Source organism: Eretmochelys imbricata, chromosome 14, assembly GCF_965152235.1.
Source record: "Eretmochelys imbricata isolate rEreImb1 chromosome 14, rEreImb1.hap1, whole genome shotgun sequence".
Taxonomy (NCBI): domain Eukaryota; kingdom Metazoa; phylum Chordata; order Testudines; family Cheloniidae; genus Eretmochelys; species Eretmochelys imbricata.
The window spans coordinates 15,963,450-16,104,662 of record NC_135585.1 but is presented as its reverse complement, the minus strand read 5'-3'; the positions used below and the strand labels follow the sequence as shown (position 1 = coordinate 16,104,662).

Sequence of the window (141,213 nt, the reverse complement as noted above, 5' to 3'; positions counted from 1 at the left end):
AGTGTCTTGTCTCCACTGGAATGTTGCATTGAGATAGAAATCTTTGTGTAAAATCACACTTTTTTTTCAGGGAAGACATGGCTTAAATGAAAGCATCCAGCTATAAAGCCAGCACCAGTGGGAAGGAGAGCAGAGATGTGTTTTCAGCTGTGATTTGAAAGGAAATGGAGAAGCAATGAGGCAGGGACACAGCAGGGCGATTGTCCCCAACTATTTCAGCTCACAAAACAAGTATGTAGGAGGACTGGGAAGAGGCTGGATGACTGGCAAGTAGAAAAGTGGCAATGTCTAGGGTAAGGATTAAATCCCAGCAGTTTCCAGAGCCCTCTCTCCACATCCTGTGGGGGCTCCGCAAAGGGAGGGAGGTTACAGTATGGCCCTACATCAGCTAGAGATGGGCCCAAGATGCAAATTGGGGATTGTGTGTGGAGTCTGACTCCCTTCCTCCCTGGAGTTATGGGGTGTTGGCACCTGAGGTTGGGGCGCAGCCTGTTAGCTGCAACATTTGTGCCAGGTAGGGTTGCCAACTCTGATTGAAACTATTCCAAGAGTCGTTTTCCCCAACATGATGTAATGTCATTTTCTTAAAAATATCTGATTAAAATCTCCCAGATCGCTTTCAGTAGTCATCAGGAGATCGATGCCCATTCTGGGAGACTCCAGGCCTATCCTGGAGGGTTGGCAACCCTAGTGCCAGGATTTGGGCTCTGGTTCTCACCCTCCCCTCCCAGCAAAGCGCAGGGCATTCACACCCGGGGGGGTTGGCCTGGCGGGTTACAGGTGCAGCTAGACTACCAGCCAGGGTCCAGCTTAGGTTCCCACCCGCTCGCAGGACTCAGGCCCAGGGGGCAGGCAAGGCCAATCCGCTGCGCCCTCCAGGGCTTGGTGCCCAGACACCAGGGTGATGGGCACCAGAGCTTCGATCAGGGCTGCGGGTGGGGGACAGCGTGTGTGAGCCCCACCCAGGGCAGGGTGGGGGCGTGAGGGGCGGGGCAGATCCTGTAGAGGAGTGGGGAGGAGGGGCTGCCGGCCCCACCTCCAGTGACGACAGCAGCCCTTTCCCCGCCCGCGGGCCGGGCCCAGCTCTCACAACGAGGCCGGAAAGGGCTCAAATTGCAGCTTGGAGGCCGCCCCCAGCTCCCCGGCCTGCCGGGTCCTCCTCTATCCCAGCTCTCCCCGCGCCATGGCCTCCACGCGCAGCTCTACTCTCCCGGCCCATGATGCTGCGCGGCGGCGGCGCAAGATGGCGGCGGAGCGGCAGGTGGCCGGCGGCGGTGGCCGCCGCGGGGGAAGCGGCGGCGGTGGCGGGGCCGGGGCCGGCCCGGAGGAGAACAAAGAGAATGAGAAGCCCGCGGGGCCGAAGGCGGGGAGCCTCGGGGACAGCCTGGGCCTAGAGAGTATCCTGCCGGGCCGGCCGGGCGGAGGGGCCGCGAGTGAGGACGTGTCAGTCAGGCCGGGCGGCGGGGAAGCCCAGAAAACACCCCCTCCCCCATACACACATACACGCGCGCGCGCTCTGTAAAACGGAGATTTTTTTTTACAGAGCCGGGTGGATTCCTAGCGTGGCTCCGTGCTCCCCGCCAATGTGTCCACAGGCAGCCCAGCTGTATCTGCCTTGGGTGTTCGCTTTGCACTGTTAACAGACGAGGGTGGGGTATTCGGGAGAGGGGAGAAACAAAGGCGTGGCGGCGTGTAGTCATGTGGCTTTGGAAAAAATGCTGGCGAAAGGGACCGGAAAGCAGCTTTTTTCTCTTTTTCACGCTCCCTCCACACTGATTATTAAAAGGGGCAGCTTTCTGTATGGTAATTAAGTTACATTAACTAGTCAGTTTGGAAAGAGCGGAGACTGGCCTTGGCAGGTGGGAAGGGAAGAGTTTCAATTGTACACTATAATGGAAGCATTTTTATGGCTTTATGCATATATAGCCATCCTGTCCAGAGTCTGAAGCTGTCCGCCACGCAAAGACAAATTGGATCCTATTCAGAATATTAGATCTCAGGTTTGAAGTAATTCTTTGCATATTGCTTTTACTGGTATTTCTTGGTACTCTAAGGCTCTCATTCCTGTTTTGATGGGCCCTTGTGCTGGGCATTGCTGAGCTGTCATTCAGTTGTATATTCTTTCATCCAAAATAGAAGTATTTCTGAGATGAGGTAAAGAGTAGTGTGAGATTTGTTATGGGTTAGAAAATGGAGAAACAAATGGGAGGTGTCAGGCACTGACTGGTATTGCTGGGATGTTTTAATAATATAAATTGGTATAGTAGCATTAAAAAAAACACTGGATGACACTGGATTAGGCTTCTGGTAACATCACTCTGCTTCTGCAGAAAATGGGATGTAAACTTTTCATCTTTGATGTCAACTATGATTTTATCCTCTTGACACCACCCTTGCAGCCAGTGTAACAAATATCACTAACCCTCAAAAATGGAAAATTCCAGTCTAGATTTTATTTGCTTGGTGTATGGACATGTGGCATATGAATTTTACTCAATACTAATGTTTGGTTTCTCCAAGAGAACTTGTTATCGTGGATAAAATAGGTGAGTGACAGGAACGTTAGCAATTACAGTTTTTATCATCCTAGCGTGATAGGTATGTTTTGTGTAGCATGTAACTTCCACAAAAAGCTATGGAGAGCAGAGGATCTTTCCTGGCAGTTGTTATAACTATAATGGAGTTAATCAGAATGGGTAGTTTTAAATAAAGTATTTTATATGGGAGTATCATTATTGTTCTCAGGGGAAAGTAAAGTATTCGGTTTCTCTGAATTTGTAAACAAAATAGCACTTTAACAGTTTTTTAAAAATACATAGTAATCCACATAAGTCCCTTTTATCCACATCTGTATTTTTTATCACACTATGCGGAGAGCACAAGATGCTTCTAAAATATAGAAAAACTAGGAATTGCTTTGGCTAAGTGAAGCCTCATACATATTGCCATGTGTCAACCTGAAGACTAACCAGAAGCTTGGGATTCTGTCCAATCACTGAAGAGATCTGTGAGGTAGTTTTTTATAAAGTTGATTTACCTGTTGGTACTTTAATTAAAGCTGTAGGCTTTTTCTTGTGAGACGTTTTAGTGTGAAACTAGCTTAGCTGCACAGCTGTTGCGAAACTGAGTTGTATCTTGCAGTAGGAAGAAATGCAAATTGAAATGAGGACACAAGTCATAACTTAACTTCTGGCAATAGTGATATAATTTAGCATTTGTAGATAAAGTGGCAGTCCCAGTGTCACATCAGTGGTGGTAGGCATGCCCAAATCAACAAAATTGTAAGTAAAAGAGCTCTTATGAATATAATATAATAATGAATATTTATATAACTAAACAATCTAAAATAAATTAAAAGAAAATTCAAGGTAAATACTTAGAATTAGGAAAAATTAGAAGAAAAAAGTAATTTGTTGTAAAGCTTCCCCATGCTCCAAAATGAAGACTCCTTTGTTCTATAAATATTAGCTAGTGGTGTAATTTTAATAGTTAAGTAGTTCAAGCACTGTATTTTAGGTGTACTTTAAAAGCAGCATCTTTATCTTAAAGTACCTCTGAATGAAAGGGACTTCAATTTAATTATTTTCTTCCATAACTACTATAATTGGTATTAGTTTTGACAAGATTAGTAGTGCTCATAGGTGCTGTAGGAAATGTAATTTTAGGATTTATATGTAAAGATTGTGGAGATTGATTCTTAAATATAAGTGAGGCACTCTGTGTCCAAAAACACTTCTCTTGAGCTAGATGTTTTCTGCATGTGTCTTTCCCCCAAAATAAAAACACTGATTATCATTTAAATGAATTGAATGAGTAAAATCCATGAGGGTCACCAAAATGTACAGTGCATGTTTCTTTTGTGTAGTATTCATTAATTGAAAGTTTTTTGAGAGTGAAGCAAACGCCGGACACACCAGTAAATCAGTCAGTGTTTATGCTAAAGATCGTAATCTTGTCTGGAAACCATTACATGAAAAAAAGAATTGGTATGTAAATGCTGTTACATTGTTCTCCCACAAAACACTTATGGAAGTAATATTAATTTTAATTGTTTTTTAAATTTGCTTTACTAGTTTTCTTTTAACCAATTTTTAGTGCAAAATTAAACCTTAAATTATTCCTACCATCCTTTTTACAGGAATATGTATACTTAGGATATGGTTCACTTGGTGAAGACTGCTTTAGGAAATCACAATGTAGCAATTATAATACATTCAGTAAAGTGCCTGTAACATCCTTTTCAGGAGAGATCAAACAGTAAAACTCAGCAATGATTCTAAAATTAAAATTTTGCTGGCATAGCTCTGTCAGATGTAGTTTTTTGTTTTGTTTTGTTTTTTTGGCCGCATAGCTATACCAACAAAACCGTAGGGTAGACACTGTTATACCAGCATAAATGCTTTTGCTGGTATAGCTCATTTCACTCACTGTGTTGGAATACTGACAAACACTATTGTGTTGGTATAATTGCATCTACAGTAAAAGGGTTTTGCTGGTATAACTGTACTGGCAGACCTAGGTGTAGACCTGGCCTTAATTTGTATCCATAGAATTCTGAAAAATAAAATATGGTGGTGAGCAAATTTTTGCAGACCAATCAGCTCTTGCATTTCTTGTTGAAAGGTTTCACTAATTCCTCTCTTGTGCACCGGACCAATATCTGTTTTAATGTTTGTGTGTCAGAAAAAATCCTGTAGAGTTCTGTCTTCTCCCATTGGTCTTGGTATGCCATTCTATCCTAAACTCTGTACAATCATAAATGTTCCTTAATGTGAATTCCAGTCCTTCAGATTATTAAGGAATCCCAACAGCAGCATGGTTTACGGCACGGAGATTTCCAGAGATACAGGTTAGTATGTTAGCAAATAACACCAAGGCATTTTATATGTAATAGGCAATATACTTACCTTGATTAGTGTAAATCACCATGCCGAGTCAGTTTTAGCTCCGAGCATGTTTATGTGCCAGTTTGCTGCCATAGGCAGCAAAAGATGATTACTTTGAAAACCAGTTGCCAAATAAAGAGCTATTGGTAGGGGCCTTACTGTAAATGGATGTCCCCATTGTCTGTAAATGAAATTAATGCTCTTTGACTAATCAGATTATTAGAATACTGGGGTTAATTTGTTGCTTGGTTTTTGTTCCCTCATATTTTCGTTAATGACCTCACTAATACCTTGTTAATAGCCACTGAACTTGTCTTAAACTGATTTTTTGTGGGTGCGTGTCTGTGTGTACATTACCTCTTCTAAGAAATCATTTGGAACGCAGAGAGCATCACTCTTTTAGTTAGTCCAAGTCAGTGGCCATGACATGTCTGTTTACATATTGCTTTATTGCTACATTTTTCTTGTCTTTTTTAACCATCTGCCATATCTCAGGTTTAATGCTCCTATTACATTTCTTAAACTTGGCTATGTATTGTATTGTTTAGAAACGTTCACTCCCAAAAACTTATGTATTGTCATACCAGGTACATTTTGTCCAGCATTTTCTGATTATTCAATATAGGTTGGCAATGGAAGAGGGATACATAGGAGCCAAGTCACATTCTTTGAAAGGACTGATTTTATTTTGTGGTTATTTGCAGGGGTTATTGCTCCCGCAGGCTAAGACGACTCCGAAAAACTCTTAGCTTCAAGATGGGAAATAGACACAAGTTCACAGGGAAGAAAGTAACTGAGGAGATTCTCTCTGACAACAGGTATTCGGCATGGGGAGAATCTGTTGTTGGGTAGCAGTGCATTAGTGAATCACTCCTGGAGGTAATTTATCTTCACATAGGTCACAAATGAAAACAGTTTGGGTGTTCTCCTAGTTCACAGTTTTAAACCACTTACTTTTGTGGAGAGTTTTTAATTTTTTAAGAGTTTTAAAACCTAAAATAAAGACCCAAGTTCAGACTAGAATATAGGGAACTGGGGCATTGATAGTGTAGTGTGAGGGGAAAACGTAATTCCTGCCCTCACTGCCTAGCCCTAGCTACTGCTATTGATGCTGGTTTCTTGAGCAGTAAAGTTCAAATATTTTTAGGGGAAGTGCTTTGTCAGCACTTCTTTAGAATAGCCATCTGAATATAGACAACTAAAGTGCTGTTACCAGCAAGAATGAGATTGGGGACATGATCCATTATCTTTGAACAGGAACACTTGTTTGCAGTTTGTACTTATACCTTCAAAATTCACCAGAATGTCTTTTCTGGTAGAACTGGAGGGTCACCAGAGCTTTGGGCTCATTTCCCAGCTGCTAGAAACAGTTGATTGTCTGCTTTCTCATCTTTTTTTCCTCTTTGGGGGGGATGAAAATATGGATTTTTTAGCCCATGGGGTTTCTATCCATCTGGTTTGTGTTAATGTTCTAAAATGCATCTGGTTGTTGAAAATTATTTTTAATTATGTACCTGGAAAAGCAATAAGAGACTATTCTACTTTTAGTCATCTTCCACAGGAATTTGTGATGCTGCAAAGCGGAGACTTAATACCAAATTTTCTTTCACAGCTTTAGAATTCCTGAAGGCATCTTTCAGTAGTTACATCTCAGTAACAAACAGCCACACAATGAATAAGAAAAGGAGTACTTGTGGCACCTTAGAGACTAACCAATTTATTTGAGCATGAGCTTTCGTGAGCTACAGCTCACTTCATCGGATGCATACCGTGGAAACTGCAGCAGACTTTATATACACACAGAGAATATGAAACAATACCTCCTCCCACCCCACTGTCCTGCTGGTAATAGCTTATCTAAAGTGATCATCAAGTTGGGCCATTTCCAGCACAAATCCAGGTTTTCTCACCCTCCACCCCCCCACACAAATTCACTCTCCTGCTGGTGATAGCCCATCCAAAGTGACAACTCTCTACACAATGTGCATGATAATCAAGTTGGGCCATTTCCTGCACAAATCCAGGTTCTCCTACCCCCTCACCCCCTCCCAAAAACCACACACACAATGAATAAGATAAACAACAAAATGGGGCCTTGTTTACTTGCTCACGGTTACCTTTAAAAATATAGGCAAAGGCACCGGTGCTTGCGCAAACAAAGCTTTAATTCATAAGGTTTTCTCATTGAGTGATAAAAAGGAACAAAAAAAAATTATTGGAAAATTGACTCATTTTATTTATAGCCTTCCTGCATCTGTCCTATAGGTACTTGCTGTTGATACTGATGGATGCAGAGAGAGCCTGGAGCTATGCAATGCAGCTTAAGCAGGAAGCCAACACAGAACCCCGCAAGCGATTTCATTTGCTTTCTCGCCTGCGCAAAGCCGTGAAACATGCTGAGGAGCTGGAGCGCCTGTGTGAAAGCAATCGGGTGGATGCCAAGACTAAGCTGGAAGCTCAGGTTACTTCTAACATTCAGTTTTGTTTTATAGCAGAGGCAAAGAAAGGATAAACTAACCTTTTGTTTCTAGTTGAACAAAGGGTCCTTCTTTGTAAACTGACGCTAAATTGCCTGCTCTGACTTCAAATTAAGAATGTCCAGGATGATTTTAGTTTACCGGTTATTGAGCTCTACTGTGTGTGTAGTTAGACTTGCTAACTAATCCAATCAGTTGGTTGAGCAGTACCACTAGAAGCTTTACAGTAATGCCTTGAGATCTCAATCAGAATCAGGGTCCAACTGTACATGTGCTGTATAAACACATTAAGCAATGGCCCTTGCCTCAGTTTAATTTAAATTAAGATTAAACAAAGATTTTTTTTTTTAAATGGGAGGAATGAGGGGAGAGGATGAGGGTACAGCACTCCTTACTCACTTCAGAAAAGAAAGCTGTGCTGTCGTTTTGCTGAGTGCAGCATTCTGAAAACTCATAGGATTGAGCAACATTTCTTACCAGATGTAAGCTACCAGTTTTTTCAGAGCCCTAAAATATATAGTAGAACCTGAGTTATGAACACCAGAATTACAAACTGACCAGTCAGCCCCACACCTCATTTGGAACTGAAGTACCCAGTCAAGCAGCAGCAGAGATAAAACACAGCAAGTCCAGTACAGTACTGTGGTCAACATAAACCGTTAAAAAAAGGAAAGCAGCATTTTTCTTCTGCGTAGTAAAGTTTCAAAGCTATATTAAGTCAATGTTCAGTTGTAAACTTTTGAAAGAACAACCTGAACGTTTTGTTTAGAGTTATGAACAACCTCTATTCCCAAGGGATTCGTAACTCTAAGTTTCTACTGTATATCTGGATCACCAGTAACGTGACTGCCTACTGGCCAGTGGAGACAAGAAACAATCATCGCTTTGTGATACTGGCCTCCTATGAAGGGAGCTCTAATAGCTGCTCAGGTGTGATTAAACCTGCCATTTTGTAGCTTTTGTGGGCCTTTGCTGGGCTACAGAAGTATCTTCTGACAACAGCAGTGTGTGAGTAGTGATTGCAAGATAGACCAACTGGCATGTCTTTGTCTCACATCAGGAATTTGTAACTATCAGTGAAATAGTGATGCTGTTAACTTGTGCCATGTAAGTGTAAAATCAAAACTGTTTTTCATAGATAACATTGCTTGAATTAAGATTTTTTTTGTAGTGGCATCAGTGTTAACAGACACACAGAATGGAACTATGCTCACAACAATTAACTTGTTCACTTGTGCTCTGTCTGCAGGCGTACATGGCTTACCTCACAGGAATGCTGCACTTTGAACACCAGGAGTGGAAAGCGGCTATGGAGGCTTTCAACAAATGCAAGTGAGTTTCTCTTCCTTACCATCTTTGTCAACTTGAACTTACTTAATACAATTTGATACAAGACTAGATAAGTCTAGGTGAGCTGCTTGTTAACCCTAATTGTTTAGTTTCTGCCAGAGTTCTGAAAGCTCTTTGATTGCCGTTGTGCTAACCAGTAGCATGATGATAGAAAGCTGAGCTGTGGTGTTGAAACAGCTTCCCTCAGAGTAATGGTTTAGTGTTCAGCAGCCATCCTTTCCCTTAGCAAAAGCTTAATATCCTATTAAAAACAAATGCTACAGCGTACGTTTTCACTTTCCTGCTGCAGGACGATATATGAAAAACTGGCCAGTGCTTTCACAGAGGAACAGGCTGTGCTATATAATCAGCGCGTGGAGGAGATTTCACCCAACATTCGCTATTGTGCTTATAATATTGGTAAGTAAAGTAGGGGACCAAATACTTAAAGTAAGGATTGCTTTCGAGGCAAGGGTTATTGGAATGTTTATCTTAAACTTGTTGACACATGGGAATGAGTCCATACATAATGCCCTGAGCAAACCCTCCAGACTCATCCATGTGACTGACAAGGTCCTTCAGTTCTGCACCTGATTATCAAAGTGGAAGTTATATTGAGTTGTGCAACACTATGGTTTTATGTAGTGTGAATAAATACATAGTCTGGGCAAGATTCATACAAAGTAACTTTTTCCTTCTTCCCAACGTTACCTAAGCACTAGTTTGTGTTCTAGAGGCCCGGGTCCAAATCCTGTCTGTGACAAATGAAAATGAGTTGGGTCTCAGACTCAATCTGTCAATTCTCTCTCTCAGGTGACCAGTCTGCTATCAGTGAGTTAATGCAGATGAGACTGAGATCTGGTGGCACAGAGGGTCTTCTTGCTGAAAAATTAGAGGTAATTTACTGCATGCTCCAAAATTTGGAACACATGGTGACCAGCTCACCGTTTTGCCTTTGCTTTTTAAGTTAAATATCCATGCATTGTACAACCAACAGACAGAGGAACAATGTTACTATATAGGGAGCAAGGTCATATCCTGCAGAAAGTAATGGAACCCTGAAATATACTCCAACCCTTAATTTAACGTAAATGTGAGGATTATTAATCAAGTATTCAAAAGTTGTGTTCATTTAAATTGTTAGTCATCTACCTCTGTCTGCACTTTTCAGTCACTGATCACCCAGACTCGAGCAAAGCAGGCAGCTACCATGAGTGAGGTGGAATGGAGGGGAAGAACTGTCCCAGTGAAGATAGACAAAGTGAGGATCTTTTTATTGGGGCTGGCAGATAATGAAGCGGCCATTGCTCAGGTAACTAAGAGATCACTTCCAGGTATTCTATGCCAGTGTTCTAATATCTTCTGCTTCTCTAACCTATATGCTATCTTATTTGTGTATTGTTGCTGTATGCTGACGTGTTCTACCCCAGAAATAGCTGTATTTAAATGGTGAGTGTAGTAATCTCTGAACATATTTTGTAAATCTCTTTGGGATCTTCAGATGAAAGATGCTGTATACATGAAAATAGATTAGCTACCATTTCCAAAAAAACCCTGGTTCTTTAAATATCACCTGTGCTGGCCATTGGACAGAAGCAAAAGGGCCATGTAACTAGCCCTTTCCATGGAGAAAATAAGTACCGTGCTGTATTGGGGAGCAGATCTGGGAGTTGTGGCATGCTGTTGACTTACATGAACACTATAAAGGAATGGAGGAAAAGATTCCTGATAAATAGCAGGGGCCAGATTATCCCTGGAGTTACACCGGGGATAAATTTAGCCCCAGATGTTTTGGAACTGCCTAATTATCAGAAAACACTTGCAGTCAGAGTAATTCTGTTTGGCTGTGCACAACGAAGACAAGATTTTTTTTCTTTCCCTGATTATTAGATTTCTCAGGGAAAGGGTTCAGAAATAATGCTCCTGCCTTCCATTGGCGACAGGTCTTGAGTTGCTGCTGTTTGAAGCTGCAGTCTATCTTTAGCAGTCACTGCTGCTTGTTTCTTGGCCTGCTCCTGACTACATCAGAAGTTGGGAAGGCTTTCTCTACAAGCAGGAAGAAAAGTTTAGTGGAGTGGGCACACAGCTCAAATTTAAGAGTTTTTAAAAAAGACAAAGATCTGATTTAATTCTCTCAAACCTTTATTTTTTACAGAATGGAGACAGTGGGTGGAGGTAGAAAATCATAGCTGTGCTTTAAAGGAAACCTAAGAAATGGAATTTGGTTGTGCAGCCTCTAGAAGTTTATTTTTATTGATTTCACCTGAAACTTTTTTATTTTTATGCAAGCATATTGATTTCTGAATAAATAATACTTAAGTTCAAGTTATGGGTTAAATCGATAGTCTCAAAATAGAATTCCCTGCAAGTAATATTGTAGTATGACCAGTAGGTGGTGGTACAGCTTTGCTTTTGTGTTCATCAACTTTCTGTCACTTTCTTTCTTTTGATAAATGCAGGTTAACCGTTGTTAGGGAGTCTATCGATTAGCTACCCCCTGCTCTTCGGGTGACCTGTTCCTTATGATGGTGACAGAATGGAATGCTGAATTTGATTCCATCTTGTTCTTTAAATAGTTATTGAAAACTTCTAATGGGCTTCCGGAGGACAATGGTACGACACCAGATTTGACTATCCTTGTTGCTATAGATACAGAGAGGAGCGGTCTCCAGACTTTCAAAGCTCTAATATTGGACTCAGCCAAGAGGGGCTAGTGTCTGAGATTCTTCAGTTGTCCTGTTTGTACAGCAGAACCTCAGTTACGAACACCAGAGTTACGAACATATTAGTCAACCACGCACCTCATTTGGAACCAGAAGTACACAATCAGGCAGCAGCAGAGACCCAAAAAAGCAAATACAGTACCATACTATTAAATGTAAATTACTAAAAAATTAAAGGGAAAGTTTAAAAAAAAAGACAAGGTAAAGGAACTGTGCTTGTTTTGTTTAAATTAAGATGGTGTTACGAATTACACCTGGTAGGACACGCACACAAGTGCTACGAATTACACCTGGTAGGACACGCACACAAGTGCTACGAATTACACCTGGTAGGACACGCACACAAGTGCTACGAATTACACCTGGTAGGACACGCACACAAGTGCTACGAATTACACCTGGTAGGACACGCACACAAGTGCTACGAATTACACCTGGTAGGACACGCACACAAGTGCTACGAATTACACCTGGTAGGACACGCACACCAGTGCTGCGAATTATACCTGATAGGTCACGCACAGTTCGAATCTAGGCTGAGGCACAGAAACAAAGTCCACAACTGCAGAGTTCCCAAAAGACACTAAGTTTATTACGCTCGAGCGTGGTGCCCCCCTGCTAGCCAGGAGGGGACCCTGAATGCAGATTATACAAAGGTTATATACCTTTTAGCAAAGCATGTTGCCCTCGTGCATCGGAAACCTTAGCCAATAAACAAACCCTTGTCCTATCTACCACCTATCCCTGCTTGGTGCATTCCTCGTGCTATACCAGTATGTTAATTTCACAGCATGGTCCTAAAGCCATGCATCAGTAACTTTTATTATCAGGATGGGAGGCCTCACATCAAGGCCAAGAGACAGGGAGTTAGAGACTGACAAAAACCAGATACTGGGAGTCAAGGCAGGCTGGAGACAAGGAGGAGGATTTTCACAGGGATTCAATATCTAAGGATTACTCCTCCTGGTGTATGATGTGCTGGCATTTAAACAATGGTGGGCCCCAAACCAAAATGGAGTCACATGTGCTAACTTTTCCTTAACAATGGTTAAAAGCAGCATTTTTCTTCTGCATAGTAAAGTTTCAAAGCTGTATTAAGTCAATGTTCAGTTTTAAACTTTTGAAAGAACAACCATAACGTTTTGTTCAGAATTGCAAACTCTGAACAACCGCCATTCCTGGAGTGTTTGTAATTGAGTTTCTGCGGTATTGTGGCAGTACCTAAAAGTCCATGCCCCTTTGTATCTAGAGACTGCTAAGCTGGGCAGTGTTTGCATTTAACTCAGTTGCTTAAGGTAAGGACTAGATTTTCCTTCAGCTGCATTTGACCAGAAGTGAACATAAACCTATTATGCCTTAGTCTTGTGAGTAAAATAAATGCAGAATCTTGGAGCGTGTACTTTTTAGCTGCTTTGTGTTAATTTGGGAAGCAGAGAAAAAATGTTAAAATATGAACTCCAAAAGCCAGTTTCATTCAAATTTGACCCAGGTGTTTCTCACTTGTGAGAATTCCCCTGTATAGAGACTAGATGCCATGACTTGAAGGCACATAGCTAACCCATAGCCATATTGAATTGAAGAGAGTGTAGAGTTTGTAAGTGCTGTAAGAATTAGTTCTGTCACTGTACTTCTTTGTAAGGATTCTGTGATCATCTCTATAGTAGAAGGAGAGCACTGCGTAAATGAGTGGAAGGAAAATAACTTTCAGGGACAGTCCATTATGGATAGAGTGAAAAGGACAAACTAAGATTGGGCATTTCTAAACTTTCAAAACTAGAGCTTTGTCAAGTCAGTTTCAAGCAATTTTATTCTGTCCCTCATCAAAAACTTGCACCCGCCAGATGCCAATGTTTGTGTTCATTCTCTCTTGCTCGCTCGCATACATGCGCGCTTCCTCTCCCCTCTCCCCCTCCCCCAAAGGAAAGTATTTATCTTGCTGTACCCTCCTTGTCTTTGTCTGCACTTGATATTGATATGTCTGTTTTCCTTTCTTTGTGTCCACTGAAGTTGAAATGCTCCTGTGGGTGGAGTTAAGAATGCAGTCAGGTGTGTCTTATGTTTCTGGTTATTCACAGCAATTAGTCCTGCCTTAATAATCTTGTTTAAAAAAAAAAGTTTAAATAAAAGGGTTAAAAATGTTTGCAGTCTGCAGGCCTACAGTTTTATAAAGGGGTGAAATAACAAATTCTTGAATGGGTTTGTTAAACCTAATAATTTGGACAGTCTTTGTGGGGAGGATAAACGGTCTGAAAAGCAGTTGAGTTTTATATTTACTGGGCATGTGCAACAGGACTTCTGTCCCAGAGCAAAAAAAGGTAACAAGCTGCATTGGGATAATGCTATTATTTTTAGACCCTTTCAAAACTCTACACTTCATTGCAGTTTGAATTCAGGGGAAATTAGATTGCTACAGCAGACTCGAATAATCTGTTTACACAGTGGTGTATTACATGGAATACAGGGCAACCATTTCTCTTTTTTTTCCCCAAAGGAATTCTATCCTTTCTAAACCCAAGTGGGCCTTTTGTGAATTCATTTGCAGGCAATTTTCCTTCCTTTATCAGAGTGGCTTTGCATTTATTTTAAATGATCTTTCACTACTATTTTAAGTCATCTAGTTGAAAATGAAGTGAGTTTCTCAGTGGATTGTTGAATTGGTAGCACAATGTGTCAGTCCATTAGGTGAAGATCAGGATCCTCCCGCTTGGATGTTTCAAAAGAGTGTATTCTCACTTTTCTTCTGAGTGTTTTAGGCACAGCACTGAGAGGCAAGAACTCCTGAGGTCTAACCGTGATTCTGACAGACTTCTTGTATGGTGTTGAGGAAATGAACTTTTCTGCCTTGGTTTTACATATTAGTGCAATGCGAGCTTTGTAGTTTTAAAGGTGCTTTAATTGAAGTGCTATTAAAGGATTAGCATTATGGAAGGAAAATGAACTGGATACCTGATTTTAGAAATTCTTACTGCTGTAGTAGAAGTGAGATCAGAATAACAAAACAAATTGAAACTTGCACTCCCATCTAGGTTTCCTAAGACATGATGCATTATCTCAAGTTTCTTGCTACAGGCAGGAATGATTTCTATTAGTGTCCTGAACTGCACTAAGCACAATAAGTGAATAAGGCTAGATCCCATCGATGTTTCCATGGTAATGAATGCAGTATTTTAGCGCACTGACTTCCAAGTTGTTGCTTTATTAACTTGATCCAGGAGCGATGGCATAGGGTAGGCAAGGAAGTGTAAAATACCTTGCTGCTTCTCTGGTTAGTAGCAAGGTGCACCCTCTGTTCATCACGTGTGACCAAATCATGTAACCCATAGGTGGATGCCCTGTCTTCGATAGATCTGACAACCTGGGGTTTCCTTATTTGGTTTTTAGATTAGTGTGTTTTGTTTTCGGTCTTTAAGTTACATAAGAGCATATCATTCTTACCAGGTCAGCCTCCTCTCATGTCTGTTTTCAGCATTATGTTGATTTTTTTCAGCTAGTTTAGCCTTTGATGTCAGGAAACCCAAGTTATCACCAAAGAGGCTAAAAATGTATCTGGATTGGATCACACGTAGTCTGCAAGAGAGGATAGGTTAACAAGGCCAACTGAAAGTGAAATTCCTATCTCCTATCACTCTTACAAATGCAAAGAAATTGAGCTCTCAAAGTGTCATGGATTAACACTACTGTAGCTTTGGTCAGGGAAGGGCAGGCAAACAACAGTAGGGAGCGCTCTGGAATGCTGTCTCTAAATTCTGTGTATTTTTTGATAACAGGAGCCCAGCTTATTTCTCATCTTCTCCCCCCTTGTTTCTTTAATTACCCCTACTCAAATTTTTCTGTACTATAAGATAGCTTGTCTGTTATTTACTGACCATATCTATTTCAACTGTACATGCTGTGGAAATGCTCTGGCACTATTCAAAGGGTCACTTTTGTTCCTAGCATTCTTGTCTGTCCAGAAAGTGCAGAAATATCAGATGACACATTCTTTCAGTAGTTGACCTGTTATGAGAAGAAACATTGCCATTTGTGTGGATGTTAGTAATGAACCAAAAGAACTAGAAGGGTTGAGTTTTGAAAATGTGCATTAAACAGTTGTCCACCACTTCCTGCTCTGACCTACTGGAAATCAGGCTGCTGATAAAATGTAGTTCTAAAAGACTGTAACGCAGAAACGATTTCAGTTAGAGGATTAATACTAACCTAGCACATCTTCATTTGAGCATAAGCTTTCGTGAGCTACGGCTCACTTCATCGGATGCTCACGAAAGCTTATGCTCAAATAAATTTGTTCGTCTCTAAGGTGCCACAAGTCCTCCTGTTCTTCTTGCGGATACAGACTAACATGGCTGCTACTCTGAAACCTGGCACATCTTGTGACATTGGGGGTTATTTCTATGGGGGAAAAAGGAAAAACAGGCCTGGGACTGGGACTGTTTACACTGTAATGTTTTCTGGTTCATTGTGCTTACAAAAAGAAATTACTTAAGCATTTTGAAGGTACTGGTGAGTTGAGGATTATTAATGGGGATATGGAGACTTTCACCTCTGGGTCACTAGTTTGTGTCTTAGTAGCAGAGGGACTATAGATTGACTGGGACTTGGAAAATTAACTTAAACTCTCATTTCTAGAAGTGATTTCATTACATCAAAGTTGAGACTGACAAGACACTGAACTTGAGTTGCCTCTTTTAAAGAGACTTGGGTCTCCTAGGCTGTCATACTGGATCAGCACTCATCTTTCATGCCTTGGGGAAGATTAGCAGTATTTTCACATAAATAGCCTTTCAAACCAAAATTCCAATTTACTTAGCAGCTTTTTCTTAAACAGTTAATGTAGTAAATATTGAGATGTTAAATATGCATTGCAAATGTTGGAGTGTTGTCTAATGCAATTCTCGTGCTCTTGGGTCAGACAAGGGAAATGGAGTAAGACAGTTAATGTTAAATGTAGGGGAACAGGGAGGTTGGCTTGTTTCTTGGCCTGGCAAGCAGTGGGATTGCTGATGGGTGCCATCCATCTATGAAGGAGTGAGTGCCTGGAGTCCCTTCAAGCTTATTTAAGAAACAGCTATGACTGATTCTGATGGGTGGTGGTTGTGATGTAACTCATCAAAAATGTCAATGTGTAAATGGCAGCAAAGAGAAAATCAGGCTGTCGACATTTACTCTGCTGAATTTTTACTCCATCATACGTGATCGTATATCATCCTCTTTGCATTTTCTTCTGATGTCCTCAAGTAACAGTATCAATAGGGAGAGAACTCCAGTCTTCAGTATGGACATGCATTCTAGCTCTGCAACCCATTGTGCTACTGATCAGAAATCTGCCAACATTTCATTCCTCCTTTCAAAGTGTGTAGAATTAATGTAGTTTGTAAACATGAAAACTGGTTTGCACTGTACTGCCTGGAGGGAATTCTTACAAAAACACCTTCCATGCTAGACAACAGTGAAACTTTCAGGCCGTGTAAATGCCTCTCTCCTTTTCTGGAATCTATCTGTACCAGCATTGGGGAAACAACGCCTCAAGTTCATGAAACGTGCAGACATGAGTTGTTGCTCTGTAGTACAGTTTTGCTGTTTAGCAACGGTTTGAGCACGTACAGTTACATGATCCAGCTACACATTGTGGTCAACATTTTAAAAGCAATAACTTGGCAGAAGTTTGAAAAGACTTAATAAAGGAAGATTAACCAACTCTTCCACAGTACCAGCCTCACTAATAGGAAAATGTGTGTTTTTTGAGAAATACTTTTTTGTCTCTTTTCTGTTGTATTCAGGCAGAAGGAGAGGAAACAAAGGAACGTCTGTTTGAGTCTTTACTCAGCGAGTGTCGAGATGCCATACAGGCTGTTCGCGAAGAGCTGAAACCAGACCAGGTAAGCACCAAACATATTACAATTTCCAAAGATAGAGGTGTATAACATTTCATCTCCTAGTGTCTCTTGTGAAGTTAAACCCACATCTGCCATGGCCATAGTTATTTTTGGATCCATCAATAACAAGGTGTGCTGCAGAGTAATTCAACGGTGGCCAAAGTTCCTCCTCATAATTGAACTCTGCCTGGACATCTTCTCCAACATCATCCAGTGCGTATTTTATGTATGAGACCATTCAGTTTCCAGATGTCCTTCAAAATTTGGGTTTTCTTATCCTTTTTCTCCAGTTACCAGTTTAAGTAAATCGCACACCTTTGTTCCAATTTCTGCAGAAGCAACGGGAACATTCTCTGGAAGTGGATTCTGGGAAAGTGTCCAATATCCAGTACCTTCATAGGTAAGAGTGTTTGCATGCTTAGGGCAGTGTTGCATTCCCATGTAGATTTTGAGAATCTCATCTTAATCCTTTGTCTTGGGCCACCTCAGTCTTAAATCACCTAGACCTAGTGGATCAAGTAGAATCTGGTTTTCCCTCATTCATTTCCCAACGTCCCATTTTCATGCCTTCCTTTCCCCCCCCCGCCCCGCCCCAGAACTTGGTCTACCTGGAAATTGGTACACCAGACCCTCACTAGAATGTGGGATTTGGGATCCATGCCAAGTCCCGTGTTCTAGCACGGACCACATTACAATGAAAATTAATGACTGTTACTAAATTTGGGATCCGCGACCGCGTTCTATCAGAATTCGCATTATATAGACGCACATTCTAGCGAGGGTTCGGTGTGGCTAGTAGTGGAAACTCTATCCAAGAACAGTGGTGAATGACTTCTGACAGAATTTCACAGCTTGTGTAAATGATGCTTTCTAGTTACCTGACGTACATCAAGCTGTCAACAGCCATCAAGCGCAATGAGAGCATGGCAAAAGCTTTGCAGAAGACACTGCTGCAGGAGCAACAGTCAGAGGATGATGGCAAGCGTACAGCACGGCCTCAGGACCTGATTCGCCTTTATGACATCATCTTGCAGGTAATGCCAGGGCAGAAAAATCTGACTTTCAGGTGTCTCACTGAGACTTTTTAAAAATGTAGGGTGCCAAAAGGACGAACCAGGAAGAGGAAGCTACATTCTGAATTAATGTGATTGGCTGAAAAGGTTCAGATAAAATTCCATGGTACCCAGTAACCGCTTAGGAATATTTTAAAAAGTGTATTAAATGTAATCTCAAAATGCTGATTTGACTAAAGTCTTTTGAATCTCATTCCCTAATGCAGAGGTTCCCAAGCTTCCATGTATCACCATGATGCTGTCTCATTTCCAACTGCTAACTTAAATTGACAGCTAAAAGTAACATTAGAAACTTCCCTAATACTATTTCTTGTAAGCAGTTACCATAGTTACCACATGCATGTTCCACTGGTTTGGTTAGTTTAATGGGAAGGGAGATGTTGCATAAAAGAAACTAACAATGTGGTTCTTGCTATGAAAGTTTGAGCCCACTGTCCTAATGCATATTTGTGTCAGTAAGCCTTAAACTCTGCCCTTAGGGTGAATCTACACAAGTTTAATTGAATGATGTTCTCAAGTTAATATATCAATAACTAGAAAACATCATATTTGCCTAGGCTCTGACTCAGTAAAAGGGCAGCTTTCTTCTTTCACATGCCAGACAAGAGCATTCATTTGCGTTTGCTGCATTCCAATTTTTCTATGCTTTGTACAGAATCTGGTGGAACTGCCACAACTTCCTGGCCTGGAAGAGGATAAGAACTTCCAGAAGGAGATAGGACTGAAGACACTTGTGTACAAGGCTTATAGGTAAGCATCTGGAGGGAACAGCAAGGCTGTTTTGTTAGCTGGCAGTAAGCAATAGAATTCTCTAGAGGTAACTGGGCATGAACTCTGGGAAGTCACATAATTAACATTCCAGTGCAACTGCACAGGACTGGATGGGGGAAAGGGTGGGAGACTCTATCTCAGAGTGAAATAAGTGGGACTGCACCTGCAAGCTGAGGAAGAACAGCCTGACTCAGATGTATAGCTCAATATTGGAGCAACCTGTTTAAAACGGTATACTTTTAGATATTCAAGAAATATGCTCAAGGCAAAGCAATTAGTCATTGTAAGGGTTAATTTTGTTCCTCATCCTGCCAGGTGTTTTTTCATTGCCCAGTCCTATGTACTGGTGAAAAAGTGGAGTGAAGCCCTTGTTTTGTATGACAGAGTCCTGAAGTATGCCAGTGAAGTCCAGGCCCAGGCTGGTGCTTATAAGAACAGCTTGAAGGTATGAACCAAACTCTTCTACACTTGAGAGTTCAGTTAACTACCAGTAACTAAATAGTAGGCCACTGTATTTCAAATATGATCTTTAAATGGTGGGAAGAATATTGCCTTGAGCTCTATAACACCTTGTGCTTGCTACAGGCTTTATGATGAAGTATGCTAGTGCAGGCATGGCTCCCTCTCTCCTGCCCTGTATGATTGGAGGGGGAAGCAAAGGAAACCTAGATTTTTTGCAACAAAAGTATCCAATAAATATCAATGACTATTAGATACGTAAAGATAGGAATATAGCTGCTGCTTATACAGCTTATCACCAGAGTAACAAGATGCCTACCTATGTAGCTATCCAAAAAAGATTGAGATACTTTTATGTCCATGTGTCTGGATTTCACTTGAAATAAGGTTTATGTGGTACCATAAGGGCTATTATATATGTTCATCTCTCCTCTGAGAATTGGTTGACACTGCTGTAAAGTTCCTAGCTTGTCAGAGTTGGAGTCTAAATTTTAAACATTTCTATCCCAATTCTTGTTAAAACTTTGCTTTATATAATTTTTGGAGTCTCAGGGGTATTCTTTAATGATCTAGGAGTTGCCTGATGTTCAGGAGCTGATCAATCAAGTGAATGCAGAGAAATACTCCCTGCAGGCAGCTGCTATATTAGGTGAGTTATGCAATCCTGCAGAAGAACTGGCTTCCCTCAAATTCAATCACTTACACATACTGCAGCCACTTAGGCTTTTTCATCTGTAAATGCTACAATACTAAAATTGCTTCCCACATGTTTTCTCGATCTATAGTGTGTTCTGAAAGCTGTTCCTTTCCAATTCCAGCCTCTTCTAGATGCTCTGTGTGGTACCTCTGGGGCTGCCACTGGCAGACTAGAGCCTTCCCAGTTTATTCTGTAATCAGAGGTTTGAAAGATCTTCTGAAGGACTCCTGTTCATTTTACCATCCCGCAAAGAGCACTCTTATGAGCACTTCTTAGGTGCCACCAAAGATAAACAGCATCCAGTGTATGGCACCTTCGTAGCAGTAGGGTGTGCGTTGAATTTCCTGACTCATCTATTACTTCTCACTGGCTCTGGCTTAACAAGCAGATACTAGGAGGGCTCAGTGAAAGAGCTCTAATTTTATTTTGACACAGTTGTACTGAGTCATCATTCAGTGTCAACTGAATTGGGGAATTTGTGACCTATACCAGCCTGTACTCATCTCTGGCAGACAAGAACTGCTAAATCTGCCTTGCCTGCAGATAGAAGAACCAGGGAAGTATAGATCTGAGGTGGTTGTTGTTTTTTCCCCCTCCCTAATGTTTTGGACTTGCCACATACCTTGGGGCTTTTTGCCCTCACCGACTTTCCATATAGCTACCACAGTGCCATGCCTCTGTTGGGACTGGGAGATCCTTTCTGTGCCACTTTAGAAACAGGAAAGGTGGGGTGCTTGTAAACATGACCTCTTTTGACTTATAAACTAAGCAATTTCTCTGCTAGAATATCCAGTCTTCCATATGCTGAAAAGCATGAGCCCAAAGGTGACTTCTGAACACATCTTATGAGTTTTGACACTAATAGTCTCTGTCTGCATATTCATATGGCACGTCTGTGAATCTTTCAGATGCAAATGACACCCATGAGACTGAGTCTCCCTCCCAGGTCAAGGATGGCAAGGTGAGTCATGGCTTTGCGCACTGGGGTGAAAAAGAGGCAATTTCATTAGCACTAGTTTTTTTCTGCAAGAGGAGAATTTTCTAGTAATTGGGGAAAGTAAAGCTTAATTTTAACCTAAGAGTAAGCCATGTGTCTATTTTGACAATTTCTATTTTAAATTGTAACTAACCTAAGATGCACACACTTAAGTAAGACCAGTGTGTTCAAAATGGGTTGTGTAATATGGTCTGTTTTGGGTACAGAATGGTCTAAGCTGATTGTTTTCCATCTCCCCACGAGCACTAAATGGGTGAGTATATGTGGGAGGGAGAGAAGGTTTCTTGTCACCTCAAGGTAGCTAACTGCAGGACTTCAGCTGGTTTGGGTACGGGAAACTGAGGCTGCCACTGCATCTTATCTGGGGTCTCCATTTTTGGGTTTACACTGCTGTGCTGAGGGCATGGGAAAGCTGCCTTTAGTCTGCCATACTTTTTCTTAGTTAGCTGTGGTGGTGATGAATGAGTACCAGAATGCAGCCAGTCCAGCTGGCTCAATGCCACTGCTCATCCTGCGTGTCTAGATGCTGCTGCTTGGCCATCGGGCCAGCCATGATAGGTCATCAGCTTCTTTAATATTGGCGTCTGGATCTCTTTTCAGCTACTCTCTGAACGGTTTGAGACATTCTGCCTGGATCCCTCTCTTGTCAGCAAACAAGCCAGCCTGGTGCATTTCCCTCCTGGGTTCCAGCCAGTCCCATGCAAACCCTTGTTCTTTGACCTGGCCCTCAACCATGTTGCTTTCCCACCTCTGGAGGACAAGGTGGAGCAGAAAGCGAAGAGTGGTCTCACAGGATATATCAAGGGCATCTTTGGATTCAGAAGTTAACTCGTGGCCTTCAAAGGAGGTCTTATTCTGTTGTGGGAAAGCTCCAACAGGGTCCAGAACATAAATATCTGCGTCCGAAACCAATAAGGGGAGACTCTTACCATCTTCCCTGTGTTGTGTACGTGCCTGTGCGTTCTTTCCCAGTGTATTAGAGGAAAACAGTCTACCCCAGGACCATGTGTACTATATAAATGTCTGATAACATCTGGAGCAGAGAAATTCCATTGTCCTCTGAAAAGTTGGAGTTTGCTTTTTGACCCGTGCCCCATTAAGGGTCAATACACACTATCGACCAGGCATAGACGTATCTTGATGTTCATCGATGGTTGACGTTATAATTTGAATCTCTGATCAGAACATTCTTTGGGGGTGGGAGGAGGAGGGCAGGAGGAGGCAGGTGTTGAGGAACCAGAATTCACAAAGGGGTCTGCCTAAGCAAAGCGTATGAAACACTAGCTAGGGAGACTGGATTCCTGCTAGTGTGCCACCTACCACACCCTGACTTAAAAATATATATAGTTATGTAAAGAGAAATCTGTCTTTATTTTTAAAAAATGTTGCATTCAGAAACGAGAGCTGAAACTCTTGTGCTAAGAGCAGGGGTGGTAAATACTTTAATAAATGTTAATGATTACCTAATCTGTGGTGGAGTCTTGTCTGAATTTACACATTGCAGCATCTGTGTAATCCTTCCTCATTGGGACATCTGGGTAAATGCCTAACTACAGTATAGAACCCATTCCGAAAAGGCTGTTTTTGGGAACTTAGTTGCTCATGGGTGGTTTTAAAAGGAGCTGCTCTCAGTCTTCATGGAAAACTGACAGTCTGTTTGTTTATCCTACATGCTCATTTCCTTTCTTCTCACTTAAGCAGGCTTGCCTGAAAACAAGATGATCTTTGTCTGGAGTTGATCTCCTGCTTATTTCTCATCTTCAGTCTTCTGACTTTGCTATTGCATTTGATTGTTATGGAAATAATTTAAGACGAGGAATAAGTAACAGGAGCCCAGTGGATTTTTAAGCAACAAGATCCTCTCTTGTACTAGGCTACGTTTTTGTAAGATTGCCCAGATGCTATCGTGATGGATGCTTTTGAAATGCAGGTAATTTCATATCGCTGTCTTTAATTTAAAAAAAAAAAAAAAAGGGCAGAACTGTTCCTAAATAAAATTTGGAACTTTTCCATAAGCCATGTTTGGGTCTTCACTGAAGTTTACTGTAGTTGGATGCTGAGATGTAGCAGTTTGATAGCCTACAAGTTGTCTTGGTTTTCATACTGCCTCTCACTGCTGCATTGTTTCAGCATGAGGGCTTGGAAGTCCACAGGCTGGAAACAAGAAAAACTGGTTTATGCAGATCTGGATTGTGCAGTTTTGGAAATATTCCATTAAAGATGCTTCTCTTCATGAGATTGGAGAGCAATATGGAATTAATATAAGATTTTTCAATTGTGTTTAAACCTAACATAGGCTTGGTATTCAAGTTGATCTGATTCATTAATTCTTAAAGTACAAGGCAATTTCTTGCAGGAGGATTCCTGTGCCTAGAGGTCAAGGGAGTGGTGGGAGGGAAAAGGAAACTGATCCTATTCTCTGTATATTTTACAACATGAAAATCAAGTGGGTTTCTTGATATTCTGAATCTTCATTTAGTATGTACCTGGAAGGGGGATTTTATAGAAGAAAACAAACTTAAGCTGAAGAAAAGCTGGATGTTAAAGAATATTTTTTAATTTATCAAATGATGAAATTTCAAAAACAGTTGTGGTCCTAGAACACTGATTTCTGTCAGTTCTCCATAAAGCCTGTTTGTTTAATTTAGAACTAAGACATAGTCATGTGATACACTGACACAGCCCTTTTCTGGCAACTTGCCTCATGGTGTTTTTCTGTGACTGTACTTTGCTCTGAACTTCTCTCCTTTTTCAGATTTTACATTATATCAATTTGAGAATTATTTTTCTGTTTGGAATGCAAACTGTTTCTGTTTGTTCGCCTTCTCCTGCCCCAAGTTTATGGGGCTCTGGCCTCATTCCAGTGAAACTTAGGTTGAAGCCAGTTTCTGATTGGTTGCTGTTACAAATGGTTAAAGGTAGTTAGCCTCTTTTTTAAACATCCTGTGACACACAACTGATTAGTTTGGACACGCAAGAAATCCTAAAACAATAAAGTTTTATTCCTGATTTCTGTGGCATGTAGTTTATATGAAGCAGAGGAAACACTGAGCATTCGTTACCTAAAGAGTTTTCAGAAGATCAATCTCACGCTATCATCTTTGAGGCTATTCAATCCTGTGACTGGAGAATCAAGAACAATCAATGAAGACTCAAGTGTGCACCATTATCAGATATAACTTTGTTCTTTTCCTTCTTAATGCGTTCATATTAAAAAAAAAAATAGATCCTAGATTTATAAGCAGTGTGTTGCTCTTTGCATTTTTGAATGACGCAGAAGGAACTGATGAAGCACTAGGAAAATATCCAAAGATAGTAAAAATATGTACTGCTTTCCCTTGAGTAGTTAGTAATTGCTGTCAAGATGAAAACCAGATTGTGTTAAATTTATTGAAGTTCCTAGCACAAAGACTGGATTTGGAACTGCTGCCTTAAGGTCTGACAGTATTGGTCGTAAGGAAACTAGTGTGGCAGTCTTTGATCGAGGATCTGAAGCATCTACTAATAGAATCTGCAAGGAATGGCCAAAAGCCTCAGCAATGAGTAAAAGGAGTAGGTTGGTCAGCTGTGGTCAATTGCCAAACCTTCACAATGCTTGCACACCCAGAGGCAAAAAGCTGAATTCAGTTCTGATATTTATGACCCTGGTATGTGAACCTTTCCTTCAGCTCTCTTGTCAGATAGTACAGGGCTCTTGTGATCAGAGCAAAGCTTAATGTTTTACAAAGTAGCTGCTGGCCCTAGTGATGAACTCGTTCTATGCTCAAAACACAGCTGTTCGTTGAATTGCTCTTATTTAGACTGCAGAGTTCACTTTGCAGCATTTAGTACCTTTGCAATAATTGAGTGATATCGTACAAGCTAGTTCCCAGACACAATTTCAGTATAATTGTTAGTGAGGAAGAATACACTTCACATGCAAAATGTTGTTAAATGTAAAAATTTTAAAGGTTGACATAGGAACCTTAATTCTACACACATTTTTCCTTGTCCATCTATTTGTTGGCTGGAAGAACCTATTTGCTTAAAGCAACTGCTGAAATGTATAATATAAAGGGTGAAATGAAAACTACTGATCAGTCAAGAGGAACAAAATGCTGGGTTATAATAAAGGGATGAAGACTAATTGATGCTATTTTATTTATAAAAATCTTAATGGTACATCTGCCCATTGGAGGCTATCTTCATCTCTAATCACCCTGTCTCAAAAGGGATCCAGCAATAATGGAAAGCTCCAGAAGAGGCCAATGAAAATCATTATAGCTCTGGAACAGCATCTATAAAGAGATTTAAAAGCTTTAGGAATCCTTAGAGAAGACAGGAATAAGAAGTGACACAGGGGCATATGGATGGATAGCCTAGAGAAGCTCATTTAGGAGGTTTAATTTTACCTTTTCTCATAACACAATAGCAAGGGGAATATTGCTGAATTTAAGGTAAATTTTTAAAAGTGGTTAAAAGAAGTAAGGTTTTTTACAGAATTATTAACCTGGGGAGCTCTTCATAATTCACTGAGACAAAGCTCCTTACAATTTAAAAAAAACAAAACAAAAAAAACTAGGCATGAATAATAGCTACTCTAACTGCCTGGGTTCCCCCTGGACAGATTATGGTATTGTCTTGTTACAGGAGTGTTCCACCTTTCCTTGAAGCCTCTTGTAATGGTCAGTCTTGGAGGTGAGATGAGGCTAGGTGGGCCTTTGTTCTGATGTGGTATGGAAAATCCCTATCTGAATATGCTAGTGGCAAAGAGCAGAGCCTCTTGAACAGGGCATCATTTGACAGGTGAGCATTCCATGTATGAAAACACTTATTGCCCTGCTTCCTATTCAGGTCCTCCTATTTGCTGGGGCCTGATCTCACATGGTCACTGGTTGTGTTGAATAATGTGTTGATACTGTTTTGTCTTCTATTGCCCAAGGGATGGGTTGTAGAAGTTAGTTACGTTTCATTTACCCCTGAAGTTCATTCTTGCACCCAGAAGTCCAGGCCAAACTAATTTCTCAGTTTGTTTAAAAGGAAGGAAGAGGATTTTTGTGTGGAGAACAGTTGCCAGCAGGTTTGACGACTTTACTTCTGCTCTCCAAGAACGCAGAGAACCCTGTCACATTTCACCTACAGCTGAAAAGAGCCAATGTTGCAACAGAGCTACTCACCTACGTTTCTGATCCCTAGCAGTTGATCCAACATGCGTATTGTTTCTCCAGCTTGCTGGAGAAGCCTTTATTAGCTTCCATGCTTGTGTGCTGTTGTCTAAAGGACACAGTACTCTTTACCAGCCTTACTGGACTGGCAAGGAGTCTAAACTGCCAGCTACGTTTGAATTATGCTCCAGACTGAAGTCTTGATTTTTATCTAATAATGCGGCAACTTCAAAGTTTTAGAGATCTGATATTGACTCCATGTGGTCATCCCTGTCTTATATCAGGGATTGGATTGACTGTTTTTAAGAGTAGTAGCAACTGGCACTATGCTTTCAGGTAAGAACCTGCTTTGGGGGAATGTATGGGACCCTAGTACAAGTTATTGTTGCAGCCTTGAGGGTAGCAGGTAGTTTTCTACATCCAGTGTCCGCCCGTGGAATGATGTTGCAGTCCTCAGGGATGTTGCCTGTTTGCTCAGCCACAAGCGAGTTCCACACTTATCAGATGCCTGAAGAAAATTAAAGGTGAGAAGACAATCCACTAATAAGGGGAAATCAATAGAATGTAGGCAGATGACCTCAAGGCCAACCCAAATTCCTTACTTTGCGGAGACTGAGCTTTTTCCCTTGGCTTATACCTTTGTCAAGGTCTGTTTGGGAGAGTTAACCATGCTTGAATGGTGCGGGCCCTTCTGACTGGGGAGGCAAATACAGCAATAAAAGCATGCAGGTTCCAGTGTAGCAATGATACTTGAAATCTGCTGGAGGGAATGGGAGAACAGTTGTTCCTCCAAAAGAATTCTAGACTGCTGCATTGTGTGCTATGTACTTCACTTCCTCTTTCCCTTGTGCTTTGTTTCAGCTGCATGGAACAGTCAGTAGTTGTTTTGAAATGATTAGTCTCTTCCCCTCCCTCTCGCTGTGTTTTATTGAGGAAATAGAGCTGGTACCAGTGAGCACTGCTGACTGCAGGAGCACCACTTCAGCCCTTCTGATTAAAGGCTGGTTAGAAATTGTGACATGATGAGACAACTACTGCTCATAAATGGACTACCTTAACTTGCTCCTGCTAACCATCTGTACCCCTCCTTCCCCCTTTACAGTCAGATTTCCATGTGGAGCAGCTTATCTCCGCCTAATATAATTCACTCTGAGGCAATGGAGAACTCTGCTCTGGAAGGACACCACCGGCGGCAAAGGTCTGTACATTCATGCAAAGAATCATGGGCCCTAAATAGAGTTGGCTGGGGATTTTTTTAATTGTTTTTGTTAGAAAATGCTGATTTTTATTTTATTACTTTTAATAAAAAATTGAAACCTTATTTTGACAATTTTCCATAGGAAGGTTTCTCAGGTCCAGGTTGGAATTTCTGGAGGGGGAAACACAAACCCACACCCCAGAGTATCCAACAGCCCAGGGATTAGGCCACCCCCATGGGATGTGGAAGACCCAGGTTCAAGTCTTGAATCATTGGCTATTGTGGGGTGTTTCTCACAAAAAAAAAGTCTGGTGTTCAAATGTTAGTCTCAAAGCTTTTTCATGAAAGAGAATTCTTGTTTTCCAGCCAGCCCTAGTTCAGTCTCCTCTGCAAATTGTTCTTCTTTGCTGCCTCACCTAGAACCAAAACAGTAGAAAATATGCAGAGGGACAAGTACCGTGGAACAGGTTTGTGATGAATCATAGAATCATAGAATATCAGGGTTGGAAGGGACCTCAGGAGATCATCTAGTCCAACCCCCTGCTCAAAGCAGGACCAATCCCCAATTTTTGCCCCAGATCCCTAAATGGCCCCCTCAAGGATTGAACTCACAACCCTGGGTTTAGCAGGCCAATGCTCAAACCACTGAGCTATCCCTCCCCCCCAAATACCACCTCTCCCTTGCACAAACCTCTCCTTTCATGTTTCATTTTCATTGGACTAAGAACAGGTTCAGCAAAACATTGTGTGTTTTTTGTTTTGTTAAGTGTGCCTGCCTCCAATAGAGATTTTGTGTTCCGGTTTGCTGTCCTGATGCAAAGCTATCGCAATTATTGGCTGATTATTAGCTATTCACATTGCGGTACCATCTAGAAGCCATAGTCATGGACCAGGACCGCACTGGGCTAGGTGCTCTACACAGCCATAAAAAAGGCCATCCCTGCCCCATAGTGCTTACAGTCAAAATAGCAGTGTCTTGGTTCTTCACCAGTGTAGAATCAATGCTCCAATCTCCCTACCCTCTTTGTGGCGTTTTGGATACTAATGATGTTAAAGCACAAGTGCAGTATCAGTTTGTGACTGTTATGGGGCTGGTAGTCTTGCCTGTCCTTCTCAACGGTGCTCCTAAATGTTTCTCCAAACTTCTGTGTAAATTGATCCTTTGCTGGTCATGTAAACCAGGGTGAAAATTTTCTAAATCCCTTGCTTTCTCTCATGGGATTGACATAATTCACTATAATCCAGAAGTGGATCTTAAGAACAGAAGGGCAGGTTGCAAATTCATTATTTGTTGCAAAATGTGCAAGTGTCTGGGTATAACTCCAATTCCACTGATTTAAGGTTGCATCATACTATAAAAGGTATATTCTGTTTTCAAAGAAGAATGTCTGGTGATCTCTAGACAATACAATTCACTGTCACAATCCATGTCTAGACATCCATGTTGAGAATAGTCATTGAGAGTAAAACTCTCACTTTGCAGTTACGCTTTCTCATAGTTCCCCTTGCAGGGCTGGTGGAGGTATCCTTGTACTGAGACAGACTGTCACTTGCCCAGGGCCAAACAGTGAGAATTAGAGCTCAAGAGTTCCTGGCTCCCAACCCCATGGTCAATCTGGAAAGCAGACACCCATTGATGGGGGTGACAGTGTATGACTATTTAAAGCCTAGGAGATGATGTACTATGGGTAGATGTGTATGTCTTGAATGTTTGCATTCTGCTCTGAGAAGAGGGACTGGGGGCTTAATTTTCCCAAGCAAAGCCATGAATTAACCAGAAACACGTGAAGTCTGGGGTGACCACCAGTTCTGGGAGGCAGGGGATGAATTACTCTGCCTGTTTCTCTGCCATTGGAATATGATGCAATCATTAACACGTCAGCAGGAGCCCTTTAAAAATGAAGCCCTTTAACCTCATTGTCCCTCCATTTCCCCATTTGGAAAATGGGAAGGCTATTGCATTCCTCCTTTGGTTCCAATGTTGGGAAAGCACTTAGAGGGTCTCGGATGAAAGGCACTGGAAGAGCACATGTACAGGACATGCATCCCTGTGTGACTCATGTTATTAACTCTAGGCATCCTGAGTTTAAGTGTAAAAATGTCACATTAGTCATCCTTCTCTGACCTGTGCCCAGCAGTGCAGAAAATGGAGAGGGAGCCCAGAGGGAGACACCCATGGGAGTTTTCTTTTTCCTCTGTATTCTGTGCCCACAGGAACTCAGCTGGTAAAGGTTAATAAATCTCAGTAAATCATCACTAACTTCCCCTCCCATGAAACCATATTTGGACTCCAGCCCCTGGGCCCAGTGTGCATATGGATGTAATTAACCCTCCCTCTGCTGCCTCTGAGCTCCAGTGAAACACCATCTGCTCTCGCACGTGTTTGTCCATCTGCAATTCTCCCAAGCAGTCAGGTGGTTTGGGGTGGGGGGGGCACAGAGGCAAGGAATCAATTGATACTGGATTGCATTCAATGATGGGCTTGTTTCCATAGTTACCATTGATAGTCACGAGGGAACATGCAGTACCATTGTCTCTGCACTCTGAATTTTGATCTGTTATGTTTGCTATATACATTTTACACTCTTCCTTCAAAACTATCCTTAACGGGCCTCTTTAGCCGTGATGGCCCCATACCCTCCCTTCCTGAAACTGTTGCCCTTTGTATTAGGCTGTAAACCATTCAAGTCAGGCCCATATTTATTCTCTTGGGAAAGGCTGATCCCCACTGGGTTACTCCATGGAGCCACACTTCCAGAACTTCCTCGTCATTGAGTGCCTGTGTGTGTCTCTTTCATAATTGGGCAAAGCAACAGGGGCTACCCAGTAGCTCCTGTATTTCTGTTGTCTTTGCAGCAAAATCTATCTCAGGGTGGGAATACATCTTGCTTTCTGATGGCCATATGTCAGTAACTGATTAATCTACTGTCTCTTTCCACAGCATGGAACTGACTGCAGGCTGGTTTATTCCTTCTTGGCCCACCTGCTGGCTTGACATAACATCCTCAAATAATCCTTAGGCCAGCCTCCTCTATAGAGAAGGCAGTGTGTCCTAGTGGATAGCACAACAGACTGGGATTTGAGACCTGGCTTCTATTCCTAGCTCTGCCACTGACCTGCTGGGTGACCTTGGACAAGTCACGTTCCCCCCCATGCCTCAGTTTCCCCATTTTAAAAATGGAGCTAATGCTACTTACCTTTGTAAAGTGCTTTGAGATCTACTGATGAAAAGTGCTAGATAAGAGCTAGGTATTAATATTTGTCTTTTATAGGAAAGCATTGGGTCTACAAAAAGATATTGATTTCACAGGTTCTCTCAGAATAATCCTAATGCCAACTTCCTCCTTTCAACTGTACTTTTCACTTTTGTTTTACTTCATTTGCCTTCCATTGCACATGAATGTTGCACTAACCGGCTTGAGGCATGCATGGACATCTGGCCTAAAGGTTTAATTCTCTCTCCCATTGTATGGTTAATTGGCTTAGGTCACACCTTGATTGGAGCAGATCTCTCTACCAAGTTCATGGGACAGTTCACATAAATAAGCAAGCTGGTCAACGAATGCCAAGCCATGTGATACAGGCAGACACCATCTAACGCTATTTAAACAGAGGCAAGTTTTCCAAAGTGTTTTGAGATCCTTTGCTGCAAGCTGCGGTAGACGTGCAACATACTACTGGATTCATTCAGCACTATTGCAGCCTCCTAAATGAGGGCAAAGTGTGGCTTCTTGCAATCTGATGGCGAATAATCATCAAGCTATGGCACAAGGAACTATGGAGAATTCAGGCGGATGTCCTGGCCACAAGCTCAAAGGCTTAGGATGGAAAGAGAGTGAGGGAAGGCGAAATGAGCAAAGGGCAGGGGGTGCATGAGATATGCTGGGCGAAAATGTGGAAGGTGCTCTGATGCCTATAGGCATTAGAGGTAGGCTGCCTAAAAGGCTGGATTGCCACTGATAGATGGGGTGTTGGAAATAATTTTGTTGCGTGAAGAAGCAAGAGGGAGCAGGATTTGGTGGTTCCACTGAACAGGTTTTGGAGTGGAAGAGCAATAGCCGATCTGCATCCAGTGTCACACGCTCTGCATCCACAGACTGCTTTGTTGGTTTTGTTTTTATACCTTGTCTTTTCAAGTGCAAGTTGAGAAAGCGAGGAACTGAGGTGGGCTCAATCCTGTGCGAAGCATTAAACCGTTCTCTTGTCATAACCGGCAGTGCTAGCCAGTCTGTCAGACTCTGATCATTTTTGGAAAGGGGGAGGGATGCAAGGGCACACCCAATGGAAGACCCATCTGCAGCCAACACTGGCAAGTAAAGCGCCCATTATGTGGTGGATGAGCCACAGGGCCTTAAAAGAACACCGCTTGAATGGATTCTGCTCCTTTTGGAGTCTGGAAAAGACTCTTCAGGGCCCAAGAGTTTGATCCAGCTTGCAATAAAGCTTGACTTCGTTGCTGTGTAGGGTCAAGCTCCATTGAAGTCAATAGAAGCCCTTCATGGGGGTTAGATTAGGCCTGCGAAGTGCAGCTAGAGGTGGTGGGAAATTCAGTCTTCTAAGTCTGCCTTTCTCTTCACTTCATTGTACTGAGACATTGAACTTCACCAGAGGAACTATTGTCTTTGAAGAAGGCTAGTTCAATTTCCAGGCTGAATCCATCCCTGGGGGTCTGTCTTGCAACCGTGTAAAACTCTGCTGTGTCCTCCTTAGTCCAGCATTTGATCAGCTTGAGAGAAATCAAAGCACTGCGCTCAATCACTTTCATGCTACTCTGAGCACTGAATAAATCAATCCTGCAATCTCCTAGTCTTTATCTCCCGTAGGGCTGCTGCTTCTGGACTTTCCAATCGTTAAAGGGGGGAAAGAAATGACTTGAACAGTTGGAGACTTTAAATTGCATAATGATGGCAAGATAGAGAAAGAATAGGTGTCCTGTTTTCTTACTGGTGCAGCAATTTTAATAGATTGGCTGTTCTTAGAACTAGTTTGTAAGGGTTCCTGTTGGCTTGAATGAAAACAGCACTGCGGGGACAAAAAGGGAGGAGAAATGACAGGCACTGCAGGCAGATGCTCTGCTCCAGGGCTGGCATCTGTTTAACTTTACAAAGCTGGCAGAAATGGGGACACCAGCGCCTGGGTGATTTGGGAGCTTTTGAGAGTTTTAGCCCAAGTGCCATAGAAATTCAATAGGATTCTAGCTCCTCAATCACTCCAGTGCTTTTGAAAAGTGTCCCCGGTATGAACAGGTGTCCTCTAGATTAGACAAGGGGCCTGATTGTGTCAGCCTCTGCTGGGGGTAACTCCATTACTCTTGCTGGAGTCGCTTCTGACATGCAATGCGGGGAGGAAGACCGTGCCCTGGTGCTATAGTGGCTGGTCAGGCTCGCTACTCCAAGCACCTCCTTTTCCCACAACAGCCCTTGGCCAGTTCAGCTTTGCCAGCTCTTTTCCCAGCAGATCACCTGGGTACCATACTGTGCTGTTGTCCCTGGGATGAACTCCTGAACCACCCCCTGCCCCTTTGGGGTCAAAGGACTAGAAGCGGTTACCTTACTCCTGCTGAGTAGCCCTTAATTCTGTGAAGAGTCTTACTGAAGTCACTGAGGCTGCTCATGGAGTAAGTCACTGCTCAATGCGAGTCCAATTATTCAGTCACCAAAATGTCTGAGATTTCAACTTTTGGTTTAAAATCTGGGATGGGGAAGAAAGTCAGTCTTGAACTCTCATAGAGAGAAGAATAAGATTTCCTGGCTAGCTCTGCTGTGTGTACCCAGATCACTAGATGTATTAACTATTGCTATTCCCTGGCATTGGCCACTGTCTGAAGACAAGATACTGGGCTAGATGGATGGACCTTTGGTCTGACTCAGTATGGCCGTTCTTATGTTCTAATGGAGATTGTTGGGTGTACCTTATATCACTAACTGGGTAAAGCAATTGGAGATTCATTACCCTTGAAGGCCCAATAAAAATGCAAGTAGTGTAGCTCCATCATTAAGAAAACCTCTGCAGGTACTTCCTGGTTGAGGGCAGTAGTACCAATCTCAGCAAATTCAGAGAGCCCATAGGCTCCCTGATACCTCTGAGGTATCAACTCGGTCTGGAAGAGCCGGTGTAGTGCTTATTTTAGGAATGTTTCAGCATATCTGAATACCAAGCCAACTTGTAATATAACCAGCAGACTAACTCTCACAGAAATGGGCTGTTCCCAGCTCCAGTCCAGGGTTGGTTTTGTGTCTCTGATATGGTCTGGGACTCACCACTGCAGCACCCCCTGCTGGATGTCCCGGGGATCAGCTCTGCTAGCCAGTGTGCTCTCTTCTGGTGGCATCTTGCCACCGTAATTTCTGCTCCAGGGACCCACGTCATTCCCAGGACCTCAGCGTCCTCTTCGTGACACAACCCCTATGCCGTACTCTGTGCTCCCCCTGCTTCCAGGGAGTGTCACAGTTCCTTAGTCCACCTACTTCCTCAGTGACGAGTGGCGGGGGGGGGGGAGGACCCGGGCCCGCCCGCTACTCCAGGTCCCAGCCCAGGGACCCTGTACATGGCCACTGCTTGTGGCACCCCCTCTGACTCAGTAGATTTCTCTGGGCCACTTCCCCATGGCCCCAGCACCCTCTTTGCCCTTGTATCAGGGCCTCAGCCTGCAGATCTCTGCAGCCCACCAGGAGCTGCCTTTAGCTCCCTGGGTCTCTGCCAGCAGCACTGCTCTGTCCAGGGTGTTTGCTGTCTTCAGCCTGCCAGGCAGCAGGTCCATCTCCCTCCTCGAGCTCCAGGGACTGCTGCTCTGTTCTGCAGCCCTTCTGATATGGGTCTGCACAGCCCCTCTCTGATTGGCTGCCTCCTGTGCAGCCTCCCTAGGGGCTCTCTTAACCCCTTAGAGCCCAGTGTGGGGCAGGCAGCCCATCACGCTCTGCCACCAAGAGATGGCAGGACTTTGCCATGTTTGGGAAGGATACGCTCCCTGCCATGCTTATTAAAGGTTCACCCGATTCCCAGTTGATTGCCATATTCTGATGCCAAACCTCCTTGCAGTGTTTGGCCCTGGGCTCCCTGTGCCTGAACCGCTTCTGCTCCCTGCTGTCAAACATCCCCTACAGTGCTATCATACTGTCTGTAGGAGGGGAAAAGATGCTGCAGGAAAGCGTTGGCTGGAAGGCACGAGCTCAGAGTGTCTGCCTGCTGCCTTGTGCCCACACCCAGCAGTGGGGCCGGGGGGTTTACAAGGCCTGTTTGTAAGACTTGTGCTGAGTTACGGTAGGTCAGGGCCTGTCAAACCGGTGCCGCCTACGACGGTTTCTGCCCATTGCACAGGGAGTTACAGGCACTACAGCTGCACCAGTTCAGCCAGTTGTCCTAACCCCCCCCCCTTCCCCGCCCAGTACTTTGCCTTGGAAATGATCTCCTCCTCCCTGGGCACTGTCACTTCCGGAATGCACTGGTACGCCTCCAGCTGTAAGGCATCCTGGGCCTGTGGCTCTGCGAGGGTGGAAGTGTAACCATAAAAACAGTGCCCGGAGAACCAAGGCCCTCAGCCATTATGTACAGCAGCTTCCCTGGCTTAGTTTTAGACACCCCCTCTGCACTTCAGTGGTAATTCACCTGGGGAAGCCAACAAACAAGCTTGTGTTTCCTTCTTAAATAAAGATCATGCCACCTTATGTTTGCACAGCATCTACCAGAATAAGATTCCAATGTCGACTCAGCCTCTAGGCATTACGAGCGCATAAAAATGTGCATTAACCATTCCTCTCTGGTCTATGGCTGTATTACAAAACCACCGCAGCTGCCCAGAAAGGCCTACAACTTCATCAGCACTGGTTGATACAGGACCTGAGGTGCTTTGGCACAATGATATAAGGTGCTGTTGTAAGGTGTAAGCCCAAGGTGCTGTTCAGTTATCACACTGCACCCTAGGTGCTTAAATGAGATCCTCTGTCTTCTGTAATGAGGTTCCAACTGCCCTTACCTACCAGCACAGGGGCTGCTGCAGCCTCCCTCCCCCAGACTTCCTGTGGGGGAAGCTAAACCAGTTAAAAGGACCGTTTCCAATACCACATCTAGCATCTGGCCCCAGCAGACCTGGATCTTCCCCCTGCTCTCAGCCCTTTGCTTCCATGAGCACTAAATATACCCGCAACTTTACGAAAGTCAAAACTAGATTTCACAGAATAGAAAAACTGCTGCACCAGCCATAGGTGAGAAGTACAAAGACTAAAGATATCTCATGAAAAGAACTGCTGCCACCTTTCTCCTCCAGGTCTCCTAACACTCCCTGCAGCGGATGAGGGATACTAGCCAAAGGAAAGAAATATTTATCTAGGCCCGAAGAGGAGGGTAAGAACAGCCGAAGGGACAGTAATTAAGGGGGAAATGGTGGGTAGATAAAACTGAAAATGGGAGATAAGGGGGTCTTGCTTTATCCCTGGTTCCTTCACTGATTCACTGTGGGGAACTCAGCAAGATCCTCAAAAATATATCTGTATCTCCCATGGAAGTAAATGGAAGTTAGGGCCCTAAATACCTTTGAGGAGCTGGGCCTGAGGGCCTGGTTCTACCAACCTTTGTTCTGACTGAGCCATACCGTTCTTTGCAAGTAGTCAGAGTCCCTATTGGGTTCAATGGAAATTCAGCATGAGCAATGGTGGGAGAATCAGGCCTCAAGAGACAGACTGACCCACGCCAGAGGTGGGCAGAGGGCAAAGCAGGAACCTTCCTCTTCTCACATATGCTCCACTCAAGGCCCAGGAACAATTTCAGGCCCGTCCTTCCATGTGCTCCCAGTGGTGTAACTCACCCGCAGGGAGTGAGGAAGAGGGGGCATGTCTTGTTTGTCTTAAACCTGCTATATTAATACTCAGCATTCACTGGGGCTCACAAAGAGAAGGGCTTCCTCTTTCAAGCAGTACAAGCCAAAGTCTTGTTTGTTAACCAACACATTACATCAATATCTTTACCAGTTGCCACCTGGCTCAAAGGCAGCACCACTCTCTGGCTAACCATTCAGCACATGGCCAGGTCCCCATTCTTGCCACTGAAAATGACTCCAGTAACTGCACAGTGGAGCATGGTTTGCTGTTCATCCGATCAGTGCCACGCCCTAACCTAGCTGGCAAAGAGCGCTCGGCTGAGATGCTTGTAATTCTTTGCACTGATTCTGAGATTAGCCCTGCGTTTCTCTTTCTCCCCGCATGCCTGCTGTGTGTGGGACAGGTGCGTCCTGCTGCTGGAGCGGAAAGGTGTTTATAGGGCCGTTCTCTTGTCAAGAGGCTTTCTTTAAAAGAGGGCTCAATCCAAGATTGGATCCAGCTGGGGAGAAAAGTGCAGGGGCATTTTGTTGAGTGTGTTGTGGAGAGACAGAGAAACATTTTAGTAACTTAAAGCCCAGCAGATCAGGAATGTCTGCCTCTGCACTCCCACCTGACAAGTGACTGATTGATTAGAGGTGAAAATATTCTGGGAGGGGAGCAGCCCTGGAAAGCATGTCCAGCTACCTGACTATTTTTTTTTTTGTATTTCTGCCTCTGCCCCCATCCCCTCTGTGCCTGTACAACGTTCAAAAAGTATTTCTGGTAGTACATATTTGCCCTAGCTTTACCCCTTGAATAGCAAGGGGACTGAGTCTCCACTGACTTGTATAAATTTTAACCCAAGATACCTGTGGAAAGTGGGTGCAAAATGCAGTCACATGGGACTGAGCATGTTTTACACCCTCATTGTGCAAGTGCAATTGACAGCACAAGGGCCAAGATGGGAGAATCAGGCCCTAAATGCCTTAAAAAATCTCCCCTTTTGGTGGATTTTCAGATTTCCTTCCATTTTTAAGACACATGATTTAGAGTGTAAGCGTCTCAGACTGGGGATTGGCTCTTACTAGGTGTTTGTGCAGTAACTGGCCCAGTAATAATATCTTATCATCCAGAGGTCTCAAAGCACTTTACAAAGGAGGTCAGATGGGGAAACTGAGGTACAGAGAGAAGCCATGGCTTGTCCGAGGTCACCCACAGGCCAGTGGCAGAAATGGGAATAGAACACAGCTCTCCCAAGTCCCAGTCCAGGGCTCTATCTAGTAGGCATCACTCCCTCTAAATGGGACTTTTATCTGAATGGGGACCCCTAGATGCTATTGTAATACAAGTTATAAAAAGCGGGGGCCTTCTGTACCACTGTGCAGAGTCTTCTGGGGTGTACAGAGTCTCCACAGTACACTCTGTTGCTCAAGGAAGGATTATGCTACCAAGACCAATTTACACTGGCCTTCCAGCTCTGTCTAAGAACCGGGGGAGAAATCCTGGCCCTATTGAAATCAATGGCAAAACTCTCATTGACTTCAGTGAGGCCAGGATTGCATCCTATGGCTCCTACTAAACCAATCTATAATCTTCTTTGACCTAGTGGTGAACATCATTTAAAAAAAAAAAACCTTTTTGAACCGTTTTAATCCCACATCCAGAACCCGCCACCGCATCCATTTTTATTAGCTGGCTTAGCAGGAGTCATGTTTTAAATTGTATTACACGTGGCCTTCCAATGTGACTGTGAGCCCTGCGCTAGAATAATACCGTGCCCTTCGGTTTTACGTATGGTGCTTCAGAAACACTGCCTCCAGCTTCTCAACACTCCTTGGAGTTGGGGTTGCCACCCGTTCTGGTTTTAAGGGGTGCTATTTAGCTGGTGCCTTATGCCCCATGATCCTTATTAAGAAGCCGCTGACCAGAGGAGAGTGTTTTCCAGCAATGAAGTAAAGGATCAGATGCTGTAATAGAAACTTATGATTTTGTAGTGTACATAACACATTTTGGGTGATAGCCCTTTAAAAGGGAGGCTTGGTCTATATATTCCCCTCGGGCCTTTCTTGGTAAGTAGGATGGCTGCCGTACCTGTGAGAGAAAGCAAAAGCATTAGCCCCCGTTTTGAGAGGCTGGATTGCTTGTCCAAGTTCACCTAGTGAGTCTGCAGCGGAGCTGGGAACAGAACTCAGAACCAATTGAACTACTTGATCGAAAGGTCCAAAGGCACCAGTATTGCTGCCTAACTGGGAAGCTGCTTTCCCTTTTCCCCTTTCAATAAATGATGTTCCTAATCGGTAAGGAAGAGCTTAGAACTGACATTTAATCAACTGCAGTGGAGTTGCTGGAGTCATCCTCTTTTAAGCTAATGATGAGGCAGGATTCTTCCCCTCTACCTGAGAGAAACCTGTGCCTGACTGTGCCAGACAGCGTGTGCAGAGGAACATTCCTCTGAAAAGCAGGGCGGGGTCGCAAGCTCTCCCCCAGGGCTCTGCACTTTCCACCACAAACTGGTTTTGCTAGTCATTTTTAAAACCAGGCTTTATCCCTGCTTCTGGATCACCGGTTGCTTGGGGAGGAGCCACCCAGAAACTGCTCTTTTAACCCCCATCAGACTTTCCCAGCTGGAGCCTGTCATTCCATCTCGGCAGACTAGAGCAGAGAGGTTGTGCCCTGAAAAGTTCTGTGGACGCCAGGAAGGGAACTAAATTCCTGCCAAGATGTTCAAGGGAGTGGGCAAGGGCTCCCCAAGCAAAGCACCTCCAATCAAGCAAACCAAGTAAGTGTGACTCCTGGATTCTCTCTGAGCTCTGATGGGGTTAGAGCACGGATGGGAGAAAAGGTATCCAGGGAAAAGGTGGTCTCCGAATAAACAAGGATGTACAGAATAGCACAGAGGGAAGATCTTCCTACTGAGACCTGAACAAACAAGGTTCTCTTTGGGAATTGCCCAGAAACTTAGCCAAAATCTCCCCTCCCTTGATCGGCTGTGCGCTGATTGTCTCCCTGGCACTCCACCCCAGAGTTAGCTGCACGGTTCCTGCCTGAACACCATCTAGTTTGTGACAGGTTTCATTGTAGCAGCCATGTTAGTCTGTATCTGCAAAAAGAACAGGAGTACTTGTGGCACCTTAGAGACTAACAAATTTATTAGAGCATAAGCTTTTTTAAAACTCTAGATGCATGTGAGAGATTGCAGTGATTAGCCACCTGGAAGGGGGAGGCATGACCTTAATTCAGGTAAGCGGATGGAAGGCTGTAGTGCAAGAGGCAGCCTCTGGACATGGCTGTTGCCTGTTTCCAAGAGAGGTTCTCAGGCAGACGAACTTCAGCTTATCAAGGTGTAGCTAGACTGTTAATAGCTCAGTGTACCATTTTCAGTGTCTCCAGCCTGTACAGCCCCAGCGGTAGGTGGCAGATGCTGCCTTACAAGCTGAGATGGACATAAGAGAAGGTTAAAACCTTCAGGAAAGGAACCCAAACCAAAGGGTCCAGCTGGCCCTCAGCTCAGAGTTCCCCCGCTCTTGGCTGAATGAAACAGGAGGTGGATGGGCTGGGCTGTAAATTGTGGGTATAATTCATTCTGGCTACAGGCGTGTAATAGGGTGACAGAGGTTGCTTCTTTTGGGGGTCTTTAAGCTGGAAGCCAGAGGGCTCCTGATAGGTACAGGCTTCCCTGGGCATTCCCCTCCTTTGAGAGGGAGGCCTTGTAAAGAGAGCCCTTTTCCTTATTCATATGGCAGACCCCAGCTCAGGCTTATTTGCCACTCTCCTCCCTCTCTGCCATGTTTTCTCAGAATCGTATTCCAGCTGCTGGGATTCGTTTTAAACGCTGCTCCCTGCCTGGCCACAGGGGAGGAAGGACAAAGCAAGGCCATTTGTAGCTCTACAGAAGCATAAATTGTACAGGGCTGCACACGTTAGCTCAGCCACTGTTTGCCCGAGAAGGGGCCTGACCAGAAAAGCTGATCTGCAGAGTGGGGGCTCTGAGAGCCAGGGCCAGCAGGTTGTCCCATCTACATGTCTATAACTACAGTGTTTAAAAGCAACTATTCAATTTGGTTGTACCCTGATTAAGCGGGCCAGTGTGTATGGGCCCCAGATCTCCTATAACCAGGTTAAAGAAACAGGCACTTAACTAAATCCTACATTTGCCAATGTGCTGTCTCATGTTAGCCCCCGGCTCCATCGCTCAGCACCTAGCGCAACAGCCTAAGGGCTTGTCTACACGGGCACTTTACAGGGGTGTGAAAAAACATCCCCCTCAGCACAGCAAGGTTCAGCGCAGTAGCGTACCAATGTAGTCCGTGCCGGGAGCCGCACCCCTCGTGAAGGTGGGTTTTTTAGAGTGCTGGGTGAGCTCTCTCCCAGCGCTCTGCCGTGACCACACAAGCCAGGTTAAAGCACTGCCCAGTGTGGCCTAGCCCTGAGTCTCTGAGGGGCCAAGCACCCACGGCTAACAGTGAAGACAAGGAAGGTTGCAGGATCTCTCCCTTGGAGACCTAGCTCTGCAATAAGATCCCTACCCAGAGGCCCCCAGCTTGAGTATTTTAGCCTAAATTTCTACAATCTTCTTTTTTCCAACCTGTTTGTGAAGCAATTTGGCCTTGTCCATGTCAGCCAGACCAGGCTGTATTGAAACCTCTGAAATTTGATTTAAACCATCCAAATACCTGTCAGCTGGGCACTTCTGCTTTTAAAGCTTTTCCAGACCTAGTTTACTGTCTCAGTCTGAGATTGCCCCTATATTCCTAGGTAAGAAACTCTGGGCCAAACTGCCCAGCTGCAACTCTGCTGAGGTAAGGAGTCACCCCAGGGACTCTGCCCTGCCTCCTGTGCTGGGTGGAGTGACGGGGCATTCAGCCATTCTCAGGACAGTCTACCTCCTGCTCAGAAGATCAAGCCAGGCTGCTCGGGTTTATTTAAGGGCACCAGCCTATTGATAAATGATAATGCCTAGCACTTCCAAAGTGTTTTACAAAAGTTAACTAATCCAGCCTCAGCCTGTGGGGTTGGTCAGTATCATCCCTGTGTCTGAGATGAAGAAACTAAGGAAGAGAGGTCAAATGGCTTGTCCTACGTCCTGGTGAGAGTTAAGTGTCTCCTGGCTCCCAACCCTGTGCTCAGAGCACCCAAGGGAGGCCTGGTGCTGTATATACGATCAAACACAAGAGGAGGGAGAATTGAATCTGGTCTGGCAGAATGTGCTGCCATGGGTGCAGGGAATTGGTAGGTCTTTCAGGTGTCTACCAACGAGTCCTGGAGTGGCCAGATGAGCCTGGGTGTTAACAGACTCTAATTTCCTGGGTATCCTGTTCCTACCACCTCTCTGGAGTAGCCACATTTGAACAAGAAGAACGGTATGGTACCAAGGCAAGACCTATGGAGGGTTTGCAGGATTGGGCTATCAACTGTAGCAGGATGCAGCAGGCAGAGGCCCATGCAGTGTACAGGAGAGGCTCCTATTCATACCAAGATGCTAAGCCCTAAGCAAGCTTGGGAGCTCTCCAGTGTCCATCCGTTCCTTTGATCCTGATGCAGAATGAAACAGATTAGCAGCAGCTTTCACTTGGGACTACAAGGAAAATGGCCCATTGTTAGGGGGAATTACTATGGGAATTTGGGGGAGGGGAATAGGAATGATGCTTGTAGCCCTATTGAAGTGCAGCACGACAGATTAAAGTAAGAGCCAGGAAATAATCATGTTTGTGCTAGAAAGAAAAAGACACTATCCCGTCAGGACAACTGGCCTCCTTCACAGAAGGGATGTGTCCTAGGGAGTAAACCAAAGAATAATTAGAATAGTGCTTGATCCCTTCAAAGCATTAGTCCTTACCATCCCATGTGAGGGGGGAAGATTAGTATCCCCCCTCACTGATGAGGAAATAAACCTCTGCCAACAGGAACACTGGTGCATCCCTATTGCAGTCAACATAGTTGCACCTGAGTAAATTAGGTTAGAATACAACCACATGAGATTAAATGACTTGTCCAGGACTACACTCTTAGGTTCCTGGCTCCGAATATACTGCCCCATTCTTTAGTTCAACTTGTCTCTTGCCAGGCTCAAATAGTCCATGCTTTAGCTTTTCAACATGAAGAAAAGGAGTACTTGTGGCACCTTAGAGACTAACCAATTTATTTGAGCATGAGCTTTCATGAGCTACAGCTCACTTCATCGGATGCATACTGTGGAAACTGCAGAAGATGTTATATACACAGAGACCATGAAACAATACCTCCTCCCACCCCACTCTCCTGCTGGTAATAGCTTATCTAAAAAGAAAAGGAGTACTTGTGGCACCTTAGAGACTAACCAATTTATTTGAGCATGAGCTTTCGTGAGCTACAGCTCACTTCATCGGATGCATACCGTGGAAACTGCAGAAGACTGTTCCACGGTATGCATCCGATGAAGTGAGCTGTAGCTCACGAAAGCTCATGCTCAGATAAATTGGTTAGTCTCTAAGGTGCCACAAGTACTCCTTTTCTTTTTGCGAATACAGACTAACACGGCTGTTACTCTGAAGCTTATCTAAAGTGATCATCTAGTTGGGCCATTTCCAGCACAAATCCAGGTTTTCTCACCCTCCGCCCTCCCCCCCCCCCCAAACTCACTCTCCTGCTGGTAATAGCCCATCCAAAGTGACCACTCTCTTTAAAATGTGTATGGTAATCAAGGTGGGCCATTTCCAGCACACATCCAGGTGTGGGGGTGAGAAAACCTGGATGTGTGCTGGAAATGGCCCACCTTGATTACCATACACATTTTAAAGAGAGTGGTCACTTTGGATGGGCTATTACCAGCAGGAGAGTGAGTTTGTGGGGGGGGGGGGGGAGGCGGAGGGTGAGAAAACCTGGATTTGTGCTAGAAATGACCCAACTCGATGATCACTTTAGATAAGCTATTACCAGCAGGAGAGTGGGGTGGGAGGAGGTATTGTTTCATGGTCTCTGTGTATATAATGTCTTCTGCAGTTTCCACACTATGCATCCGATGAAGTGAGCTGTAGCTCACGAAAGCTCATGCTCAAATAAATTGGTTAGTCTCTAAGGTGTCACCAGTACTCCTTTTCTTTTTGCGAATACAGACTAACACGGCTGTTACTCTGAAACTTTTCAACATGAGGACCCTCGCTTCCAGGCTTCCCACCACCTGGATCATAAATGCTAGGCTCTAGATGGGGGTGGCAAGACTGCCCCCAGCATATTTGATCCTCCAGGCTTCATCTGTAGTCAGAAGATATTGACAAAATGGAAGCAGGGGAGAAGAGAGCAACCGGAACTGTCAGCGGGGCTGGAGAGAGTGACTTCTGGGGAAAGGTTGAGTTATGCAGCTAATCAGTCAGCCAGGAGTGGATAGCAGCATAATGCCTGGAGATCTGAAAGGGGTAATCACCACAGATGGAGCAGAATTGGCATTGCCTTTCTGTAAGATGTAACAGTTAATAGAACAGTCTCTCAAGGGAAGGGCTGCAATCCGCCCTGATGTCAGGCCTATCTGCTGCTTCAGTGTCCCTTTCCTGGGGTCCCCGATCACGGTCCATATCCTACAAGTACATCCCTTCCTCGGGGTTCTGTGCTGTTAAAATAACAGGTCAGTGTCAACCCAGACTCTATAGTTCATACAGCCCCTTGTTGGGCTCAATAGTTCCTTTCCAAAAGCCAAGTCCTTCTGCCTGGTGTTGTCTAACACCTCTTCCCTGTAAGGTGTCTGTCTGCCCCTGCTCCTCATGGCAGGTGGCTCCTTTCTCTCTGGCTGGAGTGGAGACCCCCTTCCCAGGTCCTCTCTCATCCCAGATCTCCTGCTGTAGCCTTCCTATTCCCTGCAAGTCTGTGTTCCTCTGGTTGAGCAGGAGGTCTCTCTCATGAGACACAGCACTCTTCTCTGAGGATCAGGTGACCTCCCATCTACCACCTGATTCCGGGCCTCAAATGCCATCAACTGCAGAAGCAGTCTAGACCTGGCACAGGCAAGGCTGAGCCCCAAACCCCTTGGCTTTGGAACATTAAACTGAAGATTGTACAAAGCCCTCTCACGTACACTGTAGGGAACAGTTGTGCTATATGGGGGTGGGGGGTAGTTGGACTAGATGAATGGCTGGGTCTCTAATTTCCATTATTCTGGCTTGATGGTCCCCTGGCCGAAGGAAGGATGGCTTTTGGATTTCTCCTTTCCTGTTTTCCTGAATGCACACAAGGAGATAATACTCCATGAAGCCTGAGAATAAAGTTATTCGGCCAGCTCTGAAGCCAGTTTGGAAGGGAATGCAGTCCTCACAGTCCATGAGCAAATTACTTTCATTAGAAGCGATAAACTTCAGATCTGGATGGGAACTCTCCCTAGTTTGGGTAGGGGGTGGCATTCAGGTACATGGTGTTGGTTTGGCCCATTGTATCGAGACGGATCAGTGCAAAGTCTGGCTCCAAATCCAGACTCTCCCAAAGGTCAAGGCTGTTCAGCTGTGGGAGCTTAGCCCAGGCCCATCTCGAGGACTGTTATTCAGAAGGACAGGGGTGACTTTCCCCTGCCCATATCAGCTGGCTCAGAAATGCAAAAGCGGAATTCGGAACAAGTGAATTCATTCACTGCTCTGTCTCGACATGCAGCAAGGCAGTGAGTCATGGTCCCCTCCCTGAGCAGAGAGCCAGGGCAGGAATCCTGGGTGGTGCTCAAGTGTTTGCTCTCAGAGCTCCTCCTCATTCCAGAGAAGGGGAGCTGCCAGGGGTGTCAGTGAAGATCTTGTGTAATGGACTGAAAAATGAAAAAAACAGCCTGGTACATGCACTGACTAAGCAGGAAACAGGGACAGGCTCCTGGCTGGTTGCTCCTTTAAAGTCCCCCTCAGCCCCTACTGTCTAGCCAGGTGCACGGGACAGGCCCACGGCTGCAGCTTCCACAATTTATCCCAGGGTTTTGCAATTTATCCCGCGAGTCTCACTTCCACAGACACGCTGTGCATGTGTTCTCTGCGTACATGTGTATCACATGGGGGTGGGATCCGCGGGACAAAGTGCACTTCCCACCTGGGAAGCGGGGCTGAACTACAAAGAGGAGGACAACACTTTACAGCTTTCCAAGAGCTTTGCACACACTAGTCTTCACAATCCCCCGGTAAGTCAGCTCAGGCTCATTTCCCCCCACTTACAGAAGGGGAAACTGAGGCACAGAGGTGCTGTGACTCTTGCCCAAAGCCACTGAGGGAATCAGGAGCTGCTGATTCTCAGGTTGATGCTGAAAACCACGGACTACGCCACACTCTTGAGAAATAAAAAGAAAGGGTGAAGAAAACTGATTGAGTGAGAAATGAGAAAGCTGGTGTAAATTGAGCATGAGCTAGAAAGGCATCTCGGAGTGGGCACATGGCTCAGGGCGTGTCTGAGCAGATGAATGAGTGTGCGCCTCTGGCTGATTGTGTGAGTGCGTACCTGTCGCTGTATGTGTGTAGGTGTCTAATGCATGTTAGTGCATGCGCTTCTCAGACAGAACCACATCTCTGACTGCTGCAATGTATGTTTCTGTGTCTTGGCGTGGGTGCACGTCTGAGTGAATCTAGGTAGCTGGCTGTATGTTTCTATTATGTTTTCATGTCACCTTTGGGTCGAATGCAGCTCTGGTAAAAGCAGGTACAACTCCCACGAAAGTTTTTGGTCCAGATTCATTGGTGAGGTGTATTACATGTTGGGTGTAAGTTGCCAGTAAACAGATGTAACTAGCCAAGAAATGTAACTTACATCTATAGGGCCGACCTTCCCCCATGCTACTCATTTGTGTGTGTCTCCCCATCCCCACCCCTACACAAGGCTTTATGCAGATTGCACCATCCCCAGCGCTTAAGAAGCAGCCCCCTAATTTGACTTGTGCAGTCCTCTCCAACTACACCAGCCATTCCATTTCTTCAGGCTGAAAGTTACATTCATTTTCAGCACCCACTGAGTGCAAGATCACTGCTGGTTATGGTACTGGAGTCCTGTTTTCTGACCAGTAAGCTGACATATACTTGACATCACTGTTTACATCACTGCTGATTTTGGCCCTGTGTGTATACCGCTAGTACATAAGTGCACCCAGATGCATGTGTGTCTCTGAACAAAGCTTGTGTTTGTATGCCTGACAGGTGAATCTTGTATGTCTCCGTAAGTGCGTATCTGTGTATTCACGGTGCAGCTCTCTGCCAGTCAGTGGCATCATCTCCACCCTGGAGGTGAAGCAGGTGTTCACCTAGGGCAGAAACGATCAGAAGCAGCAAAATATTCAGTAACTGTGGATAACCGCAGGGCTGGGAGGGACAGGCATTTATTGGCTTGCTGAGGGCAGCAGAACCGGCTCGGCCTGGATGGGTCCCATACAGTACCATGTGAGGGCACTCTATAATGCAAGGGCAACAATGCCTGAGTGCATTCCCAGGGTTTTCACATTAAATGGGATAGGGAACGTGAAGGTAATAAATGGAAATCGGATGGCAGTGAAATCTGCTTATCGTGTGCGGCAATCTGAAGGAAGCCCAGCAGGGAGGTCTGGCTACAGACACAAGGGACCAGGTTCATTCCTGCATGACTCCAGTTATACACCGGTGAAACTGCACTGAAAACAGCTGGGTTGCATCAGCTGGAGTGATGCAGTGGCGAACGGTGCACAAGGATCCAAAAGGTGGCATTACCACAGCTGGTGATGTGAAACGTGCAGGAGATTGCAACTGCCCTAGCAAGAATCCAGGGAAATGGCAGGGGCCTTGCTTGTCCCAACAGAGCGATATTATGGCATTGTTAACTCTCCAACTCCAAAAGTCTGAATCTCACCACACCAAGAGCTGCTGTAAAACACACCAGCAGCACTTTGTATGGAAAGAGCACTCAAAAGAGACGGCAGAGGCGGAAAATGGAGTAAGACGGTTCGTGCGCAATGTTGAACTAAACCTGGGGCTGCATGGACCACTCCCCTTTGCTGCCTCGTAGACCTGAGTTTCCTGGAGCCTGAGAGAACCAGATGGTAATGGGCCTGATGAACCCACATCCGTGTGGCTGTTTAGAAGGGCTCCAGCTAGTGAGTGAGACTCACCTCTGCAAGGATGGTTTGCTTTTATCTACTTGCTTGTTTCTACTTCCCTTCAGGTCCTCGACCAATGAGCTGGCCGTGCTCGTCTCCCGCATGCAGAAGAATGCTGACCAGGTGGAAAAGGACATTCTGGAAACACAGGCCAAGCTCAAGCAGGTAACTGCTGGGCAAAGAGAAGGGTGGCAATGTAGGCATGAGACAAAGGTGCTGGTGGGGAGTAAGGACGTCAGCATTTGGCCACATGTAGTGAGCCAGCGAGATGCCATGAAATGCAGTACCAGCGACAGTTGTGCAGGTGCTTGCATCAATCATGGCATCTAGGCAATGCCTTCATGGATAACTTTGAGCCTGGATCACTTACAGATAAAAGAGGGACCTAGATGATAGGGTAGACTCACTAGGTGAGCCTGTGAAAACCAGGCATTCGGAGAGATCACACCCTGTATCAATGCTCTGACCTAGATCTCTCGATTGCAAACTAATCCTGGGATCTGGCCTGTGGGGGGCTTTGTGGCTGTTCTCTTTGGATGACAGGATATAAGTAACTACCAGCAGAACAAGGCTTTAGAGTTCCAGCAGGAGAACGCGAAAAACCTGAAGGAAGCTGAGACCCTACTGAAGGACCTCTTCCTGGATGTGGATAAAGCAAAGAGGCTGAAGCATCCCCAAGCCATCGAAATAGAAAAAGAGTGAGTGGAGAATGCATGTCTCACGCTGCTCTCCTCTGGGCTGGGCACAAAGCTGGGATGAACGGGAGTCTGAATTATTCTTAATTGAGTGACTTAGTGAGCTGAGCAAAGCAGTCGGGGTCAAGCCCTACCTCTGGCAATTATTAAGATTTATTACTGGTATTGCAGTAGCACCTGGGAACTCCAGTCGCTGACTAGGATCCTACTGTGCTAGGCTCTGTACAAACGCAGAACCAAAAGGTGGTCCCTGCCCCAAAGAACTTATGTGACTCTCTGTGACTTTGGTCACTTACTTTCTCTGCCTCAGTTTCCCCATTGATAAACTGGGAATTATACCTCCCTCAGAGGGGTTTTGCAAAGACTGAATAGTAAATGTTTATAAGGGTCTTTGAACATGGAAAGTTTTGTATAAGCTGTAAGCATTGTTGCTGTCTCAGGCCTGAAGGTTCTTGTTGTTCTCCACTCTCTAATGCAATAGCTTTTGATTAAACGTTGGTGGAACAAAGCATAAAATATCATGGGGCACATTCCCGAAAGTGCAGCCTGATATCCACACCTATGTTATGTGTGCAGGGACACAGATATTTAGACATCTGAATCCCCCTGTGTGTGCACAAACGAACCATGTGCACATGCTGCTACTGTCGTAATTGCATGTGCAAATGTGAGTGTATGTGAACAAATAACATCTAAAAGGGAACATTTCTGAGCCTCCAATATCCAGACATGTAGCAAACTAGCTACAAAGCTGAAAAATCACCACCTGGCATATCGTATTGTGTTAGTATTAATACCTCATAGCACTGTTCATTCATAGATCTCAAAGCACGTTGCAAAGGATCATTTTACAGAGGGGAGACACAGGGAAGCAAAGTGACTTGCCAAAGGTTACCCTGAAAAGTCAGTGGCAGAGCCAGGAATAGAAACCAGGTCTCCTGAGTTCCAGACCAGTGCACTGGTCACTAAGGCTAGGTCTACACTGAGCATCTTACAGCTGTGCCACTACAGCAGTGCCGTGATAAGGTACGCAGTGTAGCCGCTCTCTCCTGCCAACAAAATAAAACCACCCCCAACGAGGGGCAGTGGCTTTGTCGGTGGGAGAGAGCGTCTCCCACTGACAAAGCGCCGTCCACACTGACGAAAGTGCAGTGTAGACATAGCCACCCTGCTTTCTAAAAAGCCCAATACAACCAGTGGGAGGGCGGTTTCCCTACTGCAGCGCAAAGCGGAGCCCTGGAAAAGAGCACCGTGGGTTAAAGCTGTATAGTATAGCAGCAGAATAGCTTGAAGCACCATCTCTTACGTGAGTAATCATTTTTAACGCACTCTCCCCCTCTCTGGAATGAAAATCTGAAAGGAAAAATACTCTGTACTCCTTACATTTGGGAGTGATTTAATTTTCCTTCTCGGGAGGGATAAAAGTGCCCCTCCTGAGCTCTGTGCAAGCATCAATGCCTGCGCTCCATTCCCATGCTCCCCCTCGGGCTCAGCTCAGGAGAGAACCCCCCGAGCCAGAGAGCATCTCGGCATGTGCCACGCACCACAAGGGTGGCTGGTGGGTCAAGTGGGGAAAGCAGAACATGCTGGGTTCTCTGGGTGAAATCCTGGCTCCACAAAACTCCCTTTGAGTCCCATGGGGCTGGGATTTTGCCCTGCATTCTGTTGTAGTCACCACAGAGAATTGGCAATGAGGTGTGCATCTCGTTCCTCCCTCCCTCACATACAGCATCAAGCAGCTCCATGACCGTGTGACACACCAATGTGCCGAATACCGAGATCTCTATGAAAAGTTGAACGTTCCTGAAGGGGGTTCCAAGGTGGACTGGGCCAAAATTCTAGACCAGAAGCAGGTAAAAGCAGCAGTTCCAGCTGCTTTTTGGGGCAGACGCATGCTCTGGAAACGTCGATGCCAGCCCTCCTATATCAGCAAACAAAACAAGGCTGCTAACGTGTCTGAGATTCTATACACGCCTACCAACCACTGCCCTCTCCCTTCAGATTAGCCACAGGTGTCAAGTATGACTCCCTCCGGGGGTGGGGAATGGTATTAGTGGTTTTTTCTAACATCCCATGTGACGGGAGATATTTTTCCATTCTGAGCATTTGTTGGTGATTTACCATGCTGATCCTGTTTGTGGGGTGAACAGGCTGCCTCTATAACTAGCAGGTGCCCTCGGTGCATATTGTGGCCTTTGCTATATTGCAACGTCTGGGTGTGTGTAGCACCCACGCTTCAGTGAACTTAGACTAATTTGGGCTAAAGCCTGAGCTCTGGGACCCTCCCGCCTCGCAGGCTCCTGCCTGAGCCAGAACAGCTGCACTGCAGCTAAACAGCCCCTTAGCCCAAGCCCCGTGAGACAGAGACAGCTGGCACAGGCCAGCTGTGGGTTTTTAACTGCTGTGTAGACCCACCCATTGTTGGGCAATGTGGCATGAATATCTGCTCTTTGCCCTCTATGCATTTGACAAATAGCTGAAAAGAATAAAAGTAACCAAACATGCTTAGAAATTGGCCATATGGTCTCTTCCCATTTGAAGGGAGGCGTGAGGGTACTGGCCAGTTTCCAATTCCCAGTACCAAAGTGCAGTGGAAAGTTCCCAACAGAACCTTTTGCACTAGCCTCTGGCAGTAGGAAATTAGGGAAGGGTGTTTTCTGTCCCCTAGAGAAAAACACATGCTCACCACGTAGCTCATTTGTGTGCAGAAGCAAGTCAACGCGGGACAATATGGCCCCACTGTGCCAGAGCTGGAGAAGCAAATAGCAGAGCACAACATCCTCCAGAAGGAGATAGAAGCCTATGGCCTCCAGATCAAGAACCTCCACAGCCCGGTAAGGTACCCTCCCTCCATCTCCTACCCCATCTCCACTCATAACGCTGTGAGCCCTACACCCAGTCCTGGTGGGAATCCCAGGGATCCAACGTCTCCATTGTCATTGTCGCCTCCATTCTGTACCACGCTAACACAGCTTCTTGCAATCACAGCCACGCACAGGGCTATTGATCACGTCTGTACTGCACAAGTTAGTATATGGCACTGACTACTCTCCCACAGCCCGGCTTGGTCCAGTGCAAAACCTGGGTGGATTCTTTGGGGCCAGTCTAGTTCAAAATCCGTGCCTGGAACCTGGAGTGGGTCTCACTAAAATATCACTCCAGAATATTTGAACTGTCAAGTGGCCACCATGTGTTGAATGTCACCATGAAAAGGTTTTTTTTTTGTTTTTTTGAAGCTTTGTTTATTGTTGGCCTTTGGGGTTCAAGCCTCTCTCCGGCCAACTTTTTGGCCTTTGTTGCCTCTTCTGAGCCCTGTGAGCCCATGAGTAGGCGCCGCTGGTTGAGCGATAACCCAGCTCCATTACCAGAGATTCCTATGGAAGCAATGGGTCCTGGTAACTGTGTGCAGGATCATAGGACATATTTGCTGGGCAGGTAACCAGCGTTACTGTATTTTGTGAGAGAGGGGTGTGGTCTGTTGTTTTTGATCCCAGGCCTGGGAGCCAGAAATGCCCGTCTGTGACTTTGGGCAAATCACTTAATCAATTCACGCCTCAGCTTCCCCATTAGTGAAGTGTGAATAACAGCATCCTGCTGAGACACGGTTTAATTAAGGCCTATAAAGTACAGTAAAAGCGCTGATGGTCAGCATCTGTTAACCAGTAGCCAAACACTGAAGCGGATTGACCCAGACAATGGCATGATCCATGTAGCATTTGGGTTTGCTCCATTTGTCCTGAACAGCAGATAACATGGCTGAGACTGGGCCTGGAACAGCTCTACCAGGAGAGCTAGAAGGAGGTTTTCATTTGGTGGAGGCAGCAAGAAAGCTGCCTCAGCTGGAAGCCAGTCTGCCTACTCTGCACTATGGCTCTGGGACGGTTCTTGGGCAGTTTGCAAATGCATGTGCAAGTGTTTATCAAACCCGCAAGTTTACTGACTGCCCTGTTTTCCCTCTTCCTTTGACGGGGGCTGGATAACACCACAGAACGTAGCAGATTTAAAGAGCCAGTACAAGGACTTGCTGGTAAGAGTCTTGCTCAGTGTGATGTGCCTTGCAAGATGTGTTGCTTTGTGTCAGCCTTAGGGAAATAGGCTTGGGCTGGTTCTCTGGATATTCCAACTGGTGGGTGGGTCAGTGCCATGTCGGTGACCCATTTCTCAGGGCACGGAGGGAACGCAGCAGAGCCTGGGGGCAAAAGCCACTTTGTGTAGCTTCTTCACATCACAGGGTCTGATTTTCCCCTCTCGGGCAAATCAAGAGCAGCTTCATTGGATCCAGAAGCACTAGGCCAGTGCACGTGAGGAGAATCACACCCGTTATCTTGTTTGTGACCCCACAGTCCATTTCTCTGGAGAGGATCAAATTGCCACAAGCAGGGGATTATGGGTATGGTTTGGGAATCTGGGGGACCAAACCCCCAGATCCAAACACCCCTAGACCTTGGGGTATTCAAAATCCAGATCCAAATTTTGCAGCTTAAGCCTGTCTCTGATTAGGAGTCCAAATGGGGAATAAGCAGCTGGGGGAGAGGAGTTTGCAACTGTCCTCCCTAGTTAAAACCAAGGAAGGACAAATAGGGCAAATATCCCCCATGGTGGAAACCTTTCTCAGCCTCCCCTGAGGCGTCAACACGGCTTCAGATTCTGGTTTGACAAAAACATCCTGTTTGAAAAGAGTGAGGGAAGAGGGAATGAAAATTACATCAGATAAGAACCGGTGAGGGGCAGCTGTTTGAAAAGGCCTCTGGGGATCTGTTAACAGATGAACAATAACCAAGCAGGGAAGGGACTGGACTCTTCTCAGTGCAGATGCTGACGTCTCCTCTCTTTGATATGAATGTGCAGAAAGCCTCCATCTGGCGAGGGCAGAGCCTGGGCAGTCTGTACAACCACCTGCAAGGCTGCACCAAGGAGCTGGGTTACCTCACGGGCCAGCAGAACAAAATTCTGAAGCAGGACTGGAGTGACCAAATGGCTGACCTACCGGGCATGCGCCGGGAGTACGAGGTAAATGCTCTGCAGGCCTCTCTGTGTCTGGGAGACGGGGTGTCTCTATTCAGCAAAATCCTCCTCATTTCAGGTTGGAGGAGGATTCTCTCTAGCTGACCTCTCCCCTCCTGGTACAGCTAACCAGCTAATTAGTTACTAACCCAAAAACAACACCAAGTCACAGAGAACCCGGGAATGAAAACGTAGTTAGGACAAACTTGGCTCTGCTTCGTCTCAGCCAGCCCCATGCATGGCTGTCTCCAGCCTCCCGCCGGCATTTACACATTGCTGCTTCTTCTCTTTCCCCTGAATGCTTGTGCATTCACGTGAGCCAGGTGACCACTATTTCACACCCTGGCAACTGCCATTTCTCTGCCACACTGACTCGGGCAGCCTGACTTGTGACGCAGGCATTTAAATCCCTTCACTTCTGCAGAACTTCAAGGCTAATGAGCTGCTTAACCAGGAGGAGTATGTGAACCAGCTCCAGGATGACGGAGACAGGATGATTGAGCTGAAGCACCCCGCTGTGGAGCCGATACAGGTAGGGGACCCAGGTTGGAGCCTGCTTTCCTTCCCCCACCCGCCATACTGAGTTGCCCTCCAAGACACTGGCTCCAAAGTCATGCACCAAGGAGGGGCATGAAGCGAGGCATTTCAGAGAGACTCCCTTTGATACAAGACCCTCGGAAGGAAGAGCTGATTTTGCAAAGTATGTTCTCCCTGCCCCAGACAAAGGTCTGTGCACACAACAAAAGCTCTGCGTGGGCTAGCCAGCCCGAGCTAGCCTGAATCCAGCTCGCGCAGCTTCAGCCTGGGTAGTATAAGCCCAGCAAGGAGTCTGGGTACGAGCTCGGCTCGCTAGCTCTGCTGTCTTCACTGCTATTGTTACCCACGCTAGCTGAATTCAGGCTGAATTCACTGTTGCTGTGTAGACAGCCCTTAGATCAGATTCCTGCTTGTTGAGGCCCTTTCAAGTGAGCACTTGATGAAGGGAACTAATCTGTGTGCAACATGAGTATAACTTACATCAGCTTGTCAGCTGGTGAGGATCAAATTCGCCCCCGGGGTAAGCAGGCTCAGTCCCCATTGTTTTCAGTCGGAGTTACCCTTGCTTACACAAGGGTCTGAATTTGATCCCTACAGGACTTAACTTGCCTTGAAGTCAAAGGGAGCTGCACCTGCTTACACCAAGGCTGATTTTAACCATGTTAGCGTGAGTAAAATCATGTGAGGAGCTGCTTTATCATCCAGCCCTTCTATCTGTCGCTCTACCTGCTAACATACCCTCTGTCTGTCTCCTCAGCATGTCAGTTACACCAGGATTGCACTGCCACTGAATAACAAGTCAGTGCAAGTCACCATCAGTGCCACTTCGACACACATGCACACTCTGACCAGCTCGCACCTGCTGTGTAAATTGCACCATCACTGCTGATTTGGGGCCTCAAAAATTCTCCTGGCTGCTTTGGGCCCTATTTTTTCCAGCAAGCTGAATGATCAAATGCAGCAGAAAGTCAATCTGTTTAAAAGGCTAAATCGGGAATAGTCAACCTTCAGTCCTGAATGCTGTCTAAGCAGCTGCTCCCTTCCAGGGCAAGGGAAGGGAACAGACCTGTTGCACCAGTATGGTATGGTCTGGGGGGTTGGTTTTGTTTCTTATGGAGCAGGTTTTTCCTGTGGCTGCGCGACTGAGAACACAGTTCTGGCCGACTCTAGAAGACTCTCTTTATAAAAGCTGGATATGCTGCAGTCTAAGGGTTGAGTTTTCCTGCATAAGAGAGACAGTCTGTAAAAACAAGTCCATCCTGAAAAGATGAAAAAGGCCTTAGCTTCTAGGGTGTGGACACCAGGTAACCGAATCTGGGCTTCAGCCTCCCCCATCTGAACCCGACCAAGGCCACAAGAGAAGAGGAAGTCCTTTCCCTGATCCATGAATCAGGGAAACAAAAGTTGCTAGAGTGGTTGAAGCGAGGTCACAAGGTCCTCTTGACCTCTCACCCTTCCGTTAGAGCTGCCGTCTTCCCCTCATGGAAATCCCTTTCCCTCCCTCCCCCATGTGTGTCATTCAGCACTTGCATCACAGCATCTCTTCCAGAGCTGAGAGTATTGACCGACTGTTCCAGACCAACGGGAATCTGAGAGCAATACAGACTGCTTGCATCCCATTGGAAATCATATAAATATGATGCTATCCGCCTTCAGCCAGTCCCGAGAGAAGCAATACCCTCGAGCACTAGAGATGATGCTCATTTGAAGGGCTGTATTTTTTTTCAGAGATGACCGCAATGCTGCAGATACGGTTATGCATCTGTAATTAAACATGGGTGCAAATCTGCATCCACAACACGGGAGTCGGAGTTGAGGCCCTGTTAGCTACGGGGGCCTAAAAATGTAAGGTGGCTGTTCACTGTCTCTTGCAGGATCACGCTCTGGCTCTGAATGTTCTTTCCCCGCCGTCTCTCTTAGGGCTCAGCCGCAGTTGCTAGCTGCTGCTGTGATCTCTGGGACTTGAGGAGATGCAGAGAGGAAACACAAGGGCTAGGGGAGTTAAGACTAGAAGGACACAGCTTAGAACTGCTTCTGTCCCACTGCAGGCTCACCAGGAAGCCTTGAGGAACGAGTGGCAGAATTTCCTCAACCTCTGCATCTGCCAGGAGAGTCAGCTGAAGAGCGTGGAGAGCTACAAGAAGGTACAATGGGTCCAGCAGAAGCCAAAATGCCTTGCCACAGGGAACTTTTTGCCAGGGGGCGTGTGCAAAATTTGTCATCTGGTGGGGACCACACTCGGCCCCGGGGGCAAGCAGGCTCAGCCCCCATTGGCCCTGGACTCCAGGTCATGCCGTGGGTCTGCTGGACAATGGGAAAGTATGGGGAGCCCTGGCTTCCATCTGGTCTGGGTCAAAGTTCGACATCCCACTGGAATGTGCTGCTGGGGATACGCAGAGGCATGAGCCTCTGTGTTACCTCTCTGCCTGAGCAAGAGTGAGATTTTCTGGAGATCAGCTCCCTGCCACGCCAGCCTGTCTGCCTCACCAGCCAAGGATCCTCAAGGCTCTCCCTGCCCAAACCTCGCCTAGTAGTACAGGAACCAACTTTCAGCTTTCCCCAGGGCTGCTCCACCCCAAGACCCCGCCCCCATTCTGCCCCTTCCTCCAAGGCCCCACCCTCGCTCCACCTCTTCCTGCCCCTGCTCCACCCCCACCTCCAAGGCCCCTCCCCGACCTTGTCCTCACTCTGCCTCTTCCCACCCCTGCTCCTTTCCCTCCCCCTCCAGTGCCTCTGGCTCGCTGCTGAACAGCTGATCGGCGGTGGGTGGGAGGTACTGGGGGTGGGGGAGGAGCTGATCAGCAAGACCTGCCAAACAGCTGATCAGTGGGTGGCTGATGGGTGCTGAGCACCCCCTATTTTTCCCCCTGGAGGCGCTCCAGCCCCAGAGCACCCGTTGAGTCGGCACCTACGCCCAGCAGGCCACAATCGGGGACGTCCAGCCCCTGAGCTTGTCAGGGATGTTTCTCTGCAATGCACAGCCCCATCACTGTATGCTCACAGAAGATATTAAGTTTGCTGCTTTTTTAAAGAGTCAGCACAGTACAGCTTACTAAGTTAAGTGAGGTCAATATACCCTTCCTTTCCAACACAGCACTCAATTGGTTTGTAGTAAATGTAAAACAAGTTTATTAAACAGAAATCCTAGGTTACTTTAAGTGATATCAAGTATAAGGAGCAAAGGTAGGAAAGGAACAGACAATAGGTAAAAATATGCTTTTTAATGGCTCAGACCCAGCTTAACAACATCCAGACTTTGCTCAAGGGAGTTTATTCACCAGTCTTCTTTATCCAGTAATAGCTGGCTAGCTTTTTAGCCAGGATCCCCACAGAGTCCATGGCGCCTCATCTCCTCAGGTGAAGGATAATCCAAAATCTTTGTCTGTCCTTACAGCTCAAAGTCTGCCTTTGTTTCAAGACTCAAATTTATCCAGTCTCCTGGGGGTGGGGGCAATTCCATTTTGATTATAGTGTCCCCCGGTGTGTTCCAATGTGATGCTTTTGGCTGCAATTTTACAATGTAAATGTTTTCCTCCTGCAATCTTTGATAAAAAATGAATAGCCCATTGAATTTGGCCACACCTGGTTTGAGGTGTTGGCCTCTTTCCTTTGTCTTGAGAAAACCACCTTATCTAACCCCACCTCCCCCCGCAACATGCCTGGTTTAAACAGCTTTTAGTCACAGCCTTTAAAGCAAAATATCAGTGAGTAGCCATAATTCCACATGCAGCATTGGCACATACATTTCACCATGATATTATTGACTGGGTGGTGTTAGTTTTTAGAGATCCCTCACAAGACATATTTTGTGCCAATATCATTGCAGTGGTGTGTCGGGTGTGAATACAGAGGTGCCCACCTGTGCTCCACTAGTCCCTGCTGAAGGATCTGTACCCAGTTTAGGTTTGGCTTCAGAAATCAGAGGAGTCTTCACTGTTGATTTAAGCTTCGTTGATGGAGCCAGGTAGTTAGGATTACAAAGAGGTGGCTGATTAGACGACGCCAAAGGTTGGTAATATGTAGGGTTAATATTTCTGTGATTAGGGAGAGGTTGATTAGAGGTAGGGTAGCAATGGACAAGTCATTCATTTGACTTGTTAATTGGAGTGGCTAGAGGGATTCCATATGTGTGGTCAGTGCCGAAGCCTGAGGAAAAAGTGGCTTGACTTTGTATGAAATGTCGTTGGGATCTCGAAAAGATCTCGCAGTCGCTCACTATATTAAAAAGTGGCAGTGCAGGCTCTTCATCCCCGTTGCCACGATGGGTAAAAACAGCCCAGCACTCAAAGCTCTCAAACTCTCCATTGATGCAGGAAGGGGTGCACGCCCTGACGCCACCTGTAGGGTCACACCAGAGATCAATGGATTTGCAGGATTAAGCCAGGTCTGGGAACTTCATGACAAGGCGCCTGGTGCAATGCTATTAATCAGGGTCACTCTGGCGGGTGTAGCAGCCCTCAGTAGACGATGCATGTTCAACAAGGATGACGAGGTCAGCAGATCAGGGTTATTTAGCTGTCGTGATTAAGTTAAATGGAGTTATGGGTTAGGCTCAGGTTTGAGGATCGACAGTAGGGCTTACTTAATGAGCACAGAGGTGCTGATGCCCAGCCTTCATGGTCTCCCAGCATCTTCTGACTATCTTCTGACTATCCTTTGGCTTGTGTCTTCAGTTCCAGGAGGATGCTGACACTGTGAGCCAGACACTGAAGAAGCTGAACTTGGACCTGGATACAAAATATAGCAAGTTCAACAAAGACAGTCCCGGGGTGGTGTCTGATTTACTGCACCAGCTGGAGGTGAGGACTACTGGGGGGCTAATACAGCCGAGCAGCGTCTTGTGTCTCACTTGCAGACTGGACGCTACGACACCTTTCTAGGATCACCGTAAAATGAGGATCGCCAACTATAAATTGTGAGCAAAGCCCCCCACCCCCCAAAAAAAAAAAAAAAAAAAAGGATTGTCCCGGGCTGTATATTAATGAGTTAAATACCTGGGGAAACATTTCACTCACAGTCACTCTCATGCAGCCCCTGACCTGCAGCCATTCGGGTGCTAGAGAGCACCCTGTCTGACCTGGTGGAAAGCAGTCCCTGTGGAGGGGTTGTTACAGTAGGTAGTTTGCAGAGACTCTCCCCATAGGAGGAAAGCACCAGAATCGCTGTCAGAGGATGAGGAAAAGGGGTGAAGGTGCCTTTAGAAGACTCTGTGCGTTGAACAGGAAGGGCCATGGAGAGCTCATTGGGTCACTCTTGTCCAGCTGGCAGTGAGCTATCTGCTAGCCCTGCTAGCTGAAAGAGAGCGGGAAAAAGGGTAGAGGAGAAAAACAAAGAAGGGAGGAAAAAAGAGAAATGGGTTTGGTGAATAGTTGGAAGCTCTTGTCATGCTTCTGAATCTGTTCTGGTACAGCTCTCTCCCCACAGGCTTTGTGCTCTGCGAATGAATAACCCCAAAGTACCCACCACCTCTAGGTCCCAAACATGCCATGCTGTCTCTATGCTGAATTATTCACACAAGTGCCGGCCTGGTAGGAATCTCTGCCTCTTCTCTTTATTTAGAATGAGGAGAAGAATGTGAAACAAGCCGGAAAAAGCATTGCTGAGCTGAAGAGGAAGAGCTCGGAGATCAGCCCTCTGAAACTGCGCAGAACCTGCCCCTCCCAACCACTTGCCCTGGACACCCTCTGTGACTGGGCTTCTGGTGATGTAAGGGAACATTCTTACCCTTTGAAGAGGCGTGGTATTGGATTCCTCTTTGGGACGTATTCCCAGGGTTGTCTGCTTTTGAATTTCCAATGTGCCCCTCACTGTGGCACTAGGAACCATTCCGCTTAGTTTGTCTTCATTGGAGAAAATGGCCGGTAGTTTAAAACCAAACATACCCATTGTCCCAGGTCCATCAAAGCATTTGAGAAATGCCTATTGAGAACACTGGCAACTTTTGTCTTCCTTGTGCCATGGGTTGGCTTCATTTGCTGCTCCCCTTCTTAGCTCCAGAGTTGATGATCCTTTTTTGAATGTAGAGATCCTATTCAGAGGATCATGAGCCAATTGCTAACCTGAAACACCCTCCTACCTGGTGGGAAACAGAGGCCCACCTGCTGAAGCATTTCCACTGGGGAATGCATACCTCAGTGCCCAGGTGTCTGCTCTGCCATGGACTTGAGTATATGTTGATTTGTGCCTTCACACCAACTAACCACACTGGTCTCCCAGGGGATAATGTGGGGCAACTGAGTTTCCTAAATGAGACAGGAGCATCTTGAGGACAGTCAGACCACAAATCCTGATGAATGCAAAAGGTTTGGTCTCGTTAGGAGACTTTGGAAAGCCTCCTCTGTTACCCGGGAGCCCTGAAAATGCAGATTGGGAGTCAGGGCTAGGGAATCGAATCCTTTCTCTGTTCTTTACAGGTGCAGCTCAGCCGAGGTGAGAAGTACACTCTGAAAGATAACAGGAACCCGGAGAAGTGGGTGGTGCAGAGCAGCACTGGGGTGACAAAGACAGCTCCTGCTGCTTGCTTCTTCATACCTCCTCCAGACCCAGAGGCCACTGGCAGAGTTAACAAGTGAGTATGCAGTGAAGTGTGAACCAGAGAGGAGATTGAATACACCCTAGCTCCAGTCTTTATATTCATTTAGGAGTTACGTTTACTGTAGGTCACCTACTTTTTCTCCCTGCCAGTGCAGGATTGTTCCCTATTCTACGTTATTCTAGTGCTTTGTCCAGTTCTAAATGCCACCAAGCAATGGGGTTTCTACCACTTCCCTTGTGGGAGATATTCCAGAGTCCACAGGCCTCACGGTCAAGAAGTTTTCATGACATTCAGGCTAAATTTCTCTGTCTTACATCTTGTCTCAACACACAAGCTGCACCAGTTTGACTAAATCTTTTTAGAATCTGATTTAGTTAAATCCTCACTGCTCCCTTGTGTGGACATTTCTAAATCAGTTTAAGAGTGCCTTATATTGATTAAGTTTAAGTTAATTCCTTACCTACTTAAACTAAGCCAATATGAAGCTAAATCAACACTCTTAAGCCAATTTAAGAGTGTTCACATAAGGGGACTGCACTGATCTAACTAACGCAGTTTCTAAACTGATTTCATTAAATCAGTGCAACTTGTGAGTTTAGACAATACCCAAAGCCCATTTTCAAAAGAGAGTTAGGCACTTTTGAAAATGGTACCCCCAGCCTTTATTTCATTCCTCCCAATTACCTACCACTAGAACCACCTTAAATAATTCCTGTCCCTCCTTGGTGCTTGTGAATTTCACGTGCAGTTAAAAATGTTTGATTTGAAAATTTTGCAGCACACTGCCTTGCATTATGTATCTTGATAACACCACACAATGACTTCCCCCCAGTGCCCTGTAAGATGTATTTCCCCTGCAGAGCCACCTTTAGCAATTTGTTTTACTGATGCCTTCAGGGACATTTGCTACCCTTCCTATGCCCCAGGCCTGTAAACCAGTCACTCGTTTGTACTGCTTTCCTGTGTGTTTCACAGCTTTTACTTCCCCTGCATAGGGATATGCAGGAGAACATGTAGCATGGTCCTCGGACGAGGCTTGCAGTGTAGTCATCGCTGTACTGAAGGATACCCGTTTGAGGCCATCTACACAAAACTAGGGATGACTGTTTTCAAGCACTGTGTTTAGTAACAGGAATTAGTTCGGGGCCTTCAAAAGTCCCTGCAAATTGTTCTTTGCAAAAGTCACTTTTCAACAATCCCTGGTTTTTGCTCCCACTCCCAGTTCTCCCCTGAAGTCAAACTGTTCTTACAAATTAGAGTTGTGCCATTTCCCGATGTCATAGGAGTAACATTGTCAGCACTGGGAGCAGTTAGACTTCCAGTTAAACCTGCTCAAAGGTGATTAAGTGACGCCTTCCCTGGAACAGGTAACTGCCCTGTGCTCAGGTGAGGCCCGTCTCTGGATTAGGTGTGTAAGCAGGTTTTATGCAGGCTAGTTTCTATTCCTGTTAACTCCTGTGCTGGGGGTGATGCTCCCTTCTTTCGCTTGTAGGCTGGAAGGTGAATTGAACACAGTGAAGCAGAAGAGAGCGACAGTTCAGAACTCCCTGAAAAGCAGCCAGAAGGAGCCAGTTAAGCCCAGCCAGCAGGGTACGTCAGGTTATTAGCTGCTCTCTAGCTTAACATAAAAAGCTACCCCGCAAAGTGAGATCACTGGTCTCATTTTGTTTGACTTTACTGAAACTTGCCGAGTCTACAAAAGCTAGTAATTCAGTGAATGCTGTAGACTCAGCTTTTAAACTTGGGTGTCTCAGCAGGATGCCTACCTGTGGGCACTCGTGGGCATGCCGAACCACAAGTACACGTTGGCATGTGGATGTAGTTGGTCTAGTGCTTAGAGGAGAGGACTGGATATTGGGATCTCTGACTTCTAGCCCTGGCCCTGCCACAGAATCTCTGGGTGACCCCCGGCAAGTCACTTTGCCTCTGTGCTGCTGTTTGAAAATCTCTTGAGACCTCGCCACACAAGGGAAACGTGCGGCATATCTGCCGAGTGTTTTGAGATCCTTGGGTGAAAGGTGGTGCAGAAGGGCTGAGTCCACATTTGAAAGTTGGCTTCCCCGGCTCTTTTCCATCAGCAAACTCTGTTCACTGACTGACGGATAAGGAGGCTGCAGAGGGACAACTCATGCAGCAAAAAAACAAACAAGGTCAACAACTCTTTTACCCAAACAAGTTACTTTGCTGGCCGTGGAGCAGCCCTTTGCGGATCTGAGCAATCAGCCCCCTGCAGCGCTGAGTTATCTGCATGTAGGAGGCACTGCAAGGTGCAGTGGAAAGCTCTGACCCAGACTCAGAATCTGTGTCCAAACCCACATGATGGATTAAATACACCACACCTCACTCCAGCATAATCCATTTGAAGCAGATGTGTACAGGTGGTGTCTCAATGAAAGGGTAGCTGAGGGCCAAGCGGCCGGGCTTGTAGATCAGAGATCTAGGGAGAAAGGTTAAGATAACCCAGAGTGTGATGCCAGATGGGACAGTGCACTGACTCAATATCAATTTGTCATTCCAGCACCAATCAGAAGTCCCACCCTTGCCCAGGATGACCCCCAAGCTGACCAGCTCCTCTTTAAACTGAATAAAATTGGCGGGGACTTGGTCGAAGTGGAGAAGGAGATTTTTAGCCGGGTGAGGTCCCCGGTAAGCCACAGTGCCCCGACAGAGGACCTCCACAAAAGGATCCAGGACCAGGAGGTGAGGGCTGAGCAGCACAGAGAACGGGTTGATCGTGGTAGCTGGCTCCAATAGTTGGAGCAGAACTGAACTGACAGAAACCATGTAGGCGTTAGCCCTGCCGCTCCAAAGAGAAAAGGAAAGAGCTTGCTGATGCTGCTGCAGAGACCTCTGCTGGCTTCAGCGCTCAGAAAGAGGCCTGCTGGAGGTTGTTACAGTGCAGGTCTGACTCGGGGGAAATACGGGCACTTCCACTGCTGAACTGGTGATGTTCCCTGTACTTTAGGAATGGTCCTTATGGGAGGTGACCTGAGAAGACGAATGCGCTCTCGGCATAAACCCTGCGGTTCTGTCCCCTCCTTTGGGCTTCGATCTGGTTCGGTGTCTGTTCAGTGCTGATTATGTCTTCTGCTGTGGGTCTGTGTCCTGCCCTGGGTGGACTCGAACTGTTGGGTTTCTCTCCTTTCTGGCTTTGCTCCACTCTGTGCCATGGATACATGGTCCCAGCCTGGCTCAGGCAAGGCCTCCCAGCAGATCGCGCTGTATCGCATTGGCTTAACACTGAGCTTCCGTGTATTCAGTGAGTCTGGGAATTTCTGTTGCTGTGTTAGGGAACAACAAAGAGACTTCAGGACATTGGGGCAGAGAAGGAAGCCATGCAGAAGGAGTGTGAGGCCTTCCTGTCCAAGAAATCCACTGGCATCGCCGCTTCTCAGCTCCCCGTGACTCTGAACAACGTCAAGAACAAGTATAATGACGTCAAGATGCTGTCCAGTCTGTATGGTGAGAAGTAAGTAGAGACCGTAACCCTAGATTGGTAGGAGCAGAGCTGTATGAAACTGCTCAGCAGGGTCTTACAAAGTTCTGCTCACAAATATTTTGTGTTTTGTCCTGAGCAATTTAGGAGGAACCTCAGATTTCACTCTTCTGTACGAATACATAAATAAATGGTCTTCTTTTTAAAAAAATCAAAGCCATGGGAAATGTTGCTCTTTGAATTTGAAATCTTTTTTTTTTAAACTCAGATGGCCTCATTTTCACTAGAAAAGAGGCCTATTTCCAGGTGGAAAATTCACAAAATATGATGAAATTTTCTGCACAATGGGGCCATTTTTGAGTTTCTAATAAAATACAATCCTCCCCCTCACCCCCCACCCCCCGCCATTTTTATTGTTGTTTTATCTGTATTCTTAGAGGCCCCAAATGAGATGAAGACCACATTGTGCTGAGCACTCTACAGTGCCCTCCTAACAATCAGGATACAGATTTCTGGCAAACTGGGATTACCACCCAGTTTGAATATGTGCAGGGGTTTAGACAATGTTTCCATTTCGTAAAAACGCAGCAAGGTGAATCAGCTGCTGTAGTTTGAAATTTCTCCTAGAACAACCCAATGGGTAGGTGGACACACCTGCCGACCTCTCCTAGGGCTCATTATCCTGTTCTTCTGTCTGTAAGGCTGCTCTCAGGAGCCAAGCGGGGCTGGGTATCAAGGACAGGGTGTGTTTGCAAGGCCAACTTCTTAATGGTCTGCATTGTGCAATGAGAGCAAGTACCCTGCAGTTAGTCAGGAGCCTGGCTCCAGGGCAGACTCTGAGAAGCGAGGGGAGCAATGTGTGTCCTTTGTAGCTAGTCACATGCCACCATCTCTTCGCCTCCTCAGAGCCAAGGCTTCCCTGAACCTGGAGAACCAGATAGAGATCACGGATGAGATCATCAGCAGCTTTGAGTCCAAGTTGGCTCAGGACAGCACCATCCCAGCCTCTCCCAACGCCCTGCAGGATCGTGCCAGTGAGCTGCAGGTGAGGGAGCCTTTGCCTTCTTGACAGCAATGAGAAGGATACGGGCACAGTAAGAGATGGAGTCAGGTAACGTGGGCTCCGTTTATCCCATTGTTAGTGTTCATAAGAGACTTGGATGGCCACACCTCACAGTAGGCCACGGACTCGTTCGTCTAGACCACCATTGCTGAACCTTTTCAGGCTGGTTTCAGAGTAGCAGCCGTGTTAGTCTGTATCCGCAAAAAGAAAAGGAGTACTTGTGGCACCTTAGAGGCTAACCAATTTATTTGAGCATAAGCTTTCGTGAGCTGCAGCTCACTTCATCGGCTCACGAAAGCTTATGCTCAAATAAATTTGTTAGTCTCTAAGGTGCCACAAGTCCTCCTGTTCTTTTCAGGCTGCTGACCCCTTATTTGAAGTAAAAAATGTTCACAACCTCCTGATGTTTCTGTAGCTGTAAGAGCAAAAAATGGATCAAGGCTAGTAGTGCTAGGGCTGCGGGGCTGCGTGTTTGGGGAAGCTGGCAGTGGCAGAGAATACTGATGTTGAAGGGTCAGGGCACGCGGGGAGTGAGATTTTCTTTGCTTTAGGTTGTAGTAACATTTTCAATACCTCACGACCCTCCTGATGGCCTTTCGGGACCCCCCCGCCACACACACCCCAGGGAGCGCAACCCATCACCCAAGATACACTGCTGTAAATGGGCTTCCAGAGTGTCTGCAGACTAAATCACTTTTGCCACTTCAGAAGCTGCTGTTTATTGGTAGGTGGATAATAGGATACATCTGTCACAGTTGCTGAGCAGCAGCTGTAAGAACCAACTCCCACCCCAGAGATCTAAACCATCTGCCTGTGTACCTCACCAAACACTCCCCTAGTCGATCTGCCCCAGCACCCCACAATCAGCTACCCTTCTGTGCACCCCTTCTCCATCTACCCGTGTCCCAGCCCCAGTCTCTCTGCCCTACAGTTAACTCCCCCTTTACTCACTGTGACTATTTTTCCAATGCCTCCTCTAGCTCTCTGGACCCCACCCATGCCAGCCCCTTTCTCTCTTTCCCCATCTCTCAAGCTGATTCCCGAAGTCTTCCCCCAACATCTGTCCCTCACACATCTCTGCGTCAAAGAGCCACCCTTGCGCTCAGCAACGTTTGCATTCTACCAAGCCCCGCCATGAACCCGCAGTGGATTTTTTCTGTATCAGTATCCCTGTCGCTACTGATGATAAAGATGTTGGAGTGGAAAGAGAAGCTCCTTTCATTCTCTTCTGCCCCACTGAGCCAGTGACTCCCCCTCTGGGACACCGACGGCCTCATAGGGCCAGGGCCAGGCGTTGGGGAAGCGGCGTGAGCGGACCCACTGACACTCATCCAGCATCTTCTTCCTTCCCAGAGGCTGAAGCAGGATCAGGTCGCCCGGCAGGACTGTGTGCTGAAGCTGAACCGCAGCCTCAAGGACGCTGAGCACAGCTGCAGCGCTGTGCAGAACAACTTCCAGGAGTTCTGCCCGGACCTCCCCCGGCAGAAGCGGGAGGTCCAGCTCCTCAACGACCGCTACCATGCTGTGGCCAACCAGCTGGATCACCGGTGAGCAGCACAGCCTCCGTTACGTGGGATCAGGGTTGGGGCTGGGATTTGGGCATGCCAGCCAGAAGAGAATTGGGTCCATCCCCCAAACCCAAATTTGCCTGACTCACTTGAAGGGCCAGCTTTTGGATTTGGGACCCTCTGGGGAGATCTTCTGGCCTCCCCTTTGTCCCAGGACCCTAGATCAGTTCCCCCAGGCCAGTGTAGCATGGGATCCAGCGTGCCCAGCTGTGGCATGCTGTGCAGCAATCTTGTGTACAGTGTAGACTTCGCCTCTGTGGTGTGACAACTGGGGAGAGCGCGGTTTGCTCATGCCCTCCCCTCTCCCAGTTGCCACTGTAGATGTGCTGGCACTTGCAGAGTTCACCCAGCAGGAAGGGCAATCTGCCTCCTGACTTTAAAACTTCCCCTCTCCGTAACCACATTCAGTCTGTCGTGTACTCGTACACGGGTAGGTTGCAGGGCTGCTACTAACAGGTCAAGCTCCTTTCCCAGATATGGGCTGGTTACAGAGCTTCCCTTTTATAGAGCAGGGGTGGCCAAACTGTGGCTTGCAAGCCACATGTGGCTGTTTTACCATTAAAATGCAGCTTGCAAGCCCCCTCCATTCTCCACCTACCAGACTGGTGGGGGAGGGAGCGAGCTCAGGACCTCTGCCTTGCAGTGGGATAGGAGCTTCTGCCCAGTGGTGAGGAGGGGCTTGGGGGTCGGGGCTCAGCCCTGTGGGGTGCACCTGCCGAGGCTTAGGCCTTCAGCAGGAGTGGGGCTGAAGCCCCAAGCTCCAGCTCCTGGCATGTGTGTTCTAGCTCTCAAACTTCTGAAGATTGTCGTGTGGGACTCGGAGGGCCAGTAAGTTTGGCCACCCCGATCTAAAGAGAGATACACAGATGTGTTCTCTTTAAGAATATTAAATGCATGGCCAGCTACACCTGGTATATGCTCAGGTGAGGTATGCAGTGTCGTTAGCCATGTCGGTCCCAGGATATTAGAGAGACAGGTGGTGAGGTAACATCTGTTATTGGACCAAGTTCTGTTGGTGAGAGAGACAAGCTTTCTAGCAACACAGATTAGGGCTGGGAAAGATACTCCCAGCATCACAGCAAAATGCAAGGTGGAACAGATATTTTAGTTAGCGTAAGTAGTTAGCACATATTGTAAGGGACCATTCCAGGTAGAGTGGCCTGTTAACACCTCTGCAGTCACAGGACAAAAAGAGGGGGTTAGTGGATCAGAGATTGTTGTAATAAACCGTAAATCCAGTGTCTCTGTTTGGCCATGATTTTTAGTGTCTAGCAGAGTAATGAATTTAAGCTCCCCAGCTCCCATCTTTTGAAAGTGAAACCAGACAATCACTATGCTCCTGAATGAACTCAACCAGGAAAATGATAAAAGACAAGACCCTGTCACCTGTGGGTGAACACCTTTTGCAAAGCGATTTCTCTCTATCCGTCCTCATTCTCAAAGGAAACCTGCACAACGCTTACAATATGTACTAAACAATCAGTTCCCCCTTGCATTTTGCTGTGAGGCTGGGCATACCTTTCCCAGCCCTGAAGAAGAGCTTTGTGTGTCTCTCTCCCCAGTAAAATGTATTTCCTCCCCCAGCTTGTCTCTCAGGTAAGGTATGTTACACATGTTGCCACTTAGGGTTGAACATAATACAGTTTAGCATTCATTACACACTCTACTAGAGAGAGCTGTGCTGCCAGCCAAGCCTTCCTGCTTACTGGCCTACTAACCACCTCTTTAATTACCCCGCGTTTCCTCCACCCTGGTCCCCCACCTACCCAGGGAGAAGACCCTCCGGAACACCAACCTCACCTACCAGCAGTTTCAAAACTCCAACGAGAACATGATGTTCTGGATGAACAACCTGCTCAAGCACGACGTCAAGACCACGGATGGGCCGAGCCAGATCAATTTCAAGCTGCAGGCACAGAAGGTGAGCCTCCTGCCAGACCTCGGGACACATACAGATGTGGGGAGGGGAAAGAAGTGTCCCTGGTTTCACCTGGAACCTACGTGGAGTGGTAACTGCCGCTCTGCTTCTCTTTCCGTGCTTCACCTGCGGCAGTGAAGTGACTAGCGCAGAAAAGGCAGGACCTTGCCTGATGCAGAGGGCAGCTTGCAACAAGAGAGCAGGGTAGGGAATTCAGGGGGGGCAGATCCTGCATCTATGAGCATGCTGCTGCATGGCCTTCAAAGCCCAGGTGGCCCTCGCGAAGCATCTCCTGCCAGCTGCCCTCTCCCATTCATACCAGGAATTGGCTGCTAATCTCTATAGCTGCCAACATCCTCGATTGACCCAGTGCTATGCTGGGGAGAGAGGTGGCCTCTCAGATGAGACTCTCTGAGCAAACAGCAAGAGCCAGTAGGCGGTCGCCCCTCCATGCCATACCTGAGCTCTATCAGCCAAGGGGAAAAGAGACCAGCTGGCTCCAGGATTCTGATCTCTTATCCAGGCACACAAGGCCAGAGCTCAGTCACCTCCATTATTTGACATTACGACCCCCATCCCCATAGCTTGGAGCCTTTCAGAGTCCATTGCTGAGAGATGGGTCAGCTTGTGCCATTAACCAGACAGAAATGCCAGACTGCAGCTGTGTCATACTCTCTTTGCCAAGAGCATTTCCCCATGCCCTCGATGGCATCTTTGTTCCCTTCTGATGGAAATCCCTGGAGAAGCAGCTTCACTTTTCCTCCCTGACTGCCTTCTGTTTGATAGCGTCCTGTCCTTACTGAGAGCTTTGTTGAGATGCAAGTACTCAGGTCCTGTCTCCTTCTCCCACAGAGGCTGGTGGAGGAAATCCAGGGCAAGGAGTCTGAGAAGAACGCAGTGGTCAAACTATCCCAGACTGTGCAGTCTGCTCTCAATGTACGTTTGGGTTTTGCCGTGTGGCTCTGCCATCTAGTCTTGCCCAGCAGAGACCCAATCTGACCTCTTTGTCTCCACTTGTAATAGGACTATGAAATTCAGGCAGGCAAATACTGCTCTTCTCTGGACCCCACCCTGAGCGCTTCCGCTGCCAAAAGACTGCGTGTCACCCCACTGCAAGAGAGCATCCAGGCCCAGGTGAGACCTTGAGACAAAGACCTGGAGCCATATTGAGGTCTGGTGTTAGGAGATGCAGTTTCATTGACCTCCATGTGGTTTCACCTGCTTACACCTTGTTTGAAATCAACCTCCAGTTTCTCCTCTTTTCTTGGGGAGGTATTGATTGTTCCTCCAATTTCCCACCCCCCTCTCTCACTGCAGCCAGTGATAGGGTTGCCAGGTGTCCGGTTTTCTACTAGAACACCCTGTCTGCTGGAGCTCTGCGCGGCTCCTGGAAGCAGTGGCATGTCTCCCCTCCGGCTCCTATGTGGGCAGCCAGGGGACTCTGCATGCTGCTCCCGCCCCAAGCGCTGGGTCCACAGCTCCCATTGGCCAGGAACCGCAGCCAATGGGAGCTGTGGGGGTGGCGCATGCAGACAGGGCAGTGCTGCCTGGCCACACCTCCGCATAGGAGTTGGCGAGGGGACATGCCGCTGCTTTTGGGAGCCACCTGAGGTAAGCGCCACCTGGAGCTTGCACCCCTGACCCCCTCCGATGCCCCAACTCCCTGTCCCAGCCCTGGTTCCCACTCTGTCCCAGCCCAAAGCACCCTCCTGCATCCCAAACCTCTCATCCCCAGTTCCACCCCATGCCCCAACTCCCTACCCCAGCCCTGATCCCCCTCCCATACTCCAGACCCCTCATTTCTGGCCCCACTCCGGAGTCCACACTCTGAGCCAGAGCCCTCACCCCATCCCGTACCCCAGCCCCCTGAGCCAGCCTGGTGAAAATGAGCAAGTGAGTGAGGGTGAGAAGAGCGAGCGACCGAGAGAGGGGGGATGGAGTGAGTGGAGGGTGGGGCCTCGGAGGAGGGGCAGGGCAGGGGGCGGGGCAAGGGTGTTTGGTTTTGTGCGAGTAGAAAGTTGGCAACCCTACTGTGATTGTCCTACTCCTGAAGCAGAAGCTGTGCTGCTGGTGTGTCTGAGTCTAATAGCACTGGGCAAAGCAGTATATGAAATATCAGAATAGAGATAATTACTTTGCGTGGATATTGCTGATGGTGTCTTCCTTACCATGCGGTCAATGAAGACACCTGCTAAAAGGACAGGTGTGTTGGGCTGCATGGGCCATTTGCTGCTGCTAGAATAGCTGATGCTCTCCCGTGAACACTTTTTTTCCCTGGCTTGCACCAGTACAGCGTTGCTGTAGTTTTCACTTCCAAGACGTCAACAAGAACTACAAATCAGAACTATTTAGCCTTCTTCCTAGGGCTCGGCAAACAATTTGGCAATTGAATCCAAACCAAATTCATGTAGATCGTTCTGGTTCCACACAGAAAAATCCCAACCTCCTCTTCTGAGTGGGCTCAGAGCAGCTCCTCAGACCATCCACCCAGCCCTAGAGCAGCCTCTGGCATGAATGAAAAGTTTCAGAGTAACAGCCGTGTTAGTCTGTATTCGCAAAAAGAAAAGGAGTACTTGTGGCACCTTAGAGACTAACCAATTTATTTGAGCATGAGCTTTCGTGAGCTACAGCTCACTTCATCAGATGCATACCGTGGAAACTGCAGCAGACTTTATATATACACAGAGAATATGAAACAATACCTCCTCCCACCCCACTGTCCTGCTGGTGGGGTGGGAGGAGGTATTGTTTCATATTCTCTGTGTATATATAAAGTCTGCTGCAGTTTCCACGGTATGCATCTGATGAAGTGAGCTGTAGCTCACGAAATCTCATGCTCAAATAAATTGGTTAGTCTCTAAGGTGCCACAAGTACTCCTTTTCTTTTTTCATGAATGAAAAGTAACCGTTCCCTTTTTGGCATTCTGAATATTGCTGCTGAGGGCTGCATTTGTCTTCCAGTTCCAAGCTTTTGGCTTGAGCGTGTCCAGGCTGCTATATATGGGTTCAGCTGGTGCTTGCGTGTTAATAGGCCTGGCACCTGCCAAGAACGTTACTTGGGCCCGCTGTGACCAGTAAGTGTTACTGCTTTGTAGCTGGCCATATGGGAGTGTATCGTGTAGGACTTAGACTGTGAGACAGAGTCGGGACTCCCGTGTTCTATTCCCAGTTCTGCCACTGACTTGCTGCATGACCTCGAGACTAGTCTCTTAAACACCCCATGCCTCAGTTTCAGCTATAAAATCAGGGGTGATGATAACATCACAGAGGTATCATGTAGCTCAGTTCAAGGTTGTAAAGTTCTTTGAGAGCCTCACATTACAACTACTGCACAGAGGATGAGTAGGCCGGGAGGAATACAGTATGTCTAATAAGCCAGATCACAGGCGACTTCCCAGATCATTCTTGCTGTTTCTGTTTAGGAGAGTGATGTGACAAAACTCTACACAGAGACAGCAGCAGAAAACAAGCAGCAGCTCAGCCGGCTGGAGTTTGCCAAGAAGGTGGTAGAGAAGGTATCTGCAAACTGTTCTAACCTTTTTTCTAGCAAACATGCCCTACCTGCAAGGTGGGAAAGAAGTCACTTATCAGTGTGAGGCAGCAGAATTGTTCAGGGTCCTGCCTCAAGCTGTGATTTCAGCAGATTTCAAAGTCAACAGGGTTTGGATGTGGATGGAAACCTCTCGCGGGGGGGGACCCATTGTGCTAGAGGCAGTAGTCCTGGTGAACCAGTAGATGGCACTGTTCCCACTGAGTCAGCAGGGAACTCTGCCTCAGCATGGCATGTGGGGCGTTGCACTGCTGACCAAAGACGCCATCTTCCCAGTGAGCCATAAACCGAGGTCCTGCTCATGTGTGGCCACTGAGTGTATTAACAAATGTTTGTTTTCAATGGGAAAAAAGGGATCCAGAATTAAGATTATTAACTGGTGTTCACAGCTCTGTCTAACCAATGCTTAGATACTAAGAATTTCAGAGAGAGAACCACCCAACAGCCTGTATCCCAGCATGGTAGGAATTTAGCATTTCCTCTTGCTAGACAACCCTAAAGAGACAAATACCCTAAAGATCATACTAGTTTATAACTCCAGTATTGCTCGATTCGCTTCGGAGAACATTACCACAACCACATCAATTTTTACTTATTTTGTTTAATCAAAGGTTAAGTGATTCTTGTCCGTTAGGAAGTACCTAGAGTTCTAAACCCGTTTTGTCTGCTACCACCTATTCCCGTTCTCCAACTGGCCAGCATTGTAAGACTTTAGGATTCAGGGAAAGGGCCACCGATGCCATGCTCTAAGAGTGATGTTAACTCCTTGTCTTTCTAATGAACTTCTTGCTTTCTCCTTGCAGAAGGAAGTAAAAGAGGAGATGCAGGCGGAACACGAGCAAATGCAACAGTCAGAAAATCTGGCTCAGTCAACAAGAGAATCAAAGGCACTGAAACTGCAGCTGGAGGAGGAAAGAAGCAAAGTGGCCAAGGTTCAGCAGGACCTGGAAGAACACAGAAACAAGCTTCTGCTGCTGAAGACTCAAAGGCCCATTGAAAGAGTGGAAGAAAAGGAGGTGGTCGAATACTACCGAGACCCGAAACTGGAGAGCAACTTGGCTAAGATGGCGCATCAGATTAAGGATGAGAGCAGAAAAAGGGACAGCCTGCAGGCGGATATTGAAATGAAGAACAAGAAGCTCATCCAGATGGAGAAAGAGAGGAAGGTGGTTGAGGCCCAGCTGCTTACTAAAGAGGTCACTAAAATCGAGAGGGATCCAAACCTGGATAACCAAGCAGTTAGCCTCCATGCAGAAATCAAGCATCTCCGAGAACAGAGCTCCGCTGCTTCCTCTGAACTTGAACGGCTCAGGAAAGAGCTGTACGTTCTGGAGCAGAAGCAGCCCAACATCCGAGAGAAAGTGGTAGTGAAAGAGTTGATCAAGCTGGAAAAGGATCCGGAGATGCTAAAGGCCGTCAGGACATTGCAGATGGAAATTGACAAAGAAACCTACAACAGGAAATCTGTGGAGGACACGATAATCAAACTGAATAGTAGGATCGAGGAGCTGGAAAGGCTGATTGAAGCAACAGAACCCAAAATCATTGTCAAGGAGGTGAAGAAGGTGGAACAGGATCCAGAGCTGCTGAAAGAGTCTTCCAAGCTTAGAACTCTCATTGAAGAAGAGAGGAACAAGAACCTGATGTTAACAGGAGAGCTGGCAGAGCTGCAAAGCAAATACATCATTGCAGAGAGGCAAAAACCTAAGGTAGAGATTAAAGAAAGAGTCAATGAGATTTTTGTGGTAAATCCAGAGACAGAGAAGGAAATCACTCACCTGAAGAAGGAGCTCCAAGAAGTTACTAGTAAAAGGACAAAGATTGACAAGGAGGTGGAAGAGGCCTTGTCTGAGCTGAATATCCTCCGGTCTCAGAAACCGACTGTGGAGTATAAGGAGGTGATCCAGGAAGTGGTGAAACTTGAGAAGAGCCCAGAGATCCTTAGAGAAATTGACAGGCTGAAGGAACAGCTCAATGAGTTGGTGAACACAAATGGCAGGTCCCAGGAGCAGCTCATCCGGTTGCAGGGCGAAAGGGATGAATGGAAAAGGGAAAGGTCCAAGGTTGAAACCAAGCTGGTCAACAAGGAAGTTGTCCGATATGAGAATGACCCACTCTTGGAAAAAGAAGCTGATTGCCTACGTCAAGAGGTGCGCAATGTGTCTCAGAAAAGGAGAGCAGTTGAGGAAACCGTCTATGACTTGCAGAACAAATACATACTGCTGGAGAGAAGGAAGCCCGAAGAAAAGGTGGTGGTCCATGAGGTGATTCTCACCCAAAAGGATCCAAAGCTCAGGGATGAGCACAACAGGTTGAGCCGGAGTTTGGACGAGGAAGTGAGCAACAGGCGTCATGTAGAACGTGAGGTACAGCATCTTCGGTCTGTGGTGGAAGAGAAAGAGAAGCTGCTTAACTTCCAGGAAGATCGAAACAAGAGGCTTGCGTTAGAAAAGGAGCTGCATCAAATAACCATGAGAATAAAGGAAATAGAGGAAAGCCCCGCACCGGTGCAAGAGAAGATCATCATGGAAGAAGTGGTCAAGTTAGAGAAAGATCCAGTGCTTGAGAAGGCTGCTAATGGACTGCGTCTGGAGCTGGACAAGGAAAAGATGCAGGTTCTGAACCTGCAGAGGGAGTGCAAGAACCTGCAGGTGCAGACTGACATTCTGCAGAAAACAAAATCGCAGGAGAAGACCATCTACAAGGAGGTTATCAGAGTGGAGAAAGACAGAGTGCTAGAGAATGAACGTGCACGGATTTGGGAGCTGCTGAGCAGAGAGAGAACTGCACGGCAAAATGCAGAAGAGGACATACGACGACTCAAGGAGAAAATAGAGAGAGCTGAAGGCATGAAAAGGACCTGGTCCCGTGAGGAAGCTGATCTCCAGAAAGCACGAAACCTGGCAATTCAAGAGAGAGCCAACCTGGAGAGTGAGCTCAGGGAACTGGAAAGGCAGAAGCAGCAGAAAGTCCTCATCCTCCGAGAGGAGTCCAAGCTCCTCAGCCAAAAGACAGAGAATGACAGGCAAAAAAAGATGCAGCGTGAGCAAGAACTTTCCCTCCTGGAGGAAGCTATCCTAAGGGAGAAGGACCAGATCTACGAAAAAGAAAGATCCATCCGGGAACTCCAGTCTGGGGTCAACCGGGAAGAAATGAGCCACGAGACCCAGATGAGAGAGACTAATCTCTCCACTAAAATCTCCATTGTGGACCCTGAGACGGGGAAGGATATGTCTCCTTATGAGGCCTACAAAAGAGGAACCATAGACAGAAACCAATACATCCAGCTGCAAGAATTAGAGTGCGACTGGGAGGAAATCACTACCTTGGGCCCCAACGGGGATGTTTCTGTCCTCCTCGACAGGAAGAGTGGGAAACAATACTCCATCGAGGATGCCCTGAGGTTTAGGAAGATTACGAAAGAGGAGTACCAGTTGTACAGGGATGGCAAGATCCCAATCTCGGAGTTTGCTCTGCTGGTAGCAGGGGAAGCCAAGCCTCCCTCCTCTATGTCCATTGGCTCCATCATCTCCAAGTCTCCACTTACATCTCCAACAATGCAGCAGAAGACCCAAAGTTTCTTTCCTCCGAGCTTGCAGAAAAGCTTCTGCGATGACACCTTTCCCATTGCCGGAGTGTTCGACACTGCCACCGACACCAAGTGCAACATAAGAACTGCTGTCATCAAGAAGATGGTGGATCCCATGACCGCTCAAAAGCTGCTGGAGGCCCAGGCTGCAACTGGGGGCATTGTAGACCTCATCACGTGGGATCGGTATTCTGTCCACAAAGCCATAGACAGAGGGCTGATAGACAACACCTATATGCAGAGGCTGCTGAATGCCCAGAAAGCTTTCACAGGTGTAGAGGACCCAGTGACCAAGAGGAGGTTGTCTGTCGGGGAGGCAGTTCAGAAAGGATGGATGACCAAGGACAGTGCCTTCCCCTACCTACAGGTCCAACACCTGACCGGGGGGCTCATTGATCCCAAGAAAACCGGTCGCATCCCAGTGTCAGAAGCTGTCCAGACAGGCATGATTAGCGATGACCTGGCTAAGATGCTCCAGGATGAGCCCAACTACGAGAAGGATCTTGTTGACCCAGTCACCAAGGAAAAGATGAATTACAAAGAAGCCATGACTCGTTGCCGGAAAGATCCTCTGAGCGGCCTGCTGCTGCTCCCAGCCGCCTCTGAGGGATTTCAGTTTCATCGCCCCGAGCACCATTCTCCCATGCTGTCACGATTCAGGCACTAAGACAAGCTCCATGTTCTCGCCAATTCCACAATGATCTTAAGCCCCTGTGGTACTCACAGATGAACAGACTGCCTAGCGTTTCTGGCTGTGTACTAGTCTAGTGAGCTAATCTTGCTTCCCCATAACTGGGGCAACAGAGGAAGACAAGGCATTCATTGGGGTGAAGGGGTTCTAGCACAGGCATCTGTGCCCGGTTTGGAGAGTAATGGGGATTTTGTTTCAACAAATATGCTTGTAGTAGTTTAAACTGTGTGACTTCCTGTCACCTTGAAGTGGGGGGAGGGTGTCAAGGGGCTAATGTGCTCCCAAGTTTGTTCATTCTTATGCACGCAATAAAACTAGAAGGTGTCTCTCCACTGTTGTGTTATCTTTGAAAATGGAGGATGTCCCCACCCACCCTTCAGTGTAGATCTAAACACACTTGTCTTAAGCACCAGGGCCCAGATCCTCAAAGGTATGTGGGCATCCAACTCCCCTGGTCACTTAGGTGCCTTTGAGGAGCTGGCCCTATATTCCTTAACACTATAGACCCAGCATAATGTTTCCAGAAGTGGCTAAGTGAGTTAGACACGGAGGAGTGAACGTCAATGGGACTTGGGCCAAGTGCCTTTTTACAGTGCTCAACCCCTGCTGAAATGAAAGGATTACTTCTGCATTTCATGATTCAAAGTGCTTGTACCCTGTCCTAATGGGTGCAGGAGACTGTCAGGGTTTTTTAAACTTCTCTAATCATCTGTGGGTTGGAATCAGATGCTTGTCAGTTGATTTCCTGTGATGGTTGCCTGGGTCTTTTGAACAGGGGGCAGACAGACATTCAGCTCATGAATGAAGGCAGTTGACCAGTACACTAGAATCTTACATGCTTTCAGTCAGGTTCCTGGTTTAGTGCCTGCCAGAGCTAGCTCCTGTTCTACCCTGTACCAGCTAATGGGCTTTTATAGCCCTGCAGATTCCCAGCAGGCTTGTAGCCAGCCAATTACAGAGTACCTCCCCCTCTAAAGCTGCCTCAGGTAGTAGCCTCCTTCTGTCTTCCAGCAGCTGTATAACAACTCTCGGGTATTTCTCCAGGGTCTGCAGCTCAGGAAGCTAAGGGTCTCCCCTGCAGACGGTGTAACTGTGCTGCAACCTCTGAGCTTTCCTGGACAGGTGAGTCAACCTTTCTTGCAGTTAATCATCTGTCGGCAAGGGCTAAAAAACCTGCAGCACCATTCACCCCTATGCTGCTCCCTTTCCCAGCTCACTAAGGGGACATGCCCCCTTGCATACATTAAAAAGAAAAGGAGTACTTGTGGCACCTTAGAGACTAACCCATTTATTTGAGCATAAGTACTGAGTCCTGCAGTTAGGACGGAAGAATCCCATGCACCGCTACAGACTAGGGACCGAATGGCTCGGCAGCAGTTCTGAAGAAAAGGACCTAGGGGTTACAGTGGATGAGAAGCTGGATATGAGTCAACAGTGTGCCCTTGTTGCCAAGAAGGCCAATGGCATTTTGGGCTGTATAAGTAGGGGCATTGCCAGCAGATCGAGGGACGTGATCGTTCCCCTCTATTCGACATTGGTGAGGCCTCATCTGGAGTACTGTGTCCAGTTTTGGGCCCCCCACTACAAGAAGATGTGGACAAATTGGAAAGAGTGCAGCGGAGGGCAACAAAAATGAATAGGGGACTGGAGCATATAAGTTATGAGGAGAGGCTGAGGGAACTGGGATTGTTTAGTCTGCGGAAGAGAAGAATGAGGGGGGATTTGATAGCTGCTTTCAACTACCTGAAAGGGGGTGCCAAAGAGGATGGATCTAGACTGTTCTCAGTGGTAGCTGATGACAGAACAAGGAGTAATGGTGTCAAGTTGCAGTGGGGGAGGTTTAGGTTGGATATTAGGAAACTTTTTCACTAGGAGGGTGGTGAAACACTGGAATGCGTTACCTAGGGAGGTGGTGGAATCTCAATCCTTAGATATTTTTAAGGTCAGGCTTGGCAGAACCCTGGCTGGGATTTAGTTGGGGATTGGTCCTGCTTTGAGCAGGGGGTTGGACTAGATGACCTCCTGAGGTCCCTTCCAACCCTGATATTCTATGATATTCTATGATACTCCTTTTCTTTTTGCGAATATAGACTAACACGGCTGTTACCATGAAACCTCGCATGCACTGGTACTGCTTCAAAAATGTTAAATAATTGCCCTTCGGTGCTGACAAATACAGTGTAATTAAATGATTGTGAGTTTTGTAACTTAGGTGCATACTTAATTGCTCTGTATAATTTGCTTTCTGATTTACTGTCAGGAGTAACAGATATTTACCAAGGGATGGGCAAACTGGTTTAGAGGCAGGAAGCTGATCAAGCAGTCTCTGGTGTACTGTGTTCAGCTTGCAGTCCCCTTAGAAGGACTAGGTATGAATTGTGCTACTGACCCCAGTCCACTTTCCTGACCCAAAGATGCTCAGGATCGGCAATGAACAGTTCATGCACCGCACCACATCACACAGTCCTGGAATTTCAGCAGTGAGCATCACACCAGTATTTCAATCTGTTCCACAGGGCTAGGGGTTCCCTCCAGCTAAAGATTTGGCAACAAAGTCTGAACTAGCTTATTTAGCAGATTTTGCCTCTCTTCTTTCTCATGAAATTTCCATGAGCAGGTCATGAGTTTCTCAGATTTGCTATTCAAAGGGTAACTGACACACATCATTACTCTAGGAATTGGTCATTCATGTTTGACATGTAAGTTGTGTTGCTTGATTGGCATGGGTCAGATAAGTCACGTGGTATTCTCTCCCCTCCAGGATTGGATGAGAACACAGGTACTACTTCCCATGTACTGCTTAAAAACAAACCCAGCATTGTCCAATCAAAGTGACTTAAAAATTGGAATAAATAGCTGCAAAGAATTCTTTTGGCATCATTCATCTATATCTAGGAAATACTTTGCCTCTACAAGTGCTTAGCACTTAGAGACTATAAAATGTCACTAAAATACAACCTTGCACCCACTATTTTTGTGACAGTCTTAGCTGCCGCTTTCCTAGGAGAGCGGCAATGAGGACAGGAGCGCTGGGGGATTTGTATAGTGGGAGTGCTGAGAGCTATTGAACCAAACTAAAGCCTGAATATAATGGAAACCACTTCAAACCAGGGGATGCTAGTTCCAGCACCTATGAATGAGGATTCAGCAGGGTCCTCATTCCTTAGGAATGAGCAAATCTGAAAGTAATCCTTGAATGTGGACAGCCTAGCTCTCCTAAGGCAGCTGTTCCACGAGGTCTTCTGCCAATGTGTTGTTTTATTGGCAGTGTTGTACCTATATGGGTCCCAGGACATTAGAGAGACAAAATGGGTGAGGCAACTTCTGTTGAGCCAATAAAAGATATTACCTCACCTACCTTGTCTCTGGGATTTTTAAAATCCAATGATAGGAATGAGAGGGTTTAGATATCCCTGCTGGCCTCCAAATCTGCACTGTGAGTACAAGATCGATTGGTACTGGGGAAGAAAAGGCCAATGGTTCAGCGTTACACTGCTACTTGACCGCAGTTACCTTCAACAGCTGGAGAAAGAGGATATAGCTCCCCCTAGAGTAATGCTGAAAGAGGTGTAGGGGTTTCTGTTATGAATCAGAAATATTGCAAAAGGGGGAGAGTACAAACTTGTACACCGCTGGTTCAGCGTTACACTGCTGCTTGACCGCAGTTACCTTCCACAGCTGGAGAAAGAGGATATAGATCCCCATAGAGTAATGCTGTTTAATTCATTTATCAGAGTCTCTGCAGCCCCCTTTTTACGGCAGGTTGGAAAACAAAATATGGAACAAAGTAACTCATCTGTCCTCAGAGTATTTCAGAAAATAAAACTTAGACTCATACCAGCTTTTATTTGAAAGAAACTCCGTTTCTCCCTGCAGCGGCGATATCTTTATGTTCTCTGTCCATTATTCCACAAAACACTATCGGATGCATCAGCATCTGACCGTTCTGCCCTGAATGAAGAAGGTGACAGAGGGAAAAGAGAAGGCCTGTAATAAAGAAATGGACCAGCTGGATAGGCCGGTGCTGTGGACACAGGTTGAAGTTTTGGCATACAGGAGAGAATGTCAGATTCCATCACTGCCCTGGTCCAGGGGGTGGCTGAACAATTGAGCAGCCTATAACATAAACAACCAAGACTGAGGAACAGTGTTTATTTTCTTTACTGGAGGAGAGAAGTCCCACAAATGCATCAAAAACTGGTGCTAAATCGCTCGGAAGATAAACAGTAAAATATTTTCAAAGCCACCCAAGTGACTCAACTTCTTTTGTTTGGCCAGCAAAAGGGCGTGTTCTCCAGAACTGTGTGACTTCACACGTTGCCATCATGGGAGCCTTTGGCTTCTCTTTCGCGCACGATGAAGATGGTTCTTAAGATATTTTCACTTGCTGTTTAACTCGGAATTAAAACTCTAAAATTCTTAAACAATTGAATACAAATACTTATCTAATACTAACAGCCCCTCTTCTTCTTAATAGCAATAAACAGCGGCACTCCTGGCTGTCTGCAGGAGACTCTCCCGGCTGCTTTAGGTCAAGCACTGCCTGATGCTGGGAGGGAAGCTGACAAATCTCTTTGCAATGGGCTATCTGAACTACAGCCAGGACTGGGTGCTGTAAAGACAGGCAATCTACATTGCACCAACCATCACTTTTGCTATGCTCCCAGCCAAGGGAACAAGGATTCTGAAGTTGCTCTCTATTGTGAGAATTTAGTGTCCCCCAGTCAGTATTGCAGGCTGATGGATGGTGCCCTCAGGCCCGTCCCTATCACATGTAACAACTACCTCAAGAAGGCTCTAACGGCCCTAACACATAACCCCAGCAATGGGCTGATAGCATCCAAACACCTCTGTCTAAATGAGAACTAACACTTCCCAACAGCTTCCTTTGTAATACAGAGGCATTTCAACCCCAGCCAGCCTCTTTGCTCAGCCACCAGAGAGGGAAAATGCACTGATGCACAGAGCTCAGCATCAGGAATACAGGAGGCCAGGAGGCGCTGCATCCTTTCATCTGCAGTGTTTCTGCAGCACGTGCTGGTCTTTGGCGTCGCGGGGGCTTTGCCAGAAGAAGTACTGGTGGTTCAGGGCTGCCTTAGCTGAAATGCGCCTGTCGGGGTCATACAGTAGCAATTGCTGCAAAAGAAAACCAAGAGGATTTGGGGTTTTGTTTTTTGGTTTTTTTTTTGAAAGCAGGATGTTTAATTGAACCAAATGCAAAAGCTTTCAAATAGCGCAAGCCAGTGTCGCTTCCCCTCTGCTAGACTCTGGCCTCCAAAGAGAACCAATTATTATATGGTGCCTTTATCCGCTGGCCCAAGAGGGCTTTCCTGACTTTAATCAGGTGTGGCAATATCCAAGCTGAGTAGCTAGAGATTGATATCCCCATTTTCCAGATGTGGAAACTGAGGTCCACAGACGTTGTGATTCACCTAAGGTCATAGAGAAGCAGGGCTTGGTACGGAACCCAGATCTGCTAGTTGCTAGACTGCTGCCCAACCTCCAAGCCACATGGTTTCCCAATTATTTAGAAAAAGGAGGGCACCCCAAAATGTCCTCTACGGGCTGCAGTCATGGCCCTTGCCTGTCTGAGTTGGGTCAGAGCCGGCCCATTGTGCCCCGAGCACGTGCAGGGTAGGAGTCTGTTCCAGACGAGCACGCTGGCCACACTGCTGCAGTTGTGCTTCATAGTCCTCCTCCGACCCCCCCCGTTAATCACTGCCCAATAACCCGTCCTCCTGGATCAAAAAATCACAGGCAAAGGAACACTGTAAATGGTGAAATCCCTTCGACCAGCTTATGATTCCTAGAGGGTTCTACTAAGGGTAGTTTTAAACAGCTGCTCCATGACTGGAGGATTTTCTTACCCTATTTACTAAGGGGAAAAAACACTACAGCATGAGTGTGTATTGAGACTGATCAATACACACCCATCCTGCACCACAGCTCCTGGGTAGCACTTAGCAACCGAAGTCACTAGCTCTGATGCTGAATGGGGCTGGGAATCTGTTGTTAAGAACAAGATTCTGTGTGCAGTCATCACACATACAGCCTAAGTTTGTACGTTTTTCAGTGTGCAAGACATAGGAGGGACGTTAGAAGAGAAAAACAGCAATCCCCCCAATACTCCAGCCCTCTGAATCTTTTTAGGTGCTCAGATACCACAGAGCTGCATGTGCTACAGGAACCTGAATAGAAAAGATTCATAGCGTTTACGGCCAAAAGAGACTGTTACGATCATAGTGTAACCGCCCACTAGAACTAATCCCTCTTCCCATGCGGGAACCTTTGTGTCCAATGGCTCCAAAATAGAAGCGTACGGTTCGGGGTGAGGCAAAACACACACACCACCTGACCTGCTATTCGTCATTTCAGCTGAACACATTCTCCCCCTCTGCCCTGCTGGAAAGAGCTGAGCCCCTCAACGCCTGCCTAGAACTCACCGCCAGTAAGTCTCGCCCATCCCGATCCAAGTTCGGAATGATCTCCTTCATCTCTTTTCTCGCCCACCGGGGAAAGTTTCCTTTATAGTCGGGAAGCTGGGTCACCCCCGGCCACGCTGCCTCGGTGGGCGTGCCCAGGGTGCGGAAAATCCGGAAGAGCTGGTCAATTTCAGAATCCCCTGGAAACAGGGCTTTTCTTGTCACCTGGGAACAACAAAAGCGCCAGATCCAGGCCATTAAGTCTCCTTCACATTATTCCCTAATAAGAATAACGTTCGTGTCTCATGTAAGGCAATCCCGCCCATGGCAAAGTAACACTAGGGAAGTGTTTAGTGACTGTCTAGAATACAGTAAGTGTTTGGGAAAGTTAAATAACATTGCATCTGCTTGTCCTCTGCATTCCACCCCACCCCGGGCTCTGTTCCTGTCTCTCTCGTATAGGTACAAACACATGCGCGTTCCCCTCCGCATATTTCTCTACCGCCTGCTCCCCTTCTCCGATCCCCTTGCAGATTGTGTCCAGCTGCACAAGCTCCCTCCCCGTTGATGGCTCTGTTCCCTGATGGCATCCTCTGCTTCTGCCCCTCTAATGTAGCAGCAGCCCCTAGTGGTGGCAGCTAGGTCCGTCTTCTCCTTGTTCCAAGCTGCTTTTAAAGGAATCCAGACTTTTTGGCATGTGAGGTGAAATGCCAGCTCTCCGCAGACCACAGCGTGAGAACCTCAGACGCAGGTGGACACGAGCTCTGTAATGCAGTCTTCTTCCTGCACCCAGCTCTTAGCAGCACCTATCCAAGCACTGAGGTTAAAGTAGGGTGACCATATTTCCCCAAAGGGAAAACAGGACACCGCACGGGGCCAGCCTGAGGCCCTCCTGCCACCAGCCTGGGGCCACCCTGAGCCCACCTGCGTGGGGCCGGCCCAAGGCCCGACTCTACCCCCCGCATGGGCCAGCCCAAGAGCCCCTGCTGCCCACCCACCCACACAGGGCTGGCTCAGCCCAAGCTGCTCTCCCAAGGCCTCCCTCCCACGCAGGGCTGGCATTGCCGCTCTCCCCCCAGCATGTTCCTCTGCACCCCGTTAGGCAAAAGGCAAGAGTGGGCGTTTGTCCCGTTTGTTATTGTCAAGCGATGATCAGCTGGCCAGAGCAAATGGGACAAATGCCCAGTTTTACCAGAACTGTTGGGGCAGCCAGGACAGGGCTTCAAAAGGGACTCTTGTGACCATACGTCCCGTTTTGGCCAGTGTGGGTTAAAATCCACCCTGCTGCAGAGAGCAGTTTTTGGAAGATTTAAACCTGCATACAGAGAGAAATGGGCTGTAAGTGGGGGCTAGTTCTTGTGCTGGGGCCTGCCTGCGGGGAGTGAATTTTACTCTGAATGCACAATTAAGAAGCTGCTGACTTCCTAGCTGCCTTTTTCATGGTGTATTCCCAGTGCCGCCCAGGACCATGGTAAGAAATGGGTAAGCGTGAGCCGGCTTGAGATGTTAAAAAGAAGGGACCATTCGCTTAGAAAGTGGTTAAACCTATTCTACCATTTCTGCAAAGATACAGCCAATGCTCCAGACATCCACTGCAGTCGAATAGTATTTACATCCCAGCAAGATTTCGGGGGCCCGGTACCATAAGGTTACCACCTACAAGAAACCAAAACAAAAGCATTAGTCCAGGGGGAGACAATTATTTTTTGTCGAGGTCCAGACTCAAGACCAGAAAATTAAAAAAAAAAAAAAAAAAAAAAAGTAAATAAGATGTTGGGGTCTGTTCAAAAGCGTCTGGTGGTCCAGATTTGGACCACGATGCACCTATTGACTACTCCTTCTTTAGTCTAGTTTCACTTGGCAGGTACACACAGTTCTCTGCTCTTAGCAAGGGACAGTTCCTGCTGTGTTCAGCTTGGAAAGATTCTTTATGTACAACATCCATCTATGCCCTTTCCAACCACACAGGAAGTGTCATGTAATCAACAGGGCAGGCCACTGTAGTGAACGATACACAGATTTTACAGTGATGGGCGTATTAGAAATTCATAGATTACATTATTTTTCATAGGAGTCAAATAATTCAGATTAGATAAACCAGAGAGAGAGAGTGGCACTAAAATACCCAGGTGAAGGCACCTTAGATCACATGGGACACAGCCATTACCTCGTGAGTGTAAGTCCGCAGTGGAACCCCGAAGGCTCTAGCCAGACCAAAATCTGCCAGTTTGATGGCTCCCACTTCGTTGATAAGCAAATTCTGAGGCTTTAAGTCTCTATGAATGACTCTGTGCGAGTGACAGAAATTCACACCCTGCAGCAGCTGGAACAGATAGCTCTAAAAGGAGAGATTTCAGACATCCATGCAATGAGACAATGTGGAAAACTGGGCTTGTTTAAATTACAACCTTTGAAATACGGTAGATCTTCATTAAGGAAGTGTCCAACGTCTGTACGGAAAATATTTCACAGTTGCAAAATAACTTCAAAAAAGAACTAGATAAATTCATGGAGGTCCATCAATGGCTGTTAGCCAGGATGGGCAGGAATGATGTCCCTCGCCTCTGTTTGCCAGAAGCAGGGAATGAGCGACAGGGGATGGATCACTTGATGATGACCTGCTCTGTTCATTCCCCTCTGGGGCACCTGGCATCGGCCACTGTCGGAAGACAGGATACTGGGCTAGATGGACCTTTGATCTGACCCAGCAGGGCCATTCTTATGTTCTTAACTTCTCCCCCACAGCCCAGATACTGTCACTCCAGCTCCATCCAAGCCCACGACAGAGGTTCTGACCACAACCCAGCAAGACACTGAAATGTTCCTGTCCCTGCTGTCTCGGGGAGGGAAGGAGTCAAATCCACGGTGTGCTGACACTGATACTGCCAGCAGCGTGTTGCTCATTATAAAAATAATTAGCAGTAGCTCCCTGGACTGTCTCCCCCAACTTCACTTTGTTTTGTTGTTGATCCACCAAGCTGAGAAGTCTGGAAATGGCTAGGAAATTAACGAACCAGACAATACTGTCTAGAATTGTTCCGATCAAACAGCACCTTGGGCCTGACTTGCAGAGGTGCTGAGCTCTCACAGCTCCCACTGCTTTCCGTGGGAGTCAGTTAATTACTATAGCAGCTTACCAACAATTTCCGCTATGGCTATAAAGTCTAACACACAGCTGAGCAGTTCTGGGTCCATCCAGCAGAGGGCAGCAGGTATAAACACGGCCTTAACCGCCTCTAGGTATTTTGCCAAGGTGGCACTCTTACTTCTCTAAACTTTGTACCTTTACCAAACTTAACGGGAGCTCCCCTGTCCGAGACGAGTCCATGTACTTTTTCAAGTCCTGATTCAGATACTCAAACACCAGATACAGCTTCTTCTGACTGTGCACAACATCTAGAAGCCTAAGAACAAAACACAACCACAACCTGTCTTATTAAAAACAGTCCCGACCAGCTTTATACAGCAGTGCTCCAAACCGATACTTATTTCTGTAACGAAAGAAGCGGTAGAACAGGACAGTGCGTAATATATATAGGGTTCTCTTCTAGCAATCCCTCTGCTAGCTTCTTTTCCTCAGCAGCTGAATGGAATAGGATTTATTTGAAATGCCTCGTGCCTTATTAGCTATTATCTAACTTCTCTACATTATATTAGCAGCAGCTAGTTTGTAAATGGGACAATAGGGCCAGCTCTCCAATTTGTGTAACTTGGCATAGCTCCATTGAAAGGCAGAGCTATGCCAGTTGAGGAGCTGGCCCGTTGTGTCTGGTAAGACTGGAGGGAAGAGTTTGGGGGGCGGGGGGCAAACCAGCCTGCATGTGAATGGACATTCCTGAAAAGAACAAGGACAGCCTGATGAAAGCAAAAATGTAGCCAATACACATTAGGTGGGTCGTGGTGGATTCTCCATCACTGACCATTTTTAAATCCAGATGGGAGCTCGGCTCTCGGAATTATTGTGGGGCAGTTCTCCGGCCTGTGCTGGACAGGAGGTCAGACGAGATGATCACAACGGTCCCTTCTGGCCTTGGAATCTATTGGTACGTCGACACGGCAATACAAATCCCACAGCACCGAGTCTTGGAACCTGGGTCAACTGACTTGGGCTTCCAGTGCTCGGGTTGCAGCTCCGTAAAACTGCAGTGTAGATGTGCAGCCTTGGCTCTGAGACCCTCGCCCCCTCGTGGGTTCTCCAGGCCTGAGCACGGACGTCTACACTGCAGATTTATAGCCCCCGTGAGCCTGAGTCTGCTGACCCGGGCTGGCCGTGGCTCTTTCGTGAATGTGTAACTGTACTTCGAATCTCGTTAAGGGTAACTGTCACCTGCAGCCCTCTGCTGCTGCTGCTCTCCAAAATAGCAACTCCTGAGCGGCAGCTCTGGCCTGGATTTTAAGGAGGGGAGAGGAAATCTCACTTGCGAAGGTCTTTCAGAAAGGAGTAAGCCTTGGCCAGGAAAGCTTGGCTAATGCTGAGGAAAGGGGCGAAGTTAACCAACCCGCCGAGAGTTGGAACCCTGCTGTAAGACACCCTGGTGTCTTTCATAGCCAAAGCATGACATTTGGTTCCCTTAGCCATCTATCTCCACTTCTGTTTGTTTGGTGTCTGATTGTCAACACCCAGACATATTTTTACATCATGTTTCCTGCATTTGAATTTTTCCACCCAAGTCTCGCAGCCACAATCGTCTTCTCCATTAGCTCAGCAAGGTGACCACGTTTTAAAAAAAACAAAACACTAAGGAAATTTCCAGGGGGAAAAAACGTTTAAGATGCCCAGTGGAGAAAAAGGCTGTTAAGTTCTCTACAGCACTAATGCAACCGCAGAAGGAAAAAACTACGGACTTGTAAACGTGCTCCACTTTGAACGCTAATTCACACTCTTCACTGCGATTGTTCATCTGATTTTTAAGGTCCAGACACTTCTTAATGTGCTTCTGTGTCTAAAAATACAATCCATCAACCGGAACTGTGGCCTTTTCCGTTGTCCTGTGTCAGGGTAATGACTGTATAACACTCAGGGACTTTGATCGGCACTTACTGTTTGAAAAATAGCTAAGTGAGTGTTTATGGCGGAGAGCAAGCAGAAAACCATTTTTTTATAAGTGACTGACTGGGAAATGCCTTGTCCGTTGCCTTTTTATCAACAACCCTTTTACTTGGTACGCACAAAGCTGGGAGACGTTTGTTTACATCTTTATGCTCCTCAGCTTGACTCAACTGCACTTGATCAGTTGTGAATGAGTCATATTGCAATGACCTGACTGCCCCAAGTCCATGGCCAGACTGAGTGCTTCTCTTACCTCACAATGTTTGGATGCTTAAGTTCTTTGAGCAGAGAGATTTCTCGGATTGCTGTACTTGGAACCCCTTCTGTCTCCCTGTGGGGAAAACAGACTTTATTGCAATCCCATTATTTCCTGGGTGACATTAGCAGGTAAATGCCAATTCAGCTGGTCATATGGCTCAAGGACATCTTCCTTTCCGACATTTCTTTTTGGTGGATACCCACAGGGGCTTAGGACAGAAAATATAAGGTTTCTCGATCTAGGACCCTCTCCATATATATCTAGACAACTTAGGCCGAGATTTTCAGGAGAGCTCAGGATCAGATTTTCAAGTGCTCAGCACACATAACTGAGGCCAGCTTTTCAAAAGAGCTCAGTCATACATGTCATCGTGGGTGAGGCGTGCTCCTGAAAATCTGGCCTTTCTTTATACGGCTGAGGGAGAGCCCCAAGCCCTGGTTGTCCCATTGGCATGCGCAAAGTCAACCTAGCCAAGTTCTAACAAGTGTTGGCCCTGGTTTGAGGCTGTCCATGCTAGGGAGAGAACGGCTTTAAAACCAGCTTGGGAAGGAGCACGCAGAGGGGAATGTTATGACGAGGAGTGTAAAGCAGGCCAGTTTCTGTGCCACAGAAACTGAGCTTAGAATATTTGTTCTCAGACAGGTTTCAGAGTAACAGCCGTGTTAGTCTGTATTCGCAAAAAGAAATGGAGTACTTGTGGCACCTTAGAGACTAACCAATTTATTAGAGCATGAGCTTTCGTGAGCTACAGCTCACTTCATCAGATGCATACTGTGGAAACTGCAGCAGACTTTATATATACACATCTGCTGCAGTTTCCACAGTATGCATCTGATGAAGTGAGCTGTAGCTCACGAAAGCTCATGCTCTAATAAATTGGTTAGTCTCTAAGGTGCCACAAGTACTCCATTTCTTTTTGTTCTCAGACAGACGCATGTTTCCCATTCCTGTCAGGGAGCTTTTAGTTTGTCATGCTGATCAGTGAGTTTGAATGAGGCGTGAGGATTGTGTGCAGTTAAGAAGGTTAGGCCTTGTCTACAGTGAAGCACAAACAGGCCTGGCTAGATTATGGGTCTCGAGTATGGTTTGGGCACAGCTGTGCTTGATAACGATTTCAAGCTTGACTGGAGAGAGCACTGTTTGCTGCTCCCTTACAGACCGGGTTTTTATCCTAAGAGGTCTAAACTGTGCTATAGACAGGCCCAGCAGGGCACTATCGTGGCTTCTTACTGCTGTGATTTGGGTTGCCTAACCATGTTACAACAGTAGCTGTGTTGGGAAAACATATCAGACAAGGTTACAAACTGTCATAAATATAAAGGGAAGGGTAAACCCCTTTGAAATCCCTCCTGGCCAGGGGAAAGCTCCTCTCACCTGTAAAGGGTTAAGAAGCTAAAGGTAACCTCGCTGGCACCTGACCAAAATGACCAATGAGGAGACAAGATACTTTCAAAAGCTGGGAGGAGGGAGAGAAACAAAGGGTCTGTGTCTGTCTGTAGTCGTCTTTGCCAGGGATAGACCAGGAATGGAGTCTTAGAACTTTTAGTAAGTAATCTAGCTAGGTATGCGTTAGATTATGATTTCTTTAAATGGCTGAGAAAGAATTGTGCTGAATAGAATAACTATAATAAAGCTCATGCTCAAATAAATTGGTTAGTCTCTAAGGTGCCACAAGTACTCCTTTTCTTTTTGCGAATACAGACTAACACGGCTGTTACTCTGAAACCTGTATTTCTGTCTGTGTATCTTTTTTGTAACTTAAGGTTTTGCCTAGAGGGGTTCTCTATGTTTTTGAATCTAATTACCCTGTAAGATATCTACCATCCTGATTTTACAGGGGGGATTTCTTTATTTCTATTTACTTCTATTTTTTATTAAAAGTCTTCTTGTAAAAAACTGAATGCTTTTTCATTGTTCTCAGATCCAAGGGTTTGGGTCTGTGGTCACCTATGCACATTGGTGAGGCTTTTTATCCAACATTTCCCAGGAAAGGGGGGGTGCAAGTGTTGGGAGGATTGTTCATTGTTCTTAAGATCCAAGGGTCTGGGTCTGTAGTCACCTAGGCAAATTGGTGAGGCTTTTTACCAAACCTTGTCCAGGAAGTGGGGTGCAAGGTTTTGGGAAGTATTTTGGGGGGAAGGACGCGTCCAAACAGCTCTTCCCCAGTAACCAGTATTAGTTTGGTGGTGGTAGCGGCCAGTCCAAGGACAACGGGGGGAATATTTTGTACCTTGGGGAAGTTTTTGACCTAAGCTGGTAAAGATAAGCTTAGGAGGTTTTTCATGCAGGTCCCCACATCTGTACCCTAGAGTTCAGAGTAGGGGAGGAACCTTGACACAAACCCTAGCGTTGGCATGACCCTAGAGGTCTGGCTTCAGGGTGGAAAGTGTAAGCTGGACCCTGGTTGGGAGTGTGGATTTCAGACACTCACGAATCCAGACGGATCTTCTTCAGAGCCACCAGCTGGCCTGTCCGTTTGTTCCTTGCCTTGTACACCACACCGTAGGTGCCTTCCCCAATCTTCTCCACCTTCTGGAACACATCCTGGAACGTGTCCATGGTCCGTCGGCAGGCTTGTCACTGAAACATTCCTCCATTCATTAGTCAGAGTCCCCCTTTGCCATTTCAGTCCCACACATTTTAACATTACCCTCTGCTGTGGAGTACCAACAAGCCCCGCCCTTCAATGGACATCCCAGGAACTGAAGGTAGTATGGGATGGAAAAAGGTATTGGAATTGCATTAACCCCTCCCAGAGCAATATCCCATCCGTTCCCTAACCCCTGCAAAGAAAACTCCCCTTAATAATACCCCACATTGTAACCACATTCAACAGCCTAGAGACATGTCTCATGGCAGTGCTAGTCTATAAATAAACATGCACATCCCAAGCTGTGCTACATACTATACAAAGGCAGGGAAGAGGTTTGCCCCCCAGTGCAATACCTCCAAGCTGTTTCAATCCAGTGCATCGAGCAATTCACAAATACCCTGGGTTCAATTTCTCATGCACACATCAGCAACTAAATACCCCTCCTGAATTAAATAATACAGTTATTAGGCGAATACGTTGGAGAAAATGACTAGTCAGAGGACTGGATTGATCCTGGCCATCTAAGATCAGTCTCTCTCTCTCTCTCTCTCTCTCTCTTTCTCTCAAAAATGCCTGTCTCCAGTGTCCTCCTGTGACTTTGAACAAGACACTTACTTACCCTGCCTCACCTTCCCCTTCTGTCAAATGGGCTTGAGGGCTGTGAGAATGAGTTACGAATTAAAAGCCCTCTTAGTGCTAATTATTACTGCTGTTTACATCTTATCAGTTCAATACCATCTGCTCTATTTTCAACCAACAGTCTCCTAATTAGGTGTACAACCATTTGTCGTTTCCCAGCCCAAGTAGCCCCAGCTCTCCCTGTATTAAACTTCCTAAAGACGACTCTGATGGCCTGTAGAAAATGGTCCAGCTTCAAGCGTGTCCCTTGTGATGGGCCACATTTACTGTATTGCTCTTCCCCCTGTATTTTCTATGGCTAGCATTTCTCCATGAAAACTGGACTCTGCAGCCTGTGGGGAAAGAGATCTAATACTTTAAAGATGGATTTGCCATAATATACATAATATACCAGCTTTCCTTCAATATTTAACTTAAATACTGTGAGGTTGGAGGGTAGGTTTTAAGGCAGGCAGGCAGGCAGCCCCTCCTAGGCAGGCTAGGCAGTTTCTGCACTCAGTTTCCTGCATCCAGTGTGAAATGGCTGTCTCCCCTCCATGCCCACTGTATGCTCCTGCCCACATGCTCCTCTCACCTTCTCAATGGAGCCTTCCTGCTGATCTACAGGGTTGCCAAAGGGTCAAAATTGATTCCACTCTCATGCCCAGGTCATTTGACCACTAGGGGGAGACATAATTTAAAATGCTATAGTGTCTGAGTTACAAGCAAATGCATTTGCTGGTGCTGGCCACTGCTGGGGCAAGAGGAGGAAAGAATTTTGTCCCTCTAAGTGGCATTCACACCCTTCCAGCTGTTAGCCGGCTGGGGAGGATGGCAACCCAGACAAGGGACACAAGCAGAATTGCAGTGGAAGAAATGTAACATGATGGGGGATCAACTTCGGTATCCCGTTTTCCACAATCTTCAGTATAATGGCGAACAAAATAGGTATGATAATAAAAGTGGGAGATCGACAGCGACTGTCCAAGAAACAAGTCCCTTAGGGGCTCATCCTCCATGCTGCAGGACAGCTGAGAACAGTGCAGGGACAGAGCATACGCTCCTTGGGGCAGGGAGTCGCTCTTTGTTCTGTGTTAATAGGGCACCTAGCACAATGGAGTCCTGGTCCGTGACCGGAGCGCCTCAGCACGACCATAATACAAATAACTTTAATAAACACCTTTATGAATTGCAAAATGGTCAGCAAACATCTATCAGCCCAAGCAGACTCTGTCTGCCCTTAGTAAGATGATGGGGAGGGAGAAGATTTTTTTTTTTACTTACCAGTCCAAAAAAAAATTTGATTTTGGCTTGCAGTATTCTGTAAGGCTGCCTCAAGAGGCTCTCAATTCCAATGTATAGCAAAGGGAAGAGGCCTCTTTATGCCACATTTACTGTATTAGTCACGGTTCTATTCCTTGGCGACTCTCTCCCATGACCTCCGACTATGTGAAATGGCAAGGCATACATGGGTGGTACACTCCATTGACTGCACAGATCTTTGGCATGGAGGGCAAGGTTGTAAGAATAATGACCTAAAATGTCCTCAGTTTAGCACAGCTGGGCTAGTAGCTTAAAAACTAATAGCTCAAATTAAGATGGTTCAGGCCACCCACAAAATAATTGTATCTGAACGTTACTAGTAAATTGTAATGTCTGCATGCTCTAGTCCAGGCCTTTGGGAGAACCAGACTACCTTTCAAGACTCCATCTCACGTTTCATAGTGAGCCCAGCGCACATGAAGACAAGGCTTAACTGTGTGAATAAACATACAAGATAGTGAGCTTCATAAATTATAGGCAAGTCTCAGGCTTTGGTTTCAGGCACCAGGTAATGTGGAACCTAATATATACCTAGCTCCCTCTGGCTTCCATATTGGGAATTCTCTAGCTAGATTTCAGAGAGGTAGCAGTGTTAGGGTGTATCAGCAAAAACAACGAGGAGTCCTTGTGGCACCTTAGAGACTAACACATTTATTTGGGCATAAGCTTTCATGGGCTAGAACCTACTTCATCAGATGCATCTAGCTAGAGTTTCTTTTATTGTACATCACCACAGATTCTACAAGCCAAACAAGTAACTGAAGTGCAAAGTGTTGTCCAGTTGGATGTCACAGTGAATGCTGCTCCCCACCTCTCCTTGGGAGGTTTTCTAGAGCAGTTGAGTTTGTTTGTTTTTTTTATTCCCCTCCCACAGACATTCTCTTTCCTCGCCCCATGTTAATGTTTGTCTGTCTTCATTTACAGCTGTATGGCTTTGGTAAACAGATGAGTCTTGCAGTGTGTTTTGAAGGTAGACAAGCCTTGATGTAGTCTCATGTCGTCCTCGTCCCGTAGCTCTTCCAAAGCCAGGTACCCTTGAAAGAGACCCATTATTAAAGAACAACACCCTGACTCAGTTCCCCCGTGTCTTCAGTAGAATTACAGCAGGGATGAATTCAGGCCCCTTGTCATAAATATAAAGGGAATGTTAACCACCTTTCTGTATACAATGCTATAAAATCCCTCCTGGCCAGAGGCAAAATCCTTTTACCTGTAAAGGGTTAAGAAGCTAAGGTAACCTCGCTGGCACCTGACCCAAAATGACCAATGAGGGGACAAGATACTTTGAAATCTGGAGCGGGGGGGGGGGGCGGGAGAAACCTTTGCTGGGAATAGATCAAGGATGCAAGCCCTTCAACCCCTGTAAAGTTAGTAAGTAATCTAGCTCGAAAATGCACTAGGTTTTCTTTGTTTGGCTTGTAAATTCGCTGTGCTGGGGGGAATGTGTATTCCTGGTTTTGTGTCTTTTTGTAACTTAAGGTTTTGCCTAGAGGGATTCTCTATGTTTTGAATCTGATTACCCTGTAAAGTATTTACCATGCTGATTTTATAGAGGTGATTCTTTTACCTTTTCTTTAAATAAAATTTTTCTTTTAAGAACCTGATTGATTTTTCATTGTTCTTAATATCCAAGGGTTTGGGTCTGTGTTCACCTGTACCAATTGGTGAGGATATTATCAAGCCTTCCCCGGGAAGGGGGTGTAGGGCTTGGGGGGATATTTTGGGGGAATAGGACTCCAAGTGGTCCTTTCCCTGTTCTTTGTTAAAGCACTTGGTGGTGGCAGCATACTGTTCAAGGCCAAGACAAAGTTTGTACCTTGGGGAAGTTTTTAACCTAAGCTGGTAAGAATAAGCTAAGGGGGTCTTTCATGCGGGTCCCCACATCTGTACCCTAGAGTTCAGAGTGGGGAGGGAACCCTGACACCCCTTAACAAGAATGTAGTTTTTAATCACTAACAGAACCAGGCTGCATGCTCTTTTCATCTCCTTTATTTATGAACACTTCAGTCAAAGAACATGTGCAATACAATAATAAACCAGAGACAATTTAGGTTTGCTTAAAGGAAAGCACCCCCAAGATTGGACTTTCCCTTACAGGATGAGAGCAGGAGAGGGAAACAAATGACTAACTTCCATCTGCGGGGCACCATGATTTTATATTTCAGAATTCATTGGGTCAAATTCCTTCCTCAAACGCACGCACCCAACTCCCACTGACTTCAACAGACACTGTCCATGCTCGTCAGTCTGCGATATTGACTTTAACTGCAAAGATGCACCAACTAGTGTAATAAACGGGTGTGCCATTTTCTTGTTTCTAGAAACCTGGGTTCAAATCCTGACTCAGCTCTTGAGGGATGAGGATTTGGTCTTGTCCTCTGGGCACATTTTCTTAAAGTTGCATTCAATTCAGCGTGCTTCCCAGCCTCTTTTCCAGACAGGCTTAAGCACTGGAACCATGGGAGTTTGTAAGGGTCAGGACTGAGGGGCACTGGCAGAGCTGCGTGGGGCCCAGGACTGGAATAGTGGAGGGTATTTCAGGTTAGGTCTAAGGCTTATTGACAGAGGTGTGAGGGCAAATGCGCTTAAACCACTGGTATCCCCGACTTTCACAGGCTCTTAGTTCATCCCCATCGATGTGATGGGACAGAAACGAGTGATAAAAATGAGCCCCTGAAAACACCTAAGGCAAATGCACATTCGGAGAACATCCAAAACCTGAAACACTGTGGAAAGGGACAGCAACCTCGGAACCGGACTGGGGCTCATGGTGCCTAAACAGCAAAAGATCAGCGGGGTGCAGAGAAGGACGGAAGGCAGGTGATGCATTTGAGACCTGGACTCAGTCCAGCAACACCTTCCTCCAGCAAGGCTAGGAGGCACTGCTCTCCACCCGCCCCTGTCTCTCTTGGAAATATCGCCGCTGTTCCTGTATTGCCTGCTCCAGCAAGGGCAGATTCATCCCTTCCACGCACGTCAGCACCCGAGCCTTCAGCACAGGCCCCTCACCTGCAAATATAAAATAACAAATGCAGCTTCTCAAGAGGAGAAGTGTTACGTAGCATCTTTTGCAAAGACTGAACCCCCACTGATACATACTATGACTTGAAAGAGAAATTGAGAGAGAGGCAGGAGAGAATAAGGCCTTCAGCTGAACTTCAAAAATAGGCGGAGAGCGACTGAAGCAGAGAGTTAGGGGGAGATTGTTCCATAGAGCAGGAGCTGTGGCAGGCCAGGAGTCCTGCGTTCTGAAACTAGCCCTGTCGCTGACTAGCTGCGTGACTTTCTGGTCTTAGTCCTGTTTCATTGCCTCACCCGCAAAATGGGAACAATTCCCTGTGGTGCTGTGAGACTGAAATCATTCATGTTTAGCCTGTGCTTGGAGACAGTCAGCTGGAAGGCAATCCAGAAGGGCACGGTGTTAGAAAGCATGTCTGTAACAAGTCTCAAACTAATTAAGAATTCCAATCATTAATCATTATGATTACAAGGTGTTGCCTGGGACAAAGCCGCTCAGCTTCACTTGGCAGTCGTAAAGCCAAGCCAAGATTTGCTTTTTACATCTTATAATGCAAATGAAATGATCCTCAGGGCACCAGAGCAAATTATATATGGTGCCCTTCAGCACCGCGCTTGTCGGATTGCTTTAACTCCTCACATTCCATGCCTTGGAGTGAGGATGTATTTGTGATGCTCTGAGGGAAGGAGAAGAGACACAAAGATTTCTAAGCTGTGGCTCAAGGTAAACAGCATGTTGCAATATAGTGAGTTAAATGTGTTTGCAAAATACAAAATACAGACAAGGAAAGGCAATTACAGGCTATTGAAAGTTTATTGAAAATTTAGAGTTGGGATAGAAAGATGGGGGGGGGTGTGGAATTATCCTTAATTTCCCTAGGGTACATGTGCAGATACACATCCCTGCTGCTTTAGCTGTGTGGAAACTGCACCTTGTTCACTGTGTTGGCTGCTCAATGCACAAGCATCGGGTCTTGTTTGTGGAGCTACGTGAATCCCAAATGATGAGGACAGAAAATATTAATTTGTCTCTGTGGCACTTTTCCTCAGAGGATCTCCAAGCACTTTATATGCTAATCAGTCCTCACAACAACACTGTTAGCCTAATAATTATCCTCCTCATTTTACAGGTGGGCAAACTGAGGCACGGGGCGGGACATGACTTTCCCAAGGTCACATAATGAGTCAATGACAGAGTCAGAAATAGAACCCAGATCTCCTGACTTTCAGTCCTGTACTTTAAAACCAACCTTCCTCCCCATAACATGGGTTCACCACAATTCATTTCAGCTAAAACATTCATTTTAAAATACACTCGTTGGTTTTAACACCTATGCTTTAAATGAGCGAAATGATATCACTCCAAGATCAAATGTGTCTTCTAATGTTGCCACTTCCTAAGCCTTTGAAACACAAACACACTGAGCTGCACTTGGCCATCCCAAGCCTCCACCGAGTATACCAGTTTTCCTGTAACCAACTGATTAACTGCATAGCGCGATCAAAGAGCAGCAATCACAGGGTTCAGAGATAAGGCTATCTTATAGAGAGGAAATGTCCTTTATCATAACCACAAAAGTAATAATATTTGGCATTTCTATAGCATCTTTCACACGCCAATCTCAAAGTACTTTATGAAGGTGGATAAGGATATTCTACATGGGGAAACCGAGGCATGGGGCGGTGGCGTGATTTGCCCAAGGTCACACAGGAAGTCAGTGGCAGAGTTGGGAATAGAATCTGTTCTAACCATAAAACATGCTGTGTCTCACAATGAGTTTGAATGATTTTCTTCACCTAATACAACAGTTGCTTTGGGTGGAGATGGAGAGCAAAGGAGGCCAGAGGCCTAACCGATGCATGGTTTTTTCCTTTCTCCACCCTGCCACAGACAAACAGACAGCTCCTTCTTTCACATAAGGAGAAAACAAAGAGACACTTACCATCCCTCTGCTCAGTCTCTCCCAGAGCCACATACAGGGATCCAAGCTGGGCTTGGAATGGTTCCACAAACTTGGTGCAAACACAGACCTGGTGCTGGACTGAGCTGCGCAGGGCTGTCAGGATGGCTTCAGACTGGACCACGTCGTAACAGTATAACCTGAAACACAATCGATTCAGTGAACTCAGCATCAGGGACCCTAAAAAGTGAGTTGGGAGGCTGCAAGGAAGAAAAAAGGAGAAACAGACGTGATAGAGACACTGTTGAAAGTAGTGTTGGCCTGAAAAAAGCTGCTCTCACCTGCCAAATGTTCGCAGTGTCTCCCCATCTGCGACTGATCCAGAGTTAATCTCCCAAGGAAAATAAAAAACACCAGGACTGGGCAGCATCTTGCACGTTCCACAAGACGACACAATTCTGGCCAGGTATTTAAAGGGATGTTAGTCAACCTTCATAGGCCACAAAATGTACCTACAAAAAACCCAATGGATGCGTTAAGGCCTTATGTATAAATAGATTTTCTCTCGATTGAGAGGTTTAACAATAATCGCTAAGTACTATCTTTAAAGTGCCACACGAACTTTAATTCTCACAACAGCTCTGAGACAGGAACAGACTTACCCCATTTCACAGACGGGGTAAATTGAAGCGCAGAGAGAATAAGATTTGCCACACAGTGGGTGAGCAAAAAAGCTGGGATTAAAGGATTTGGGAGCTTCTTGCTCCCAGCCTTGAGATCAAACCACTAGATTACACTGCCTCTCTGAATATTCCTTGGGTCCTGAAGAGCCTATACAGAGGTGATTGTGGTAGAGTGTGTACACAACACTGTAACCTCCATAATAACTAAGGCCCCAAAATTGAGTTATTGCTATTTAATACCCAGGCAAGTATTAAAACCTTTTAGTAAAGACAGAGCAGAGAGCTGACAGACGAAAAGCCCAAGGTCTAACAGCGAGATTTATCCCATAGTCTGCAGAAACCCGGCATGGCTCCAGCCTTTCACAAAGCTCAAGAGACTTGCGCTTTTTCCCTGTGAACTAATGAACTGAAAATCAATCGCAGAATATCAAACCCTGATAGCACAGGATGTGCCACGTATAGCTGTAAAATGGGGGACCAGATGGATCCTAAGATTCTAATTTAAAATGGGTATAACAGGCAGTCCTCGAGTACAAAGGAAGTCAACTGTAAGTAATACAGCTTTGGGCAAAATACTGTAAACTTTAGGAACAGGATTTGTCTCATGGGAAAGAAAGAGGTTGAATTCCTATTGGTTTATTTTAGTTAAAGTAATAAAGTGAAGCAGTAAGGCTAAATAAGCATGCTTATGCTATCAAGTTGTGAAATACACCTGTGCTAAAAAAAAAGGCAGTAAATAAAAAGAAACGAGTCAAACAGTGTGTTTATAATTATAAGGACGGTTGATCACCCAGTGGAATAATCCAAAATGTAACTGTTTGGTTAATAATGCACAGACTCCGCTCAGCCATACATGCTGAGGTCCAACCATTGTTGTTAAAACAAGGAGAACAGAAATGGAAGATGGATACGCTGTTCTGGCCTGCTGGAGAACCACAGTTCTTGAAGTGACTTTGCACTGCGTAATGGACTGCGAAAACAACCTTAAAGAGCATCAAAGAATATGGAAGGTCTTTGTATAAATTATATGAACTTTAAACTGGACTTTTCAGCAGCTAGCAGAGTGTTGATGGAGAAACTGCAACTTGAGCAAGCATAACTGCAAAACTGGCCAAAAGTATGCACCCCAGATGGAAAGCAACTTAAAGAGAGTGTTCAAGGTATGTCCCAAGATGGCTGTACCAATAGTTCTGGTTACCTTGTCTTACACAAGCTGGTCTGACAAGATGCGTTGCACAAAGGGACTGGAAAAATTCCAGTTCCAGCTGCAAGAACACAAAAGCTCATATTTTGTTCCCTGACTGGGTTGTGAGAGAGCGTGACTCACTTTGAGCTAATATTTCAAAACTTCAGAAGGATGGGTCACCAAATGATTAGTCCATGGCAATACTTCCAAGAGGAACCAAGGTGGACCACACAGCAAAAATAGGCCTGTCTCCTTCAACACATAGCTTCCCGAAAGCTGAGGACACTGAGAAGGGAGAAGACTGAGGCCCTGGGCCAGCCATGTGGAAGCTCTCTGACATCAAGTACTTATCTCAGATAGGCACTTCTAACTGTCTTTCTATTTTCCAGGCATTTCCAGCCATATGGGGTGTGTGTGTGTGATAAGATCTGGTGATAAGTAATGTGACAGACTGACTATATCCTGGACAAACCTTATGGAATTAAGCTAAACTTTACTGAATTAAATTAAACCTTATTGAATTAGGTTGAATATCTTTTGGTTCTATTGTATTATTTAAAATGCAATTGTGGTGTTGAAGGATTGTATGTATCTTTTCTGGGGACTTGACTAATGTAAATGTTAGGAATGTCAAAGGACTTTTTGGGACAGTGCGTAGAAAGAGGATTTCCTAGGAAATACCTGGGCAGTGAGGGGCATGCAAGTGACCCACTTCAAATCCATTCTTCTGAAGCTATGACCTGGGGAGAGAAGCTAATGGTCTGCTATTTTACCAGCTCCTGAGATCAAAGACCCCTGAGCTATACAAAAGGTGGACTAAACATGTCATGAGTGTGCCAGTTCTGAGCTGAGGCTGTTAGGAACTTGACAACAAGAGACCCCATTGGAGTCTGAACGACTTGTTTGCCAGTTGTCACTAGTCACTTGTTGGAGACAGCGGGGGGGGGGGGGGTGATCTCTAGTAAGCTTATTAGCATGTGTGTAGGTTCTTTTATTGGTTTTAATGTTTCCTCTGTAGTGCTTTTTACCTTAAGAATAAAGTAAGCTTGCATAGGAAATCTTGTGTGGCATCTTATAACTGTAGCCATTACACCTGTTAAACATCTTTGAAGAGAAACCAAGCAGGCCTGTTTAAGCAGACTGGCTTTTCTGGGCTTTTCTGGGAATAACACTGTGAAGGCAGGGTACAGTTCAGCTTGGACATACCCTGATCAGAAGGCAGTGAGACGTGGGTTTCCACCCATCGGAGGTGATTGCCAGGGGAGCTGAAAGCCTGAGAGTGAGTGAAAACAGGTGCATCTACCCTGAACTCTGACAAGTAACACACAGACTTTTTCTTGGGTGATGACCCAAATCAGTTGGTTGACCACATCCTGAAGCTAAGTACCTATTAGTAAGAAAGCATACGTGCTTGTGTATGTGTTTTAAAGACCATCACAGACGTGTGGGTGTCTTTTTTTGTAACAGGTTCCAATCAAGATTGCTGCAGAATAGTTTTAAAATGGAACAAGTTACTTTTGTTAACTGGGATTATAGAACACGGTGCATATATCTACCACAGTTAATGGTTTCACCCAGCCTTTCAAGTTCTAGGTGTATACAGACATAAGACACAGTGTGCAAGCTTTCTGAATTGCACTCAGTCTGTCTCAAACATAGCCAATTATCTTAGGTCATTAGAAGGGTTAGTCACATCCTTCAACGAAAATAATTCATTGGGAAATAGGCTAAAAGGGTTGCCTAATGTAGATCTATTGGGAAGAAGACCTTGGTGATTTGGCATGTAAGTAACTTACCAAATTTGTTTTGTGATCTAGTGGTGGATGGTTTTTCCTCTGAGTTAGCAGCACTAGAGTTGATAACCAAATGGCATGAGTAAGGCCCTATCCTGAGAGACTCTGTCAAAAATCTAAACAAAGTCACCTTTCCAAATTAGTGATTAGTAATGTTTTCTACTGCGGCTGTGTAACTTGATTCTGAAATCTGAAGGGCTATACTGACTAATTTTCTAACTTAGTAGTAAACAGAAAATAAATGGAGTTAGACCTACCTACACCCAGTCTGAATTTGACCTATAGGTTCTACAAATGAAGGAGTCCTGGTCAAGATTGTTCCCTGTTGTACATTTACCTCTGTATTGAATCAAATGGGCTTCATGCACTTCCCTTGAGAAATTATTTAGTAGCCCTCACTGTCATGTTACAGAAAACTTGATTCAGAAGTAGCAGACAGGAAAATCGCACCTTACTATTCTCACCTCTGGCATGTTTGGATCAGGCTATTTAGGGTTTACTATAGGAAATAAAGTTTCAGGAATCATTGTAAAGCCACCTTCCTGGGTGGAGCCTGTATCACCTCAGCTATAATAATACTTTACACTAATGTTGCCTTCCATAAAGGGATCTCAAAGTCTTTTGCAAACATTAATTAAGAGTCTCCCAACACCACTCTAGGGACAAAAATATTTACCTTTCTCATTTACACATGGGGAAATTGAGGTTAAAGGACCTGCCCATGTTTATACAGCAGATAAGTGGTAGGTATTTTTATCCTAGAAACTGAACACAGGAGTCTGAACTCTCGGTCCTGTTCTGCAGCCATACGACCTTCTTTCCTCCTGTGACAGACTCTGTCAAAAAGTGGCAAGAACTGCTGGAACACTTGTGAGATCAGCAACCTCCTGCTGCTTCAGTATATGTATATGGGAGTTAGGCTCCTTAACTCCACTTTAAGGGCTTCATACAAAAAGATCTCTCCCTACAGGCCTAGTCCAAAATCAATGGAAGCTCACTAGTTGGCTTCACTAGATCCCAGGAGCCGAGCACATGGAGTAGTAATTTCTCCTTTCAAACTACACTTCCTGATGCCCTCAGTGGCGTATGTGCAATGTGCCAGCCATTTAAGGGTGTCATCATCAGCCAAGTGGAGAACCAGAAGCCCGCTGTCAAAATTAATCAGTGATGCTCTCAAAGTAGCTCACAGGACCTCCCCCAACACCCTGAGTCACCACCTCTTGCTTAGAGACTAAAACATACCCCTGTCCAAAGTTTCCCCCATGCCACACTTTGCACACCCACACCTCCTGCTGGCAGGGCCCCCGCAGTACGCCTGCCTGTTGTGCACAGGAGCGCCTTCCCCAGGAAACAGTGGGAAGCAGGAATGAAGCTCCTCATAGCCAGGAGAAAAGGGGAGCAAAGATTCCATCACCCCACCCCATTCCCGATCAGCTTCTTCTCCCCAGGCCTGAAGGGTACATAAGGTCTCTGCATCCCACGCAGCCCCTCTAGGCCTTGGTGAGGAGACAAAGATTGCGGCAGCTGGGTCCATTGAAAAGGCTACAGGGCAGCACTAACTAATTTTGGCAGAGAGGCACAAACTGATTTGGAGAGCGGGAAGCAGCATTAGGGTTGCCAGGCGTACAGTTTTCAACCGGAACGTCCAGTCAAAAAGGGACCCTGGCAGCTCTGGTCAGCACCACCGACCGGGCCATTAAAAGTCCAGTCGGCGGCGCAGCAGGGCTAAGGCAGGCTCCCTGCCTCCCCTGGCTCCACGCGCTCCCAGAAGCGGCCAGCATATCTGGGCCCTACACACAGGGGTGATCAGGCATGCTGCCACCGCCCCCAGCACTGGCTCCACAGCTCCCATTGGCCGGGAACTGCGGCCAATGGGAGCTGTGGAGGGGGTGGCTGCACCTGCAGGCACCGTGCAGAACCGCTTGGCTCCTCTGCCTAGGGGCGGGACACGCCGGCCACTTCCTGGAGCAGTACGGAGCCAGGGCAGCCTGGGAGCCTGCCTTAGCCCCGCTGTGCCGCCAACCGGGAGCCACCTGAGGTAAGCACTGGCCAGAGACTGGGCCCCAATCCCTCTCCCGATCCCCTTCCATCACCCCGATCCCCTGCCCAAGGTCAGAACCCCCCCTTGCACTCAAACTCCCTCCCAGAGCCCACACCCCAACCCCCTACCCTAGCCCTAAGCCCCCTCCTGAACTCCAAACCCCTCATCCCCAGCCCAACCACAGAGCCCACACCCCCAGATGGAGCCCTCACCCCCTCCTGTATCTCTGCCCCAGCCCGGAGCCCCCTTCTCCACCCCAAACCCCTCACCCCCTCCCTCATCCCTGCCCCAGCCCAGAGCCCCCTCCTGCACCCTGAACACCTCATTTCTGGCCCCACCCTGGAGCCTGCACCCTCAGCTGGAGCCCTCACCCCCTCCCACACTCCAATGCCCTGCCCCAGCCCAGTGAAAATGAGGGAGGAGGGCTGAAGTGAGTGGGGCGGGCAGGGCCTTACAGAAGGGACTGGACAGGTGTGGGGCCAGGGTGTTCAGTTTTGTGCAATTAGAAAGTTGGCAGCCCTAAGCAGCAGCAATTGACTGGGGGAGGAGGGAAGCAAAGAGTGAGAGATGGAAGGAGGAGAATGTGAAGGGGGGAACTGGAGGGTATGGGCGAAGTCAGTGAGGGAAAGGACAGCTGGAAAGAGTTCAGGAGAGGGTGTATAGTGGGATCAAGGGGTTTGCGCTCAGACACTACAGGAACAGTGTCTCTCCTCCCCAAAACCTGGTGACCACCTCATGCTCAGGGCTATAGAGCATTAGCCATTTACCTCCTGGGGCTCAGTCACTTATGCTAAGGGGAGCTTAACTCACCATGCAACCTGGCAGGGCTGCTTCTCTCACATTTTGTGTCACGTGTCTGTTTCCTTCCACAGGGTTCCCCTTAGCTCACAGCTGGGGTATGGGGCACCCTATCCCCCACCTTTTTGCCTCCGATTTCTCTTTCAGGGTCTTTGGGGCTTGCTCTGTGGGTTTTTTGACCGTCCTTCATTCTCTTGGGACCCTTGGGGGAGAGGTCATACAATGCACTGTCCCTCGGGTGACCAGACGTCCCAATATTATCGGGACAGTCCTGATTTTAGGGGACTTGTCCCACGTCCCGACCTTACATCGGACGGGACACACTTTGTCCCGATATCGGGACCGTCTGGTGGAGAAGAATCGCAGGCTGCCACCGGCGCCGCTCACCGCTTCTTCCTGGGGCAGCTCCTGGCACCCGCCCGCCGGCAGGAGCCTGCAGTGCAGCCCAGGCACAGAGGTGGCGAGGGGGTCTCTGCTGCATGCTGCAGGGGTGGGGCTTGCAGGCAGTGGCAGCAGGCAGAGAACCCCCCGACCCGTGACCCTCGGAGCCAGAGGGACCTGCCTGCCAGATGCTTCCCGGGACTGAAGCCATCCCAGGTAAGCACCACTGGGACTCCCCTCCTCGCCCCCTGGCAGGTCCCTCTGGCTTTTTTTGGGGGGGGGGGGCCTGCATGCTGCTGGGACCTGCAAGCCCCGCTCCGCGGCTCCAGCAGCTTCCATTGGTGCTTTTCCCGGAGCTCGCGCTTGTGGCGGGCGCAGCACGTGGAGAGTCTGGAGACTCCCCTTGCCGCTCTGACCCTAGGATCCAGAGACCTCCCAACAGGGCTGGTGAGTACGGCCAGGGAAGGTGGCAGGGTGTGATGGTGAGTGTCAGGGAGGTGTGTGGGGGGTGCTGGGCAGCGGGGGAGGTTTGTGTGTGTCAGGGCACTGGGGGTCTGTGTGGGGCATTGTTTAGTTGTGGTGGTGGGGCTGTGGGGAAGGGCACTGGGAGGGCGGAAGGGGAAATCTGTGTGTATTGGGAAACTAGCAAGTGGGGGGGTTCTGTGTGGGGTGCTGGGCAGCTGTGGGCAGGGGGCGCTGGGCAGGGTGTGTGTGTGCACAGCACTCTGAATTTGTGGTGGAAGGGTTGTAGGGGGGCTCTGGGCATAGTGGATCCAGAGGGCGCTGGGCAGGGGAGCTGTGTGGCACAGCATGGGCCCACTTCCAACAGGAAGGGGCACGTTGGTAGCACAGGGCCGGGCGGACCAGTGTGCCTCTGGCTCCGGTCGGGGCTGTGCACCTGTGTCTGTCTCTTCCTCTTCCCCCCACTCCCCCTTCCCCTCCCCACTCACCCAGTGTGTCCTGATATCTCACTCTTTGCGATCTGGTCACCCTAACTGTCCCTTACCTCTCTCCCTGGGACGTTTGCTTACACACAGACACCAGGAACTTGGAAGCTAGGGAGAGCTCTGCACTAAATCTCCTCCCCCTGGCTTCCCACGTGGTCAGGCGCCTGGCCACATGATTAGAAGAAAGAGCTTAGCCCCGTCTTCCCTTGCTGGTGGCAGCTGCAAAGCCCTGCAGAGGAGCTTATGCCAGTGAATGTGTGTAGGAGCGGGTTCTCGCAGCTATTTAAAGACTGTCTGTCTCCCTTAATTACTCCCTCTGCTTTGTGCCAATGATGTGTTGCAACCCAAGGTTTTAACAGTTACTGGCTCCTTCCCACATATTTCTGAAAATTTTATTACACAGGTGCATAAGACAGGGGGCAATCACAATTCCTGAAGGTAGGAGACTAGATATGCATCTAAAATGGAGAAATCTAGGCTAGTAATTTATGTTTAGTACCTATACGATGTTATGAAGCTAATGGGCTGCACTTCGTCCGTTTCACCAGATATATTTTATTTGTGTTGATTTTAAAATTAAATTGTGAAATAATCTTCGTGGAGAGATACCAGTTTGGTGGATAGGGCAGGGGACTGGGAACGCCACCTGGATTATATTTCCAGCTGTGATGCTACTGGCAGTGGACTAATTTATGGTCAGTTTGAATGCCCATTTATCTAATTTAGTTTGAAAATTGATTTAGTTAAATCGATGCAGTTTTTGGTGTGAACACTCTTAAATCAGCTTAAGAATGCTTTCGATCAAATTAGTTTATTTGGTTTTGTAACTGCATTGCAGTGCCTAGCATAATAGCGCCCAGACCTATTTGCAATATCTTAAATAACAAATGTGCAATTAATAATAGAATGCTATAGCTGTGGTGCAATAAAGCCCTGCAAGTTTATGTTTCTGTTTTGATTTACTGCTGTGCCTCTCAAGGTGTGCATGGGATCTCCAGTAGTATCCTGCTGTCATTGCACAGCTAATGCCCTGCTAAATTGTCACTGTTCTTTGCAATTAATTAACCTGACTGCACGAACTGCATCACAGAGCCCTGAAATAGTTACTTGTTGCACTGCATTTAGTTCCACCCGTTTTATATGCAGTGTGGGACTGATTGTGATTTCAACAACAACAAAAAGTTGCATGACACATTATGCAACTGATACCAAAGTTCAAAAACACAAGAACCTCAGGGGCCTTTTGGAGGTATATCCAGCAATCTGATCAGGCTGTAGCTCTGTATGTCACTTGTGTCTATTTGTCAATGTTATCCATTCCTGCCATGGCAGCTAGTTCCTTCACAATGTAGATGATCAGATTTAGGGTCTGGTTTTTTCCCCTTGTGTTTTAAGACACAGCCTCTTAACCTGTTGATCTTCCCCCTCCTGAGCACAGTGGCTCCCCGCCTCAACCTTTCCCGGATCTGTAGTGTTCCCCTCAAGGGTTGTCACCTCCTAGGCCGTGGGCCCCCAGTTCCAGTCCTTAATTTGTAATGAAAGAGGTGCCGCAGCTCAAGCAATGTTTTTTACTTTCATAACTCACACAGCAAACCCAGGGCGGGGGCCCAGGCCTGGCACACATTTCGCACCGCCTGACTGGCTACTTGGCCAGCGCCCACTCCACCTTTGCAGCTTGCGCTCGGGGGCAGGAACCGCTGGGGCAGATCACCCCACGGACGGTGGCGGCGCCAGGGAATGAACCCCAGCCCCGCCCCCTGCAAAGCGCTAGGCTACAACGCAGCCACCGAGCCCCAACACAGGCCCATGCGCATGCGCGCGCCTCACGCAGGGCGGAGGGGGAAGTGGCTTGTCTGGGGTGAGTGACGGAGCCGCGCGCCAATCGCTTTCTCTCCGGGTCGCCGCCCTCCCATGTCGCACGGTAGTGGGCGGGGCCGAGAGTGCGGCTCGCTGGTGCCCGGCAGTTGTCGGCGTTGCTGCGCTCAGTCAGGGTGTGCGAGACCGGGGAGGCGGGGGTCGGGGAGTCGCCATCGCCGCCATGAACAAGGATCTGCGCAAGGAGCGTGACTCGGCCTCCTTCAACCCCGAGCTCCTCACCCACATTCTGGATGGGGGCGCCGAGCGGACCCGGCGCCGCAGGGAGATCGGTGAGAGCCTGAGCCCGCCACGGGCTCTGAGGGGACCCCCCCCTCCTCCTCCTCACGGGACGGAGCCCCTCCCCCACGGGCTCAGCGGGGACCCCCCCTCCTCCTCCTCACGGGACGGAGCCCCTCCCCCACGGGCTCAGCGGGGACCCCCCCTCCTCCTCCTCACGGGACGGAGCCCCTCGCCCACGGGCTCTGAGGGGACCCCCCCCTCCTCCTCCTCACGGGACGGAGCCCCTCGCCCACGGGCTCTGAGGGGACCCCCCCCTCCTCCTCCTCACGGGACGGAGCCCCTCGCCCACGGGCTCTGAGGGGACCCCCCCCTCCTCCTCCTCACGGGACGGAGCCCCTCGCCCACGGGCTCTGAGGGGACCCCCCCCCTCCTCCTCCTCACGGGACGGAGCCCCTCCCCCACGGGCTCTGAGGGGACCCCCCCCTCCTCCTCCTCACGGGACGGAGCCCCTCCCCCACGGGCTCAGCGGGGACCCCCCCTTCTCCTCCTCACGGGACGGAGCCCCTCCCCCACGGGCTCAGCGGGGACCCCCCCTCCTCCTCCTCACGGGACGGAGCCCCTCCCCCACGGGCTCAGCGGGGACCCCCCTCCTCACGTTGGGGTACTTCCCCTGTGCCCACTCTGAGACCCCCGCTGGATCCTGGGTAGCTCCCATTCCTGTGTGTGTGCTATCCCGGGGAGCTCAACTGGCGGGTCGGTAGTATTGCCCTTCTCCCCGCCGGGTAAGTTGGACACCACATATGGGGAAATCCTCCAGCTTCTGTCCCTAGATAAGGGAGGGCTCTCATAGGTATGTGCTTGATATTGCTTCCCGTCCCCCGCCTTATACCTAGGGGCCCCATATGGGACTGTGGGAAAGGATAGCCCAGTGGTTAGGGCACTAGCTTAGGCATGGGTTTGTTTCCTTGTTCTGCCACAGACTTCATGCGTGAGCTTGAGCAAGATATTTAGCCTCTCTGTGCCTCAGTTCCCCACTTGTAAAATGTGGCTAATGTAGCATGTCTCTACCTAACAGGGGTGTTACAAGGCTAGATACACTAAAGATTGGAAGGCACTCAGTACTATAATAACAGGAACCATATAAGTACCTTTGTGCCCAGTGGTGCCATACCAGTGAATTACTGACTAAAAGGTGCTTGAACATACACTTAATGTGAAAATGATCCACGGCAAGAAGTATTTTGACTGGCAAATGCACCTGAACTTGCTTCAGATTTTAGTATTTCAGGGCTGGGCATAACAATCCTTATAGTTTTACCCTTCCTCATGGGATGACTGTCTTGCTCTCTTGACCGTTAATTCCTTTTCTGTTCTTCCATTGTGCCTTCAGAAGCCTTAGTTCTGAATGATCCAGACTTCCAGCATGAGGATTTGAATTTCCTCTCCCGCAGCAAGCGCTATGAGATGGCCATCAGGAAGAGTGCCCTCATGGTGATGAAGCTAAGAGAGTATGGGATTGCAGATCCTGATGAAATCTACTGGTTTAAAAGGTACCTGACTCTGATGCAAAGCAGATTGTAGAAGAAAATTCTTCTGCATCATCAATGAAATCAGATCCTTTTTTTTTTTCCTTCAGTTTTGTAAAGCAAACTAAGAACCTGAGCCAAAGCCCCCATGTCTTGACTTCAGTGATCTTTGACGCAAGCCCTAATTCTCTAGGGATCAAATCTATTGACTACAGTGTCCATTTCATCAGACTGCTTTATTATAAACCTAGCAATGATAAAATCTTCTGTAATGCCAAAGATAGTAAAAATTTCCCTTAAGCTGAAAATGTGGCTCTTAGTCATTCTAAATTAACCATAAGGAATTAACTATTTTGACTGTTTTAATTAATGGGGTAAATGAGATCACTGTCTTTAATGTACTTCTATGAAGCTGATTACTTCACTTTAAATAGAGCCAGGGGTGAAAGTGAGCCGGTATGGGCCGGTACTGTGTATCGGTAAGAACCCTTACCGGCCCATACCCACGGCAGTGCTTTATTGTCCCTGCCTCCCCTGTCGGCGGCCCTGCTGGTAGGGTCCATACCAGCAGGGCCACCGATGGGGCGGGGGAAGGAGCAGCAAGGATTCTCAAAGTGCTGCTGTGGCAAACGACTGTTCTTAAAGTGCTGCCACAGCAGCACTTTAATGTTGCTGCCCCTTCCCCCCCCACCATTGGCGGGGCCGCCGATGCAGGGGGGCGCAGCAATGTTAAGACACTGCCGCAGCAAAGGACCCTGCAGCAGTTTAACGTCTCTGCCCCTTTTGCCCCCCCTCCTGGCCGTCGACGTGGGTGGGGGGAACAAAGGGAGCAGCTGCCCTGGGACTGGCGATTTAAAAGGGCCCAGGGCTCCAGACGCTGCTGCTGCTACTGCAGCAGTGGTGTCTGGAGCCCCGGGCCCGATAAATCAACACGGGAGCCATGGGCAGCGCGGGCCAGGCAGCCTGGAAAGGCTGGCTGGGGGATGTTGACCGCCCCAGCCCCGCTCCTTCCGGGGGCCAGAGCCGCCCCGGCTGCGTACTGGTAAGTGTCCTCAGTTACTTTCACCCCTGAATAGAGCTATTGTATTGTCATTGTTGAAGAGGTTCTAAGACAATTTTCAGACAAAACAGCCTTTGGGTTTGAAATGTTTCCCTTTAGCCCCAAAGAATTAAAGTCTGACCTTTCGTTTAGCTGATCTCTTATATTTTTTGCATTAACCAAAGTTGGGGGGGGAAAAGTCTTTGAAAACTGGATTAGACAGAGTCTAACTTGCCATGAACTTAGCCCTGAATATGGTTAAGCACCTTTGACACAGTTTAAGAAATTTAGTTGAGAAATCAATTAACTTTCAGTTAACTCCTTCAAATAGTGACTGCAAAGCTGGATACCTAGGTGCAAAGGCATGAGGGTACCTGGAGATGTAATCATTTAAATAAACAAGTATGCATCTGATTGTACCCACTAAAGGCTCAGTCCAACTCCTGTTGAAATCCATGAAAATGCTGGATTGGACAGATAGGCCAAATTCGTTAAGATTCACTGTCCCATCAAAAATGGTCGTAGTTCGCAAGATACATCAGGGGACTCTAAATCTCTTGACATAGCTGTTCCGGAAAGTGATTCTTTTGGAAGTGCTCTTTCAACACTGAATATATCTTTTTTTATGTATATTCAAATTCATTGTTGATTAGAAAATTACGGATACTGTATGGCAAACTCTAATTCACTTGTCTTTTTTTTTTTTTTTTTGAGAAGTAAAATACTATCACTTCTCAATTATTCTGATGGAAAAAATAGGCAAGTAGATCTTGTGCCCTTTGGTAACAAATTTTCATGATTTTTTGCAGTGTAAATACTGTATATTGGGAACAGCTGATAAAACTATTTTTACAGTAATTGAAGGAGTGTTCTCAGCTACATGTGTAACAGGATACATTTGATCTTTAATGTACAGACTTGGAGTTATAGATGTATTTGGGGTCCAGTGAATTACTCGAACATAAATGAATAAGAGTATTTGGTATTTTATATATGGAATATAATTCAGATATTTGTACATACTAGTTCCTATCTTCTCTCTTGTTAGGTGGCCCTCTTTGTATATTTTCTGAATTGTACAAAACATTATAATTCTTCTAATGAGGAAATTCAGAGTGGTGGTGGTGTTTGCACTAACAGTCCTATGTTGTTGCAGTGTTATGGATGACAATGTAGGACCGGATCTAAATTCCATTGAAGTCAGTAGGCCATAAATTCAAATGGGTTGCGGATCAGTCTCTAACTGCAAAATTCAGGAAGTCCAAAGTTGTTGTTCTAGCAACAGCCTTAGCTTCTTCATATGTCACACATAATTAATGCAGAAAACTTAGCATATGCAGTAACAAAGTACAATACTATATTTATGTGTATATGAAGTAGGGATTTGTGTGGAAACTGTAACTGAGTTTCCAGATACTCTTAGCATTTAAATTGTTTAACATAATATTCTACTAATATACAGGAGGATTTTGGCATTAAGTTAATATACAGAAGAAATTAAGGGGACGATTTCACTTGCTTTACAACTGACAAAATGGGAGCAGATGCTGAAATTTGTGCTGAGCAAAAGTCGTCGTCTCCTCCTCCCTCCCCCTCCACCTCCGTAATCAAAGATAATATGTAACTATACTTGAGGCAAAATATAACAAAGTCCAGTAATTGCTCAGCTGATTTCTGGCTAGAGTTCAGTGTTTGTCTTTGAGTATCCTCCATTTGTCATGTACCTAAGTTATGTACAGGGACTAGTATCATAAGACTCTGTTACTGAATTGCTACATAACTTTGGGCAACTTTTCACTTGTTACTTCATTTTCCCTATCTGTCAAATGGGAATAATACTTCAACAAGGGTATTATGAGGCTTCACTAACATTCGGGAAATAGTTTGTGGTCTTTTATCTAAGGGATTATCCACGCAGGGAGTTAGTGAAATAGCTGTTGTGCTTTCAGTTCACACCTTAACTTATTTTGTAAGAGCTTCCCCACATAGACAAAAGCTAAGTGCAAAGTTTTTACTATGGTTACTAGTCAGACTCTCAGTTATGGAAGTTGAAATATTTTTGTAACAAACCTTGTTTTCACACACTAAATGTTCTAAAAAAAATTCAGCTTTTTGGTTGAAATTTTCAGTGTACAGGGGAATTGTCTTTGAAAATTTGAGCAAATTCCTTTCAGTAGCTTATGTATCCTTCAGGAACTTTTTAAAAAACAAAAAAATGACAGAACTTTGAACTTGGGAGTTTGGTATGTGACTACCCCTTGTTGAACTACCTTCATCATCACACTGGGAAGGTGGGAAGAACTGATAGGCTAACAATCAATTGGAAAATACTTCTAAACATGCTTAATGAACATCCGTTAAGTCTTAGAGTATTAAACCCCTTTGGGGAATCAGAGAATGGAGAGTGCATTTCCAGACCTGTATAGTGTGTCTGGATATTCTGGGACCAACATGGCTACAACTACACTGCATACGTTCAATATGGAGAGTGAGACCAGGTTCAGGAATCAAACTTGAATGCCCAGGATTAGTGGAATTGAGTCAGCTGCCCTGTGTTAGGGAACCCTGGGCTTGAGCGTTTACATTGTATTTTAACCCTACGTTAAGACTTTTCTAACCCAGGTTTGAAGCTAGAGCTCTGGCATCCACACTGCAGTGTGCAGACCCGAGTCAAAGTAACCATATCCCAGCATCCCTAGCCTTCCCCACCCCCAGAAATGTGGCTGCTCTAGCTCTGGGGTGGTAGCGCACTGTGGGAAAACTTTACTCCCCTCTCTGCACATTGCCAGGAAGCAGCTAGCTTTGCACAAGGTTTGATGGTTCTCTCTCCATTGCAAACCCAGGAGGCTCACTGATAGTGTGCTTGCAGATCGGTGATCAGAAGAGACTGGGTTAACGCTGACCTGAGCCGTTTACAGAGCAGGACGGCTTCCATTTTCAGTCTGGATTCCAGATTGTTGAGATAGAGGATTAAGGAAGTTATTCCATGGAATTGTGGGATACTTCCAGCCGACTCCCGGGACCCGAGTCAAGCAGTGTGGCGTCTATGCTGCAAAGCAATAGGGCTCATACCCTGGGTCCCAGCTTAACTCGAGCTCGCACCCTCCAGCCCTGCAGGGTCCTTGGACCCTAGTTCTGAGCCCTGGGTTAGCACAATTGCAGTGTAGATGCAAGGGGAGGGGGGGCTTAGGCTTAAACCCAGGCTAAAGCACAGGCTTACATTGCAGTGTAGGCGTACCCATAGAACCAGGTGCATTGATTGGAAAAAAAATAATTTCATCCAGTTTATTCATGATTTAGATCAGCAAGCAGGAAACCTTGATTTAAATTGTTTTTTGCGCTTATACATTTTAGTTATTTTCCTAGAGAACGGTTGACTTTTATTGTTTGGTAACCACTGACAGGGTAACAAGCCTTGTTACTGAGGAGGAAGTGGTAGATGTGGTATTATCCTGACTTTAGTAAGGCTTTTGATCCTGTCTCTCATGACTTTCTCATAAACAAACTAGGGAAAACTAGCCTATATGGAGCTACTATAAGGTGGGTGCATAACTGGCTGGAAAACCATTCCCAAAGAGTAGTTATCAGTGGTTCACAGTCAAGCTGGAAGAGCATATTGAGTGGGGTCCGGTTCTGTTCAATATCTTCTTAAATGATTTGGATAATGACATAGAGAGTACACTTATAAAGTTTGCAGATGTTCCCAAGCTTGGAGGGAATGCAAGTGCTTTGGAGGATACGATTGAAATTCAAAATGATCTGGACAAATTGGATAAATGGTGTGATGTAAATAGAATGAAATTCAATAAGGACAAATACAAAGTACTCCACTTAAGAAGGAACAATCAGTTGCATGCATAGAAAAAGGAAAATGACTGCTTAGGAAGGAGTACTGCAGAAAAGGATCTGGGGCGTTATAGTGCATCGATAGGTAAATATGAGTCAACAGTGTAACACCGTTGCAAAAAAAGTAAACATCATTCTGGGATGCATCAGCAGGAGTGTTTTAAGCGACATAGGAGAAGTAATTCTTCCACTCTACTCTGTGCTGATAAGGCCTCAGCTCGAGTATTGTGTCCAGTTCTGGATATCACATTTCTGAAAAGATTTGACTTTCTCCAATTTGTCCGCAAGGAGAGCAACAAAAATGATTAAAGGTCTAGAAAACATGACCTATGAGAGTAAAAAATTGTTCTAATTAACCTCTGAGAATAGGACAAGAAGCAATGGGTTTAAATTGCAGCAAGGGAGGTTTGAGTTGTACATTAGGAAAAACTTCCTAAGTGTCAGGGTAGTTAAACACTGGAACAAATTGCCTAGAGAGGTTGTGGAATCTCTGTCATTGGCAGTTTTTAAGAACAGGTTAGACAAACGCCTGTCAAGTTATGGTCTAATTATTGGTGCTGCCTTGAGTGCAGGAGAGTAGACTAGATGACTTCTCGAGGTCCCTTCCAGGTCTACTCTTCTGATTCAGTGTTGACTTGCAAATAAATATAGTCTTTGCACTAAATTTGGTAGATGTGGGGTTTGGGTTTTTTGTTTTTTTTTTAAACTAACCAGGAAGGTTCACTATATCTATAGACATTTATTTAAGCAATTATATAAGTTATCATACATTTATTCAGAGTCTGAATTTGAACAATTTTATTATTTTAGAAAATGGTAAATCATGCATTTCTTATTTACTAGATGATTAATTTTTGCTTATTTGTATGAAGCTCTGTTTGGATGGAAATTCAAATTCGCTTAAATATACAAAAAACATTTTAAAGTTTTAGTTTTCTTTAACGAAGCTTTCTGATAAGGATAAAAATTTTATCAAAGCATGTTTTGCATTTATGTTTTGCATTGGTTCATTGAACCAAACTAGTTGAATTATCTAAATGAAGAAAATATTTTCTCTGCATCTGCAGATGAGGCTACTGCTTTCAAAAGGAAGTTTAGTGCTTCAACAAACTCTGATTGCAGTTACTTAGCCAGCGACTTCCACCAGTTCAGTGATTTGACTTTCTTTATAACTCAGCAACAAATATGCACTGCTTAGTATTTTTCAAATTAATTAAAATTATTTTAATAGATTGAGTAAGTTTAGGCCTTAATATAGGTTGTCCTAATTTAAATTTAAATTTGTTTTTAAATAAACCTGTTTTTAATTTAAATTTAAAAAATGATTTTTATTGTTTTTAATCTACCCTGCATAGAGAAATGGAAAAGTATTGAACATATTTTAAAACTGTCTAGAATTTCCATTAGGATGTACAGAATGTCTTGATTAAGAGTTTACTGAACTCAGTGCTGAGATTGTTTTTCTCCTTTCTCCTCCGATTATTATCGTTACACTATTTTACATAATACTATCTGTATCTGATCCTGTACAATAAGTAATGCATGTCTAACAAATGATTTGTTGTCCTGAAGCACTTACACCGAAGGGACAAGTCTGTACCACCCAGAGGAGGTGTGTTCGTGATTGCTGGAATGCTTAACAGAACAAATGAATACTGGAGAGCTTTTAGAAAAGAAGGTGCCTTGCAGATCCAAATTAGAGGCCATTTAATCTTGATGACATGCAGGAAACTGGGAGTGGGTGAATGAAGACAACAAGAACAGTTGGGAGAAACTTATCCAGAGTGGAAAAGGAGACCGGGGTAGGGGTTGTGTGTGCACGCGCTCTCGCTCACGCTCGCTCTCTGGTGTCTTGTCTCTGCATGCATCATGCTTACAATTAAGATTCAGAACATTTTGCATCATACAGAACTCAATACTGTGGCGAGGCCCCCCAATTACCATGCATAGTAGTGTCCCAGTGTCCTCCACTGTATTCAGCAATGGTGGATAGGTACATCACTTAGATTTTTCTGTTACTATTCTTTGCAAAACAGTTCATTGCAACAGTTCATTCATTAAATTTCAGAATTAACATCATACTGAGCTCAATGGAAGCAGCTCAGACGTCAGTCCTATCGCTTCAAGCTGTTTGTAGGCTGAGGAAGTCATTAAACTAAGTCATTCGGAGGGTTATCTCAACAATCGAAAAGGCTAGAAAAGATTTTTTTAAAAGCCTATAAGCAAGTTCTGCAGTGGCAATAGGAGGATGGATTTCACTGGCTGTGGAATCTCAGGAAACACAGGGCCTTGTTTATAACATACTTTGTTCCCAGATATGGAGATTAATAAGTTGTGATAAGATACCAAGATCATGTATTTTACTGTGGCGGTTGTCACTGGTTGCTTTGAAATTTGAAAAATCTACATTACCAAACAGTGGGATAGAAATTATCTTACTTGTCTTCCTCCCATCCTGCCTTCTGGGGGCTCTAACAAAGAGTCTTGTCTTCATTTTCAGCCCATGATGTTCAAGCAAAAAGCTCTAGTGTATTATCCGTGTTCTCACTTTTATGGGTAGAATTTAAGATGTTTTCTATATACAGCAACATTTTTCTTTGTGAAAGGAGTTGGAGGTGGCATTCACTTCCAGCAAGAAAATAAGTCCTGTCATCTAAGCAGTGTCCATGTTGCTCATTTTGGTTACTCTCTCCTTTCTGGGCCATGAAATCGTGGGTTCAGGTTCCACAGCTGGACTTCAGCTTGTATGTCACACAGATCAGTACTGTACTAGAAGTTGGGGTGGGCTTTAAGCTAAAGTTTTGACTACTTTGTCTGTGATAGTTCCATCTATTTTGTTATGATTTTCATCACAAATTGTCATCAGAGTAGGCCAATTCTTAATAAATAGGTCAACTAATGAATTCTGTCATACATCTTGGGGGATGTATGATGGATCCTCCTGCTCTTTTCAGTGAAACTGAAGCAAAGTGGTGGTTATGGAATTATTTTTCAATTTCAGTAACATTTTCCTTTATTCGTGGAGTTATACTTAAGTCTTTGGCTAAAAGATGCATCAAATGAGCACTGCACCCATATGTTGCAAGTTTCAGGTTCTCTTCCTTATCTCTATGTATCTTCTCACCTTTGCTGCACTTGCTGCATTGTCAATGACAAAGATATATACTTGACTCTTGAATATTCAGTTTGTTATAGCTTTTACTGCTGCTACTTTAAGTATTCTGCTGTATCAATTGTTTTTGTAAGCTAGACAACACCATCTCCTATTGTGACACAAGCACATATTACGGGAGCACTGCCACGCATCATGACTCAGATTAATGAATTTTCCATCAGTGTTTTTTGCACACTGTTCAATTTCCCCCTCAGAAACTTTCTCCAGCAATGTCTGCTCGGCGGGTGGAGTGTAGCCTTGTGGTAATGATTGAACTACGTCAATGAAATGTTTGTTCTGAACAAGACAAAAGGGAGAACTTGTTGCACAAATCAAGGAATCAATATTTTCGTCTATGGAATCTTGCTGGAATTTGCTGGTCCTGACTACAAACTAATCCACAGTTTTCATGAGTGATAAAGACTTTTTTATATATATACAGGTAATTTACTGTCTGACATATGTTTAGTTGTAGCACTAGTGGTGGAACCAGCAGATGACTGTAAGGCTGTAGATATTGCAGATGGTGGACATTCATAACCCCTTATGTCTGAGCTTGACCCTGAAAAAAAAGGCTTTTAATTATGAAGCTTCCTGGGTTGCATGGTGTGTAGGTATGTAAAGTCCTGTCCAGCTCCTCAAAAAATACAGGTTACATGTCACCTGCCAGACTTTTTTTTCCTGTTGTCCCTCATTTTAATAAAGTGCAAACAGCTCAGGAGCACATATATCTGGCAGTGTTATGCATTCTGGTTATGGCCCTTCACAGACATCTGCCTAACAATGTCCATAAAAAGGTCTTTATTCCAGTGGTTGGCCACAAGAGTTTCCCGCACCAAAGCTTCTCCCCAGATGACAATAAAATCCAGTGTCTCGGTGTGGCTCCAAGCAGCTGCTCAAGGCATGTTGTAGGGTTTCTGGAGTATTATCACGGCTGTTCTTATAAACTGGAATCCAGAAGTGAATGGATAATATCTGGCTATGTGCCAGCTTATAAACAGGGAAGGGAACATCCAGTCAACTTGACCGAAGAGGAGGGGAAGGCACACAGGTAAACGGGTCAGTAACGGTCGCCCACAAAGCTGTCTGGGATAGCCATTTGGAAGACTGTCAAAGTAGTTTGCTGCAGCATTGCACGCACATGAACAGAAGACCAGACTAACTTACTTTGCAACAAAGTTAGTTCACTTTGAAAGAGAACTTTAGAGTTTGTAATACATGCAGAATCCGTGCTCTACAATGAATTGCATTGCATGTGTGAAAGCATTTTCGAAGAAGATTAACTCAAAAAAGCTGTGGATTAAACCCCTTGTATAGACAAGCCCTAAGTGAGAAAGAGACTGTTTACTTCACTGATATGAAAATGAAACTAACATCAAAATGAAATCTGTCAGGGTCCAAGTAGTTTTTCCCATTCCAGGGGGCGGGGGGTGTGTGTGTGTGTATTTTCTGGTCACTGGTTGGGACAAATGAGAGTGCTCTGTGTTTCTGCTTGTCCTGGACATTCCAGTTTTAGAGGATTAACTGATCAGATACTGGTGTGATCAAGAAATGAAAAGAGCACTTAATAAACGTAAGTTCTACAAAATGTCAAAGGGAAAGTAGCCACCTTACAATCCATATAAATTCTGGACTAACACTTTTCAGCATGTTGTTTGTCCTGTCTGAATTAATTCTGCATGTTAGTATGTAATGTACTCTTGCCTCTCTCTTTCATAGTAATATGTCTGCATTGTCTTCGCTCCAGATCAGTTATTTCTCAAATACTATTCTGTTCAGTTTAGTGAAATAATACCTTGCATTTTGAGTGAAGATGTCTATTCACAATGTCCAACTTTAGCATTCCCTCAAACCCCTCATAATTGGAATGGTATGATTGAAACTGAAGAGCAGCTGTAATGATAAAAGTTCATGATCTTGTCACTGGTGCAAGCAGACAAAGATAACACAATCAGAGCACTTCTACTGAAAGAAGCATGAACCATTCATTAAGAAGCTTCCTTCCTTCCTAATCCCTGAATGCTCCTAATTGATAGTGGCCTTTTTAGAATGGCTGCACTTCCTTAAAGCAAACCCCATGCTGGAACGAGACACCCATGCCTCACCACTGTTCCAATTACCAGCTCTATTGGGCTTTGAGTCAGGAAAGCTACATGTTTTCAGTCAAAGCCAGATATCTGAATTTCAGCTGAACTTACTAAACTAATGGTATGCCCCTCATTTTAAGGGTCCTCAATTCCAGGCTTCCACTGAGTCCAAGAAGTAGAGCAAGATTTTTGTGACTAATATAATAGGAGCCAAAAGTTGCAGGAAGAAGGAACTGTTCAGAAGGTATTGGTTCATTCCCCATTAGTACTGCTTATGATTTCTACATGTCTAAGGTTTACTATTGAGACTTTTAAGTGCACAAACACCAAAAGTATAAGTGAGTCTACTGTGTACAGCTGCTGGAGATGGAGGAAAGCTGTTTCAGGAGCACACTTAAAGTAAGGCTGAGACCTTGATCCTTCTTTTTCTCTCCTGCAGAACCTGCCAGGGCTCTTTTGTTCCACCTTTAGGTCTCCACTTCAGCATGTTTACATACACCTTACAGAACCAATGCACTGTTGCTCAGCAAGACAAATGGCTACCTGCAACCTATGGACTCCAGATAATTGGAACCTATGCCCAGACTGAGATGGGCCACGGTTAGTTCCTTTTGGAAACCAGTGGGTAACCTCTGTGCTGTGACTCCAGCTAATAAATTGGTGGTGATGCTATGTAGTTAAAATCTAAAGGGTGAAAGATACAATAAATAAAAATTGAACAATACCAAAAAAACCCCACACCCCAAAGGCCAGTTGACCATTAAGGCCACAGTAGAGTTCTTCTACCGGTTAACAACACAGTGTCTCACTCACAAATGGCTTTAATTATGACTTTTTTTAAAAAATGCACCTCCTGCTTGCTCACTAACTTAATAGTTGTTAAAACAAAGATTAAAAGATGAGGTTTTTGCCCATAGGAGCTTGAACATTTTGTTGATTATGGTGCCAAGGACAGACAGGAGTCAGCAGTAGCTCTATTTGTGCCTGAATTTATGGTATGTAAGTTGCAAAGTTAGGCTAATGCATTGATGAGCAGCCTAAATAACTCAGCCATATGTCTTTAGGTATAATGTAGCTTGATGAAGTTGTGCATCACATGTTTGTGAAAGACTGGTTATTGCTATGCTCTGTCCCAAGCACTGTTTGTTCTAGGTGTAGCTGCATTTAGTTATATATCTTCATGGAAAGTTCCTGTTTTATAGGGAAAAAGCCCTGTTCCTACTTTCTGAATTTATCAAAACACAAGAACTGATCATGGACCCAGGGAATCCTATTCCCTAAGCATCACAGTGCCCAAGACTGCAAATTATACAAGTCCCAGCAAGAGAAGTTTCAGTGGCTGAGAAAATGAAATGGTTCTCTTTTTACACTTCCTGAATTCAAACCTGGAATGTGCCCAACATACGGTAATTTGCCAGACCAGATGGCAAAACCCAAGGCTTAGATCTCAGTTACTTTGGTTACTACTACATATGCCAGCTGAAAATGCAAAGAAGAGTTACCTGATGGAATTTTTCACATCACTCTGTTAAATCAACAGGCTCCAACTCTAAACCAAACTAGCTAAAGACCAGAAGTTGTGAAACAAGTGGATGATATCCTGTGAATAAACAGTTGCTTGCTGATTTTGTTTCCTTTCCCCAACAAGTTTTAAATCAAATCTGTCTTTCTACAAAAGTGATTTGGTTTTGCATGCTTTGTCATTGACCTATCCCTCGGTGACTTTCTTCCCTGGGTGTGGGTCAGTTTGCTTGTAATGTTCACCATGTTCTGTGACTAGCATATTGATTGAATGATATACCTAACACAGCTAGTGAGAGTGATGGTATATTGGAGCAACTCACAATTTCAGTGTCAAAAACTGATTCTTAACATGTCTGTAAGGCATTTCTGCTGTGCATGTTGGATAATTACTATATTATTGCACAGGCTGCATTGATGATAACTGGCTTCTAGTTAATATATTTTTTTTTAGCCTGATGTTTATAGTGGCTTCGGTGGTTCATGATAGGTAATTGGATAGGAGTCTTTGTCCAGTCCAGAATGGCAGTGATTAATAGGTGTTGGTATCAGGTTCAGTAGCCTACATGAAATGAGTTGGTTTTCGGTCCATTTTATCATGAATAGGTGTTCATTTAAAACACCATATTTGGGGGCAATTGTCAGTCTGGAATGGCACATGGAAGCCTTTTCTCCCCTCCAAAATGGTCCTCTCTAGCACATGGTTGAGGCTCATTGATGAAGTGGAGTTGAGGGACTAATGTATTGTCACCACCTGTACTGTATCTGTTGTGTTGTTTAAATAAGGATTTCAGTCTTCATTACTAGGGCCTTACCAAATTCATGGTCCGTTTTGGTCAATTTCACTGTCATAGGATTTTAAAAATAATAAATTTCATTATTTCAGCTATTTAATCTGAAACTTCACAGTGTTGTAATTGTAGGGGTCCTGACCCAAAGAGGAGTGGGGGGGGGTCACAAAGTTATTGTGTGTGGGGGGGGGGGGGTGTGGTACTGCTACCCTTACTTCTGCGCTGCTGCTGGCAGCAGCTCTGCCTTCAGAGCTGGGCTGCTGACTGGGAGCCCAGCTCTGATGGCAGAGCCACCACCATCAGCACAGAAGTAAGGATGACAGGGTATGGTATTGCCACCCTTACTTCGGCGCTGCTGGCTGCAGAGCTGGGCCGTCAGTCAGCAGCCACCACTCTCCAGCTGCCCAGCTCTGAAGGCAGCAGCACAGAAGTAAGGGTGGCCTGGTATGGTATTGCTACCCTTACTAATGCACTGCTGCTGGCAGGGCGCTGCCTTCAGAGCTGGGTGTCCAGCCAACAGCTGCCGCTCTCTGGCTGCCCAGCTCTGAATACAGCACGGAAGTAAGGGTGGCAATACTGTGCCCCCCCACCCCTTAAAATAACCTTGTGACCATGCTCCTGAAACAGCTTTCCTCCATCTCCAGCAGCTGTACACAGTAGACTCACTTATACTTTTGGTGTTAGAGACTTAAAATAACCTTGTGACCTCCACCACCACACCCTCCCCGCAACTCTTTTGGGTCAGGACTCCCAATTTGAGAAATGCTGGTCTCTCCCCATGAAAACTGTAGCGTATAGGGTAAAAGCACACAAAAGACCAGATTTCACTGGTGGAGACCAGATTTCACAGTCCATGATGCATTTTTCATGGCCGTGAATTTGGTAGGGCCCCATTCATGACAGTCACCTGAGCACCTTTCACAGCACTAAACTCACTTAAAAGCCTGATGTTTCTAATGTTAAAGTGACCACTAAGTCTAACCCAGCTGGGTTACTATATAAGGCATGGGGCGTTACAAAATATTGCTGTCTAACAATTTCTTTTGGATCTTCACTATAACAAGCCCAGAAATTGGGGTTGCCAGCCCTCTGGGATTGGCCTGTAGTCTCCAGAAATTAAAGATGAATCTTTAATTAAAGATTGTCATGTGATTAAAATCTCCAGGAATACATCCAACCAAAATTGGCAACCCTACCAGAAATGCCAAGGTAGAAAGAATTGCTGTTACCAGGAAACTCTATGTGTAAAAGAACATGCCAGTGTATAGTAAAGTGCATCTATATCTAGTACAGAGAATACTCTAATCCATTCTGTCAAGTATTCCAGACCTTTAAGCGTCTACGTTGAGACCAGTGCTTTTTCAGGAACCCAAATCTGTCACCTGAAAAATAGGTTCATTCTATGAATGACTTGGCAAAAAACTACATATTTGTAGAGTGTAAAATATAGGTACCGGACATGTTGTCTTTAGAGGATCAACACTTCTGCAATATCTGCATCCCAGCCACTCTAGTGCTTTTCCCTCTTCACTATGTGCTGGTGTCAGCAGTTGAGAAATAATCTTATCCTCTCACTACTACTTTCCAACAGATGAGGAAATGTTTTTCACCAAAGTATCCAAAATGTCCTTTTGTGAAACCTCTTACAAGAAGTTCCAATTGGATGAATTATCTTGTGAGACTTCAAAACAAAGAAACAATCTTAGGTTATCACAGTTGGGAGATTTGGGGATCAAAGAGAAACAGTTCTCGAAGTAGTTGAAGGTATCGAAATTGTTAAGGGTTGTTAATAATAATACATTACATTTTCTGGTGTCCAAAGACTTCTGGACTCTAGAACTAAAAATAACCTGATAACCAGTATCTGAGAGAATTTGGAGTCGGCTAGATGAAGTGGGAGGTACACATTATAATAAAGCATGTTTGATTGGGGGCAGGGGCTCTGTTCTGGTGATGCCTTGACTGATAAATGTTTTTTCACACACAGCTGCAGTTGCGGTCACTAGCTTTGACTGATTGCTTATGCAGAGCACTGTCCTTTTTTGTTTGAAGTTTTCTAAAGAGCAGACAAAATTTAACAAAAGAGGCTGTGTTGGAGGATGGAGGAGATCATAGTTGGAACTCAAGTCCATATATGCTACATATGTCTAATTTGCAAGTCCAAAGCAAAATCTAAAACATTGATAGCTATGACAAGTTTAAGAAATCTAGATGGAAGCATTGCTCTTTCTGCTGAAACAAGTGGGATTTCGAGTGGTAAGGGGTTTGAGTACTTCCTGGAACCCCATTCAAACCATGAAGATGTGTAGACTTGCCTCAGTTCCAAAATAATCCAGTCAAACTTCATCCAACCAGCTCTGTCTTAAACTAAAACACAACCTGACTCATGCCAGCCTTTTATCCATTTTAAATTCAAATGTGTACTTGCTTCCAGAATCTTCTTTCTCACTGGTTTGTATTAACTCTCTATACTAGCCAATATGCTACATCAGAAATAGATTTTCCTCTTTAAACTGGAGCCAAAGCTAAAAAGGGGAGTGTTGCAAATGCTGCCCTGCTTTGCAAAGAGGAAAATGCACTGCAGTGTGGTTGAGTATGCAAGATTTCTTTATAATACAGACCAGGACAGTGCTTTGGTTTTCTGAAATTTGCATGCTAAATTCTTAACACAATTCTTTTTTTTTTTTTCCCCCTCAATCTTCACCTTCAACATCATGCTTGCTTCCTTCCCATAATATTCCCTTCACATTCCCACCCCTCGGCATTTTGGCACAGCTCTATTCATCGTGGACGGCCTGAGCCTCTGGACCTCCACCTGGGCATGTTCTTGCCCACCCTCCTCACCCAGGCAACCCTGGAACAGCAGGACCGATTCTTCATGCCTGCCTGGAATCTGGAGATCATTGGCACTTATGCTCAAACCGAGATGGGTCACGGTACAGTACATTCGCTCAAGTATATTCACAAAGGTGTTTTCTGTACAGAGGATGTTTATCTGCATGGGGAAAATATCATGCGCTTTCCAGAATCTCTGCAGGTGCAGTTCTGGTCATGGGGAAAAGTGTACACTCTCTGGAATTTTAAATAGTTCACATGTCTATGCATAGTACCACTCTGTTTAATGTTTGATCTCTAAGAGTTTCTGATGTGCCCATCACTGTGGTATCTGGGTGTATTTGATATTCACTTGTCACTCAAATGAGGGAGACTGTGACTAATGAAAATACTCTATTTGTATGGGTGTGTTGATAAGAGCATATTGCAGCTTCTAGACCCACGTGAATTTCCAGAATGACTTCTGCCTCTTTCTGATCAGTTTGGTTGCTCTACTTGGCACTCAGCTGGAAGGCAGGAGTGCAGACCTTTACAGAGCCTGAAAGAGATACTAAAATAATAAGTTAGTTTTCAATTGCGGCTGACCATAGTTTGGAGATCACCTGGGTAAGCCCAGTATCTGCACCCACATTTCTCTTTTAAGTTCCCTCTTTTTCTTCCTACCATGGCATGTTCTTTTCATCATCAAGAATTGAATGGTTTTTCTCCTTTGTCCATCCACTTCTCACTCAGTTAGTTTTACAGGTGCCTTTCCTCTGCTTACAGGCTTAGGGAGAGGTGACAGATACTCAATATTTTCTCATCATTTTTTTTTTTCCCCAACCAAATTTCAATGTCCCTGGCAATGACCCAGTTTCCTAGCCCTAGGCACAAGTAAGCATTTGCTGAAGTCTTGCAAGATCAGTGGGGACCATGTGTATGTGTCACACAACTTCACAACACATAAGCATGTTCTACCTGGGAGACGTTTGTTTTCGAAACTTGTCAGTAGGAAAATGTTTTGAATCGTGAGCTTGGATCCATCCTTCACTGACAGTGAGACATCAAGTGACAATGAAGACTGACTTGCAGATATTTTAGTAGTAAAAGCACAGTCATTTGAAATGAGAAGCGTATGTACAATCAGGTTTGAAGCTTATGATGGTGGGGGTGGCCTGGCAATTCAGTAAGGGAGTATTAAGTTGTCTATGGAGACACCAGAGTTAGATCTACAAACTTAGGAAATTGGTGCATGGACACATGGTAGGGTCAGGCCTCTTGATGAAATACGCATGTAGTGTCAATGGTTCTGTAATGGTCTGCCACTCTGGAGCATCAAGTCAGTCCACAGCTGGTCATCTACATCTAGAGTTAAATTGACTAGACACCAGTGCAGGGAATGTCATCTGGCAGATATAGCAGCCTTCAGTTTGCGTGAAGTGAGGACTTGGGACGAGGGGAGTGGAAGCAGTTAATGGAACTGTTACCTTCAGCCTATTGTAGGTGCCCGAAAAATCTTCGGTAATCTAGCGTATATGTGCTCTTGTGTTCTCACGTGGATTTGGGAGAAACCGCTCTATCAGATGAGTGGTATACAAGCCCATTGGAGAGGGAATAATGATGGTAGCACTTCTGAGACCATGTTTTGTTAAATGCATGTGACTTTGTTTTGCAACTAATCAGATTCCAGTGTCAGTGTAATCAGGCTAAGATATGACATTGTAGATATGACATTGTAGATCATTTCTTGATCATATGCTTCTTGATGCAAAACAAGCAAAGTGTCAAGGTGGAGGTGCTTGAAAACTAAAGGGCCTAATTTTGGAACAACCTGGATACTGGCACTTGTATCATTTGAAATAATTTTACATTTCTGGCTTGGTGCCCAGGCTGTCAGATTAATAACTCCCATACTTCTAAAATGCTGTGCTCTTAAGTGTACACTGTGGTGTGCCCTCTCTGCCTTTTGGGTTATATCATTTGTTGCATCACTGCTGGAGTTCAGCAATTCATTGTTCAGTTCTGTTTCTGTTGTCATCTGTGACTGTTAAAATATAATGTGCTAACTACCCATAGGAACTCACCTTCGAGGCTTGGAAACTACTGCCACCTATGACCCCGCTACCCAGGAATTCATTCTCAACAGCCCAACTGTGACTTCCATTAAGTGGTGGCCAGGTGGACGTAAGTGAATCACTGTGCATTTGAACTTGGAAGCTAAAGGAGGCACTCTCCTGTCTGTAGGAGGTGGTGATTCATATCCATGTTAGGACTGCTGCATCTGGAAGGTAGTGACTGGAAATGGGTACAGAAGGAAGTTGTGTGTAGAGCTAAATTATTCTTCAGCCAAGTAGGAAACTTATCAAAGTTCAGCTGTAATCTTGGATCACCAAATTTATTTGGGCATTTTTTTTGAGTTGTTACACAACATGAGTTTAGGATGACTTTAATCTGAAGTTTTATCCCCTGTGTATTTGAAGCCCCTCCTTCATTTCTGATGTAGGCAGAGCCCCTTTGACTTCAGTAGGAGTCTTGCCAAGGAATTGTTTAGTACTGAATGTGATTCTTGAGAGTCATGAAGCTGCTTCACACACAACATAAGTGACTTTAATGAGAGTTTCATTTGTGAGCCAGCTATGGGATCAGACCCTTAATTAGCATTGAAGAGCTAATATATAGTAGAGCTCGTCAAATCTCAGATGGTGTTTTATCGAAGAGAGAGTATTAAAATGATATTTTTTTTCTCTGCTCTTGCAGTTGGAAAGACCTCAAACCATGCCATAGTTCTGGCTCAGCTCTACACCCAGGGCCAATGCAAAGGGCTGCATGCCTTCATTGTACCCATACGGCAGCTGGGCACCCATGAGCCCTTGCCAGGTAAGAATCTACATTGGGGTTTAGCACTGTTGGGAAACAAAGGGTCAACACATTGTCAGGCCATATAGCTTTGCAAGTATTGTTAACATACATGGCTTATCTTTCAGACTGAACTCAGATAGGAAGTGCATTGCAGAACTATAACACTTCAGCACAAGTGTGTGGATAGATCTTGTGTGGCTCTAGAAGCCTGAGGGCTCTTACCTTAAGACTTAAAATGACAAGGCCAATCTAGTGGTTTAGTGGTAACTGAAAGTGGAGGTTAGTTTGGGATATCACCATGTTGCTGTACTCCCAAGCTGGAAGTGCTGTGGAGACCACATAGAATCATAGAATCATAGAATATCAGGGTTGGAAGGGACCTCAGGAGGTCATCTAGTCCAACCCCCTGCTCAAAGCAGGACCAATCCCCAATTTTTGCCCTGATCCCTAAATGGCCCCCTCAAGGATTGAACTCACAACCCTGGGTTTAGTAGGCCAATGCTCAAACCACTGAGCTATCCCTCCCTCCCCAAATGCTCCTCTCCCCAAGAGAGAAGGAATTCCTTGCATCGTTCTCTAGCCAGGAGTGGCACTGACAAATTTTGGAGAGCGTTCCCCCAATCCCTGTATTATAGGACGGGATGTGGAGTATGAAGATCCTTGTGGGTTTTCATCCACACTCTTGCAATAAGAGGACAGGATAATGTTAAGTCTGCTTGTCTGCTGCCATTCATATCAGAATGCCAAGAGCTCCCAGAAATCTAGACTGCCTGCTTATTGAAGGGTTAGGTCTTTCACCTGTTGTTAATTCTGACTCTTTCCCACTGTTCTATGGCAGGTATTACTGTGGGTGACATTGGGCCAAAATTTGGTTATGATGAAATGGATAATGGCTACTTAAAAATGGACAAGTTCCGCATTCCCCGGGAGAACATGCTGATGAAGTACGCCAAGGTAAAGGAGTGAGCTCTGGAGCCAGTCATTAACAGCTCTTTTGTAGTGAGCTGGCACAGAGTTTTCAACATACTTTAACTCTTCCCTCTCTGGGTTAAATCCGTCCCCATTGCTTACCAGTGGGTTCTCTGTGGAATCCTCTGACCATGAGGATCCCCTTATTTTTCGTTTTCCACCCTGAAAATCCTACATCACAGCTATCATCTTTGCTGTCTAGAGAAGCAAACTTGCCTCCTTTAGGACCCTGTCAAAGTCAACCCTTAACTGGCCAGAAGGGTTGCTACTGAGCTATGCGTGGAAGAAATGATACTCTTGTATTGTCCTAGAATCTACAGAGGCCTTCCAGCCCTCTATTATAAAGCCAGGAGCAAGAAGGGTTTGTTTCTTAATCTCCAGAACTTCCTCCAACTCTGACTAAATGGATCTTATTACTAAGGCTATGTTTTAATCACGGGTATTTTTAGTAAAAGTCATGAACAGGTCACAGTCAGTAAACAAAAATTCACATGACCTGTCCATAACTTTTACTCTATACCCCGACTAAAACTTGGGTGGGAGGACAGGGATGGCCTGTGCGGTGTGCCGCTGGGGTTGGGGGCACAGCCTGCGGGGCTCCAGGGGTGCTGGGGAGGGGTTGGTAGGGCTGGGGCAGGGTCCATACCCAGCACCTGAGAAGCGGCGACCCCAGCTCCTAGCTCAGAGAACTCAAACTGAAATCACCATGAGGGCCACATGAGGACTAGTACATTGGCCTGAGGGCCGCATCACTGAAACCTTCCATGAGGCCCTGCCTCTGCCCCACCTCTTCCCACCCTTCCCCACCCACATTCCAGCCCCTTCCCCAAATCCCCGCCCTGGCCCCGCCTCTTCTCCGCCTCCTCTCCTGAGCGCGCCATGTCCCTGCTCCTCCCATCTCCCTCCTGGAAAGTGCTAAGCACCGCCAAACAGCTGTTTGGCGGCAGGAAAGCACTGGGAGGTAGGGGAAGACTGCCCCAGCGGCAACCAGTGCAACTGGCCCAGGGGTTGCCCGAGCTGCTCAGGCGGCTCCTGGGCCTGCCACACCCGGCTGCTGCAGAAGTCACTGAGGTCATGGAATCCGTGACCTCCATGACCAACACGGAGCCTTACTTATTGCTAAGGTTTAACTGACAGTTGATCCCTGTGCAACTCTTTGTTTCGAATAACCCCCTTCACTTCACATCCTATGGTTCCCGTGAGCAAGTTCAGTATATTTCATTTCTGTAGCTGCTCTTAATCCCAAATCACTCTGAACTATTCAGTCACTTTGCACAACAGGGGTGGATGTGGCAGCTGTTTAACACACACCACCGCCACCATACAATAAGCTTGCTTAGGAAGTGAGGAAGAATACTGCATCCATCAGAAACTAAAGCAGGAATTTAGAGGCAGAATGGAATTGTCCAAATTGGAATATGACCAGCTATGGCCATTAACAGCTCTTCCATTAGGAGAAGTGCATGAGATCTTTAATGACCATTTTAGGACTCATCCAAAAGGCAACTCCTCAGGCAAGCACCCTGTGACTGTAATTAATTACTGACTCAGAGGGAAGAGTGCCATCCACTGAATTATTAGCACTTCCTGTAGAGCCTTGGGTTTATCTTTAGGAGTTTCTCATGCAAGTATTGCTAAGGAGTAGATGATCTCTTTAGGTCCCTTCAACCCCACTTTTCTATGATTCTAAGACCTGTGCCTTATTAAATGTGACTTAATGTGGTTAGAGTCCAATCTGATATAGCTGAAGACCATCGAATTATTGCTTGCACAGGACTCTCTAGAATAGTAACTCTGCTCTCCATGATGCACCGAGAAAAATGTCAAAACATTTAGAACAGTAGACGTAAGTTTGATCACTTTTACAAGAACGTCTGTTGGTTTGCCTTTTTCTTGAATGTGCAAGGAACTTGAGAGAAATATGTCACGGTCTCTGCAGCCCTCATCCTTTTGCTTGCAGCTACTACAGTGAGAACCACGCTAAAACTCTTCAAGTGAGGTAGGGGACATTACACTTGTGTCATGGTGTTCTTTGACAGAGGCTTGTGAAGGGTAGATGCCACTTGGTAGGTGTGCTCATGTACATTCTGTTCCACAGCAAGGTGGCAGCTGCTGCTGAAATTTAGAAGGCAGGAAACCCCTTGGGTCACCATCCTGTCTTTCTGTTAGGTTGAACCAGATGGCACATACGTGAAACCACTCAGTGACAAGCTGACTTATGGGACCATGGTGTTCATCCGATCCCTCATTGTGGGGGATTCTGCTCGCTCGTTGTCCAGGGCTTGTACCATTGCCATCCGCTACAGTTCAGTGAGGCACCAGTCTGAGCTAAAGCCAGGGTAAGTGTAGTGGCTGCAGTGAAATGAAGGGCCTGCCTGCGTCATGAGTTGAAATGCCAAAAATAAATGGATGTTAGACAAAAGGCAAGCATTTTGGGGAGGGCTGGGGATGCAGATTGTGGATGATGCAATTTACCGTGGCAATTGAAAGAGAAGTACAGATGCCTCCTCACTCCTAGCTGGAGCTGACTGAAATGCAGGATTTCCGGTTTACAGAAAACTTTGTGATTTGTAAATGTGATGTCATTCCAAATGGGAATGAAATTAAATGTATTTGAAATTTTCATGAACCCAAAATTCTGGGGGGGGTGAAAATTCTCATACAATGCATGGTGTTTCCAAAAAGAAATCTACTCCAGGGACCTGGACAGCTGCTGAGTGAAATTGACCTCCTTGTCTTTTTCACCCCTGTTATTAATGGTTAAAATGAAATAATTAATCTGCAGCTGTCTAGGCCTCACCACACGCTTGACTGGCACTGCAGGGAGCCAGCAGGAATCTCTGGGGATCCCCACATACTGGCTGCTGGAGGAGGTGACTGCAGGGCTGGGAGTGGAGCTGGTTGAAGGTTTTTCAGCAGAAAATCAAAGTGACAGTTCTGTGGCTCCTTGCGTGGAATGCTCTTGTCAATTCCACTTTCCTGGAGGACTGCCAAGGCAGAGAAGGCCCCATGGTGCCCTGCCTCCAAATCTCTGGGAGCCACTGAGGCAGAGAAACCCACAATTCCAGAGCTTCCAGATTACTTGTTGTGGGAAACACGAGTCTGAAAGCTCTGGCTTTAATAGAGCCTTGAGTCTTGACTCTGCAGCAACCAACCTGGAAGCCCTGAGAACTCTGCCTTGAACTGGGACTGTCAGGACTTCCAAGCTCCCTGGCACAGAGCCAGGGTCTGCAGCTCTGGGGCACTAGAATTTACAACCTTCATTATGGACTCCAGTATGTGTAGGTAAGCTCTTACTGTTGTACAGGATGTCTGCAGAAACTTGGCAGCAGTCACAGTAATGACTCTCATGTATTGCTATAGGGAACCGGAGCCCCAGATCTTGGACTATCAAACCCAACAATACAAACTCTTTCCTCTCCTGGCAACTGCCTTTGCCTTTCACTTTGTTGGAGCCTACATGAAAAAGACCTATCAGCGCATCACTGGTGACATCAACCAGGGAGACCTGAGCGAGCTGCCAGAGGTAATTATCCTGTCTGAAAACTGGAGGGTGATTCTGATACTTTATGTAAAAGCTGCTGTGGCCTGCGAGCTAATGGTCCCCAGTCCTCTTGGGCAAGCAATAGAGGCTTTGAGATTTTCAAATCCAGAGGTTCTAGATTCAATCCCTGCTGATAATTCACCCAGAGGCATCATTCCATTTGCATCTATATACTGCACTGCACCTTTAAAAAATGTGAGTTAGTGACTCACCCAAGATCACCCAGAATGAGGTTTTGCTGAGCTGGGAATGAAACCCAGCAGTCTTGACTTCAAGTCCTCTATGGTAGCCACTGGACCATGCTTCCAATGAACCAGGGAAGAACTGCTGTTAATCAAAGATATTGGCAGAACTAAGAACTTTGTGAGAGTGGGGTTGTAAGATGCAATCACTTAGTGGGTGGCCGAAGGAATACGGTGAAATGACAATATGCAATGGAAACCCATCTTTGTCTTGTAGACTAGACAAAGCATTGGAGTATACACTGTAAAGAATATGGCATAGGTAGAGAGAAATGAGCTGTATGACCTAGTAAGTATTTTCTAGCACTAACTTCTGATGATATAACTGAGGTCAACAAAAGGTAAAGATTGAATAACACTATGATAAGCAGCAGGTAGATGGTGCTGATTGTACAGTATAATCATTCTGTTGACTGCCACTGAAGCCCATTGTGCTTGTGAGCTAATAGTGGAAATGCAAACTGGGTGGCATCTGTGGTAAAGCAGTGACCTAATGCAATAGACTTGGCAGCTACCAGTTCTGCTTTTCTCCCTTAGCTCCACGCGTTGTCTGCAGGGCTAAAGGCATTCACTTCATGGACAGCCAACGCTGGCATTGAAGAATGTCGAATGTCATGTGGTGGGCATGGCTACTCTCGTTGCAGTGGCCTTCCTGATATCTATGTTAATTTCACCCCATCCTGCACCTACGAGGGAGAAAACACTGTCATGATGTTGCAGACTGCTAGGTGAGGTGACTTCTTTCAAGAGATCTCCCTACTTAGTCGTTAGTTGCCTGGAGAGATGGTTAGAAGGGCACAGAGACCACCTGTCCACTACCACCTAACCTGCAATATTCCTTCTCTTGGATCTATATATTTCTGTCCCCTTCTCTGGCTTCTGCTATAACTGCAAGTATATGCAACTCCTATATATTGGCTAGTAGTTCTACAGACTAAACCCAAAAGTTAATCTGTCTATTCTGTATCCAAATGAATGGGGCAATGCAATCCATCTTTCTTTTTTTTTTTTTATTCAGGTTCCTGATCAAAAGTTACACCCAGGTTAGTTCAGGTCACCTGGTTAGTGGCATGGTGTCTTACCTTAACGACCTCTCAGGGCAACACATCCAGCCACAGCAGGTGGCTGCTAGGCCTACAACGGTGCACATCAATGACCCAGCCAGCTTGATGGAGGTGTATAAACTGCGGGCATCAAGGTGAGTTCTCACTTAATGCAAAGAACTATGCATTAATAAAATGCTGTAGAGTGTTTATGTTAGTGAGAAATGTGATAGAGCTAAGCTATTCTGTTAGTGCAGCAGCATGCAACGTATGGTCTGCAGACCGCATCTGTCCAAGTGAAATATCTTTTTAATCTTCAAGAAGTGATGCTTTCTGCTAGGTGTTACCTAATCCCAGCTACTTAAAGTTTCAAAAAACTCTTGACCATCTAAATTCAACACAATTTAAGCACTTGAGCTCCCTGTGCAGCTGGTTTGAGGGTTTTTTGGTGTAAATTCAAACTTGCAGATGCCAAAATTAATCAAACTGCAGTTACCTTCCTGGAGAGGTTAAAATAGTGGTAACTACAGACCTGGTGGGGAGGAAAGTCAGTATAAAGCCCTACATCTGGGGAGGGGAAAAATAAATAGCACAGGTACTAAATGGGGACATGAGGCTGCTTGAATATTTCCATCTCATTAAAATGAGGTTTATTTTTATCCTGTTTCCTTAAAGCTGTCCTAATACTACTCTGATGTAGCCATGCCATCCTAGTTGCACAAATGAACATGTGGGTTCTGGAACAGCAAATGTTGGGATGGGGTGAGAATTGAGCTCCTTAGTGCCTAATGCATCAGTAAGACATCAGCCAGTTTCTGTGAATTTTCTGTAGTTGGTATGAGGTCACTTTGCAGACTCTGTTTCTCTCTTCACCCACCCTCCCCACACACCTTGTGTAAAACAGACTTGTTGAAGCGGCAGCAAAGAACTTGAAAGCTGAGCTGAACCGCAGGAAGAGCCAGGAAGATGCCTGGAACCGAACCTCTGTTGACCTGGTGCGAGCATCTGAGGTCAGTAATGTCACTAAATAAGCACATTTTGGAAGCATCTCAACTCTACATTCTCCTGTCTTCGGCTTCTGACCTTGAATTCCCTACTGTTGGGGTTTTTTTTTTATACCACTTTTGCAGGCACACTGTCACTATGTGGTGGTGAAGCTTTTCACAGCACAGCTCTTAGGAATTAATGATGCAGCTGTCCATGCTGTGATGAACAATCTGTGTCTCCTGTATTCACTCTATGGAATCAGTAAGCACACAGGGGATTTCCTGCAGGTCAGTATCACAGTTTAGTATCGGAGCTCAGACCAAGTGTAAGTAGTCTCTTGGTCTATTAAAGGCTATGATTAAGTGTCTTGATGTGTTTGGTCTTTTGGCCCCGAGATGAAAGCCTTGTCTGTGTCTCTTGGACACTGAAGTGCAAACTTTATCTTTTAAGTTATATCTGTTCTTATCAGTTTAATATCCCAGATCTCAAGGGCCACAGTGCTCTGGTCTGAAGTTACCATGAGATGGAAGACAACTGCCATTGCCTAGAGTGTTCAGGCTTGTGAGCTCCAGTGGTAAGCCTGGCATAAGGCAGAACTATTTCAGAGGGGGCGCTAGAATTAGCTTCCTTTTGCAGCCCTCCAAAGGCAGAGTTGGATGGCCATTAGGATATGGTCAAAGATTCATCTCTTTAGACCGGCTTCTTGTTTTCAGGTCAGTGACTGGTAGATTGTGTAGATTATCAAGCAGAGAGATAATATGAGATGGATATCATGCACATGTGGTGATGCCAGTAATTGTTTACACACCCCAGCATGGGCGGTACCCATTTGTAAATAAGCACAGAAGAAAAGGGCCTGGCCTTCAAAACCTTTCATCTAGATCAGTCTCCTGTCTGAGTATCCAAGTGGTCTGATCCAAGCTACTTCTCTCTCTCTCAACTCCTATGGTGCTAGAGCATACTTGTACAAACAGTGGTATTTGTAAGTTCATGCTGACATAAGTATGGTCTCTCATTGCCGCTTCCTCCATTTACAAAACAGAGTTATGAAAACAGGAAGGATTTAATATAATGCAGGTGCTAAGAGAACTTCTGATTTTGGGGGTTAAAATACAAGCATTTTCATTCTTTGGAGTCACCTCACTAAGAGGAAATAGACTGAAGGGATGGTTGTCTTCCTCCTGTCTAGAAGACCAATGCAATTACTTAGCATTTTACTATCTCTAATATTTTGACATACTGGCCTTCCCTGTAGGGGAGAGTTGACCTGCAGTCTAGTCTCTCACAAAGAACCATGAGAGTTTGTGCGTGTAATTAGATTCTGTTCTGATAAGTCTCTTGGCTTTTGTCCCAGGCGGGCATTTTGACAGATGCACAGGTTACTCAGGTGTACCAGCGTGTGAAGGAGCTTCTGGCTGCAATCCGTCCCAATGCTGTAGCACTAGTTGATGCCTTTGATTTTCATGATGATCACCTTGGATCTGTGCTTGGCCGGTATGATGGCAACATCTACGAGAATATGTTTGAATGGGCAAAGAAATCCCCACTAAACAAAACAGAGGTAAGGATGAACCCTTATTTCTCCCTCCTAGTTCCTACTCTACTTGTCATGGAGCCAAATGATTCAGCACAAAGCAATTGCAGCTACAAAAGCCCTGCTGGAAGATTCTGCAAAAAACAAATGCCTTTACAAAGTGTGACTATTTTTAATGAGGAAAGAAACTGACAGTTGCCCTCTAGGTTTCTGAGAATATCTGCTGCATTTCTGAATCTGTTTGTAGCTGCTGTAGTCAAAAACCAGAGACCTATATGGTAATGTGCCAGGGACAGTTCTCCATCTTGGAAAACAGGATTGACTACAGTACCCTGCCAATATACTGTAGCTTTCTTTTGCCTTGTTTAGGTCCATAGTTGATTAGGTATCTTGAACCTGAGGCTAAGTCAGACTTGTAAACACTGCTAGGAATCCCAACAGGGTCAGTCAGCCCTTTGTTCTCTCAGGATCAACTGGGAGCATGCAGTTTCCTGTGGGAATTTAATGTTTTTTAAACAGACTTGTCCACTCTCCAGAGACATTAAAGATTCCAATGCCCTTCTTGTGAGGAATAGTTGAGGAAGGCAGTTTGTTCCTGTGTTCTGGCCAGATTTCCCCTTTTTTGACTGCTACCAGCATACTGCAGAGGTGGCTGTTTAACTGGTTCTTATTTGTATAGATACATTTTGATCCTGCAGGAAATGTGTTTAAAAATAAAAACATAACAAGAAAATTATTTTTATCTAATTTCCCTTTTTTTCCCCCCTACAGGTTCATGAGTCTTTCCAGAAGCATCTGAAGCCAATGCAAGCCAAGCTGTGAAAATGTTTTTTAAAAACACGCTATTGTCCAGCTCTCTAAATTGGATGTCATTGCTTTCCGTCAGGCACCTGAATCAAATCTTTGAAATCCCAGTAACTGTAGGACAGTAAATAATTGTAGCCTCTCTTTCCATTTTTATATATTGACAGGGTGGGATGGGGGAAATTAGAGAAATTGTATAAGAAGGGGTGTGTGTTTTTTTTAAAGTGCAATTATAATCCTTGAGAAATGTACCTTTTTAAGCATTGGGGAAAGTTGTACAGATTCATGTAAGGCTTCCATTTGTGAAGCTGCTAACTGCAAAGGTCATTCATCTGGAAAGCATAGTAGGATTTTACTACTAAGTAGTTAACTGCATTCAGGCAATAGCTGCTGACGAACAGCTATGTCTTGTTAAAAACACTTTTAACTCAGCAACACCCTTCTGCCAACATGGTGTACCCCTATGTACACACGCAGCTGCTATCAGAATCCTCCTGCATCTTGCTATGCACAGTGACACCTACGTGAACTAGTCAGGATCCAAGGGTTTACACAGGGAGTTGTTGGGTCTTAATCAAAGCTCTGTGATATTCTCCATTTTAATCCATCTCTCTCCCAGTTTCTTCTTACTGTCTCCCTGGGCATAGCACTGTCCTTCCAGCAGGGGTGCCTGAACCTCCTTCCCTGCAGCAGGACCTTCCAGATGCAGTTTGGAATTATATCCCCTTTTTTTCTCTGGAGCTCAGCCTCAATCAAATCATCCACTGAGCTTTCTCCATGGTATTCCATTCCATCCTTTCTTCCTTCAACCTGCAAACACCCTCTTTACACCCCCATATCCCATGTCCATCACTAGCACCCTCCCCTCTTTGAGGCTCTCAGCTAATAGCAGCTTTGGAGAGAAAAGAGCCAGGAGCAAGTTAATGGGAGTTCTGCCATCTTTTTAATCTTTAGCATTTCTACAATACTTCACATCTGCAAAGCACTTAACAAATGCTAATATATAAGTGTGGTGTCAAAAGCCAGATTTGCTGGTGGGAAATTGCAAACCTGACCAGTTGTGCAACTAGTGCTTGCCAGTATTTGAAAGCAAAAGTTGGCTGGATTGGGGTCTTTTACCCCCATTGGTCTTGCTCTGTGATGTACTGTATCCAAACGTGTGTTGCATAGAAACTCTCAGCAGTCTCTCCTAGTGCAGTGGTTCTCAAACTTATTTGATCAGGCCCTCCTTTGTGTCTGTAATTGTTTATGCACCCCAGTATATATACCACCAGCCAGCTCTGAAGGCAGAGCAGCGGCTGCTGGCTGGGCACCCAGCTCTGAAGGCAATGCCGTGCCAGCAGCAGCACTGAAGTAAGGGTTGCAATGCCCCAGTGACACCCTTCTTGCTTCTATGCTGCTGCTTCAACCCCAGGGCTGACAGCCAGAGCCCTGTCACCTCTAGGTGAGGGTTTGAGCAACAGGGGGAAGGAAAGTCTGAGACCACATGGTGTGGCTCCAGCTGCTCCCTTTATTCCTGCCTCTTGTGTGTGCACAGCCCTTCTGCATGAGCCCCAGCCACCCGGGGCTAACAGCCAGCGCTCTTTTAAAAAAACAAAAACAAAACAAAAAAACCTTGACAGATTCCTGCGCCTCCCTTGGGAAGCCCGCCCCATAGTTTGAGAACTGCTGTCCTGGTGGAACATCTGTCATCTTTTCCCCATTAACTTCCAATGAGCTTTCTCTGGAATGTTTTAAAATGTCCCTTTTTAGTACTGAAGTGAGACTTACACAATTGCTTTCTGTATTAACGGATTAAAGACTTAGCTTTTAACTACTCCTCTGTGAAATTTTATCTGTCACTAAAACCAGAAAACGGTTTCTTAAGTTTGTCCTTTTACAGAAATCTTTTTTCCAAAACAAGTGAAGAACAGCAACTTTGAGTTTAAAGAGCTCCCTTTAGGATAAACCATAATCCTCTGGTCCCGAGATGAGACTAAACCTCTGGAGAAGGTGGGTCTCTCAGGTTTTGGCACCCTGTTGTGAAAGTGTCTAGCTTTGGACAACATTTCCACAAAGGCATTTTTGCACTAATCTCTTCAACTAGAAAGGGTAGCTCAGTGTATTAAACCTGGACTGAAATACATAATAAAAAAAAAATCAAAACTTTTTGCTGCTGAACCTTCCAGGTCAAATGTATCTTCTGTGCTGTTCAGTATAATAAGTGTGCCCTTGCCTTCCATTTAATTCAGTGGAACACTGTTGACAAGGGGCATTGGAGAATCAGCAGGGGAAGGGTTAAAGATTGATAAAGAGAACATCACTAGCAGAATATATGTACAGACTTAAACTACAGAAACTCATTTTCAAACAAAACAGTTGCAAATTCTTTCATTTTCTAACTCTTGTGCATGTGTCTGCATTGATTCTTCTAACACATTGAAGTAGAATAGTCTATTAAACTGATAAGATTGGAGCCAAACTGGGCTTTTTTTTGGTAGGGACAGGTTCTAGAGCTGCTGTTATCAACCAGTAGTGTAAGAAATCAGATGACTTCATCTTTCAGCCCAACTTTATTACTAAACTTCCCAAAACAGTCTGTCAAATAAGTTTGTTTTCAATTAACTTAATTTTTACTACTTTCTACTTTTACTTTTACTACTTTACTACTACTAATTTTTACTACTAATTTCTACTTAGATTCTCAGCGCACTCTAGAACAGTAAACACAATATAGCATGGTACTAATGATAGAGTAAAGGTAGCTAGAAACTTCTTCATTGAGCAGAAGCCTTTTTAAAAAAAAAATTGCCAACACAAATATCACCTCATTTAAAAAATAAAATAGGGCAAAACTATCATAATTGTTAGCAAATGGCGTCTGCTTTGTTTATTTCTAATGAGCTACGACAATTTTAATGATTCACCCAATCTTTTCTGAATTGATTGCTAGTTAATCCTCTTAAAAACGAAATATTACCACTTGGCAGAAATGATAAATTGTAATATTGATAATGGCTGAAGCATGTCAGTTTATAGCTTGTCATGGTGCTCTACCATGTTAACTCATCGCTCTTGCACAACAAAGTTAAATCAAATTGTTTCCTGAAGTGTAATACTATCTGTTTATCTTAAGCAAGTGACTGCTAGGGCCTGGTCTACACTAGAAAATTAGATCTTTTAACTGTTGATCAGGAGTGTGAAAAATCTGCATCCCTGAGCAGAGCTGTTAAGCCGACATCAGTCCCTGTGTAGATAGCACTGGGTCGATGGAAGAATTCTACCGTCAACGTAGCTACCATCTTTCATGGAGCTGTATAACCTAGGCTGATGGGAGAACCCCTTCCATCAGCTAAGATAGCATCTATGCCGAAGCACTACAGCAAGGCAATTGTGCCAGTGTAGTATTTTAAATGTAGACAAAGGCTAAGTCAAATAATTACATTGCTTGTCAAAATATATGCTGCTCATAATCATGCAATTTATAGGCTACTGACTTGGGTTTCATTGAACAGAAGATTGCTGAGATTTTGCTATTTTAATTAGGGGATGCTTCTCAGCAAAGACTGAAAGTCATCCAACGAAAGCACCTGCACCACTCTCTCTCCAGACATTTTAAATGACTGGAAAAGCATTAGAAAAACATAGTGAAGGGAACAATTATGTACTTGCCTCAGAAGCTGGACTAGATAGGAAAGACATTAGCTATCTCTTAATTTCTGTTCAATGCTAGTTTGAAGGTAATCCTGTGTTCACGTGAGCTCTGTCATGCTTGTTAAAATGCTGCTTCCAGCAGATGCAATCAAGTTTGGGGCAGAGATAGGTGGCTTGAACTACTTTTGGCAAACTATATTTCTTGCCCTTTAGATTTGATCACTCTCAACCTGTCTGGTATGAAATTTCTGTTGGAGTGATTGTTTAAGAAATGGATACTGTTTCTTGTAAAAACAGTGCAACATTTAAATGTTGTCCTGTTCACAAAAAACATACATTTGCAATTTTTCTACGGTTTCGTGGTAAAGATTTCCCCCATCTGCCATGTGTGTCAGTTCAAGTTGTTCCTCTGCTACATTTGCAAAAGCAGTAAATACAAAGACTGTATCTTAAGACCCATATACACTTGAGAGCTTTGGCTCATGTAGGGCTGCTTCAAATACCTGGCAAGTTGTTAAAGCCTCATATCTACTACACAAGTGTTTGTATTGGTTCCCAAGTGTTCATGAGCTAGGCAAGTCTAACTGCTCCCATCAGCACTGGTTCAGTCTAAACTGTTGGTACAGGAGATGGGCAGTGCTGGCCTTACTGCCACCCTGCTTCAAAGGCTCCTGGCTCCTGTACTCAAATAAAGGCCTTGCCTACACTTCCATACCATTCTGCACCAGTTACATCTGCAAGTTCTATTCACTGTGTGAGGCATTCTATGGGATAACTTTAAAAAGACACTTCCCTGTAATCCCTTATACATCAAGATAGTTACAGGCAAAATTGACTGCAAAGAGTTACAATAGAGATTTCACAAAACTGGGTGACTGGGCAACAAAAGGGCAGATAAAATTCAATGTTGTGAAGTGCAAAGTAATGCACATTGGGAAAAAATCCTAACTGTACAAACAAAATGATGGGGTCTAAATGAGCTGTTACCACTCAAGAAAGAGATCTTGGAGTCGTCCCGGATAGTTCCCTGAAAACAGCTTTTGTGACTGCTGTTGCACATTGATCAGATAACAGAAGGTTAGGAACCATTTGGACAAAGGTAATAACAGAAAGTATGGTGTCACTGTATAAATCCATGGTATACCCGCCCATTGAATCCTGCTTGTAGTTCTGGTCACCTCCTCTCACAAAAGATGTGTTAAAATGGGGAAAGTTGCGGAGAAGGACAATGAAAATGATTAGGGGTGTGGAACAGCTTCCATCTGAGGAGAGATGGAAAAATACTAGGGCTCTTCTGCTTGAAAAAGAGATGAGGGGGGTGGGGAAATACAGCACAGGTCTATAAAACCACCCATGGAGTGGAGCAAATGAATAGGGAAGGGTTAGTTATCTGCCCCCTTCACAGAGCAGAGGGCCACTAGATGAAATTAAGATCAAGTTTAAAACAAAAGGAAGTACTTCACACAATGCACGGTCAACCAGTGGGACTCCGTGCCAGGGGATGTTGTGAAGGCTAAAAGTATAATGGGGTTCAAAAAAGAATTAGATCAGTTCATGAAGGGCAGGTCCATCAATGACTATTAGCCAAGAGGGGCAGGGATGCAGCCCCATGCTCCAACCGTCAGAAGGTGGGACTGGCCAACAAGGCAACACTTAAA

At 45.7% G+C, this 141,213-nt stretch overlaps 5 protein-coding genes across 22 annotated transcripts; 3 read left to right on the top strand and 2 right to left on the bottom strand.

Annotated features, from left to right (window-relative positions):
• The first annotated feature begins 1,145 nt into the window (after positions 1-1,145).
• SRP68 (signal recognition particle 68) lies at positions 1,146-31,837 on the top strand. 8 transcript variants are annotated; one of them, XR_013347843.1, is made up of 19 exons: positions 1,146-1,397; positions 4,783-4,849; positions 5,591-5,704; positions 7,152-7,347; positions 8,613-8,695; positions 9,003-9,112; positions 9,506-9,588; positions 9,864-10,004; positions 17,193-17,291; positions 17,624-17,688; positions 18,163-18,322; positions 19,017-19,111; positions 19,448-19,577; positions 20,165-20,240; positions 21,197-21,249; positions 25,915-26,070; positions 27,532-27,627; positions 27,994-28,094; positions 30,569-31,837. XR_013347843.1 is itself a non-coding variant. In XM_077832891.1 (16 exons), the coding sequence occupies exons 1-16, from the start codon at positions 1,184-1,186 to the stop codon at positions 25,933-25,935; spliced, it is 1,707 nt and encodes a 568-aa protein (XP_077689017.1). In that variant the 5' UTR covers positions 1,146-1,183; the 3' UTR covers positions 25,936-27,959. The 8 variants fall into 8 exon arrangements, 2 of the variants coding, with proteins under 2 accessions (XP_077689017.1, XP_077689016.1); XR_013347842.1 differs by having other exon boundaries at positions 25,915-26,953; XR_013347840.1 differs by having other exon boundaries at positions 25,915-27,627; positions 31,114-31,837.
• Positions 31,838-47,535: 15,698 nt separating this feature from the next.
• On the top strand, positions 47,536-76,369 carry EVPL (envoplakin). Its single transcript, XM_077832693.1, has 21 exons — positions 47,536-47,631; positions 48,010-48,164; positions 49,891-50,014; positions 50,870-50,995; positions 52,150-52,188; positions 53,010-53,171; positions 53,590-53,697; positions 55,751-55,846; positions 58,376-58,501; positions 59,262-59,408; positions 60,116-60,270; positions 61,730-61,827; positions 62,756-62,937; positions 63,528-63,706; positions 64,580-64,718; positions 66,090-66,283; positions 68,075-68,225; positions 69,075-69,158; positions 69,246-69,356; positions 71,645-71,737; positions 72,576-76,369. The coding sequence occupies exons 1-21, from the start codon at positions 47,569-47,571 to the stop codon at positions 76,026-76,028; spliced, it is 5,985 nt and encodes a 1,994-aa protein (XP_077688819.1). The 5' UTR covers positions 47,536-47,568; the 3' UTR covers positions 76,029-76,369.
• A 3,705-nt stretch (positions 76,370-80,074) lies between these two features.
• CDK3 (cyclin dependent kinase 3) lies at positions 80,075-90,557 on the bottom strand. Of its 2 annotated transcripts, none has more exons than XM_077832694.1 (7): positions 90,215-90,557; positions 87,778-87,855; positions 85,758-85,878; positions 84,642-84,812; positions 84,029-84,130; positions 82,496-82,699; positions 80,075-81,188 (listed from the first exon to the last, which is right to left on the bottom strand). In XM_077832694.1, exons 1-7 carry the CDS (start codon positions 90,340-90,342, stop codon positions 81,063-81,065), a joined length of 930 nt encoding a protein of 309 aa, XP_077688820.1. In that variant the 5' UTR covers positions 90,343-90,557; the 3' UTR covers positions 80,075-81,062. The 2 variants fall into 2 exon arrangements, with proteins under 2 accessions (XP_077688820.1, XP_077688821.1); XM_077832695.1 differs by having other exon boundaries at positions 85,764-85,878.
• Positions 90,558-94,290: 3,733 nt separating this feature from the next.
• TEN1 (TEN1 subunit of CST complex) lies at positions 94,291-105,197 on the bottom strand. Of its 3 annotated transcripts, none has more exons than XM_077833914.1 (4): positions 105,125-105,197; positions 97,578-97,748; positions 97,279-97,436; positions 94,291-95,326 (listed from the first exon to the last, which is right to left on the bottom strand). In XM_077833914.1, exons 2-4 carry the CDS (start codon positions 97,664-97,666, stop codon positions 95,190-95,192), a joined length of 384 nt encoding a protein of 127 aa, XP_077690040.1. In that variant the 5' UTR covers positions 97,667-97,748; positions 105,125-105,197; the 3' UTR covers positions 94,291-95,189. The 3 variants fall into 3 exon arrangements, with proteins under 3 accessions (XP_077690040.1, XP_077690041.1, XP_077690042.1); XM_077833915.1 differs by having other exon boundaries at positions 105,069-105,196; XM_077833916.1 differs by lacking the exon at positions 105,125-105,197 and adding an exon at positions 103,750-103,939.
• Positions 105,198-107,037: 1,840 nt separating this feature from the next.
• Positions 107,038-137,738, top strand: ACOX1 (acyl-CoA oxidase 1). Of its 8 annotated transcripts, none has more exons than XM_077834394.1 (15): positions 107,074-107,212; positions 108,553-108,712; positions 115,146-115,185; positions 119,254-119,414; positions 126,017-126,124; positions 126,698-126,817; positions 127,638-127,753; positions 129,938-130,107; positions 131,132-131,294; positions 132,092-132,282; positions 132,573-132,752; positions 133,502-133,607; positions 133,728-133,871; positions 134,939-135,145; positions 135,890-137,738. In XM_077834394.1, the coding sequence occupies exons 2-15, from the start codon at positions 108,673-108,675 to the stop codon at positions 135,938-135,940; spliced, it is 1,797 nt and encodes a 598-aa protein (XP_077690520.1). In that variant the 5' UTR covers positions 107,074-107,212; positions 108,553-108,672; the 3' UTR covers positions 135,941-137,738. The 8 variants fall into 8 exon arrangements, with proteins under 8 accessions (XP_077690518.1, XP_077690519.1, XP_077690520.1 ...); XM_077834398.1 differs by lacking the exon at positions 107,074-107,212 and adding an exon at positions 116,943-117,169 and having other exon boundaries at positions 108,608-108,712; positions 115,146-115,375; XM_077834397.1 differs by lacking the exon at positions 107,074-107,212 and adding an exon at positions 116,943-119,058 and having other exon boundaries at positions 108,608-108,712; positions 115,146-115,375.
• Positions 137,739-141,213: the final 3,475 nt, after the last annotated feature.

Coding starts and splice junctions, on each gene's coding strand:
- CDK3 (XM_077832694.1), bottom strand. CDS start 90,342: ATGGACACGTTCCAGGATGTGTTCCAGAAGGTGGAGAAGATTGGGGAA. Junction 87,856..90,214: donor AAGAAGATCCGTCTGGATTC/GTGAGTGTCTGA, acceptor TTTTCCCCACAG/GGAGACAGAAGGGGTTCCAA. Junction 84,131..84,641: donor TGCGGACTTACACTCACGAG/GTAATGGCTGTG, acceptor GGTTTCTTGTAG/GTGGTAACCTTATGGTACCG.
- EVPL (XM_077832693.1), top strand. CDS start 47,569: ATGCAGAAGAATGCTGACCAGGTGGAAAAGGACATTCTGGAAACACAG. Junction 50,996..52,149: donor TCAAGAACCTCCACAGCCCG/GTAAGGTACCCT, acceptor ATAACACCACAG/AACGTAGCAGATTTAAAGAG. Junction 62,938..63,527: donor AAAGGATCCAGGACCAGGAG/GTGAGGGCTGAG, acceptor TTGCTGTGTTAG/GGAACAACAAAGAGACTTCA.
- SRP68 (XM_077832890.1), top strand. CDS start 1,184: ATGGCCTCCACGCGCAGCTCTACTCTCCCGGCCCATGATGCTGCGCGG. Junction 9,589..9,863: donor TTCTTGCTGAAAAATTAGAG/GTAATTTACTGC, acceptor TGCACTTTTCAG/TCACTGATCACCCAGACTCG. Junction 20,241..21,196: donor GCAGGCAGCTGCTATATTAG/GTGAGTTATGCA, acceptor TGAATCTTTCAG/ATGCAAATGACACCCATGAG.
- ACOX1 (XM_077834392.1), top strand. CDS start 107,104: ATGAACAAGGATCTGCGCAAGGAGCGTGACTCGGCCTCCTTCAACCCC. Junction 126,125..126,697: donor TAAGTGGTGGCCAGGTGGAC/GTAAGTGAATCA, acceptor CTGCTCTTGCAG/TTGGAAAGACCTCAAACCAT. Junction 133,608..133,727: donor ACCTGGTGCGAGCATCTGAG/GTCAGTAATGTC, acceptor CCACTTTTGCAG/GCACACTGTCACTATGTGGT.
- TEN1 (XM_077833914.1), bottom strand. CDS start 97,666: ATGCTGCCCAGTCCTGGTGTTTTTTATTTTCCTTGGGAGATTAACTCT. Junction 97,437..97,577: donor ACACTGCGAACATTTGGCAG/GTGAGAGCAGCT, acceptor ATTGTGTTTCAG/GTTATACTGTTACGACGTGG. Junction 95,327..97,278: donor AGAGACTGAGCAGAGGGATG/GTAAGTGTCTCT, acceptor TTATATTTGCAG/GTGAGGGGCCTGTGCTGAAG.